Consider the following 135154-nt stretch of genomic DNA (forward strand, 5'->3'; position numbering starts at 1 on the left):
AACTAAGCCATCTTCTACTGAAAATAAACAGCTGATGTCAAACATTCTCCCAGGGACCACAAAGACTCTAAGGCAGGTTCTTGAATGCAACTCTGTGGCTTAAAAGCCCCGATTACTCTTGGAAAGAAACCAGCGCCGGGAGAGCACGTTCAGGGTGGCTCACAGAGAAGGGAGTGCTAGGAAGTGTCTCAAAGGAAGGAGCAGACACTTACCTGGTACAAAGCTACCCGTCGTGAGGCGCACATGCATTCCAGGTCTAATTGTTTCACACTGTCGCAGCCACAGCATCATCACGGTCCTTCTTCCTAGAAGCTGGATGCAGAGACACATAGAACTGGACAGGGGTAGTCGAGGTCACCCAGTCCCCTGTGATCATGGTCCGATAAGGAAGCTGAAGATCAGAGATGTGACTTGCTCACGGTGACCAGGTCACGGGCTCCTTTTTAGTCCCCTTGCTCCGTCACAGGTTATTTGATTCACGGGCGCTGGGCTTACATTTATGAACAAAGAATGAGAAGGGACAATGAGAATGTCCCTTCTAGGTGCGCTTGAGGAAGAAGGTTTGCTGAAGGACTCCTAACAGAGGGTGAAACAACAATATGACCTAGAATCACCGAGACCAATCTTTTAAAAACTTTTATTGTGGACATTTTTTAAACGCATGCAAAGAGAGGATATAATGAACTCCTACATACCCATCAGCCATCTTAAACAATTACCAACATTCTGCTATTCTCATTACAAATGTATTTCCCCATTTTCTTTTTCTTCGCTCTTTGTTTTGTCTGGCCGGAATATTTTTAAAGCAAAACCAAGACATGGCATCATTTTACCCATAAACATTTTTATTTGTATCTGTAAGAGATAAGGGCTTTTAAACGGCATTAAAAGAATCACATTATCACACCCTATAAAACTGACAGTGAATTCTTAAATAGGCTAACTGCTAGTCTGGGAGAAACAACTCTTTGAGAGTGGTCGTTAATGGGACAAGTTCTCAAATGACAGTCCTTCCGTAAGGCTGAGAACTGAAAAAAGAAAAGAGGAGAACTTTACAACTAAAATAGCAATTTCCTTTTTTCTCAAAAAGGACACTCATTGCTCTGCAAATCTGGACACTCATATTCCAGAACAGGATAAAAACAGGCTATGAATCAAATGTTAATCATATCCTGCTATTTTCGGTTATTTCTTCTAGATATATTAATTTAGCAGCAGCTTGATATGTTTAATCATACTTTTTCAGGGAAAAATATTTTAGACCAATCATGGAAATTTTCAAACAAAATTTAACTTAAAGCTAAAGTAGGGTGATGGTCAGAACCTACGTCCATGACCTTGGATGAAATGCTGACTTAGTCCCTTGGAAAGTCCTGTGTTAACAGTCTGTCCTGTGATCCAACTACCTGCCATTTAGAAGAGCACAAAACACCCTCAAAAGACTCATACCTACGCACATAAAAAATAAAATCACAATCAAATCAATAAATGGCCATTGGGTGACACGTCTCGTTACCCTCCTACTAAAAGCAGATCCTATTAACAGGAAGGTTGAGATAGCTTTTAAACATTTCGCTCTGAATAAACTCATAATTAACTAAGTGGCTTTTTCACTGGAATATTTAGAAAGGCCCTTCCATACACGATAGGTGCGCAATAACATTTGCTGATTGGGTGTAACGTTGGGACCAAACTCTTCCACCCCAGTAACGATCAAATTCGTGATTGTGTGAAATGCAGTAGCTTGGCATTATTTCACATCCAGGACCGGAGGAGGAGAAAAGCTTTGACTTCTAGAGGCTTTGGCTCAGCACTGAGCACATTTTCGGCTGTCCCAAATCGACACATTCGTATTCAGGATTTGGGCTTACTTTGTGTTTGTGTGCGTAGTGACGTCCAGCATCCCTACATTATCCCTGCCTCATCCCCATTCCCAATTTCCAGGGAAGCCGGAGGACTGTCCACAGGGTGGGTGATACTGCAGACACTTGCTGAATATTGATAGGAAGGCACTCATCAATATTTAGACTCGCCAGTATATTGATTCTTCTGGATTAACAACCTGTTCGCAAAGTCAGACTTCTGCAGACGATTTGATCTCATCTTTTCCTGGCCTGCAATTACTACACCTAAGTCGAGCTTATGTTACCACGCATGCTTCTAATTATGGACTAGCTTGTATGCATAAACACATTCCATCAGCCCACATATTCTCCTACCAGCCCGCCTTCAGCCCCAACAGCAGCAGCATGGATACAACGATATTGCTTGACCCTTTCTACGAAGCCTTAGGCTCTACTTTGCAGGATGGACGATACGGGCCAATAGATTCCTACTACAAACAAAACCAAGCCGACGGTACTTGACTAAGTTTTTCCCATTACCTGCGCTCCAACCATCTTTGTGAATAGGGACAGAGCCGTTAGTGTGCTCACTTTCCCGGAGTAGTGCATCAGCATCGGGTGAGATGTTTTTTCTAAAACACAGCCCCAGGGCCACCCTGCACTTTATCAGAGTGCGACACCCGAGAACCTGTAACTTTAATTCCGTGGGTGACACTTCTGTGGCCGGCACTAGAGGTGTGAGCCTCACTGCCCAGCATACCTAGAGCAGCACTCTGTGTACAGAGCGCTTTGTATGAATGTGTTATATAAATGTTTGATGAATGAATGAATGAATCGAAACCGGACCTCAGCAACTCCATGGGCTCTGGCTGCACCCATGGTCTCCAGGTCTGTGGATCTTCTAAGAGTCGTGCATCTTGCACTGTCTGGCCTGGAGAGATGCTGACTCAACTCTCACCGTGCTGCCTCACCCCACTCCACCCGGAGCAACCAGCAAGGATCCCGCTCAGCTGAGAAAGAACAATTTTTTAAAAACCACTCTGTGTGATTCACCCTGTGACCTGTACATTAAAAGAGGCTAGAATCCTAAACCCTAGCCCCGCAAAAACATTACGTACCATATAACTACTTATTATCTGCAAGAGACTATCTATGCCAGGCACAGGACAGCATACAAAATGATGCTAAGGTCTGATACTTGCCCTTCAATAGTTCACATTCAAGATTAGAAAGACAAAAGGATACATCACATTCTGTGCTGAGAACTTTTTGATATCATTGTATTTGTTCCCAAGAGCAATTCTGTAAGGGGGACAAGTATCATCATCTCCATTTTATAGAGGAAGAAATGGAGGCTCAGAGAGGTTAAACAGAAGCTCAAGGTTATATGTATATTGTCAGACTTTGGACTTGAACTCCTTTCTGACTCCAGACTCCAAGCTACTGCCCCAGAGAGATGTGGTGCAGTGGAGATTCCCACGCGTTCAACGTCCGCTCAAGAAGTCTTGCGAGCATGAGCAGTGAGCGTTCACTGTGTGCCCTTGGCCCTGGCACGGGAGCGAATCACACACGGTCTCTGTTCTCATACAGCTTCGGTTTCACTGGGAAGGCAGACATTTAATAGTGAGTGTGGTGCCTGTGTTATAGGGGACAACTGGAGGCTGGGACCCAGGAGCCTATAACCAGGAACTTTTCTCGGTCTGAGGATTCAGCAAGCGAAAAGTTCAACCCAGCAACTTCACTTCCTAGCTGCATGACGTGGGGGAAGGTACAGGTCCTGGTGTGCTAAATAAGGACAACAATACCACCTGCAGGTTCTGTGAGGATTAAGAGATACAATGTGGGTAAAGCACAAGCCTGACAAAAAGCAAGCACTCAAAACCCATTAATTAGCAGTTAGCTACAATATTCGTCCATATTTGAGAATACGCTGAAGCAGGGGCAAAAGCCGAGAGGAAACAGCAGCAGAGGGAGACCAGGAGGCATGGACAAAGGCCCTGAGGCAGGAGGGGCACGGCAGCACATAGCTTAGCCTAAGATCCAGTCCTGCCTGGCTACAAAACAGGCGTGCCAGAGAACCCTGGAAGGGTGGGTGGGGAACCAGACTGAACCTTCAGGTAAAGATTTTTACCTTTATCCAAAGGCAACTGAAGCAATGAAAGGAATTTAAGGCCAGGCCAGGTGGCTCAGTGGGTTGGAGCATGGCCCTGTGCGCCGCAAGTTCACAGGTCTGATCCCTGGTCAGGACCCATTACCTAGGTTGCAAGTTTGGGCCATACAGGCGGCAACCAGTGATGTCTGTCTGTCTCTCTCTCTCTCTCTCTCTCTATCCTGCTTCCTCTTTTCTAAAAGCAATAAACATATCCATAGGCAAGGATTTGGGGGGGGGGAAGGAATTTGAGACAAGGGAGAAACAAACGTGTGGAGATGTGCATTTGAAAAGATTACCCCGAGGGACCCTATTGCAGGGGTCCACACATCTGCCCAACCAGCTTGCGCGTCGTTCGTAATGTAAAAATTAGACAGTGAGTGACAGATTTTGAATCTGGTCCTAGTTTCACAATTATATACATATGTCAAAATGTATCAAATGCCCACTTTAAATACATGCGGTATATTGTATGTCAAATACACCTCAGTAAATACATGTGGTATATTGTATGTCAAATATAGCTCAGTAAATACACTAAGCATAATAGTTATTTTTTTTAATAAGGCATGTTGATCAAGGCAAAGGTAAAGACGGGGAGACAATTAACAGCAATCCAAACGGCGCAGTTAGACGACAGGTGCCCATGCCTGGGTCCTGATGGTGGCCCTTGGGAGGGAGGAAGCAAGGGTTTGGTGACTGAGGGGACAGGGAGGGTGCCCAAGGTTACAGGAGAGAAAGCAGCCTGGAGTGTCCAGACTTCTGGCTTGAGCTGGGCTGGGTGATGGCACTGCGGGTGGGGGGAAAGACAACACAGCTTCAACGCTTCGACGGGACTGCTCTGGGGATCAACACCAGTGGTAGCAGGGAGGGGAAAAGCAGAAGTAGGCAGACTGAGAAGTTGATTGCAACCGGTCCCAGGGAGATGTGCCCTCAAATAGTCCTCCTAAGAGGTGGCAGGGCCAGACCTTCACACGCAACCTTCAGTCATTCCAGGGCGGTGCCGCCCGGGAGGAGGAGTGACCTTGGGCAAGGCAGTGCTCATAGACTAGGCAGGCTCCTTCCTGAAGCACTCCTGGGAAAGATCTGGGTAGCACCTCTCAGGGTCCTCCACCGTGGGTGGCCCTCTCCCCGAGACCCAGGACATCTTCTGGGACATCTTCAGGACATCATTGTCATCTTCTCAGCCTGATGACAATGTTTTTAATCGCACCATGGCAGAAATGCCTCCCCAGTGTCTTCCGATGATAGGCAGGAAGTTTCTGTCAAATAAAAGCCATCTGAGGAAACGGGCTCTGACTTTTCCCTCCAGCCACACTGCAGGATCCCAGCCCCGCTGACTCATCCTTGGATTCCTTGGATTGTCCTTCAGCAGCTGCTCCTGTGCCCAGGCCCCCCTTCGCTACATTTCCGCTGAATAAGTGTTTCGAACACTAACCACTCATATCCCCAGCTGCTAACATGGTGCCTCGCACGCACAGTACATGCTCAATTAATAGCTGTTGAAAGAAAAAATGCTAAGGAATCATATACAGAGAGCTCTGTGTCATGCGATGTCCGTAAGTTTCGCCAGCTTTACCCAGTTTACACCCATTCAAAGGCTCCTCTTGTTCCCGGGGGTAAAATCCAAACTCGGTCAATAGGGCTCTTTGCAGTCTGGTCTCTGATCACCTGGACAGGTGCGCCTTCTTCCTCCTAGTTCTTCCCTCTCCCCTTCCACACAACAGAACTACTGAGAAGCCTTAACATCCTCAGATGGGCCGTGTTCCTCTTGGTTTGGGGGCTCTTTCCACACCGGAGGTCTCTCTGCTCAAACACCCTCCACCCGGGCGCTCTACGCAAGCCTCACTGTCCCCTGCCATTGTCTCATCACATTGCTATACTTCCCCCAACGCAGACACACACACAGCTGATTCCTATAAAACATGAGCGTTCACCTTGCCTGGCGGGCCCCAGCCCTGCAAACCTGGGATGGGTACCTACCCTTCCGGCTCGCATGGTACCTTCTCATTCCTTCTTCAGGGCGTTTACCCCCTTTAGCTGTGATCGCTTATAATGTGTTTTACCTCACCCCTCTCCCATTTCACGTGACCAGAAACACCCAGAAGCAGGAGTCTAGCACACAGTAGTCACATCACATCCTCTGTGGCTGGCCCAAGCCTGGCACAGCATAGGTTCTTACATGTGTGTTGAAGAAAAGAGTAAGTCAAGTACAGCACATATTGAGTTCACTGTCCCATATTAAAAATAAAAGCAAGTGATGCAGATTTACGATGTGTGCCGTGACACTAACAAACCGCAAATACAGAGTCGGAGCAGGGCACGGAGTCCCATTCCATTCGCAGGGGTGGGCGAAAGCAGCTTTAGAAGTGGGAGTCTGTGAAACACGGTTTATTCTTGGGTTATTACTTATTTGTTATTATCTTATTTATTATTAATCTATGTTGTCCACCCCTGTACTTCCGGTGATCCACACAGAGAGAGGTGAACTCTTCCCCTGTCATCAGGCCACTTCTGTGACCCAATAAAGTTGCATGCAATTCCCGAGTGCAAGCGAGAGGCCAGTTCTCGAACAACCGCATACATCGGGTTGCATCCATGAGCTGCCGTAGACTGAATTCTTTATCCCTGGCCACTGGTCCTGCCTTGCTCCTCAGCAACTGGGTGCGGTGGGAGCCACTGTGTGTGTCCTCTTGGTGACGCGCTCCAGAGTAACACCAAGAACTTCCAACTCTGCAAATGACACCAATAAAACTCATGTATGGGAAAGGTGGGGTGGGGGGGTGGGAATGTCAGTTCTTCCAAGCAACATTCCCCTCGAAAGGCGACTTAAGGGAATTTCTCTGATTACAAGATGACACGCTGGTGAGTCCCTAAACCCTCAGCAGGGCCTGGGCCTGGCTGGTTGGCCCGGCAGCCACACAGCTATAGAATAGGCGATACGCTGTTGTTACTCATTGAAGAAATTTTCTTCTCCACTGCCCCTGGAAGAAAAAGGTTGACTTTTGCAACTTCGGGGACTGAACATATACCAAAATCCTGAGGCCAAAATTCTCTCTTATCTTTTGACCTCAGAGGTCAAACCGTGAAGCGAATAACACACCTGCTCAGTCCTGTCTTCGCTGACCATGCTTTTTCCAATGCTTTTGCATTATCTCCTCACTTCATGATGCTGACAAAGAAGGTCGCACAGATACGGAGTGCAGCGCTGAACTGACAATTCGATTTGAATTCCAAGGAGGGCGACTGAGACAGACGTTCACTCCCTCAATCAATCAGCAACCCAGTTACTTTATTAGTGCTTTTCCCTGTATTAGCTAGACCAAACTCCTGATGATTTGTTACCTAATGATTTTGTTTTCCTGCTTTAGGTGGTGATTTTTTTTACAGTGGATAGTATTCATTCATGCTTGTGTGTGTGTGCATATGCGTGTGTGTGCTTTGTACAGAATCCCTTTACATTGCCTCTGTAGAGACAGATGGTACCAGCACGGGTCACGAGGCCTAATGCTCTCAGGAGCCTGGTCTAGTCAATGGGCATCAGTCAGCATGCCTCCAGGTCACTGAGCAAGTAAAGAGATGAGGTCCTTGAGTGAAGGGTCAAAGAAAAACCACCACCGCCTGGGAGGCTGCAGGGTGGACGAGGGCATCAGCTGGGTTTGAAGTTAGACCTCGGCTCACATACCAGCTCAATCACCGATGAGCACCATGAGCTCAAAGCAAGTCACTTGTCCCCTTTGAGCCTCAGTCTTAGAATCCACAGTGCAGTTAACCAAGTACAATGACATGTGCGGAGCACCTGGCACAGTGCTGGCCCCGATAGGCCTTTGCTAACTCCCAGCTCTAACGAGGTGAATGGAGCAACAGCAGCAATGCCAGCCAGGTGGGAACCACGCCGAGGTGTCCAGTCACTGCTGGGGCTCTGCAGGCCCACCTTCCCGCTTGCCTAGCCCCTTGAGATTCAAAGGACCCTCTCGGGGATCAGACACAGCACCCTTCCTCCTAGTGGCCTCACCAAGGGCATCTTCTCAGGCAGATAGTAGGGGCCAAAAGGAAATTTTAATGTGGAAGAAGTTTGAAACAAAGACCCATGTCTCCGCCTCACTGTGGCCAGCGTGGGGTGACCAACTATCCCATTCTGCCCTGGACAGACAACTTTCCTGAGTCACAGGAAGCCACAGAGCTCTGACAGGCTCGTGCAAATTGGGATGATTCGCCGCCCCACCAGCCTCTTCTCAAGGTCGAGCAGGTGGCCTGGTCACAGGAAGCCTGACAGGTGGCACTGTGTTGTTAATCATTACCATGATTACGACCTGGCAATTATAAGTTTCCTGTAAGTAATACTGAATATTAAAATGAAGAGTTTCATTTCACTGCTGTTTTACCCAGGCTGTTCAATGCTTTGAGAAGCTTTTTCTCAGTTCTCTTCGTCACGGCTCCTCTTCCTTTTTCTTCTGACCAAGACTGTGTGCCCCACGAAGTTACCAGCGGCCTCACTCTTAGAGCACTGTGCGACTAATTCCCATTTGCAGCAATTAGCTCACAGAGACTCAAAGAGATATTACTGAAGTAACGTTTAATTAACCCCAGCAGAAATAAGAATGGAGACTACAAAGAAACAAAATCTGAACCAGGCATGAGCTGCTGATTCTCCGTAACACATGAAATTCTCTTTGCCATCAGCAGCCTAAAAGTCATTCAAAATCCTGAGCCATTGCCACCAAAGAAAAGGACTGCCCCTCATATTTCTCTTAATCGCTCTGGAGCAATAAAAGGTTTGAAACTGGGTGGTTTCATTCACGCAAGGCATATACAATTGGTTGGGTGGCAAAAAAAATTTAAAGTAAAAAGTGCCTTAAACTTTAAGACAGGTAACGGGCAGCAGCCAGAGTTACAATTTTAGAGGTAATTCTATCCATTAGCAATATCTTCCGCTTCTATTTCCTGGCCTAACACATTAAGAAATCTCCTGTTTTGTATCTTCAGTTACTGCCTGGCTCATTTCCTTTGTCCCCTTTTCTGGGCCACATTCCCCAGACCCACCCCATCTCCTTTTGGTCTCTTGACCTTTTATCATTACTCACTTCCTGTCTCAGGTAAACTTCCAGCCTCAGGGGCAGCTGTGAGCCTGCAAGGCTCCTTGCTCTTCCCCCTCCCTTCTTCCCAGATACTTCTCATTAACAACCCCACAGCCTCTTGACTTGGGGCCACTGCTCCAAGGACTTGGTTTCCTCCTCTCAGCTAAGAAAATTTGGGGGAGATTTCAGGTGGACGGTAAACCTCATTGACATAGAACCTGTGGTTAACAAATAACATTTTGGCCAACAAGTAGCTATGTACTTTTTATTCCATTATAAAAAGGGGTTATTGAGATAATTAATAATAGACTGATAAATAACAGGTAGTTATTCTACTTTAGAGATGATGTAATAATAAGATAAATAATAGGTAGTTATTCTACTTTTGAGATGATGTAATAATAAGATAAATAACAGGTAGTTATTCTACTTTAGAGATGATGTAGTATTTTGCATCTAACACATATAATAAATATATAATTTATTATATAACTTTCTGCAAATTGGCCAAGGTGATTTTTCAAAGCACTGGATTTTTCAAAGCACTATATTTTTTATCTTAATCAGCAAAGTTACAATCTGTTGACATTCACAACAGAGAATACATTTTCATACAGTATTTGGGTATTATGGTATTTATTACATCAGGCATATAATGTTTCACAGTTTTACTAAATATGATTTGCTGCAGCATTGACAAAAAGAAACCAAAATTGTCGCATGCACATAAACCTTTAATGAAGCGTTACTACTAATAAAACATGATGCCTTCATCGATTCTTTTTTTTTTTCACTTAATACAGGCCTTTCCTGCTTTCCTGAAAATTCACATCACACCGCTTTGCTTTCAGGAAAGACCTACCTTAGCACCTCTTTTCTAACCGAAAGAAATCTGAAGAGGATCTTCACTTTGAGGACAAAAGGGCGAAAGGTGAAAACGGTGTTCTGTCGCGACACGTTTGGCAGCGAGGACGATAAAGTCAGCGTGCACCAGCAGCGAGGGCGGCCATGCGGAGCTCCTTTCCCAGGAACCACCGCACTCAGTGTCTCAGGTCCAGGCTTCCACCACACTGACCTGAGTCTGTGAGCATCCCTGCTTCATGCCCATGGATCCCATGCATCCGTTAGCAATGTGTCCCAAGGTCTTAGGAAAGCCCAAGAGCGCTGGTTAGGGTATTTGCTTAGCAGAAAACTGGTTAATCAAATAATTAAGCATATTTGATTTAGCAGGTTATCTGGGGGGTCTGGGAACACTTAAGATTTTGTCCATGTAAATGAATGGTGATTGCTTCTTCGCTTTATGCCATGCTTACAGAAAGTTTCATAAGAACACTCTAATTTTGGATATTGGGGAAACCTATATCCCATAAATAGGTTTATGGGATAGGTTTGGTGCCTACAGGTTTATAGAATAGGTTAATAAAATACAGGTCTATAAAATAGGTTTGGTGCCTACAGGTTTATAGAATCAATCCCAATGAGAGGGGTAGAAATTCAATAAAACCATTAATTAACTTAACAAGGCTGGGCAATCACAAAGCAAATAGGTCATACTGTTTGGGTAATCCCTTTGTTTTCAGTAAGAAACTCGTCTGCCTGAATTTATATCCTCAAGTGATGTTGATGATATTACACTAAAATTATTGTTTAAAAAGCAGAACTGGAAATTAACCTGCCATGGAAATGTTTTGTTATGCAAATTTACTTACCCTGAAGGAGTTACTAGGAGAGGTGCAAACAAGCCATAGCAAAGTAAATTTTAAAAGAATATTATTTGACTTTGGACACTGTACCAATAACTAGCAATTTCCCCCAAGATACTGGAAATAAGGGAAATAACACTGCTCTGAGGAGTGGCAGGAAATCCTTGGATTTAACATACACCATAGATAATTCATAAAGTAGACAGTTACTATTCACCACACACACCCCATGTTCCAACCCGGTATTACAGCTGCTCACCTACAGAGGCCCTCACCTCCCCACATTGCACTTGCCTGGAAAAACCCAGCGGGGGGAGTGGGGGAGGGAATCATCCCAACTCTCTTCTCTGCAGCTGCACCAAAGAGCTGCCCACTGCAGGAGAAATCATGTAAATCACCGGGACAGCACAGTTTACACCCATAATCACAAATGTGCAAAGTACTCTCTGCAGAGCACGCTGTCCAGGCAGGGCTCTTCACACTAGCTTTACCTGCTCACTCACGGAGTAACTTTGGGATCCTCCTCTCCTCAGAACCCCTACACAAAGAGCCCGAAAAGCAGACTGCCTTGTCCCCCACTTCACTGAAATAACAGAAGCCATCAGCAGGACTTTCCTTAGGTCCCCACCATCAAATCATCAATGGTCCCTAGAGCTGTACCTACTTCTCCTTCAAAGACGGATGCTGGCTCTGCGCTCTGGCCGCACCCACAACCTTCCCGCGGACTTGCCTCCCTCAGCTTCCATCCCCCTGCTACATAATTGCTGCCCACCTCCTTCTTCTGAGTTATTCCCATCATCATCCAAACATGACCATCTGTTCCCAATGCTTTAAACCGCCTCTCTTGACCCTACATTCCTTTGGGCCACAACCTTGTTCCTCAGGCCCAGCTGAATTCAAACCCTGGAAAGACCTGTTTATCTACTCCCCACTTTCTCAATATCCATTTTGTTCACAACCATTTGGCTTTTTGACCTCATGGCTCCAACCAGAACTTTTTGAAACAGGATATCAGCCACCTACCTACCTCCCCATTGCCAAGTACAATAGACACCCCTGGCTCCTTTTTGGCTTGACCTCTCAGCAGCATTTCACTCAGCTGACTGCTCACAGCTACTTGTAAAACTCTCCTCTCCTGCCTTTTGTGACATCATCCTCTTTGGGTTGTCCAGTTTTAGGCTTCATTTCAGTGCCCATTGCTAAGCGCTCGGCCTCCTCCTGACCTGTAAATACTTATGTCTAGGCCCCTTTACCTTTCTTCCCCCCACTCTGTCTCTGAGTCACACAATTTTTATCACCTCCCACAATTTTTAAATACGTGTCTGTGAAGCCAAAATCTCCAATACCGACCTCCCCTCTGAGCTAGAGACATGGCAACGGCCTACCGTTGGACAATGCACAAACATCTCAAATTTTAACACATCGAAAACTTATTTTCCCCCATTTTTGAGTATTTAATTTGTATTGCTCTACCAACCGAATGTTTTGTTTTCCTTTCCCATCCCCATAGTCTCCGTAAACGTCAGTCATCCACCGCGGCTATTCGAGCCATAAATCTACACGTTGTCTTTGACACTTTAATTCACACTCCCCGCCACCCATCGAGAAACGATCTCACACACGAAAGTATATTCTCGCTCCAAATATATACCACACCTGGTCTACTTCTCTCCATCTCCCCTGTAGGAGTATTTTCCTGCTCGTTAATATTATTCTGAATTTAATGGCTTCAAAGTATTACGTAATATAGATGTTTCATAACGCATTTACGTCTTTATCAACGGGCAGGTTTGGGTATTAGGAATGTTGCCCGTGTACCTTTCTGAAAAACATCAAGGTACTGTCAAATATGAAGATGAAAGGTTATTCAGTTTCATTTTGGTTCATACTGCCGTACTGTGGCGAAGCAATTCACACACCGATCCGCCACACACTGGAGTGCTCGCTCTCCTTCGGTGAGGCATAAGGACCTGTAATCGCGGTCTACCCCAGCGTTCCTGGACTCCCTGACTCAATCTTCACGGAGCCTCGGGAACTCCGACTGCGGGAACTCCCTCCGCCCATCAGGTGGCGACATCGCCTTCCGCCGGGGTAGGGTCGCCACGGAGGCGTCACGTGATCCAGCCGTCCCTGCGCCGGAGGGCGGTCTTTGCGGAGATTGCCTTACGTACGCCGCGGCATAACGTCATACGTAGGGGCTGGCTAGCCGCCATCTTGCTTCTTTTTCTCGCTTGCTCCCAGCGTTTCGGGCGGCAAGCGAAAGTGCTTTGGCGGTTTGTCCATCCGCAGCTGCGGCTCTGCCAGTCCTGTGGTCTTTCAGCCACTCCCTGCGCTTAGCCCTCCCCTTCCCCTTCCCCGGGTCAGGGGTCGCGGAGACCCTCGAAGTACGCACATACTTGCCTTGACACCCTGGCCGGTAAGAAAAGCAGCGCGGCGGAGGGGCCGCGATCACCGCGGGCCCCATCGGGGCGGGCGGGCGGGCGTGGGAGAACCCCGACACTCGGGAGCCGCGTGGGGAGGGCCTGGGGCCCGGGCATCCCGTCTTTTTTCTGCGGCAAGCTCCCTCCCCTTGCCTGGGGAAGCCTCGGCCTCCTGTTCGGTGAGCGGGAAACCGGAGTCAGACCCGCCCCATGTGGTCTGCCGCGGGAGTTCCGGACCCGCCGGCCTCTCCCACCCACCCGGGCCGGCTTGGGAACGGCGCGCGTGGCCGGGGAGGCGAAGGGGGTTTCCGTCCCGTGGGGTGGGCGAGTGCGCGGCCTCTCTCCAGTGCCCCCCGCCCCGACCACTCCAGGGCTTCTCCAGGGCCTTTCCTGCACACTCCTTTCGCGTGTGAGTGTGTGTGTAGCGTGGGGGGAATTGCAGCGAGCGGGGTCCGGGAGATGGGGTTACAGACCTGACTCGGTAAGAGGCGCACGGAGGAATCGGGACCAGCCCTGCTTCCGCTAGGGACGCGTGCCCCAACTCCCGTGGAGGGTTCGCGTAGGCTTTCGCACCCTTGGCCTCTCCATCCCCTAACCTGCGTGGTCAGTCCCACTCTGCGGCTCCCCCACTTTGAGTTACCAGCAGTGTTGTCTATGTTACCGGCAAGGCCCACTGTAGGGCTTGAAGAAAGGGGCAGGGGGGCCAGTGATCACGGATAAATTCTTCGTTGGCCCTAGAGGAATGCGTCAAATTCCTGTAAAGGGATGTATATTTGTTTTGACTTGATTTGAGATTTCTTTGGGAGATTTCTGACATGCCCGATGTTTGCTGGCTTCTGAAGCCACCCGGATTTCCGCATTGGCTGTTTTTCAGCCTAGGCTCATAGATTCTTACCTCGCTAGGTCATTTGAAATTGTACTGTAAGCGGCTGTGCTGTGGGATTTCATTTGGAATGCACTAGAAGCATCAAGATCCTTGATTGAGTGCTCGATAGCTTATTCCTGCAAATAAAAGAGATACTTAAGCGCCCACCAAGCCTACCTCTCAAAAGTGGACTTACCCTCCTCTCTTGGTAATTAAGATGCTGCTCCGACTGGAGCCATTTTTAGGTGTGTGTCTCAGATGCACTGCAGCATCTTTTCTGACCCCCCTCAAATGCATTGATCTCCTAAAACCGTAAGGAATAGGTTGAATTTGAATTTTGTCTTTAGCAAATCGTCAGATTGTCTCTCCTTTTTCTATAAAGGACTTTTCAGAACACAGGCTTTTTACTTTTAATAATTTTGGTCTTGTGAGCTTATAGATGTGGCTGTTCTCCCTCCACTGTCAGGTTGGCCTTTTTCTGTGTACTGAACACAGCAATCAGCCCTTCACACGCATTACCCTTTCGAATCTACAGCAAGCCTTTGAGGGAGGTGCTGTTTATTATCATTCCCATTTTACAGATGAGGAAGTGAAATCTGAGAGGTGGAAGCAGTTTGCAGTAATTGGTGGTGCTGTACAGAATCCAGGCTGTCTGAACCCAAGAGGCTGCTCTGAGTCTAAACCATCAAACTGCTTCCCTGTTCCATGTAATTTCATGAACTATGGAAACGTTAAAATACAGCATTATTAACCTCCTGTTTGACTTAAGTATAGAAACACTGTTACATGTAAAGAATGGATTATAGCCATTTTCGGAATGGAGTAGGAGCTCATTTCTGTACCCTTTTCTATTTAAAGGCCAGTCGAGTGAAACTAACTCTACAGTATGACAGATAAAATTTTTAAGTTTTGTGATTTGGTCTATATTATTGATACAGTATTTCCTCATCTATAAAGTGGAGATGATAATAATGGCGTCTCCCCGGAAGGCTTGCTGTAGGATTAACAGATAATGTAGGTAGAGGATTTATTACTGTGCTGAGTAGGTAGTAAAAGGCAAGTAAGTAATGGAGGGAGAATGGCAGCATATTGGCAAAATACTCTCTCCCAAGCAGTAAGGGGAGTCTGCCCAGAAAGTATCCATCTGTATAATATGAAAAATAAGAGACATTTTTTGAAGAAGGTACAAGATACAAGAAACATTGTACATAGGACAATGACCCCTCAGTCCCCTTCAAAGTAGGCACCTTGGGACCTCACACAGTTCTCCCAATAGCCATCAGCTGCCCCATCGTATTTTCCCAAATCTCACTGACAGTCTGAAATCTCTTTCAAAGGTGATTTTAGTTTCGGGAAAAGCCAGAAGTTGCAGAGTGCCAAATTTGGACTATAGGGGGCTAAGACACCTGGGTGATTTGATGTTTTGCAAAAAAAACCCCCACAAAAACAAATTCGGCCCTGGCTGGTATACACGGGCATGCAAACCAAAGGGTTGCTGGTTCAGTTCCCAGTCAGGGCACATGCCTGGGTTGTGGGCCTGGTCCCCAGTAGGGGACATGAGAAAGGCAACCACACGTTGATATTTCTCTGCCTCTCTCTCTCTCTCTCTCTCTCTCTGTCCCCCCTCCCTCTCCCTCTCTCCTTCCCTTCCTCTCTCTCTCCCTCTCTCCTTCCCTTCCCCTCTCTCTAAAAAATAAATAAATAACAAACTTGGCAGCAGATATGATACATGAGCCCGTGTGTTGCCTTGATGGAGCTGCCAGTCACCAGTTGCTCATAGCTGAGGCCTCTGAATCATCCAAACAGTTTCCACAAAGGAATGTTCAACCTTAATGCAAAATTTGATGCAGGTTCATTGTTCTTCTCACTCAGTCATTTTGAATTCAGTGGCCACACAGTACACTTGCTCACTCAATGGTGTCTACTGCTCCCACTGACTAGTACAGTGAAGTCTTCATTGTTCACGCACACGCATTCCGGTCCACTCTGCTTGGCTGCCAGGTTATGTTGATGTTGTGCAAACTCTTGTTATATTTTGGCTGGACTTTTTCTGGACAGGCCTTGTATTATCAGGAGTATATACTCTGGAAATTTAAGACCTAGATTTTATGTTCTCTTTTTTATTAAAGACATTTTTTCACACTTCTGTGCTGGATTTTGTATCTTAAAGATTTCTTCATGCTGTACAGTCTGACTCTGTAATCACTATATTACACATAGCTGAAATACAATAGTCCTGGCTCATTCCAGTCCATCCCCACCCACCCCTACTCCATCTCACCATCCTTACTGGTAAAATGTCTTTGGAGAGTGTTATGTCCCTCTTTCCCTCTCCAGTGGTTTCCTCCAACCACCTAAACAGTGCTTCAGTTTGTAAGTCAGTTTAATGATTTGCATAAATATCTGTGCCATATTTGATGTGTAAGATAAGGGCTGATCATTGATACAAATGTTACACAGATTGGTGCAGAGTCCTGTTGTTCTAGTGAATGACATCTCAAAATTGTCTGAGTTATGACTAAGGAACTTCCAGTAAATTGAGATTTGTCACCTTATAAATAGGGTAACACAGTGAAAGCTTATCTCAGTCTGTTAACTGTAGCTTAGAAGTCCTGAGAATTAGTTTACTGAGTCACAGCATTTTAAATTTCTCAGTGGTGCCATTGATAATGTCAGTCAAGATGTCTGTGAGTAAAAGTGTTCGCCAGAGAGGGTAACTTCACATTTTCTCTATGTTTCTAAATGTTCTATAGTATGTTTCTGCTAACCTCCAGAAAGGCTAAATAGATACCGACCTTCTGCTAGTTGTATTTCTAGTTATTTTGCTCTAGATTAACAGAATGCCAGTCATGTTTTGGGACTTGTGTGTGCATGTATTTGCTCCCAAGTCAGATCAGACAAGCACTGTTACAGAGTTTCAACACTTGTCTGGTTGGGAGACGAAAACTTGGATATGGTTAGAGATACTTAGAGTCTGAACACGGAGTAGCGATGAAGTTGCTGGTCCCTGTGGTGCTGCTGGTGCCCTGCGTCTCGGGGGAGAGGGGGACGCGGGGGGCGTGGCACGGCTGGCATTTGTGGAGCCTAGCTGGGATTGAAGCACTGTTGGGTGTTCTTTACAGAGCACATCATCTGGTAATTTTCTCTCTAGTGGTTTGTATTCCAGATCTGGTCTCTTCCTTTTCTAGACTGTGTCTGTGTCCCCATCCCTTTGCTTGGTGGGTGGCGCATACCTAGAGGTTACTGAGTGAACAAGACTAGGAGAGAGAATAGACTCACAGCCGAGGCTCGGCTGCTGACTGTCTCCGTGGAGCAGAGGAGCCCCCGTGGCTTTTCCTCCTTTGCTGCCCATCCGAATAGCATCAGAGCTTTCAGATAGTGGGTGTACTGTGCGTCGTGAGGTTCTTTAGAATCAAAGATTCTTTTAATTTTGAAAGGCCCAGTAATCTGAGGAAATGGCTTTTGGTTCCCTCTGCCAAGATGTTCAGTCTTAGGAATGAATGATAAAAGTTATTGTGTGATTTTTTTTATTTGTACCAGAAGATAAAACTGAAGATGATACAAACAGGCAAGGGAAATTTGGGGCAGAAACCCCTTCTGTGGAAAATTGCCCGTGATACAGATCGGGGGCCCAGTTGGCTGCACAGGTCGAGAGTGACTGCCAACACTAATGTTTGCTGAGCGCTCACCATGCCAGGCAGGCACTGAGCTACGAACATTTGTAGATGATCTCTTTCCGTCTGTACGGTAGGTTTAGGAGGGGGTTGCTTTATCCCCACTATACCAGTAGAAAACTGAGATTTAGAGAGATTTAAGTAATTTGTTCAAAATTACTTAGCTCCTGTGTGGGATTCAGATCACTGATCCAGAGCCCGAGTGCCTAACTGCTGTATTCCATAGGTGTCCCGGCGGCCAGTATTTCTCAGACGGTTTTTGCTTTGTCTTCAAGTCATCTGTTAATGTCTTTCTTTAATTCAACTGAATGTCTTTTAGTTAAAAGAAAATTTTACATGATTATTTGGTTTTACAGTTTTCCCCCAACATGTGTTAAAATAAATGTAATTTTAAACATTACTCTGTGGACCACTTACAATCATTATAATATACCATCAGCAGTATTGTATCCCACTCTTTGGGACATAACTGCTAAGACGTGAGTGCTGGACAGGCCCGGAAAACAGTTGGAACTGATGAAGGCCAGAAGTGATTAAGCCTAGAATGGACTAAATTCATAAAACAGGAAATAGCAGCATTACAGGAAGAGAGAGAGATCGGAGGCATAACTACATAACTGGGACAAGCATTTCCACGATGAACTGCGAAGTGGAGTGGGTTTATTTAGACAGAATTATAACAGGATGCTGCAGACAATCTATGGCAAGAAAAAGAGAACAAGAATGAGTGAGGGGGGAAGTCCCTAGTGAGATAAAGGTTGAAGAGAATAATCTGAAAAGTGGGGTATTAGAGCCGGTTGCAGCAGAGTTCAGAATAATACTGTATATGAGAGATGGCCTTTGGATTTGGCTGAGAGGTCCTTGGTGACCTGAAAGAAGTCAGGTCAAGCCCTGGCTGGTATGTAGGTCAGTGGATTGAGCACGGGCCTGTGAAGCAAAGGGTCACCGGATCGATTCCCAGTCAGGGCACATGCCTGGGTTGCAGGCCAGGTTCCCAGTAGGGGACCCATGAGAGACAACCACATATTGATGTTTCTCTCCCACTTTCTCCTTCCCGTCCCCTCTCCCTAAAAATAAATTTAAAAAAATATTTTTTTAAAAAATAAGTTAGGTCAAGTCATGAGGATGAAAGGTTAAGCAGGGAGGATTGAGTAGTGAGACCTTTTAATTTTTAGGTGTGTTGAAACTCAAAATGAGCTCTGGATTTGGAGCTTAAAAACTGAAGTTTGGTCAACTGTTAACTGGGCCAGTGACTTGGCCTCTTCAGGTTTTAAATATATTCATCTGTGAAATAAGGAGACTACCTTTTCCCCAATCAGAACATTGTTTCAAAGATCCCATTGAGTGTGTTTCCATATATCTTTTGAATTTAATATTCTTTGATATTGTGCAGATCTTGACCACATTTAAAAAAAGAGAGAGACCATGAAAAATAGGAGGTTTAAGGTAAAGGGGGCAAAGGTTCTCTATGGAGTTGGAAGATCCCCTCCAAACAAATCTTGAGTCTGCACGGTAAGAGACGGATGCATATGTTGGTGGAGAATGGGTGTCTGGAGGAGTTAATGATTGAGCTTCCTCTCTCCCTCTTTCCTGGGGAAGGATCTGAAAGTGCAGGGCTGTGGTGTGCAGCTGTGCCGTCTGGTCTGTGCGCTGCACGGAGGTGCGGGGCTGGAGGGGGCAGCAGACTGAAATCCCCTCTGCAGATTGCCTGTGTCCTAGCTGGGGCTGGGGGGGCGGGGCTTGTGCCTCCACTTCTCTCGGAGGTATCAACCCCCCTCCAGAGGAACGCCTGTGACTCCCCCCTGACTCCCCCGGGAGGACAGGGTGCTCTGTGTGCACGCGGGCCCTGCGGGCCCTGTGGAGGCCGGCGCTGCTCCGCAAGGCTCCTTAAGGAGGCACACCAAGGAGGTGCTCAGAAACACATCAGAAGCAATTTGGAGACTGGAGAAGTGATCGCTAAGGAATGAAAAGCTTAGAACTTTTTCCTGAGAGTGGGTAAATAATAGTTGGGCAATACGGAATTCCAGTTTACCCAGGGCTGTTTTGAAGATGGGTATTATAGCTTATTAAATATTTCTAGTAAATGGGAAACAATATATTAAATGTTGTACATTATCAAATTTTAAAGAGAGAAGGAAAGTATTATCTTCAGAAATCACTTTATAAGTTTTCAGTTCCTATTAACATTCAGATTATTGGCAGTATGGCCAGTGTAGGTTGGCCTGGGTTTTAAATAACTGGTTTTAATGTTAGATTGAAACATTGTAGATCTTAATTGATGAAGCACATTGTGGGAGGTATAGGACTGCTTCTGAAAGTGAGGAAAGTGAAACAGAGGAATTTTACTTTAAAAGCAGAATAAAAGGTGACTGAGATGAGGCTTTGACAGCGAGGTGGAGGTTGGTTATGTTGCTGTGTGAGTGCTTCGACCAGGGGACGCTGGATGTGCTGGTGTGCAGGTCTGTGAGTTTCAGTTTGTATAGGCCTGCAGCCCACACCACAGCTAGGGCAGAGTGTAGAAAGATGAAATATCACCCAGTTGTAGAACCAGTCTTCTGACATTTTGGAGGCAGAGAAAATCTGTCTTCTGCTGAAGAAAGAACTGTGGGGTAAGGATTTAACAGGCAAGAATAGCCTACATGTATTGATTGCATGTTTTCCTGACCAGGAAATAAAAATTGTTCAGTTATATTATTCTATCATGACACAAGAAAGAAAGTGGGAGAAAGAAAGAGATGGGTAGTGGGTAGGTGTCCCTGGATAGCTCCCCCCCCCCCCCCCCCCCCCCCGGCCCGGCGCNCCCCCCCCCCCCCCCCGCCCCCCCGGACAGGCAAATGTCAGTGGTTGAGGGATGAGCCAGCCCTTGGTGGGGAGGGGTGCTAATCGATTCTCTACACTTAGAAATCCCAGCTGAAAATTCCAGCCTTTACAGGCGGCCCTTGAATTACCCATTCCAGTTTCTACGGACCTGAGCCCTTCTCCCCTTCTAATTGGAACTCCAACAGATTTCTTTTACACTGTTTTTTTTTTTTTTCAAATGACAGTGTTTAATGCTTTTGCTGCAGTGCTATTTCTTGTAAAGGCATCCAACATGTGGTGTTCTGAGTTTTATCATTACAGCTTCAAGTGTGATCTTAACTTTAGAGTCACTAATGATTGGTGATAGCAATTAGAAATGGAAGTGACCTCAGAAGTTGACCAGTTCAACCTCTTACCCAAAGTAAGAATTATCTTTTAAGATATTTCTGACACAGGGTTAGCTTGCTTTTTTTAAAAAATGCATCTGGTGATCAGGAGGATACTATAGCCAACCTTTAATATTTGTGTCTTATTTAAGATCTTCCAAATATTTGATGTCATACTGGCATTCCAACCTTCTCACTTTCCCTTTACCTATATCATCTGCACTAGGATTTGGCTTTCTTTTCAGAGGTTTGTTTTGGGGTATGGTGTTTGTTTGTTTGTTTGTTTGTTTTTAGGAAGTTATGTATCTGCAAGCATTACTGTGTCTCTAAAAGAAGACAACAAGCCTTGGGGAGGGGGTACAGCCAGAGGGGGGGGTGTCCAAGTATCTCCTAGAAGCGCCCTTCTCACAGTTCCTCGGGGCGTGGGACGCAAACTCTGTGCCTCAGCAAAATCACAGATCGCTTCACTTCACAGCTCTTTGGGTTGCTTGGCAATTGTGAAGGGAGAGAATGCTAGGAATTAGTTTTAAGATAACTTGTTTATACCTATGGATAAACCGAACAGTAAGAAAATTTTTTCTTTGTATCCAGCTTAGTTTGTTTTTAATATTTGTCTTAATGAAGCCCAGGTTTGAGCACAATATTGTAAGCATTGTGAGGGGAAAAAATACACCACAATATTCAGTGGAATTTGTACAATTCCAGATCTGGGCATTAATGTTCTCAAGTCACAAGTCTTACAAAGTACAGCTGTGACAATACTGCCTGTCCCTGGCTCTCCTATTTCATGTTAGCAGGCTGGGTCCATGTTTGTGCTGTAGTTTCCGAACTCTGGCTGCACGACTGTTCTTCCACCCAGTTTAACTCTCCCTAGCATTCCAAGACCTTTGCAAATCTTGGAGTCATTGACTGCATGTTACTCTCAAGTGTAAAATGATTTTCAACTTCACATATTCTGTAGTTCTCATTCGCATTGTATTTAAGGAGGTGTGTGTGGAAACTAGTACTTTGGTTAATGAATGTCTTTAATTAATCTAGTGATATCTAGGGGGGGAGTTCTTTTTGTGAACTTTTTAGGGAGTTTGTATTTTGTGAGCACTGCCTGATTGGCCTGCAATTCAAAGGAGTGTGGCATATTTATCGACTATTTGTTTTAAATGGAAAATGTAGTTCAAATTTGAGTGATAAACAAAATGCTCTTTTTCTGAGGTTAATACATCTGTCCCCCCTGTTTGTCATGTCTGGCTGCTGTGAGAAAATACCACAGCCTAGGTGACTTAGACAATAGTTTATCACAGATCTGGAAGTGTAATAAATCAATTTATTTACCACAGAGGCTGGAAGTTCAAGATCAGGGCGCCAGAAGTTAGGTTCCACCTTGCACGTGGCCTTCTCTCACCCAGCAGGGTGGCATCTCCTCCTCTTACTTAATAAGAGCACTGACCCCCCGCGAGACCCCCACCCCGTCACATCATCTGAACCGAGTCTTCTCCCAGCAGTCCTGTCCAAATACATCCATCACACTGGGAGTTAGGGCTTCAACATATGGATGAGGGGAGCACAATCTAGTACATAGCGCCCCCCCTTTTCAGTCTGTAGTGCATTGATTCTTACAATTTTTTTAGTTTTCATTTATTTATTTTAGAGGGGGGAGGGAGAAAGGGAGAGAAACATCACTGTATGGTTGCCTCTCATGTACCTCTTGTTGGGGACCTGGCCTGCAACCCAGGCATGTGCCCTGACTGGGAACGGAACTGGCGGCCCTTTGGTCTGCACACTGAGCCACATCAGCCAGGGCTGATTCTTGTACTTTTTAATTATACTTCAAAATGACATTTCTACAACAGATGAAGTACTTTCGTTAATAGAGATTAGAGATGATACTGTATTTTGTTGATATGATTTTTTATCCTTGATATTTTACTCTATTGCAGCACAAGTTTTGATGATAAAAACTTGAATCTCCTAGAGTCTCTTAACCCCTTGATGTGTTATTTATTATGTACTTTAAAGGCTTGGTGTTATCTCTTCTATAGTGGAAATTGAATTCTGACTTTCATAAGGTTTTTATCTCGGGCGCTGGCTTTGGTGTCAAGCTCGGATTTAATCGTGGCCCCTCATTGTTGGCTGAGTGAGTTGGAGGCGGGTGGTTTTACTTCTCCAAGGTGGTTTCTTTGTTGGCAAGTTTTGGTGAGTTGGGTTATGAGCTCTTATTCCCAGTCCGACACTCTTTACATTATACTCCATCTCTAGAGCTTTATTTTTTTAAATTGGCTTCAAGAGTAATTGGCATTACTAAATTAGAATGTATAAAACTTCAATTCCTCCTTATGTTAAAATTGGGGAAAATGAATATCAAAGATTACTCAAGGTCAGGGAAGATGGCTCTTTGAAATTGAGGAAAGGAAGGTGTTTGGGTGAACAGATAAGCTTTTTCCAAAAAAAAAGTTTTTTTAAGAGAGGTTTATTGTTGCCCTTATTTATGCATTCATTGGTTTATTCTTTTACATGCCCTGACCCGGGATCGAAACCACAGCCTGGGCTTATCTGGACAACTCTTTAACCAAACTACCCAGCCAGTGCCAAAAAAGGGAAAAAAAACAAGCCTTTCTCTTTTGGAATAATTTTAATCTTACAGGAAAGTCATGAAGCTAGTACAGAAAGTCTCACATTCCTTCATCATGTCCTGTGTTAATAGTTCAGCACATTTATTCCATCATTCTCTGGGTGTTCCTCTACATGTACACATGTAGTCGGTCACACAGTGTGTGTGATTAAATTGAAACCACGGGCTCCTGTGCCTCTAACTTTTCTCTTTCAGAAAAAGTGTAAGTGCGCCTTCTCCTATTGCAGCTGCGTGAATAGAGCAACCCATGGCGACTTGACTCAGCAGGCATCAGTGATCACTCTTGTTAGACCCTCCGTTTGTCCTTGTTGAAGCTGCCTGTCCCTTCCGTTCTCTGCGTTCTCTCCCACCCTCCACTTCCAGGACAGGCTCCTCAGACCCATCCCCTGGCAGCAGCCTCTTCTCCCTGGCTTGTCTCACGCCTCTGCTGCACCAGCACAGCTCTCCTGCCTTTCTCACCTCGCTCAGTGCAGCCGCCTGGTGCTTCCCGCGCTCCCCTGCCTGGACCAGGAGCTGGCCGTCCAGGGAGAGTGTTCCAGCCGGCCAGACCCAGAGTGCTGAGCGCCCTGCCCTCCAGCTTCCGCGGAGTCTCTGTGCTGCTGGCCAGTACCGTGTAGGCCATCTTTTCTCCTGGCTCTTTGCAGACCTTTTCTGGACTTCTCAAGTTTCCGGATGTGTTGCCTGCACTCTGCCGATGCGGACAGTGTGTCTCTTTTTCATGTTTCTAGTAGCACCTGATAATATAGTAGGCACCGAGTGATGTTTGAGTGAGCAAATGGGGGAATTCAGCATTCTGAGTTTGTAGTTCTGTTGGAAGTGTTAAGTTGTTTTCTATTTCACAATTAAAAAGGTATGTCTAAGACTTCCGCCAAGATGGAGGCATAGGTGGAAACACTGTGCCTTCTCCCACAACCGAGTTTGATACAACAAAGGTTTGGAGAACAAAGACACAGCCAAAGAACAGAAAATTGAATTATACGGAAGTCCCACAACAACGAACCGTTCAACCAGGACGGTAAGAGGGGCGGAGCCAGCAGTGAGCAGGGTCGGGCAGGACAGATCCCCCAACCTAGGCCCGCAGGCAGCCTGGACACAGTCAGGGTGCGGGGCAGACTGACCGCGGTTGCACATTCACGCACAGTGAGACAGACCACGCAGGCCCCAGGGAGCGAGGGCTGACGGTGGTGGCACACTCGCATGCAGTGGGACGAAACGCTCGGGCCCCGGTGACGGTGGCAGCTGTGGCACCTGTGGTGGTGGCAGCAGGAGGCCGCAGGCGGGACGCCATTGCTCCTCATTGACCCCGCCCCCACATACAGCGTCACAACCCAGCGACTGAGTTGCCCTGCTCTAGTGAACACCTAGGGCTCCGATCCTGCCACGGAACAGGCACGAACAGCCCAAAAGATGGCACAAGAAGAACTCAAAGTCCCAGAGCCAATAACTCTAAGTGACCAAGAGATTGCCAGCCTCTCAGATGCACAGTTCAAGACACTGTTTCTCAGGATGCTCACAGAACTGGTTGATTATAGTCACAAATTAGAGGAACATAGTCACAAATTAGAGGAACATATGAAGGCTAAACTAATTGAAATGAAGGGAGATGCACAGGAAACCAATAGTGATGGAAAGGAAACTGGGACTCAAATCAATGGAATGGACCAGAAGGAAGAACAAAACATCCCACCAGAAAGGAATGAAGAAATGAGAATTCAAAAAAATGAGGAGAGGCTTAGGAACCTCCAGGACATCTTTAAACGTTCCAACATCCGGATTATAGGGGTACCAGAAGGGGGAAAGAAACAGCCACGAGTGGAAAACATATTTGAACAAATAATAAAGGAGAACTTCCCCAGTCTGGCAAAGGAAATAGACTTCCAGGAAGTCCAGGAAGCTCAGAGAGTCCCAAAGAAGTTGGACCCAAGGAGGAACACACCAAGGCACATCATAATTACATTAGCCAAGATTAAAATGAAGGAGAGAATCCTAGAAGCAGCAAGAGATAAGGGGACAGTCACCTACAAAGGAGTACCCATCAGACTGTCAGCGGATTTCTCAAAAGAGACCTTACAGACAAGAAGGGGCTGGAAAGAAGTATTCCAAGTCATGAAATCCAAAGCCAAGATTGCTTTATCCAGCAAAGCTTTCATTTAGAATGGAAGGGCAGATAAAGTGCTTCTCAGATAAGGTCCAGTTCAAGGAGTTCATCATCACCAAGCCCTTATTATATGAAATGCTAAAGGGACTTATCTAAGAAAAAGAAGATGAAAAATACGAACAGTGAAAGGACAGCAAACTCACAGTTATTGACAACCACACCTAAAACAAAAGCAAACCAAGAGGACAGCTAGATCAGGAGTGGAACCATAGAAATGAAGATCACATGGAGGGTTAGCAAGAGGGGAATGGGAGGAGGAGAAGGGGGGAGAAGGCACAGAAAATAGCATAGATGGTAGGTAGAAAATAGATAGGGGGGAGGGCAAGAATAGTGGGGGAAATATAGAATCCAAAGAACTTGAGACACGTGGTTATAAACTAAGGGGGGAGAATGGTGGGGGAGGGAGTGTGCGGGTGGAGGGGAGTGAAGGGGGGGAATAGAACAACTGTAATGGTATCAATAAAATATATATTAAAATAAAATAAAAAATAAATTTTAAAAAGGTACGTTCAAAGATTGTAGTTTGAAGGAAGGTTTGAGAACTACCTCACCGAAGCAGTGAGCCAGAGATGAGACGGCCCAAGCGAAGAGCACACAAAAAGGGGGGGAGGGCAGCAACCTGTTCGAGTTTGTATAGACGAGGGGCAGGAAGAAAAGGAGACTGGAGGCATCGGCGTCACAGAGGCCAAAGAAAACGGCTCACGAAGAAGCTCTTTACTGGGTTTGTACAGGACGGCTGACTCACTACTTGGTAGACATGCCTCCTTTACTCGTTCAATGAGATGTTTGTGCGGTATGTACTGTATTCTGTCTGGGAGTGGCTCCAGTTTCTTTGTAAAGTTAGCTGTTCAAGTCAGTGGGGCACTGTACTGTATTTAGCAGAGGAACTAAACTCTCACCCCAGGAAAAATGAGGAAAAGGAGGAAAACACAACCTCGGTGGGTGCTTAGAAGTCCATTGTGGTTAGAACCATAACTGTCTTTTAACTGAATTTACCAAGTTGACAATTTGCAATTTTTTTTTTTGCCAAATATACTAAATTTTAAGTATGGCTTGAAATATATTCTGCGTCGGATACTTTTGAATCCTTTTGTGATTGATAAATGAGTAACCTTAGACTCATAATTTTTAGCACTGAAGGAATTTTGGGGGTCACAGCTTAATCAACAATCTGCTTTAGAAACACTGACTTTTTCCTTTATTCTATTTTTATCTTAACGTTATTTGCCCCCAAAATATCTGTTTACAAAGTAATTAATTGTTCAAAATCTGGAAAATGCAGATGAACATGTTTTGGTACACCTAATTTCAATGAAAGATGCTGGTTTTTGTTTGTTTTTTACCAGAATTGCTCAGTTGGCCACAGAACCTTGAATTTAGGAGTTTGATTGCTTTCTCTTCCCTTAAACAAAAAAGGGGGTATGTTATTCAGATGGCTTTGATTTTGCAGTTACCCTTGGTTCTTAATGATTTTAATTTTTGGACATACAGCAAGCAGAACAGTAACATTAAAAGTATTCTTAACTGACATACAAATAACAAGGAACGTTTCAAAGTTAAAAGTGATACAAGAAGAGGATGGAGTTCTTTGGTCTCCTTCCTGTAACATCCTTGTTTTGAACCCAGAAGGTAGCAAGTTGAAAAGAAACGTTCCTATTGACCTTACTATTTCAAAGGTTTTGAATTACTATTTTATGTAAATTATACAATTCTCTTACTTAAGTTTGGGTCTGCTGAATTTAGCCAAGCATTAACTCAGCTGTTGAGATTTTTTAAAATTAGTTTTTGCCTACCATGTAGAATAAATTCAGGCCATGCTGCGTTTCCCAGACTGACTACTAGGTTCTGCTAAATCTGCCTTCTGCCTACTCTGGCTTTCTCTGACTTCCCCTCTGCCCCTCAGGCCTGACCTCGTCTACAGTGGCACTTCCTTCTCCCAGAACATGGCTGGTTTGCTTTCTCGGTGCTTCTCTTGGTGTGTCTGTGCTGGAGACACTCGGAGGGGGCTTGTCTGAGAACACCGCTGCCAGCCCAGCCCAGCCCAGCCCAGCAGTTCCGGTTTCATTGGTCTGGCCTGAGGCCTGGCCTGGAGCGTCTCCTACAGTTTTCCTGGATGAGTCTGTGCAGCCTGGGTTTTTCCATCCCATCCAACTTCTCCTTCCCCTGTTTGCTCTCCCTTTACCCAGTTAGGTTTTCCATTCCCATGTTTTTGTTTACTTATTTATTGTTTGTTAAGAGTTCCATGAAGACAGGGTGACCGTCTGTCTCCTCACAAGCTGACACCTGAAGGAGCATTTGACTGTTAGTTCTCAACCCAGTTTGTTTGTAGCTGTTGTTGAACGACTGTGTTACTGAAGCAGGGGAGGTCCTGTGCCGGCCCTAGAGGACGGCTGTGCTCCGTGGTGTTGCAGAGAATGCACTAATTACTCAGCAGGCCTGGGGACGACCTTGTTTTCAGTGAGGCTTTAGTGTCCAGGCACAAGAGCACACAATCTGTTGTCCCTTGGAAACAGTGTTGCATATGTGTGGGTACAGTTCCCAAGCCAGCACTCAAAAGGAAGAGGCATTGCCAAACTTGCAAGCACGCAGCTCTGAAGGTGTGGGGAGGGTTCACGACGATCCTGTATCTGGTCTCCGATCCTGTCTCTGGTCTCCGTTTTTCAGCCACAGCGACATCATCTGTGCCTAGGCTGTTGCAGTCTGTGATGTCTCTGCATTCCACTCTTGGCCCCTGTCACCCATTCTCCACCTAGTAGCCAGAATGGTACTTCTAGCCTGACAGGCACAGCTCTCTGCTCAGGACCTGATGGTTCCCCATTGCTTTCATGGGGAAGGGAGGGAGAAAGAGAGGGAGAGAAACTTGTGCCAGACAAACACTGATCGATAGCCTCTCATACACCCCCAACTGGAGACCTGGCCCACAACCCAGGCATGTGCCCTGACTGGGAATCGAACCTGCAACCTTCTGGTTCCAGATGGGCCCTCCACCCGCTGAGCCACACTGGCCTTTTCCTCAGAGAGGCCCCACCCTCCTCCAGAGAGAGGAGAGGAACTGGGGGTTAAATTCATAGCCCATGGCCAGTGATTTAATCAGCAGCACTATTAAAATCCCTGAACTCCACTGGTTGGGGGACCTCCTGGCGGTGGAGAGCCCCATGGACTCCTGTGCTCAGGACCCTTCTGGGTCTCCTCCTGCACATCTCTTCGTCTGGCTGTGTCCTTGATCACCTTTGTGATAAACCAGTAATCTGGTAAATATCTTGTTCCCCTGAGTTCTGTGCGACGCTCTACTAAATTAACCAAACCTCTGGTTTATAGCCAGCCAGCCAGTCAGAGGCCCAGGCAACACCTTGGGCTTTCAAGTGGCATCTGAAGTGGTGGTGGCAGCGATGATCCCTTTTTAACCTGTGGGACTTGATGCCATCTCCAGGTAGATAGGTGTTGGAATTTAGTTCAATTGTAGGACGCCCAGCAGTTGGCCAGAGAATCTAAGAATTGCTGGGTGTGGGGAACCGCCCCACCCCCCACACCCCCAATGACCAGAAATATCAGAAGGGAACTAGCATATTAAGAGTATAGGAGACATGTGGGAGTAGTGGTTTTTTGTTTTTGTTTTCTTTACCCAAGGGAAGAGGGATGCGAGGGAGGTACACAGCTTGGTAAGACTTGAAATTGCAGAAAGCAGCAGCCCTGATAGGGAATAATGAGAAACAGTGTAGTAATAGAGGCAGTATTGAAGCAGGAAATGTCAGAATCAGTAAGGAATCGACAGGTAGTGTTTTTGTTCCTGGGGTTGTTGATAGGAGAGCAGTTTCAGGTTCTTGTAGCTACAGAGTTAACCAGCAGATACAGCTAGACGTGCACAAGTGAGTCCATTGGAAATGAAAAGCAAACCTATCTTGGAAGAAGGGGGCACTCAGAATCGACCTGGGGAGTCTTCCGGCCCCCACCTGCGTTCCTGCTCAGTCCGGGAACCAGGGGCTCCCTTCCTCGTTTTGTGCCTGTACGTTACTGCTGTCCTTCCTGGTGTGGGTCCCTGATTCTTTGACTCATCTTAGGCATTCAAACAGGAATTACATTTAAAAAATGTTTTTATGTAAATTATACAGAGTGAAGCTAAGTCTTGATGATGGTCCTTACTGTGAATGGGCTGTATTCTTTTGACATTGCCCTAAAAGGAATCTTTCTTAAAACTACATAATTTTATTTAATGTAGTTTTACATTCCTAAAAATAATTTTCATTTTTGAACTGGTCCTTGGCTTTTCTCTCAAGTATATGTTGAGTGAAGTTTAAACCTGATCGAGTGTTTCAGGGTGTCTCCCAAGATTTTTCAGAAGTGAAACACCAAAAAAAGGTAGTAGGCTAAATTAAACTTTGGCTTTACGCTAAAAGTATCTGCTCTCTTTTTTTCCCCCAGATTTTACTTATTTTTAGAGGGGGGGAGGGAGGAAGAAAGAAAGGGAGAGAAACATCAGTGTGTGGTTGTCTCTTGCACAGCCTGCAACCGGGGACCCTGCCTGCAACCCAGGCACACACCCTGACTGGGAATCGAACGGGCGACCTTTTGGTTCTGTTTTCCTCAATACATTGACTAGTGAACATACACTGTGGTTGAATAATCTTTCCGTGTCTTTGTCCATGTTGTTGGTGAACACTGTCAACAAGGACAGGTTCTGGGAGTACAGCTCTCTTCACTGTCTCGTCATTATCAGCACCCTTGGGGTATAATTAATTACATTCTTCTGCGTATGATAGCAGGCCGTCTGTTTACGAGGGCGGTTTTAGCTGTAGTGAGGTGTTTCACGGTGTGTCTCAAGGACAAGTGGCTTACTGTGAATGTAGGCTTGGAGCGCTGAGTGTTAACTGGCTGTGTGAGGAGGATGTGGTCTGGTGTCATGGACTGACCCAAAAGCCTTGATTTTTGGATCCAGTCTGTTACCTCTCAATGTTTACTTCCTTGTCTGTCAAATCAGAGTGCTGACTATATCATCTGGTTTTTAGACTGAAATGAGATGATGTGAAAATTGTTGATAAATTAAGTGGAATCACACAAATGTTGAGTATGGCAGTTGGTGTGCGTATAAAACCACATCCTGCCTGTGATGCTGGTCCTGCAGTGGACAGATGTACAGTAATTGTCATGTCCTCGGGGCCTGCTCCTCGACTCCGAATGCCTTTTGCAGGATGTACCTGTCTTGCACCAGCTTTAACTCCTGTGCGTCTGCGTCCATGGTGACCTCTTGGTAGAATTCACCACCTTCTGCCCTGCTCCTCCCTGACAAACAAACAGCCGTAAGGTCAATGTGTGCGTGCACCTTACTAAATTGAAGGGAAATAGGATGAGAGCTAGTTTGTGGATTATTACTGATGTAAGTTAGTGAAGATTGATTTAATTTTTCACTTTTTACTTCTCAGAATTTCTGCAAACATCTACATATTAGGAATATTGAGTAAACTAATTCTAAAACTTTTCTTATTTTTCTTTTTTATGTGCATCTTAAAGGCTGGTTTTAAGGGGTGTGGCAGGAGGTTTCGGACTCGATGAGTTTCCACCGAAATGTCGGAGAAGTCAGGCCAGAGCACAAAAGCAAAGGATGGGAAGAAGTATGCGACACTCAGTTTATTTAATACGTACAAGGGTAAATCCCTCGAAACTCAGAAAACCACAGGTGAGTAAAATCAGTGGCATCTACACTTTGGGGGTTCGATGCTATCGTTACTGGAGGTGGTTCACTGGGGCTCTTGTTGTGCACACTGGGACAAAGTGTGCTTACATTGGACTTACATAGGCAGCACTTCTCAGGGGGCATAGAGTAAAGGTCTTACCATTAAAAATCCATAAATACATTTATTTTTCCTTGTTCGTTGTCAGTACAGTTGTGGGGCTGCAAAGGGCAAACTCCGTCAGTGAGAGGGGTAGGCAGTGAGCTACGTATCGGTGGGTGTTCATTTCCACTCCAAGTTACGGACTGAGAGTCCTGTGGTGTTTTGTGTTGTGTTTTAATACCTTGGACCCAGTGTTGACTGTGAAAACTGGACCACGTGTTACACTGGCAGTTTCATTATGCATATAAAGGCAGCGTATTTATTCTTTAATGTGCTGAGTTTTGAGTTTGAAATAGAGTCCCTGGAAACTACAAAACAGCACTGTCAGTGTTTTTTCATAGGGTACAGAGTTTATTGTTAAAATTTTTATGGCATTTGTTCAGTGGCTTGATAGTGTCCTTTAAATATAATTTCTGCATTGGATGTTGTTGCAGGTGTCTGACTTACAGATTCTTACCTTAAATATTAGGAAAAAATAGTGTCCTATTTTATTAATTCCTATTCTGTATTGTTTTAAGAATAAAATGGGTGATAAAATAGATGTTCTAAGAAAGTTGATGTTATTGATCTTTAGTTGCAGCTCGACATGGATTACAGAGTCTTGGAAAAGTCGGTATTTCGCGGCGCATGCCTCCGCCCGCCAACCTCCCCAGTCTCAAAGCGGAGAACAAAGGCAACGACCCCAATGTGAACATTGTACCTAAAGATGGCACAGGGTGGGCATCGAAGCAAGAGCAGCATGAAGAAGAAAAGTAAGTCAGCGTCTGCTAAAAAGAATGGGACCAGCCCCCTCCTCTTGCAGGGAATTTCGAGTTCCTCGTGTGTGCTAGGTGTCGTACTGTGCACATGTCGTGTCTCATGCCCTTTAGAGTCTTCCACGTACAACTTTTGATTCCTTTTCCCCCTGTGTGGAGATAGTGGCAGTATTCCCATGTGTCGGGGCATAGCAATGACCATTGCTCATCGCAACTTTTCATATCTGCTTTATTGGGTCCTCCCTCTCACTCCCAGCAAATCAGGCATTCTCTTTCTGCTGTGATTAGCAGTGGATTCTTACAGGGTGTGCAACCCGCCGGCCGCATGTGGCCTAACACAAAATCGCAAATTTACTTAAAACATGATGGGATTCTTTTGTGATTTCGAGTTGCAGTGTATTTAATGTGTGGCCCAAGACAACAACTTCTTCCACTGTGGCCCAGAGATGCCAAAAGGTTATACACCCCTGTACACTGGGGGTTTTGGTTTTAGATTTTGTTTGTTTATTTTTAGACAGAGGGGAAAGGAGGGAGAAAGAAACATCAACATGTGGTTGCCTCTCGTACACCACCCACTGGGAACCTGGCCCACAGCCCCAGCATGTGCTCTGGCTGGAAGTTAAACCAGTGACCCCTCAGTTCCCAGGCCAGCGCTCAGTCCACTGAGCCATACCAGCCAGGGCTGTACAATAGGGATGTTTAGCTGCCTGGTTCCCTGGGACTATGCGTGGTACACATTATATGTGCACTATAGGTATTCAAGCAGTATTTTAATGGATAATGATAGCAAGAAAGCCAGCATAGAATTAATAATGTCCTTACTGATCATCATTCATTCAACAAATATTTAACATTCTCTATATCAAGATTTATGCAGGGCTCTTAGTTTATTGAATGACCAAGTTAGATAGTGATGATTTAAAAAAATAAGGCGTGCATTTCGGTGCTTGGTGCCTTTTGCCTGTATCTGTTATCAGAGTTTCTGTGCTCTTGTTTAGGGAGCTAGCTCTCTGTAGAAAATGTGGTAAAATAAAGCCTGTCAAAGTCTGACTGGCCTCTTCTTCCTCATTGTAGAATTGTGTTGTACCAGTAGGTCAGAGTCTGAGAGTACTAGGAATAGGTGGTATTTATTTCTTAAGTCTTATAACCACCTTTTTTATTTTTAAGCCTCAACTCATTACAAGGATTGAATAAACCTGTAGACCCCTTTTAAAACATCTTTTATTTGGGGTGCATCGGGCAGGTTGCTCTTAGCTCCGAATACAATAATAATTATAGGGGTGACCCTGTTGACTGCCAGATGGGGAACTCGCTTCCCCTCACCCCGAGGCCAGTTCTGTCGGTGCAGACCGTGTGTATGCCTGCGCTGGTACTTCTCATTGCAAACGCTCACTTCTTCAAAACAGGTTTTTGGGAGCTGGGTTCAATAATGACTGTTTCTTTCTTTGCAAAGCAAAACACAAACAGAGCTGTCTCCTCCCCGGGTTGTTTACTGAAAGGTAGACGTGGGAGGGGGCACAAACAGCTGCACTTCACTGAAAGGCACGTTGCAGAGGGAATGCTTCTGTGGAGGCTGCATGTGCGAGTAAATACTGTAGAGCCAGACTCACTGCTACAGGAGCTCACCTCAAGTCTAGTGTTCCATTTGTTTTATTGAAACATGCAATATCTGAAATAATGGATTCGTATTTTTTTTAAGAACGCCAGAAGTTCCACCAGCACAGCCAAAACCTGGGGTTGCAGCTCCCCCAGAAGTAGCACCTGCTCCAAAATCATGGGCCAGTAACAAGCAAGGTGGGCAAGGAGATGGTAAGTGGACATTAGCTGGGAAACCTGGTCAGGCTCGGTAGTTACTGAACAGCCATGCAGGAGATACATATGGATGCTTCATCAGTGTGCCGGCTGGCGAGCATCCTCACAGGGCATGCTCGGGCATGGGGGGGGGAGGCTAGAAATGTCTCAGGCTAGTGAAGTTTCTGTCAGGAGCCGTGTATGCCCTACTAATAACGATCAGGATTTCAAAGGGAGTCTTTAAGATACGCTCTGCCCCACACTGTTTTATCTTCACCCTACAGGACCAGGTGAGACCTTGCACTTCCCACTCTGAGCCATAAGCACCGGGCAGTACATAGGTTGCCAGACACCGTTTCATCTCCGTCTGTGCCCCGAACCTCTCTGTTTCAGACATGCTGCTCAGGACTTCCCGAGCAGGGGGGGAAGAGCTAGGGAGAAGACACACAGCACAGTAGCTGCAATACCTCCCTCTCCCCAAAGAAGGATGGACATCCCAGCGAAAAATTTTCCACTAGCAAAACAGGAAATGTCTATAAAACGCTGTGTGGAAAAACCCATCTAGGCCCTAAGGCTAATAAAATCAGCTCTTTTAATTTATGGAAGTATAAAATAAATAGGTAGGTGGGTTGAATAGTGAGGTGTAACCAGTATCTCAGCAGTAAATTAAATGAAGTTAATCAATTAAATGAGGCATTTTAGCCTCATTGTGGTACTAGCAGTGTTTACTCATAAGCTATCTCAGTGATATAATTTGAACTGATTCTTAGAGGTGTTGGTAAAGGAATTTGTCTTTTACAGAAATAAATGAGAGAGAGAGAAGTGAAGCGCTCCACTTGCTTCGCCATCTTAATGAGTCCTCTGGGACCGAGTCCGGCAGGTTCCCTTCTCAGATTCTTATCTCCTCGTGGCTGTTCATTAACTTTCCAAGGGATTCTAAATCTAAATAATGAAAAAGTTGTATGGATATGACTAGTCATCATTGAAATGTGAAATAATTTATTATAAAAAGGCAGAGAGCTATGTCCAGGGAGGGTTTTTTAATTATCTTGGGTACGAAAGTTAAATTTAATGCTTTCTTAAAAAATCTCTAGGAATCCAGGTGAATAGTCATTTTCAGCAAGAATTTCCCAGCCTGCAGGCAGCTGGGGATCAGGAAAAAAAAGAAAAAGAAGCCAATGATGACAACTATGGACCTGGGCCCAGTTTACGCCCACCAAGTAAGAGTACTTTCTGTTCAGTAAAAAACACAGGAGGAGATTGTGTGTATATCATGTCTTGTGATACCTGCCTGCTAGTGTTGTGTGTGTGACTTGCCTCCTTTGAAATGAAGGCAGATAGTAGCTAGGTGCTTGCCACTCAGGTGCGGTTTCTGTGTGAACGGCGTCAGTCCAACTCGAGAACTTGCTGGGAGTGTGCCTCTTAACGAGGTGCCATGGTGACTTAACTGAACAGTAGTATTTGGTCAGTTTTGCAATAGTAAAATATTTAGGGCAGACCTCTCCTACATGCAAATACTTATTTATAAATTATATCCACTTATTTGCTACACCGTTAATATTCAGGAATCTCTTGCTTTCTGAACTTAAAGCCAGGAACCAAATCAGTTTGGGATAGTGAGAGAAACTTGTATTATGTACATTACAAAGCAAAAAGTAAAATTAGAAATAGGAAGTCTTTTAGAGGTTTCTCTAATGCTTATTAATTTTAGTAGCTTCATACTGTCATTACCGAATTCTCAAAGGACCTATGTACAGGGGGAAGTTCCTCTTTACGGTAATGGTTACAAATCCATATTTCTGATAACCTGATTTTTCACATTTCTTTTGGCTCATTTCTTGTCAGATGTGAGTAGAGCATCTTTTGTTTTTTTAATTGTCATAATGTTCGTGAGTTTTTATTAGGAATAGATGTGTAATCTTTACTGTTTTGTTTTCATTTGATTTTCATCAGTTGCTGCAAAACAAATTTGTCAGCTTCACACAAGAAGCCAGAATGAACTTGGGTTTGACACTCTCCCTCAGTGTCAGGGGTGCAGGAGCAGCTTGGCTGGGGTTGGGACTGGCTGAAGGACTCCTAGCAGGGACACAGGGGAGCCGTTGTCTACAGCTGGCCGGACTGCAGCTCCTGTCCCAGGCTTGATCGTGGTGTCTCTGCTTGTCTGTGGCTGCTTACAACCTGGCTTCCCCAGAAAAAGTCCGGACAGACCGACAGGCGTCACCCACCTCAGATGGCAGCCCAGTCTTTTGTAACCTAGTCTCAGAAGAGACGTGCCATCACTTCCGTTGTGTTCTGTGTGTTTCACAGACCAGTCCTGGGGCACTGAGAGGGTGGTACCCAGGGTGTGAATACCAGGTGCCAGAGACCCTTTGGACCATCTGGGAGGCTACCCGCCAAACCAGGTTTCCTTGTAAAACCATCTCCCGGCTCATTTGGCTGAGTGCAGTTGAACCAGATGATATCATCAGTAAGTGTGCTCACTTGGGCCCATGTAACTGGCAACCAAACACTGAAAAGAAAGGAAGAGAGCTTCACTGCCCACCCTTCAGGGTGGTAGAGCCCCACCCCTTAGGGCACGCAGGCGTGACTGTGATGGTAACTCCCTAGGAAATGTTGCTAAGGTTCCACAGAGAGGTACAGTGTTTCCTTCCTGCCCCAGTATTTGGTTTGACCTCTCTGAGGTACGGAGGCGTCTCTGCTTTCACTTAAAAGCATTAGGAGGGCCTGAATTAGGCTTTCCCTGCTCCCTCGCTGTGCTTACTTGTTACTTGCTGACATTTTCTTGGACTGCCTAAGGTGGCACTCTGATACATTTTCATGGTTTTTTTTCTGATTTGTTCCTTATCTCTGTACTAGATGTTGCTTGTTGGAGGGACGGTGGTAAGTCTGCTGGCTCATCCTCAGTATCTGACCAAGATGAAAAGCTCCCTGGCCAGGACGAAAGCACAGCTGGGTCATCGGAGCAAAATGACATTCTCAAAGTGGTGGAAAAGAGGATAGCTTGTGGTCCTCCCCAGGCTAAGCTGAATGGACAGCAGCCTGCCCTCGCGTCCCAGTACCGCGCCATGATGCCTCCTTACGTGAGTGCTGCTGGATAGGCAGATGCTTGCATGAGAGCTTTCCGGTCCGGGTTCGAGGAAGAGAGCTGAAGCGGGGAGGAGTTTGGGTCTTTAGTAACACCTAATAAAAATCAGCATTTTCTATGATCGTGAATGTAAGAAACATCCCAGGACCTGTGCTTTTGCCTTAGTGGGGATAATAGATATTGTCCAGTGGCCAAAGGGGTTGTTTATGGCACAGAGAAGGTTAATAACTGTTTTAGTTGTCAACTTTTTATTGATTTACACCTTTTAGCTTTTCATTATGGAATATTTCTAACTTGTAGAACGAAAAGTAATAGAGAGTACAGTGAACCTCTCTCTCTCCCCTTATCTGTCATCCACCTCTAACAGTTAATTTGTAGTCAGTCTTGTCTCTTTCCCTCCATCTTGGATTACTAAGGCAACTCCTAAATACCTTATTTTCATACATATATATATACAGCCACATGCAGATATATGTATATGTGTGCGTATAATCTTTTTTAAAAATTTGTTTATTGATTTTGAGAGAGAGGAACACTGAATTGTTGTTCCACTAATTCGTGCATTCATTGGTTGGTTCTTGTACACACCCTAACCAGGGATTAAGTCTGCACAGTGGGCGCATTGGGACAATGCTAACCAACTGAGCCACCTGGCTAGTGCCTTATGTTGTTATCTTTTTTTTTTTTTTAAAGATAAAAACTAATGGGAGAATTCACAGTACCATTATCATACCTGAAAATAATTTTTTTAAAAGCACCAAGTCAGAATTTTAATTTCCCTGATTGTCATAAATAGGACCCAGATACTGTCTATACCTCGAGATCGGTTCCTATTTCCCGTAGGAATGTTGTTATCAGTGGGCGCCTCTTTCCCTCCATCTCTTACATATATATTTTTTGGACCTTGTCTGTTACAATTTACTTTTATCCTGTTGGGTTTCTCAGTCAGAATTTTGCTGATTTTAATCTTCGCAGTCTCATTTAATACATACTTCTGACCCTTATATTTTCTATAAATTAATAGTTAGATTTGGTGCCCTCATTCATTTGTTGGCTCTCAGCCTACTGTGAAATTAATATGGCAAGTTACATGTACCCAAGTAAATAAATGTACATTTTTTAAGAGGCCACTAATCTCAGGGAGGAAGTAACATAGTTCCTATGCTTATTTTTTTTATGATTTAACTTCTAAATATTTGAGCTTTAAATATCATTTTCTTTTTACATATTTTCTGTACTTTGAATTACTGTTTTTATTTAGCCATTCTCTGATAGAGAAGGGAAATACATGATTAAAAACAATTACTTGTTAAATATTTTCTTTAAGAAAATGGGAGTGTGATCAAAATCAGTCACATGCTAACCTGTCCTTGAAAAATACTTTACACCCAAGTCCTTGTAGGCTAGTTCTCAACTTGTGCTTCTAGAGACCCTTGATTGTTCAGGTGTGGGCGTGGGACGGGACGAGGAGGGAGGTGGAAGGGGAGTCACGGGCCTTTGTCACCAGTGTCATCAATGATTTTACTTGAATAAAGTGTTCCCCCGCCCTGGCTGGTGTAGCTCAGTGGATTGAGCGTGGACCTGCAAACCAGACGATCGCAGTTCGATTCCCAGTCAGGGCACATGCCTGGGTTGCAGGCCAGTTCCCGGCAGGGGATGCACGAGAAGCAACCATACATTGATGTTTCTCTTCCTCTCTCCTTCCCTTCCCCTCTAAAGATAAATAAATAATTTTTTTTTTTTAAAGCGTTCCACCAATGAACAACAATAAGAATGTTTTGAAACCCCCTACCATATACTGAGAGTTTAAAGGTTGTTTCTACAGTTAATTTTGTGGCAAATGTCTAAATTTTAAACATTTACTACCACACAGAATTAATCTGGGCAGTCTGCAGAGGGATACAGTGCATTTTACCTGGGAACGTTTGCCCCCAATAGTGTATTTGCTGACAACTTACGTACAAAAGTGTGACACAGCTCCCAGGGCTCCGACCGGTCCCAGGCAAAAGGCTTTTCCAGTGGGGTTTCGGCTGCTGCTGAACTTAAGTCACTTTGCTCTGCCCCTGAGTTTCTTCAGATAGCTTAATCATATAAGTATAGCGTTTTTAAGTAGGAAGTAATTTTCTCATCAAACAGCTACTTTTTTTTTTTTTAAGAAAAAGTAATCTATTTTAGGAGTACAATTTCATATATTTATTGGATTGGCCAAAAATTTGGTTTGTTTTTTTTCCGTACGATGGTTCTGGTTGCACACACTTGTCTTTAACGTCATACGAAACAGTTTTGTTAGGTTTTATTGTGACAGCTGTCATATCAGCGTGCATTTAAAAAATAACTAATAATTCATCAAAAAATTGATGAATTTTCGTGCAGCCATTTTAATGTTGAAAATGGAAGAAAATATGCAACATTTTCGGTGTATTATGCTTTATCATTTCAAGAAAGGTAAAAACACAACTGAAACACGCAAAAAAGTGTTGTGCAGTGTATGGAGAAGGCGCTATGACTGATCCAGTGTGTTTTTCACAAAGTGGTCTGCAAAGTTTCTTGGTAATTTTGACCTTTTGGCCAATTTATTCTTTGTGGCGGGGCTGTCTTAAGCACTGGATGGTGCTTAGCAGCACCCCTGGCCTCTACCCACTAGAAGCCAATAGCAGGAGTTAGCCACCATACTCAAAATATCCAAATCAGTGAAGTTATTCATGAAAATGAAAAATGGTCCTTTATTTTACAGAAAAAAATGTAACAGATTTTTGTATAAGCAGATAGTAAGTAACCAAGGACTCCTTGACATTTCTTCTCTTCTAAAGCATGGGATGAATGAATCCTTTGGTGTGTTATTTCTCTTTAAAATCTGTCTTATAACTTCTACACTTAGCTTGTCCAAGCCAAGTTCTCAGAGAGAGCATCGTTTTTGTGCCTCAGTTTCTAATTATGGTGGCCTAGTGACTTGACTCAGAGCTCACCTGTGCTCTGCACATAGAGAATCTCCGAGTCACTCCCCACCAACCTCCTTCCTCATTCATTCCTTGGGTTATGGACTCCCGAATTTTTTATCTGAACTGAGTTTCTCTTTATCAGCCAGTCTGCCTCCAATTAATCTACTCCTGCATTAGGGTAAAGTCTCACATTATTTTCTTTCAAATATTCAAACTTGGTTAAGGCTTTGCTGTTTTCAGGGTGTGTACACGTTACCTTCTTTACTTTTTCACGTCAGTGCACAATCACATTTATGTGCTTTTGTTAATGGGATTAGAAGTTCTTCCTATGTTGTGTGCTAGTTATTAGTCTTCATAAAGACTTAGTAGAGGTAGTAACCTTACAAATGGCTTGTTGTTAAGAGTGAATGGTGACCTGTACCAGCAGATAAAATTAATTTTTCATAGAAGTTATAATTTCAGGCTTAGGGTGATCATTTCTACAAATTACTGGGTTGCTAAATTTATCAGTGTTTGTTTCCCACACTCAGATGTTTCAGCAGTATCCGAGGATGGCGTATCCCGCTCTTCATGGTCCCATGCGGTTCCCACCTTCTTTATCTGAAACAAACAAGTAAGACTATTAAATGATTAGAGTCTGCAAAGCATGTGTGTGCTCATTTAGACTTTCGGGGGTTGAATGGCTTGTGACGATGGAAGAGGGAAGAGTGAGTCAGAGTGCGGCGGGGCCTTGGCTGGCTGTCACACAAGAGAGATGCTTGGTTCTCCCTGAACTGTAAACCGCCTTCCACAAAGTTCTGAGAACTGGGGAGTGTGGCCCCCAAAATTGACAGGCGTGTCTCTTTTCCGTTTGTTAAGGACCCCCATTCTCTTTTTTGCTTAATGCTTGAGCATCTTCCTAAGTGATGGTTTTTCTTAAAATTCTGTAGTTTGAGATCTATATTAGTCTTAGCCACATTTTTTAATATACATTTGTTTTATTTTAAATCTTTGACAATTAAAAAACCTTGTCTGCTATTAAATACTTGCATAAGAATTATTACCTATTGCCCTGTGTATGTAATTTCATACGCGTGTCAGGTGCAAAATATCTTTATGTCGTGTAGCTAGCATTGTTGAATTGACACGAGCTAAATTTCAGTCTTTTTATTTTTAAGGTGCAGTATTAAAACTCTGTGTCCTTCTCCCTTATTAACCTCTTGTGCATTAGAGGCCTTCGAGGAAGAGGCCCCCCTCCTTCCTGGGCACCTGAGCCCGAACGCCCCTCCATTCTCAGTGCATCAGAACTGAAGGAGTTGGATAAATTCGATAACCTCGATGCTGAGGCTGATGAAGGTTGGGCAGGTATGAGGCAAAAGGAGTTGTCTTCATTCTGTGCATGCTTTGAAACAGCCATTCTGAGTGTCTCTCATTCGACAGGTGCCCAGATGGAGGTAGACTACACAGAGCAGCTGAACTTCAGTGACGACGACGAACAGGGAAGCAGTGGTCCTAGAGAGAACAGCAGGTACGTCGAGGTGTCGTTTACGGTTCTTGCTGAGTTTGTGGGTAGGGTCTTGCTGTTTAGTCAGAGGGGCTTAATTAGTAGGCGTTTGTTCCTCATTTATAGAATTTCTACATTCTGCTCCGGTGGGGTTATTGAGTAGGAAAGTGATTAATGAGCTAAATTTTAAAAGTACAGCTAATCAAGGAATTAAAGTTTCTGAAGAAAGTACAACTCATTCTGCCACGTATAATGTGTGCTTTTTTTTTTGCCCTAATTTTTGAGAGAAAAATACGGATATTCATTGTTTATGGGATAATGGTTATATATACACCAAGAATTTAATGATGGTATGATAATCCTGTGTCTAATGCCCACAGAAATGTGGGTGCGCATTGCATTCCGCAAAATACAGCATTTTAACAACAGTGTTCAGGTGCTTGCCACCTAATTGGAGTTATTTTGGGAAACAATATTAAGGATCATTAAAAACTTGGTACTTGCTTGACCTGATTCATATTTATAAAACTAGATAAAAATTACTTGAGTTGCTACAGCTATTTCAAGTATTTTATTTTTTTCAGCTTAGCAAGCAGTGTCTTAGAAAACGGGAACTTTTTCTTTTCTTTCTTCCGAAATAGTGGGGCATCCGAGTCAGGAATGTGTGGGTTACATGGCACACCAGCTGGGCTCCTACTGTGCACAGGAGCTGGCGTGCAGGCGTGGGTGTAGTTTTTCAGCTGCAGAGTTGTAGTGCACTGCTGTTGCCTGACCTGTTGATTGTGAGATGCTTGTGATTTGTTGTGGGTTTTTAAAATATTGTAATTAGATTTATGTTTTTCATTAAATCAGGATAAATTAGAATGTAGGTGTGAGTACCTGTAACATCACTTAGTTGCATTCAGGTGAGATTTTGATTGAGGGTGGTGAGAAAAACAGTAGGCTCTGTTCCTTTGTCGGGGTCTGTGCTGGGTATGAGCATCTGTGCCTGAAAGTGGCTGCGCTGTGCTTTGTCTCCTGGTGATACCCTGGCCCAGCCCAGTCCCCTCCACATTGTAGAGGTATGGTGCATACTTACTGAGTAAACAAATCAGCACCATTGCGTCCCCAAATCATCTTACTCCTTAGTAGATTTTCCCTCGAAACCATGTGGTGGTAATGTCTTTTTCACACACACAAAAATGCATGTACTTATGGTAAAATCTGTCCACTTTTTTATCTCCTCTGGTTTTTGACTCTCCAGTGAGGATCAGGGTTCAAAAGCCTCTGAAATCACTGAGACCCGAAAAGAAGCAGATGAAGTGTGCGACACCAAGCCGTCGTCTCAGCCCCCTGCCCAGCCGACAGCTGCAAAGGGCCCTTACAGCAAAGGACCGCCGTTCAGTCAGGTTTGTTCGTCCCGAGTCTCGTCCCTGTGGGTGCTGTGGGTTAACTAACCTTATAATCCTAGACTTGGATGAAGACTTAAGAAAAGGAAATGTATTTTTTCTTGATTAGCTCTGGATTTAAACCACAGTTTTACTGTGTGTAACAGAAACTGTTAAGATAGTAGCTAAAATTATCAAGTAGAAACTAAAGTTTTACTGTTTTTTCATATCACAGCTCAGTCGTATCAGGGCAGAGGGATAAAATGCTTTGCCAAACTGCAGTGCCATCGGGCAGTGCTTCGCGGCGCACTGGATACTTTGTGCGTCCTCGCAGCGTTCATGTGTGAGGTCGTGCCCTGAGTAGGGAGACCACACACAGGGACCAGAGAAACCTCGGGACTCTGGGCCGTGTGAAGAGCATTGTTAAGGAGGGGACGTCAGCATGTGGGCTGATCCTACTTCTAACGTGGCAGGAGCTGCACCGAGAAGGGGGAGTGAAGAAGGGCTTCCTTCCAGAGAGTCCACTGAACTCCTGGTGCACTCAGCGTGGACTCACTGAGTTCATACAAACAGATGGAGGAACCTGGCCCTTCCGGGAGGCAAAAGTGGGGAGCTCACATTCTCTGTGAAAGGAGAAGAAAGCACCAAGCATCCGTTACAACACGCCGTGATGGTGCTTTGGAAAGGCTTTGCAGAAGACTGGGTACTCAGAGCAGGAATTAGCCAGTGAACACAGAGGATCGAGTGCTGCCCAGCAGTTTTGTGTGCTGCACAGGGGCTTTGAACTTCGTTCTTCAGGCATGGGTTGGGCATTGGGGAATACATTTGAGAACTCTGGAAAAGGATTTTTCAAGTATTTTTTAACAAAATCCATGTTTTGTGTGATTTTTAACCTGCTAGCAAAATGGGGAATGATAATTCATTTTTTATGTGAAAGAATAGAGGAATATTGTACACCATATTTTGATGTCTAAATTTTTTGTTTTCTGACACTAATGTATATACTAGCAAGTGAATATTTCACATATTCTATCTGGTTCCAACATTGTTTCAGATTTTTTTTTCTTTAGGTAAATCTCAGTTTTCATTGGCTGTTAGAAAATCCAGGAGAAGTATTGGGCTTACATAAACAGAAATTTAAAATTAGAGGTGTATTTCCAGACTTCATACACTAAAATTCTACTTTTTTCAAGGTTTTTGAGATTCTAACCTCATTGAAATTGCAGAGTACTTCTGTGGCATGTAAAGTTACCTTGCAAGTGACTGGCATACTTTTACTAAACATGAGAAAAGGATAATGATGGTTTGCTTTTTGTGATTTTGTAATATCCCTGAAATAATCACATTCAGAAATATTTCCAGTAGATACTTTTCCTCTGATTATTTTATAACACTTTATAGGAACGTGGACCGTCTTCTCACCTGCCACCACCTCCAAAGTTGCTTGCGCAGCAGGTAAATTTTAACTGGTTTATGGTCTCTCTGTATTGGACTGTTCTCCTGGAAAGATTCTGTGTGTGCGTTGTATTTGTAACATGTGAAACAGCTGTGGACATTACCTTGTGGCTCCTGCGTGTCTCCCTCATCACCCTTCCCCTCTGCTCTGAGCTGTTGTACACAGCGCCCGTCTCACTGAGAAAAGGAGACGTGCACCTAGTTTTTCCATTGAGCGTCTTTCCTGATCAACTTCCTCCCTGGTGTCCTTACTGCTAAGGACACTTCTTCTCCCTCTTCCCTGTGTCCCATCTTCTATCAGTTGCTGATCATACTACCTTGCAAATTAAAAAAGTTTTTTAAGCCAACCCTCCCTTAACTCCCACCACCCTTCAGTCTCTGCCCTGTTTCTCTGCTCTCCTCCTGGCAGAGTCATGTCAGTGGGCTGTTCCCACTTTCTGACATCACTGGCCCTCGTTGACATCTCCCACTAGACCTTTGGAACTGTCATCATCAGTGTCTGTGATGACTGCCATCTTGCCAAGTCCAGTTTTCTCGTCTTCATTTTACGTGGTCTCAATAGCAGTTGACATAGTTAATCTCTCCATCCTTCTTGAAAACTTTCTGTACCTAACTTTTTTTTTTTTTAAAGAGATTTAATTTTATTTATTTATCTTTTTAGAGGTGAAGGGAAGGAGAGAGGAAAGAAACATCAATGTATGGTTGCTTCTCCTGCATCCCCTGCAGGGAACTAGCTCCTGCCGGAAAGTGGCCTGCAACCCAGGCATGTGCCCTGACTGGGAATCGAACCGCGATCGTCTGGTTCGCAGGCCCGTGCTCAATCCACTGAGCTACACCAGCCAGGGCCTGTACCTAACTTTTGAGACATCGTATTATTTTCTTCCCTTTCTATGATTGGTATTCCTTATGGACTTTCAGTACTGAGCTTCGGTGTTGGCAGGCTCACAGCTGTGTTCTTGTTCCTTTTTCTCACTGCAGTTGACCCTTGAATAATGAGGGGATTGGGGGTACCAGCCCCTTTCCCTGGCAGTTGAAAAATATAGGTTTAATTTTTGATTCCCCCAAGATTTACCTACAGTCGTCCTTCTATATCCATGGGGTTGGTTCCTGACCGCCGTGCCCCTCCCCCCATATGCTTGTGTCCCTTACATAAAATAGCCTAGGACCATCCAGCTGACTCTGTATCCATGGGTCCCCAACCATGGATGAAAAATACTGTTTCAGTTCATACCTCCACTTGGGTCTCTGAAAGACATTTCACACTTTGTCCAAACCATGACAAGCCCTGGCTTCCATGCACAGTCCCGCAGGCCTGCTTCTGCCTGCCCTGTCTTCCCCATCTCAGGTGATGGCATTACTCGCCTGTTGGCTCAGCTTAAAACCTGTAAGTCACTCTTAACTCTTCTTTTTTACCTCCCACCCAGCACACGAGGTCACCGCTGCCCTCCGAGTACATCTGCACACTGGACACTTCCTGTGTCGGGTGCCGCATCCAGCAAGTTAGCAGGTCATCTTGTTCTCTCTGTGCCCGCACACCCGGCACCTTCATCCCAGATTCTTGGTAGTAGATACAGACGGTCTTTTTAAAGTATGTGTTAGGCCCTGGTTGGCATGGCGCAGTAGACTGAGCGCCAGACTGTGAAGCAGAGGGCTGCCGGTTCAGTTCCCAACCTGGGTTGCAGGCCAGGTTCCCCAGTGTGGGGAGCACAAGAGGCAACCACGCGTTGATGTTTCTCTCCCAGTCTTTCTCCCTCCCTGCCCTTCTGTCTAAAAATAAATTAAAAAAATACTTTTTGAAAAATGAAGGATGTATTAGGCCAGTCAGTCCTTGCTCAAGTTCCTTTCCATCGTCTTAAAGGTCTCTGTCTACTCTTCTTTTCGTCTACTTTTCTGTTCTCGCCACACAGAGCATATTGCTCTTGTTTTTTATATCACCCTCAAGATATTTTATTTGCTGTTTCCTGGTTAAAAGGCTCTTTTCCTGAGATCTTTCCTGTCACCAAGATCTGTGGTCAGATACCACAAAGGCCTTCCAGGATGACCCCCAAAACATCTCAAGGCAGTGAAAAGATTTGTCACAGAAAAAAATACTATTAATACATGCAACAAAGAACTTATATTGGGATATATTTATTTTTTTAAAAAAAGAACCTTACAACTCAGTAACAAGACAAATCGCCTGTCAAATTACCCAGTTAAATGCTCAGTGTCTTTAGTCACCAGGAAAATGCATGTTAAAGCCACAACACATCCCAAATGAAAACAGCTGGTGGCACCAGATGTTGGTGAGGACAAAGGGCAGCTGGCGCCCTCCTCCGCCCCTGGTGGGGCCGATTGGCCTTATAGTCACTTGGGAATGGCAGCTCCTTCTGGAGTGAAACGCACACGTACCTGCAGCTCAGCAGCGCCAGTCCTAGATGCCTGTCCAGGAGGAGTGAAAACACACACTTACCCAGAGACTTAGGCTCGAATGCCCATAGCTGTTTCATTCATAGTGTGAAAACTAGAAACAGTCCACGTGCCCACTCCCTGATGGAGCTGCCCGTGAAGCACGCCGCCCTGCAGGGGAAGGGAGCTAAGCTTCGAGGTGCACCGTGACCTCAGGCTGTGCCCCTGAGCACTGGGGGCCTGGCATAGGAGAGCTTCACTTGAAATGCTAGGAAAGGCGAGACTGCTTTCTTCTGCCGGAGCAGGTCAACAGTCAGTGGGGGCCCGGTGCGGGCAGAGGGGGCCATCAGAGCGCTCCGTGCCGTGGTTGAGGCGGTGGTGTTTTCGAGTGTGTTGTTTGTCTACCTTCATCAAACTGCACAAATCCAGTGTGTGTCGTGCTTTATGTAAATCATACTTCCACGAAGTGGCTTTTTAAAAATGCTTATTCTGAGTTTACTGCAAAAATTGGGTACTTGTATGTAATCACTTTGTTTTTTCGGCTCGTCTTCGAGCTGTAGGTGGGGTTAGCAGAGCACCAGAGAGATTAAGTGGTTTGCCTACAACACCGATGCTGGTTTGGATTATAGTCCAGATTTCTGTTGGTTTGGGTTTTTTGTATTCAGTCCAGTGTTTTTACTCCACCATTATTTTTTAGTACTCTGACTGGGTATATGACTTTTAACGTTTCATGCTAGTAGCTGTTAATATTTTTAAAACTTTTCTTTTGTTAATGTTGCTGCCCTTTTCATTCTGCTTGTCTTTACATAGTTGCTGGCAATGATTTCAGATCTAGAAACACATTAAATGAAAGTTAAGTCATTAGAACGCGGGCTCTCAAGTGATCCTCCCTCACTCCAATTTGGGCCTCAGTGGTCCTGCCTTGAATGTCTCGGTTTAGAACTAGACTCTTCCATGCAGGCTGATGCTAGGGGTTCCTCCTCCTCGGAGTGTCAGCAGCAGCGTCTTTTCCCCGCTGACTTCTTTGGCGGGCTGCCCGCTCCCGGGAAGCCCTCCTCCGTCCTCAGGGCTCGTGCGGTGCCGCTGAGCGTCGTTCCGGACTTGCCCTCCTTCGATCGCCCGGCTCTGGCAGCTGCCGGCAGCGCCCTCTCGTGCACCCTCTTTCCCTCGTCTCTGCGTTTCGAGTTTGAAGTCAGGTTGTGACAGCTTCCTGTTTACTCAGCAGATACTGAGTGAGCATCCTGTCCAGCACAATACGTAGGTGCATACTCAGTAAATATTAGATGGCGGATTAATCATTCCAGTTTTAGTCTGGGGAATTCATCTAGATTTTGACATTTTCCCCATCTTCTTACCTATATACACTTTAATGTGTGTGTTTATCAGGAAAATTTCCGACATTTTGTGGAGGGTTTTTTTTCCCTTCCACCCCATGCCTGTGATATCCACTGTTAGTCAGACATAGATTTGTCATCTCACCTGGTAATTTCTCTGAATGTTTCAGCATCCTCCTCCAGACCGACAGGCAGTGCCAGGAAGGCCAGGCCCTTTCCCTCCCAAGCAGCAAGTGCCAGATGAAGATGAGATATGGAAGCAAAGAAGAAGGCAGCAGTCGGAACTTTCTGCGGCGGTGGAGCGTGCGCGTAAACGGCGCGAAGAGGAAGAGCGGAGGATGGAGGAGCAGAGGAAGGCCGCTTGTGCCGAGAAACTGAAACGACTAGATGAGAAACTGGGCATTGTAGACAAACAGCCAACTCCAGAGGAAATTAGAGAAAGGGAGCGAGAGAAAGAAAGGGAGCGGGAGAAAGAGCTTGAAAAAGAACAAGAACGGGAGCGAGAGAAGGAGAGGGAAAAGCAGCAAGAGAAGGAGAGAGAACTAGAGAGAGAGCAGGAAAAACAGAGAGAAATGGAGAAGGAAAGAAAGCAAGAAAAAGAGAAGGAATTAGAAGGGCAGCAGGAACCGGAAAAAGAACCAGAACTGCCGACAACAGAACAGGAGAAGGAGCGGGGGGTCGAGAAGCAAGAGAGGGGAAAGGTGGAGCAGAAAGCCGAACACAAAGAACCTGCTTCAGAGCCTGTGATAGAAAAACCGGAAAGTGAGAGCAACTGCAATAAAGGTATGATGGTAGTTCGTTCTTACATACGGTTTTCAAAACATTTCGTTACTCACAGTGTGGATATTTGTGTATTTTAATACGCGTAACCTGAATTTTTGGATAGAAATGAACTTTTATTAGATACCTTAATATGTTCTCTTCCCTACATGGGACATGAAAGTTAGCATCTTAACCACTTTCAGGTGCACAGTTTAATGGCATTAATGTGTTCACACTGTTGTGCAGTCATTACCACCCTCTGTCCCAGAACTCTTGTCGTCTTGCAGAACTGAAACTCGTGCCCAGTGAATGGTAGCTCCCTGCTCGCTCCCTCCCCAGCCCCTTGCCAGGGGGTAGAATAAGCCATTCTGCTTTCTGTCTCCTTGGTGCTGGGTCATACAGTATTTGCCTTTTGTGAGTAGCTTATTTTACTTAGCATAATGTCCTCAAGCCTATTCGGTGTTGTAGTGCACTATAAGAATTCCTGTTTTAAAATCAGCAATCCATTGTATGTATATACCACACTTTGTTTATCCATGTCTTGGATTGTGTTCTGTGTTTGCCTGAGTAATGTTGCTGTTAATGTGAGTGCACGGAAAGCCTTTGAGACACTGCTTTCTTTTCTTGAGTTTAAACCCAGAAATGGAATTGACTGGATCATAGAGTGAATAAATTCTGTTTTTAATTTTTGGAGGAACCAACATATTTTTTTTGCAGTAACTATACCATTTTACATTCTCACCAACAGTGTACAAGGGTTCTTCTAGTTTCTCTAGGTCCTTGACAACATTTATTATATTCTGGGTTGTTTGTTTGGTTGGTTGGTTGGGGTTTTTTGTTTGTTTTGCGGGGGGTGCCATCCTAAAGAATGTGAGCTGGTAATTGTAGTTTTGATTCGTGAGGTTGAATATCTTTTCTGTGTTTATTGGTCATTTGTATATTTTTGGAGAAATGTGTATTTAAGTCCTTTGCCCATTTTTTAAATCTAATTGGTTTTTCAGTTTAACAGTTGGCCATATGTATTTGGATGTTGATCCCTTATCAGATATATGATTTGCCAGTATTTTCCCCCATTCCATGGGTTATCTTTTCACTCTGGATATTTTTTTGATGCACAAAACTAGTTTTCATGAAGTCCAATTTGTACAATTTTTGTTTGTTTGTTTGGTTGGTTGGCTGGTTTTTTGTCTTTGTCTGCCTCCCTCTGCTTTTAGTGTCGTGTCCAAGAAATCATTGCCAAGTTCAGCATCATCAAGCTTTGCCCTCTGTTTTCTTATAAGTTTCATGGTTTTGTGTCTGACATGTAGGTCTGTGGCCTATTTTGATTTAAGTTTTTTGTATGGTGTTAGGTAATGGTCCACCCTTATTCTTTTGCTGTGGTTATCCAGTTTTCCCAACACTGTTTGTTGGAAAGACTGTCCTTTTCACCATTGAGGGGTCTTGGCACCCTTGTCTTAAATCCTTTGACATTATGGCCTGTGGTTCATTTTGGAACTCTCACTCTGTCAGCCTGTGTCTGCATCACACTGTCCTCATTACTGTAGCTCTGTAGTAAGCGTTTCACGTCAGGATGTGAGCGTCTTCCGTCTTTGTTGTGCTTTGAGATTGTTTTAGCTATTCTAGGTTCATTGAAACTGTGAATTTTAGGGTGGGTGTTTCTGTTTCTGTAAAGAATGATCGTTTGAGGCAATACTGACATGTTAACAATATTAAGTCTTACAACCCATGAGCATGGGATGTGTTTCCATTTATATTTGTCTTCTGTAATTTATTTCAGCATTATTTTGTAGTTTGCACTGTAAAAATCTTGAACCTTTTTGGTTAATTCGTAAGCATTTTATTCTTTTTTGATACTGTAGTGAATGGAATTGTGTTAATTTCCTTTCATGTTGTTTGTGTATAGAAGTGCAAGGAATTTTTGCTTGTTAATTTTGCATCTGCTAATTTGTTGAATTCATTTATTAGTTCTAATAGTTTTTGTGGAATCTTTAGGGTTTTCTATTAATAACATCATGTCGTCTGTGAAAAGATGTCCTTTTCCTTTCATTGTGGATATCTTACTTGCTTTTTCTTGCCTAATTACTCTGGCTGGAACTTCAGTACCTAGTTGAATGAACGTGGTGGAAGTGGGCATCCTCGTCTTGTTCCTGACCTTAGGGACAGCTTCCAGTCTGTCACCACTGAGTGTGCTGCTCCTCGTATATGGCTTTCATTGTGTTGAGGTAGTTTCCTTCTGTTACTAGTCTGTTGAATGTTTTTATCATGAGAGTGTGTTTAATTTTGATGATCATATGTCTTGTTTTGTTTTTTATTTTGTCCGTGTGATTTAGTACATTAATCAGTTTTTGTATGTTGAACCATTCTCACATTCCAGAAATGTGTCCCACTTGGTCATGCTGTATGACCCTCTCAGCACTCTGCTGAGCCCTTTTTACTGTCTCTGTGTTGGGAGTTTTGGGGGCCAGTGTTCGGGGGGGACACGTGTCTGTAGTTTCCTGGTAGTGTCTTCGTCTGGCTTCATCTGGCCATGGCATGGCCTCAGTTGTCCCTCCTCTGTAACTATTTAGAGATGTTTGAGAGGAATGGATGTTAATTCTTTTTTAAATGTTTAGTAGAATTCACTAGCGAAGTCATCAGGTCCAGGGCTTTTCTTTTTCATGAGATTTTTGATTACTAAGTCAGTCTCTTGACTAGTTAAAAATCTGGTCACATTTTCTAGTTCTTTGTGAGTTATGGTAGGTTTGTGCTCCTGGGAATGTGATAGTGTCATCCAGCTCATCAGTTTGTTGCTGTGCCAGTTGTCCACAAAGCTCCCCAAATCCTTTATTTCTGTGGAACTGTCTGTGATGTCCCAATTTTTATTTCCGGTTTCAGTATAGTGAGTCTTCTCTTTTTTTAATCTTTGTTTTATTGATCTCTACTGTGATTGTTATACCCACTGTTCTAGTAACCCTTAACCTTCCCTCTGGTTGGTTCTTTTATTCCTTATGTTATACCACTCGGTTATTTATTTGAGATACGACTTGATTAAGAGTGTGTTGTTTACTTGCCACAGATTTGTGAATTGTCCAGTTGTACTTCTGTTACTGGTTTCTAACTTCATCCCTTTCTGGGCAGAGAAAAGACTTTATATCATGTATCTGTCTTTTTAAATCTTTTGAGACTTACTTGGTGTACTAACCTATGGTCTGTCTAGGAACATGTCCCGTGTGCAGTTGAGGAGAATGCGTGTGTTGTCATCGGGTGGGGTCTTCGGTATGTGTTAGATGCGGCCCCTCTGTTGTGTTGAGTTCTCCGTCTCCTTACTGTCTCTCATTGGGAGCTGGGTATTTAAGTCTCCAGAGGGTAGTGTGGAAGTGTCAGTATTTGCTTCACATGTTTTGATGGTCTATTACTGGGTGTGTACATACTCATACTGGTTGGATTTCGATTTCAAGTTGACTTTGTCTGGTACTAGTGTAGCCGCCCTGTCTCTTTCGGTTAGTATCTCCCCGGAATCTCTTGGTAACCTGTGTGTGTCTTGGATCCAAAGTGAAGTTTTTGTAGAGAATATTGTAGTTGGATCGTGTGTTTTTATTCATCCTGCCAGTCTGTCTTTTCACTGCAGTCCGGTTTGATGCATTTATGTTTAAAGCAAGTGTCGATTAGTTAGAGACTTGTTGCTGTCATTTTGCTGGTGGTGATCTATGTGCCTTACGACTATTTGGTCCCTTGTTTTTGCATTAGTGCCTTTTTTATTTACTTGATTTTTGTGAGGTAAAATGTTCAATTTATTTCTCATATCCTTTTGTTTGTATTTTATAGCCTTTCTTTGTTTTTGTTTTTACCATGAAGGTTCCATTTAACATTCAAGTTATAACACTCTAATTGAATTTATACCAATTTAATTTCAGTAACATAATTTAGTCCTAGTTCTGCCAATGAGTACGTGTATTATTAATTCTGATTAATTCACTTTGTGGTCAGTGGTGACAGTATCCACATAAATTAATTGTTTTTTAATAGTTCTTTAGTGGCACTTTACTTTTCATTGATAGTGTACGTTCTTTGGTTGACATTTTATGTTCTCAGAGGGCAGTTTAATTTTAACGAGGTTTATCAGTGAGATGTATCCATTTGATTTTTAAGTGTTGTGCCTACTTGGCTCTCATTATTTCTCCAGTGTTTTGTTTTCCCTTTTACAACTTTCTGAATGTTGAATGTAATGCTGACAAAAAAGTATGTTTTGTGGTTCTTTACAGCATAGTTTTACATTGGCAAAATTAACTATCTGTTAAGATTCAACCCCAGTTCTCTGAGAAAAGAACTTGCAACAGGTTTGGCTTTATAATTGTGACAAAACACTTTGTAGAACAAACGTGAATCTGGTTTTCTCTGGGGTGAAGACTTGGCGTGCGGGGGGCTCTCCTTGTGTAATCGTACCTGACACCCTTCCTCAGGGTAATGATTCAGACAGGTTTGAAGACAGCCAGTGATCACTCTGACATCAGATTTAGATTCATTCATTTTCTTTATAGATAACGGTCCTTTGATTAAAAAAATCGAATAAACCAGTATGTTCTGTTTTAAGTATTTATAGGCCATTTGTGTTCACATACATTCTTGTGAGCCACAGGTAAATATTGACAGCAGCACTGATGTTTATTAAACCATGGAAGATAGCATTTGAATTGTTTCACTGTTGCAAAAAATCAAATACAGGTTTTTGTTTGGTGAAGCATTTGGACCTGTAATCCCAGTATTAATAAGAATCCACCTGTGAGGAAATCAGAGGTTCTGTTAATGTAAGGTTATTTCATCGATGGCCATTATTAGAATGTGAAACTGTTCTGGGGTGTGGACGATGATTTTATCCCCCTTACCTTTTTTTATATATCTGATAGTTTCACTTGAGCACAAACATCATGTATTTGATAAGGGTTACAGAAAAATGTCATTATCTCTTATCTCTTTGGGCAGAGGGGGACCTGGTTTTCACTAGACAAGACAGCAGTCGCAGTGAGAAAGAGACCACACAAGTGGCGCACGAAGCGGAACCTGACCCGAGTTCTCAGCCCCGGCCTGCTGTTTTGTCTGGTTACTTCAAACAGTTCCAGAAGTCCTTACCGCCACGATTCCAGCGGCAGCAGGTAACGGCACGAACTTTTGGTCAGGTACGGGTGGAAAGGTTGATTGCTCAACAGTCTGAGAAATACTTTGGCATGAAACCTAGAACACACAGAGCGCACCGATTTTGTCTAAAATTCTTTTCTGTGTGAATTCTGTGTCCTTTTCCTCTGTCTCCTTCACAGATACCACATCCCCTTCTGGGGAATGGTTTCTACAGCGTAATTACCGAGTGATTAGTTGCTTAAGTCAAGATGCCATAACTACCCTTTGTTCTTTTGTCTTGCCACCTGTCACTGTTAAATGTCTTTCAGTTCTTTTCCCTGAAGGATTCAGAAGAGTCTGTTATTTCTGATGCTTTTGGTCGTATTGATGTGTCATGTGGAACTAGAATCTCGAGCTGTGGGACCTGCTTTTTCAGGAGCAGATGAAGCAGCAGCAGTGGCAGCAGCAGCAGCAGCAGCAGCAGCAGCAAGGTGTCCTTCCCCAGGCAGTGCCGTCCCAGCCGTCAGGGGCTGCTGTCCCGCCTCCGCCACACCGCCCTCTGTACCAACCCATGCAGCCCCACCCCCAGCACTTGGCTTCCATGGGCTTTGACCCGAGGTGGCTCATGATCATGGACCCCCGAATGATGTCAGGGAGACCTGCCATGGACATCCCTCCCATCCACCCAGGTGAGTTCGGATCTGCTTTCTTGCAGTGATGAAGATCAAAGTTTTTTAGTGTCCCCCCCCATTTTTAGTCTTACTTCCTCGGAGAGTTATAAGGACACCTAGATTTTTTTTTTTTAAGATTTTATTCATTTATCTTTAGAGAGGAAAGGAAGGAGAGAAGGAGAGAAACATCAATGTATGGTTGCTTCTCATGCGCCCCCCTGCTGGGAACTGGCCTGCAACCCAGGCATGTGCCCTGACTGGGAATCGAACCGCGATTGTGTGGTTCGCAGGCCCACGCTCAGTCCACTGAGCTACACAGCCAGGGCAGGACACCTAGATTTTTAATCGTAAAATTATGCAACTTTCATTTAGCACAGAGGAATTAAACACCAGACACTGGTAAGATCAAATTATTAGTTATTTTCAGTTTTATATATATCACTCACAAATTTTAAGATGGAAAATTACTGTCTTATTAACAGTATCAATTATTTGCTACATTGCTTTCATTCTTTTGTTGTAGCATTTGAAATTTTCCATATGTGTTCAAGCTTATCAGTTTTCTCCCAACATTTACCAGGCTAGCACCTGCTTCCTCATAATTTAGCTAAAAACAAATAAAAAGCAGTCTTTTATGGAATCTATCAATAAATCCAGACAATCCATTATCAAAATGATATCAAGGAAAATTAACAGGTGATAAAAACGTGATCATTGTGATTTAAAATTTTTAAAATTTAAAAGGCATAATTCATATTGTACTAATCAACTAATTAAACTAGAGGTATAGAATTTTCTATGGGAAATCGTTTACTCTGAATGTATCACTGTTGGTGATTCTCATTATGTTTGTATTAGAGTGCAAAGAATTATATTGCTTGTTGTCTGATTACATTTTGTTCCTGTAAAGTAGGCTGCTGTTGCGGTTCTGCTTGCTTTGCTTCCTTAGTTCCTAAATGTGTTAATTTAACAGCAGCAATAAGAATCTTATTCATTATCATTGTCGGTGATCGTTTGTTGGGTTCATCAGTTTTAGTTGGCAACAACTATTTAACTTCAGTGTAAAGAATACCAGATAGCAATTAATAACCCAGATCTGTGTCTCTGCGATTTTCTCTCCTTCACCCCCCTGCCCCCACCTCCCATCTCTTTCTCACCTGTGCAGGAATGATTCCTCCTAAGCCCTTGATGAGAAGAGACCAAATGGAAGGGTCACCCAGCAGTTCTGAGTCATTTGAGCACATAGCTCGGTCTACGAGGGATCATGCAGTGTCCCTCTCTGAGCCTCGCGTGATGTGGGGGTCAGACCCCTACCCTCATCCAGAGCCTCAGCAGGCCACCACTCCCGAGGCAGCAGGAGAACCCGAGGCTGTGAGGTAATGGAAGGCCTACTGGGCGACCCAGCAGAATGGTGGGTGAGAGAGTGCTGGTCGGCGCCCCTAATGGCAGGTCCAATTTAGGGCTGAGCCACAAAGCCGACGTCCCCCTGCTTCGCGTGTATGTGTCGTTTCATTTTGGGCATTTATTTTTCTGGCATTTCTGTATTCAGGCTTTTTGTAAACTAGTTCTATAGACTGAATTAAGTACTGAAATTTAGTGTTACATGTTAAAATTGGCAGGTTTCTAATCATTGATTAGGTATTTGACATCATGGCTAAAGAGTTGATGTAATTCTTCCACTAATGAGAAATGGCAGACATTTAGTTGTCAGTATCTAGTAGACATTTTCTAAAGCCAACATAAGACATAATCTAATTTACAGAGAAATTTTAAAGTGGCAGACAGTTGGTCTTAATTTAGAATATCTGCCCTTTGTACATTATGATATTTTAATAATCCTGATTCTTTGGGAAAGATGGACATACTTACGGTACTTTGAAGGTGGAAGCTATTAGTCTTGATGGATCAAAAAGTCACATCAGCACAGACTGAAGGAATGTCTTAGAGCCTTAAACTGGGGGGCAAACACAGTCTCTTAACAAAACTTCAGGTGTCCAGCACACTGTTCTTTCTCGGCTTGGTGCTGTGTAGCAGAACCGTGCTCTAGACCTTGCTGGCCCCGCCCAGCTGAAACGCCCCCACTCAGGAGCAGCTCCCCAGCCCCCTCCCGCAGGCGCTGGCCATTGGCATTCTGTTTTCCGTGGGTGTACCTCATACAAGTAGGGTGGTGTAGCGCTTGTCCCTTTGTGACTGACTTCTTTCACTGAGCGTCATGTTCTTGTTCCCGTGGTAGCATATAAGATTTTCTTCTTCTTCTGTTTTTTAGTGGCTCAAAATAACAATCCATTATATGTGTATATACTACATTTTCTTACGTTACTCACCTGTCAGGGACATTTCAGTTGTTTCTACCTCTTGGCTGTTTTGAATAATGCTGCACGAAACTATTTTATAGAGACCTAAAGATGCTCGTTATGTTGGAGTCCATTGTTTGTTTGAAAATTAGAGTGTTACTTTGCTGTGCACTGCATGTGAGAAAGATACTGCCTTGATGATTATGCCTTTGAATTCTCACCATCCTAGGCCTGAAGCTCCGCTGGATCAGGAACCGGTAGCTGCTGCGTATCCTGTGGAGCGTAGTCAGTTAGAGGTGCGTCCAAAGCCAGACTTTGTCCGAGAACCCAATGAGGCTGAAGTGCAGAAGTTTCTGAGCAGGTCTGTGGAAGACATCAGGCCTCACCACAGTGATGCAAATAGTCAGCCAGCTTGTTTTGATGGCCCCGATCAAAAGAGCATCTCCACTCCTCAGGAAGAGCGAGCTTCCGCCGGAGAGAGTCAGCCCGCCCGGAAAAGAAGTGTTTCCCATGGATCCAACCATGCTCAGAAATCAGAGGAGCCAAGAAACGAGCCCTCTGCAAGCATTCCTAAAGTGACCGGCCGGTGCATTGATTCAAAAGAGCAAGCAGAAAGGTCAGAGGACAAGCCAAAAAAGGATGGCTTTATACGATCTTCTGAAGGACCAAAACCAGAAAAACTCTATAAACCGAAATCGGAAACTCGCTGGGGTCCAAGGCCAGGCTCCAGCAGGAGAGAAGAAGGTAACGATAGGCCGGTGAGGAGATCGGGTCCCATTAAAAAGCCCATCCTTAGAGATATGAGAGAGGAGCGGGAGCAGAGGAGGGAGAAGGAAGGAGAGAGGGTTACAGAGAAGGTTGTGAAGCCGGACAAAGTAGAAAAGAAAGATCCTCTGCCTCCGCCGCCAGCACCTGCAGCGCCCACGCGGCCACAGTCTGCTCCTCCGCCGCCTCCCCCAGAACCAGAGACCCCTGCTGCAGTGCAGAAGCCCCCGCAAGAGACGGAGAAGCCCTTGGAGCGTGGAAGTAGTGCTGAGGCGGAGCCTGCGGCCAAAACAGTGAGTCAGGCCGTCACTGCACCAACCGTCAAAGAAGAGAAACAGCCTGAAAAAGTCGTCAGCAAAGACCTTGTAACAGAGAGGCCTCGACCAGACTCAAGACCAGCAGTTAAAAAGGAATCAACTTTACCTCCCAGGACCTATTGGAAAGAAGCCCGAGACAGAGACTGGTTTCCAGAGCAAGGATACAGAGGTCGCGGCCGAGGGGAGTATTACTCCCGAGGCCGGAGCTACAGAGGCTCGTACGGAGGGCGGGGCCGCGGGGGGCGAGGGCACGCCCGAGAGTACCCCCAGTACAGGGACAGCAAGCCGCGCGCGGAGCACGTGCCCGCGGGGCCTCCCCGACAGCGTGAGGAGAGCGAAACTCGCAGCGAGAGCTCAGACTTCGAGGTTGTTCCCAAAAGAAGGCGGCAGCGAGGTTCCGAGACAGACACAGACAGTGAAATTCACGAGAGTGCAAGTGACAAGGACAGTCTAAGCAAAGGTAAACTTCCCAAAAGAGAGGAGCGATTTGAAAACAAAAAACCTGTGAAGCCTCAGGCTTCTTTCAAGCCTGAAAACCATGTCCGAGTAGATAACAGGCCTCTGGACAGACCGTACTTAAGAGACGACGATAAGTCCAAGCCAGGTTTCCTTCCCAAAGGAGAGCCCACCAGGCGAGGCAGAGGGGGCACGTTCAGACGCGGCGGGAGGGACCCTGGGGGCCGCCCCTCTCGCCCTTCCACCTTACGCAGACCTGCCTATCGGGACAATCAGTGGAACCCAAGGCCAGTCGAAGCTCCTAAACCCGATGATGGAGAGCCACCAAGAAGACAGGAGCAGTTCATTCCTGTACCAGCTGACAAACGGCCTCCCAAGTTTGAGCGGAAATTTGACCCAGCGAGAGAGAGGCCCCGAAGGCAGCGTCCTACCCGACCACCCAGGCAAGATAAGCCGCCTCGATTTAGGCGGCTCAGAGAGCGGGAGGCGGCCTCAAAAACCAACGAGGCGGCGGTGCCCGCGAACGGCCCTGCGAGTGCTGTGGTGCAAGAGCCAGTTACTGCCCTTGGGGATGTTTCTGGGAGTAAGACGCCGGATTTATCCAATCAGAACTCTTCGGATCAGGCAAACGAAGAATGGGAAACCGCTTCGGAAAGCAGCGATTTCAATGAGCGGCGGGAGAGGGATGAAAAAAAAAATGCGGATTTGAACGCACAAGCTGCTGTGAAGGCTGGAGAGAATGTTTCGGCCCCAAAAAGAGAGACGGCTAAGAGAAGTTTCTCTAGTCAGAGGCCTGGTGTGGACCGCCAGAATCGGCGTGGCAACGGCGGCCCGCCCAAGTCTGGAAGGAATTTCTCAGGGCCTAGGAATGAAAGGAGAAGTGGCCCGCCACCCAAAAGCGGGAAGCGAGGGTGAGTACTTCGTGTCACGTGCGATTGCTTTCACAGATTCACGGAGGCCCACCGGAGACCTCCTGGCTGAGCTGTGCAAGGGAGCCAGTCCAGGTGGCAGGGGACTCACTGTCTTCCCCAGGTTCTCCTCTCTGTTCTCGAAGTGCAAGGGAGCCTGGAATGGGGGGGGGGGGGGTCAGTGTGTCTCAGGACTCGGCCTGCGGCGGTTTCCAGGACAGGCTTCTTAGGAATCCGTGCCTTTGGGAGAAGCTGCACACCTGGGGCTGGGCGTGCCCGGTGCCCTCCTGTTAGTCCGTGCGCTGGTGCTGCTGAGTACACCGGCTTGCTTTCTGTTGCACTCTGGGGTTCACAGGTGTCCTCTGGAAACAGGGTGTTGCAGCATAGACGGTATCGTCACTCCGTGTCGTGGGGAGTGAATGTGGAGCCTTAAGGAGAAGTTAACGTTCCCCCTCTGGCTGCAAATCCCCAGTAAACAGTTTAGCCACAGGGGGACCCAGACAGCACAGTTTCACCATATCAACAGCACAGTGCCACCGGGTCACCAAGGCCACCAGTGACAAGTACCAGGCCGCTGGGTCTTGTTACAAAGAATTTTCTAAACTGTGTCAGGCCTAATCTGTCCTTTCAAATGCTAAAGTGTTGGTTATAGTAAATTACTGATTTCTTCAGTATTATAAACAATTATAGCAGTATGCCTTCTTTCAAATCTAGGCTCTGGTACTTACAAGTTATATAAATTCTTCGCTCCTCATTACTAAAATGGGGAGAAAGCAGTAATACTTATAAAAATATGTAAAGATGCTGATATGGTATTTGTAAAGCATTCAACATAATACCTGGTTTATATATAGTAAGCAGCTCTTATGGTCTGCCTTTTTTTTTTTTTTTTTTTAAGATTTTATTTATTTATTTATTTTTAGAGGGGAAGGAGAGAGGGAGAGAAACATCAATGTATGGTTGCTTCTCGTGCATCCCCTGCCGGGAACTGGCCTGCAACCCAGGCATGTGCCCTGGCTGGGAATCGAACCTCGATCCTCTGGTTCGCAGGCCCGCGCTCAATCCACTGAGATGGTCTGCCTTTTTTAAATTTATTGACCAAAATCCCCGGGTTTGCAGCCTGAGGTGGTAAGAAGTTTATTTATTTAGACAGTGTTATATTCTGCTTTGGCTAGTTGCATATACTTAGCATTTCAGGTTATTACATCTATCAGTGAGAAAACATTTTTGCTTTCTGATAATTTAGGAAAAGTTCTAGACTGATAATTAAAGTTCAAAAGAAGGACAATGTATAGTTAAAATACAATAATAGTTATTGGCTATACCTGAACTATCAGAATTTTGAATAATACTTAAGGCAAACACTGAGCAGATTTTGTGCAGTGTAGATTTCAACCACTTAGCAAGACTTGGGTGCCGTGTAAATGCTGACAACCTTGAACCTCCAGAAACAACAGCTTGTAGTTAAAGTGAATGGCTTGTAAGTCCTGCTTAGAAGAACTGAATTCGTCCTTCAGATAGTTGAGGTCATGCTTGTATCAGGCAGTTGGTAAACTTTTATCTTGAGTGACTTCATGGGCTAAGATGAAACAAAATGGTAAAACCATTTTCCATGGTCAGTTTTTATAAAATTTTTATGAAATGAACCCAAGAATAAAATTTGTCTGTTATGAAACAAAAACTGTAGACATACATATGGTTTGTGAAGTGAATTGTTTGCATATAAAAGTTTTTGATATATTTACATTAATGTACAGTCTTATTAGACTTTAAAGAAACATACATAGAAAGCGTTTCAACTATTTTTCATACTTTGCCCTCTTGTGGAGAAGATCCAGTAGTAAATACTTTGGACCAGCTTGCATTGTGCCTTTTCTGCTGTAGACAGTGTTGCTTCAGCATTTATAACGTGATAGGCAAATAGACAAAAATGATTAGAATTCTAGAATTTAATTGCCAGAAAGAACCATCCTGTGGAGCTAGTCCATCTCCGTCCTTGGATAGCTCAGCTTCAGTGACATGCTACTCAACACGAGTCACTAAAGCGGGTTGGTTTGGGGTCAGTCTTCTGTCCCAGCACTGTTTCTTCTTCGACTAAACTTTGGAAACTTGCAGTGAAGGCCCCCTCCCCCCCGCGCCCCGAGTGTGGAGTGGTACTCTCTCACATTGTGCTCCGTAGGCCGTTTGACGAGCAGTCTGCGGGCAGCCCAGGTGCGGACCCTGTCGGCGGCGGCTCTGCACACCACCAGGAAGCAGTGCCCAGCGGCACTGCACAGAAGAACTCCAAAGATGCCACCGGGAAGAAGAGAGAAGACCCCAAGGCAGGCCCAAAGAAACCCAAAGAGAAAGTCGATGCGCTGTCACAGTTTGATCTCAACAATTACGCAAGTACGTCTTAGGTTTCATTCCTTCATTTATTCATTTACCTGTTCATTTCATTGAGTTGGGTGCTATAAACAGAGATAGTCAAAAAAGAGAGTTGAACCTACAAAGTATATCTACTTCCATATCTAGAAGCTGAATATGAATCACTAACTGTCATAACTGAAACTAAAAGAACACCTGTGTATTATGCTGTGTCTTAAATGAAAGAAATTTTAAGCCTCGTTGAGTTATGACCTTTATAAGATTGGTGTGTAAGATATGGGAAGTAGAGAATAAATGATAGGAAGGGAGGCAGTGTTGCTATGGCTACTTTCAGAAAACCGTGGACTGAGAGGATATCGAATGCAAAGGATGACACGCAAGAAGGAAATGTGTGATGAGGAAGTGAAGGAATGTCTGTGAGTAGACACTTAGGTCAAAATGAGCTATTTGTCACTGGCTCAGATGAGACTCAAACTGGAAACACGGAGTAAAATGTAGAGATTTACTGAGCTAAAACCAGGCAGGAGTAATGGGAAACGTTGGTTAGGCACTGTGTACCTGAATTGTTTTACTTTTTTTAATACTCTTTGATGTACCTAGATTACTTACACTTCCTGGGATATATGGTAATTTTAACAGGATAGCCAGAATAATTGTTAGCTGGACAACAAGGAGAGTTACTCATGTGCTAGGTGATCATGTGTGCACATCCCCGCCATTGTTTTTAACAACTACATGCTGTTGATACTGGTCTATGTAAAATGGAGGCCGTACGCATCATACGGTCAGCCTGGCTAGTCACAACCCCACCGAGCAAATCCAAGCTTATTGTGGCCTTGGAGAAAGAGGCACAGTAGTGCCTGCCTCGCGGGGTGGTTGGGTGCAGGTAGCATGCTGTGCAGTCCTTACAGCACAGAGGGGGTCTCACTCAGGCTGGGGGAGGTGGGGTCTCAGGGATTTGACTGGACAATAACGGTGATTTTGTTTTGTAGAAATACATTACCGCTGTATTGCTTAATGGAAAAAGACGTATCACTCAAAGCAGATAATTGGGCTTTTATTTCTAACTTTATTTATGAAGGCTTTTCAAGTCTTACTAATAAACAGACACCACACGGTGTGAGGAATGGACATGCTGTGAGTCATAAGGACCAGATCTTTGCTTTGTCCTTCGAACTAAACGTGTCTCAGTTATCTTTATTAAAAAGAGCATTTTAAACCTTTCCCATCCCCACAGGTGTTGTTATCATTGATGACCACCCTGAAGTGACGGTGGTTGAAGACCCACAGTCAAATTTGAATGATGATGGGTTTACCGAAGTGGTGTCCAAAAAACAGCAGAAACGGTTACAGGATGAGGAACGCCGCAAGAAGGAAGAACAAGTTGTACAGGTTTGGTGTTTCAGCCTGTTGCCGGAGATTTCAGTTGTGCCCAAAATACGAGCCAATGAGCAAGGTTTCTAGCTACCTGGGAAGTCAGGGATGTATTTATTATTCAAGTGTTGAGAATGTTGATTCTCGAGTGTTGATTTTCACCACTTTAAACGTGTAAACCAGTATTGGGATGAATTTTAAATAGAATGTAATCACTGTTTGGCTTAGCATGGACCATCTTTACTCCAACAGGATGTTTTACGTTCCAGTACCAGTCACCTCACCCCACGTCTGAGTTCGAGTAAAAAGATGGGGGTCTTGGAAATCTAACAGACACAACTGTCATGATTTAATAAGTTGCAGATTCTTGACTTAGAAAGTCTGTATCGTAATCTAAATTAGTTCACTCGATCAAACACATCCTGAATAACTTACTCCACTGAAATCAAGCCAGACACCCTTTTTGCTAAGTGCTGGCACATGATAAAAACAAGTAGAGCACGTGAATCATAGTGCCAGAGCGCTAATAGATGAGAAGGCCTCAAAACAGGAAACCAAACGTCTTGTGTGGACGGTAGTACTGAGAGAAGTTTGTACGTAACGAGGTACTTTGAGAAGTCACTTCTCATCACCACCTTGGGGACAGTAGAACTGGTGGTGCGTGTATTCCGTGTGGCGCGGACCCCGCCAGCACTCCACAGTTCGTACTTCTCTGGCAGAAACGAGTTAAGTCAGCAGCAGCTTTTTCTCAGATCAGATTTTGCTGCTAGATGAATTTACTGCAAACTTTAATTTTTTGAATTTGAGAATTATGGAAAAGAGATTGTGAGTGGCCCTTTATATCAAGAATGTGTAACATCTATCTGTCTCTTTTCCCCAATTGTATCCTGGCTTCTTATCATTTAAAATCTCATTAGCAGCCTTGACACATTTGCTCTGTGAAGTACGTGTTTTGAAAAACAAAGGCGCTAAATTAGCAGTAGGGGGCTTTGTAGAAAGCATATTTATGAACTGTTACTGGTACCTGCATTATTGACAAAAATGTTTTCTGCCGATCTTTAAAGGTCTGGAACAAAAAAAATGCCAATGAAAAAGGAAGAAGTCAGACCTCTAAGCTTCCTCCAAGGTTTGCCAAAAAACAGGCTACAGGGACCCAGCAAGCACAGTCTCCAGCTCCAGCCCCAGGTCCAGCTCCAGCTCCGTCCTCGGCTTCAGGTCCAGTGCCGACCTCGGCCTCACCCTCACCCTCTGCTCCAGTTCCGGCCTTGGCCTCGGCCTCAGTCACAGCTGCAGCCGCAGCCGCAGCCGCAGCCACAGCTCCAGTCCTACCCTCCGCCTCCACTCCACTCTCAGCTTCAACCTCGGCTCCTGCTCCCTCCTCCTCCCCTTCAGTTCCAGCTCCAACCCCGATCCTTGCCTCAGCTTCGGCCCCAACCTCTGTCCCCATCCTTGCCTCAGCCTCCATTCCCATTCTTGCTTCAGCCCTGCCACCAACTTCAGCTCCTCCTCTAGCCAGCTCAGCCCCAACTGCCCCAGCCAGCTCAGCCCCAACTGCCCCAGCCAGCTCAGCCCCGATCCCAGCCCCAGCCCCAGCCCCTTTGCCAGCCCCAGCCCTCGTCACGGTCACGATCCCGGGCCCTTGCCCTGGCCCCACCGCCCCACCCCAGACGCAGGGACAGACTCACAAACCAGTCCCGAGTCCCCTGCAGAGCACAGCACAGTCTTCACAACAGCCACCCCCTTCCATCAGACTGCCTTCAGCTCAAACACCCAACGGCACGGGTTATGCAGCCACGGGAAAGGCCATCCCGACCTCGCAGCCGCATGGCACTCTCCCCACTGAACTGTGGGACAATAAGGTGGCTGCCCCAGCGGTGCTGAGTGACATCTCGAAGAAATGTAAGTGTGCAGCAGAGGAGTGAGTGCTGGGGAGGGTGGCATGGGCGTCAGCGTTTGTGTTCTGTTTTATTTATATATTTGGTGTGGGGTTTTGTAGCCATCTCCTTTTCTTCTTTTTCTAAAACCTTTTTGTTCTAATAACAAGTGGGTTACACTTTCAATAGCGGTATTGTATATGTTGATAAAAACAGTACACGATGTTGGGGGCTTATATTGTTTTGGTGTGAGTGTGGTGTGAAAAGCAGTTGTTTCATTGTGTAGTTGCTGTTACAGAAAGGGGGAAACAGATTGGATTATTTGCCTCTTCCTTTTAACGGCCCGTTTCCTGTGGCTCCTTCTCTTCAGTAGGGCCCATTAGTCCACCACAGCCCCCTTCAGTCAGTGCCTGGAATAAGCCTCTGACGTCGTTCGGATCGCCTGCTTCAACAGAGGTAGGAACAGAGCCCTGGTGGTCTCGGGGGGCTACGAGGGCAGAGTTTTGTTAAAGCGGTTTCCCGACATCAGCGGGCAGCACAGTCCCTGTGCCTGGGGTTTCTGGTTCACTAGTCTTGGTTGGGGCCTGAGGACATTCTAGCAGTTCCTGGTGCTGTCGATGCTGCTGGATAGTTGCGTCTGTGATGTGCTGCTTGTGTTTAGACACTTACGGTTAACATTTTTTGGAGCGTGCTTACCATTTTCTGGACTTTCCTACCACATTTTAGCATGAAAAATTAGGCAGTGTGATTACTTAGACTCAGTTCACAGGAGAGTGTTCCGACATAGTTGCTCAATGTGCCGTACTGGTAAATGACTGCGGGGGTGAGCAGTGCTTCATTCACTCGGTGGGTGAACATTGAGCACCGGCAACGTAGCCTGCGCTGCTCCTGAGCTGTGGGGTTATTGCAGGAGCGGGTAAAAGTGAACCAAAAGCTCTGTGCTCCCATCGTGCATTTAATGGTGGTCAGTGCTGAAGTAAAAGCAATGCAGGGAGGGTGCGTGAGGGGTTTCTCGAGGAGGGTTAAGACGGTATAAAATAGAGTGGCCAGGAACAGCTACTTAAGGGACACTCGAGTTAAAGACTTGAAGGGGGTGAGAGAGCGTGCTATACACATGTCTGAGGGCGAGTGAATTCCTGGTTCAGGACACAGCAGATAGAAGAGCCTGACGAGGAACACGCCTTCTGTGTTGGGGGAAGACCAGGGAGGTCCACATGGCCCAAGGAAAGTAAGGGATGGAGAGGGTAGGTGGAGTCGAGAAGGTAATAGGGGGTGGATCCTCTAAGGCCTTTTCGGAGATGTGGGAAGACAATAGACAGTTTTGAGCAAGAGTTCCAGAACCTGACTTTTAAAAGATCTTCTGGATAGTCTGTTAAGAATAGTCAGTGCGAGGGCAGAAGAATGGGAGATGGGAAGTGTCGTGATGACCGAATGCTGATAGCTGAGTCCAGGGACATGGACTAGAGGTGGATGAGAAGAGGCTGGTTTCTGAGTGGTGCCGACGGAGGTGCTGATGGACCAAATGTATGTGGGAGCAAAAGGGGTTGGAGTTGTGACTTCCAGCCAAGGCAGAGGCATAGGTAGATACACTGTGCCTCCTCGCACAACCAAAATAAGGACAACAAACATTTAGAAACAAACTAACAACCAGGACTGACAGAAAATTGAACTGTGTGGAAGTCCAACAACCAAGGAGTTAAAGAAGAAAGAAACATTCATCCAGACTGGTAGGAGGGACAGAGTTGGGCAGCCAGGTGGCGAGGACTTGTGGCAAAGCGGTGTCTGGCAGACCTGGGTACGCAAGGCAGCAGCGGGCAGACCCAGCAAGGTGGCAGATTGTGGAGGGGCGTGGGGCACAAGCCAGCTGGCGGACCAGGCGGTCCCACATTTGAATGCAGATAGACCAGGCAACCCAGGCCCCCAGTGCGGGGAAATAAAGCCTGAAAACACCTGTGGGGGTTGAGGTTCCAGGAGAGACTCCCAGCCTCACAGGAGAGTTTGCCGGATAGACCCACAGGGTCCTAGAATGTACACAAACCCACCCACCCGGGGAACCAGCACCAGAAGGGCCCAGTTTGCTTGGGGGAAGGGGTGGAAGTGACTGAAATCGGGCAGAGAGCGGAGCAAGCTCTATTGTTCCCTCTGAACCCCTCCCTCACATATAACGGCACAACCTAGTGACTGGGTGCCCCACCCTGGTGAACACCTAAGGCGACACCGCTCACTACCTAACTGGCACGTCAAGACAAAAACAGTGGCCCAAACAAAAGAACAGATCAGAGCACTAGAAAAAATACAGCTAAGCGAAGAAGAGAGAGCCAATCTATCAGATGCACAGTTCAAAACACTGGTGATCAGGATGTTCACAGAAATGATTATGTATGGTCTCACAATAGAGGGAAAAGTGAAGGCTATGAAAAGTGAAATAAAGGAAAATGCACAGGGAACCAATAATGATGGGAAGGAAACTGGGACCCAAATCAATGGTGTGAACCAGAAGGAAGAAAGAAACGACCAAATAGAAAAAAATGAAGAAACAAGAATTCAAAAAATTGAGGAGAGGCTTAGGAATTAGGAACTTCCAGGATATCGTTAAACATTTCAACATCTGAATTATTGGGGTGCCAGAGGGAGAAGAGGAAGAGCAACAAGTGGAAAAGTTATTCTAACAAATAGTAAAGGAGAACTTCTCCAATCTGGCAAAGGAAATAGACTTCCAGGAAGTCCAGGAAGCTCAGAGAGTCCCAAAGAAGTTGGACCCAAAGAGGAACACACCAAGGCACATCATAATTACTCAGATTACATAATTACAAGATTTAAATGAAGGCGAGAATCCTAGAAGCAGCAAGAGATAAGGGGACAGTCACCTACAAAGGAGTTCCCATCAGACTGTCAGCTGATTTCTCAAAAGAGACCTTACAGGCAAAAAGATGCTGGAAAGAAGTATTCTAAGTCATGAAAGGCAAGGACCTACATCCAAGATTGCTCTATCCAGCAAAGCTTTCATTTAAAATGGAAGGACAGATAAAGTGCTTCCCAGATAAGGTCAAGTTAAAGGAGTTCATCACCCAGCCCTAATTATATGAAATGTTAAAGGAATTTATCTAAGAAAAGATAAAAATATATATAGTAAAATGACAGCAAACTCACAATTATTAACAACCACACCTAAAACAACAACAACAACAAAAAAAACAAGCTAAGCAAACAACTAGAACAGGAACAGAACCACAGAAATGGAGATCACATGGAGGGTTATCAACAGGGGAGTGGTGGGGGGCAGGTACAGAGAATAAGTAGCATAGATGTAGGTAGAAAATAGACGGGGGGAGGGCAAGAGTAGTGTAGGGAATGTAGAAGCTAAAGAACTTGTGAGTATTACACATGGGCATGAATTAAAGTGGGGGAATGTGGGCGAGAGGAGGTGTGCAGGTTGGAGGGGAGTGAAGGGGGGAAATGGGACAACTGTAATGGCATAATCAATCAACTATATTAAAAATTTTTTTTAATTTAAAAAAAAGTCCGAGTGCTCGCCAGAGCTTTTGCCTTGTGCAGAAAGAATGGTGTTTCTGTCACCTGAGATTGGGAAGCTGTGGAATGGATCGGCATTGGGAGAGAAGGTGAGAAAGGCAGTCATTTGGGGCAAGTCAGGTTTCAGGTGTTGATTACACATCTGAGTGGACTGGTCACGCAGATACTTGGACGTGAACTCAAGGATGTGATCGAGTTCAGAGACATGAATTTGAAAGTCACTGGAGGTTGCTTGACATGATACGGTTGGATGAGATCGCCAAGGGATTCTGAGTTACGTAGTTAAAAAAGAAAAGAGATTAAAAACTTAAGTGCTAGGGAGATGTAAGAGATTTAAAAGCTCATCAATTGGAAAAGTGGCTTGGAAACCAAGCAAAGATGAGTTTGCAGAAAGAGATAAACCAGGTGTTTAGGTGCTGCTGGAAGGTTAGGTCAGACAGGCCTTTCGAATCCACAGTTGGAGTTAACGCCGTGGAGGCCGCCAGCAGCTTAGACGTGAGCGAGGTGCAGAAGGTAGAGCTGCAGGCGTGAAAGCCTGGCCTTGGTGAATGTAACGTAAGGAAATTGGGAAGAGAGATGAGTATGGAGAACTTGGTTTTGCTATAAAGGGGCAGCAGAGAGTAGAGAAGTCTGTCTGCTGCCCCTCCGACGTGGGTCTGGAGTAGGTGGGCAGGCCTCGTCATCTGTTTTCAGTGTTCCACAGAGAAACTCCTTGTACAAGTAGAATTAGCAGTCACTGGATTCCATGTTTCAAGATGTCAGTGGGATTCTTCTTCTTCTGTCTGCTGGTATTGACATGATTAATCATAGAGCATTTGTTACACAGAAGGGTCACGATTTTTATGCTGATACGAAGGATGAAGTGGAAAGTTTCTTTGCTTTAGATGGGTGTACTGGATTTAATAATTTTAAAATGTTTGGTCCAGGTTTTTAGATTACATTAAAGTATAGGAATAATAATTTCTCAGCTGCAAGGTTTTTCTTGCAATCCACTGTAAGTTTGCAGTGCTAAAAGGTTGCTTACAGTTGCCTTCAGCCAGTTGGAGGAGCAAGATAGTTTGGTGTCTCATTTTTCATCATATCTCATTTTTCGTCATTCTATTTTATTAATGTTATGTTTTCTAGTTAGACTGTGATTTGTTCATGATGCTGTTTATTGTCCATGACTCTGGAGTATTTCCTCGTGGGGAAGTTTTTAATTAACAAAGTTGGTAGTTTACTTTTAATTTATTTCACCGGATGAAAAAGAATGGTCATTGGGACTTCTGGAATGACTAGTGAAATAGACTTTTTCATGATTAATATTTTGTTTAATACTATGAATGTTAGTTACACTAAGTAGATTCACAAAGATCAGTGTTATAATCTAAGCTTTATTTTCCTTCCTTGTATTACGTATATTTTCTAAACATTTTTATTTCAAAGGGTATAATGGTTTTCCTAAAACTAATAGTCCTGTTAACTGTCAGTCTAGTCTTTGTAAGGTTTGGAGGGGGGGTACATAAAATTAATAGCTTTTAGTCATTAATTGCTCCCATTTGCTCTACTGATACTAATATTTATGCTGAACCTACTATAGAATTTCAATATCAACTAAAGCAGATAGAAATTTTTATTCTAAGTGACATTGATATTTGTATTTGAAAGTAGATATTCAGATATTAAAAGTAACCAGAATGACATGCCTTATTAATACTATTGACATTGTCACGCTGATGACAATGAACCTTACACAGTGATGTCACACTGAGCACAGGGGGCCAAAAACGGTGCGAAGCAGTGATTGGATTGTGTGATCAAGGCCTGAAGTGGAACTTTGTCCTTGGTCTTTTTGTTTGTTCTTCCATGAAAAGATTAAGTGATTGTTAAGTATTGCTGTCTTCTTTCTGACATTCATTTACTCATTCATTCATCTGTTTCTTGTTGGTGGTATGTTTCTGTGTTTGTTGCTTTCGCGTTTCAGTGATGGAATAACTTAAGGCTGCAATTGGCTCTTGACCACACTCATGACACGTTTGACACGTAAAGCAGTACTTTAAAAACTTGTGTCTCTATTCCAATTTTCATTTTATCACTGGTTTCCTAAAACATACACATTGTTGTTAAGGGCAAGATCTCCTAAAACTTAATGTCAGTTCATCTCAGTTACTAGGTAGGTTGCCTCAAACCTCCTCCTCTTAAACTTTAAAATGGGTGCTGCCGCGTAAATCATTCTGTCATGTCTGAACTTTGTTTTGATAGCAAGTTTTTAAATTTCTCTTACTAGAGAACAAAGAATGGTCAAGAAGGGGTTGAAATTGGAATTGACACAATTCAGTTTGGTGCTCCGGCTTCAAATGGGAGCGAAAATGAAGTCGTCCCTGTGCTTGCGGAGAAAACTGCGGACAAAGTACCAGAACCTAAAGAACAGCGGCAGAAGCAGCCCCGGGCGGGTCCCATCAAAGCCCAGAAGGTAAACGCAATTCCTACCGCAGGTGTCCTTGTGTAAAAACGACTGACACTTATGAGAACAGGTAACCATTTTGAGTCGAGTTGTTTTCAATGAATGTCTTTTTGCTAATAAACATTGACTTCAGCTTCCAGACTTGAGTCCAGTAGAAAACAAAGAACATAAACCTGGTCCTATTGGAAAGGAACGGTCACTGAAAAATAGGAAAGTAAAAGACGTCCAACAGGTGGAGCCAGAAGGACAAGAGAAACTGGGCCCTGCTGCAGTGAGAAGTGCGGACCCTGCAGCAGCAAAGGAAACCAAAGCAGCATCAGAGATGTCTGCCGAGATCGGCACGATGATCTCGGTGTCCTCTGCGGAGTACGCCGCAAACGTGAAGGTGAGCGGCGCGGGGCCTCCCGAGTGTAGCTCCTGTAGAGTGTGTCTGAAACTGCACCTGTGTTTTTTTCTTGAGCCATATAATTAATTCTGCATACTCTGTGGGTCATCGCAGTATTTCTAGAGAGAAGCCTCTGTGTCATGATGTGCATGTGTGATCCAGAGAAGTTCCTCACAGCGATTTCTTCCTGTAGAAATTTACTTTCAGTCCTTTCAGTAGTCAAAAGTGAAAAATGTTTGCACAAGATTACAGTGGTTTTAATTGGGTTTGTAGCCTTTGAAAGGGTCCGTCTGCATTAGTTTTTCTTTTGTTAATGGAGTTGCAGCAGAGCCTTATTTTGCCCACTAGTGAGATTTTGGAGTTGGGAACTAAACACACCAGCCAGTTTTCTTCCAGGGTTGGACCAGGTCACTGTGGCACTGGGTGAGCGCTAAAGGAAGTAGTTGCCTTGTGCTTAGGGACCACATTGAATGAGAGGTGCATCGGGTTAAAATTCGTTAGTAAGTGAGTTCACTGCACTGGGTAACCAGAGGGACTCATTTGTGGGAGGAGCAGCTCTCTCAGGCCTTCTGGGACATGGACTCACTGAGAAGAAAGTCGGTGGACTCTGTGCTTTTCTCTAGTAGAAATTCATGTGATTCAGTTCTACCACATTTAAAAGAGTTTCATGGTGACGAACAAGATGGTTATCCTAAAACCTAATGCATTGCAATAGCTAAGATGTTGACATTCATTTACTTACATTGTTTTATTTTGGAGAGAATGAAAGATGCATAGTTGAAAGTAAGCTGTAGGCTGTGACAGAGGAGGAGATGCACACGCAGCTCTTTGAGTGATCCACAGAAAGTAAGCATTCGGTGCTGCTGGCAACTCCTGATACCACACAGTGCTGCTGCTTCTATTTTTTTATTTCCTTTTATTTATTTAATACCTTTTTAAAATCGTACAGACCCCAGCAGGAGCAGAAGTGGCTCCATGTCAGTGGCGGTCCCATGCTTGTCTTGTCCCACTGTTGGTATTCGTCAGGTTGGAGGTGACTGGTTCTTCAGGTCTGCTCCCCCCCCACACACACACACTTCCTCCCAAAACGGAGTAACTGTTAGGCTGTCATTAGGAGGAGACTAGTTAACTCAGTTTGAAACATGTTTTTTTCTATTACTACTCCACAGGAGTCTGTAACAGACTATACTACACCTTCCTCTTCTCTGCCTAACACTGTGGCTACTAATAATGCAAAGATGGAGGATGCTTTGGTTAATAATGTAAGTAATGGACCTGGTGTGCCAAGTTGGGATAGGAGCCTGACTCTTGTCTAATAGATACTGTGTGGCCAACGCCTAACTCTTCTTGGGGAAAGAGGTGGTCGCAAGTTTGTATTTAGGAGCCTGTAATACAATTACGAGTAGCAAAAACATGTTAAACTGGGGTTTTGTTTCTTCCCCTGAAAGCCATCTTTCCATTTAAGACCCAGGCATGTGGTGCTTGGCTTTGGGTTTTCACTAATCCTATTAACCTGACTTGGGTAAGAATTTTTGTTCTTAGCTGTTGTTCTATAGATTCAGCATCCTTTTTTAAAAAATTTTTGTTCTTAAATGAAACCTTTTTATAATGTTATGAGAGCTTACGCAAGTAAAACAGTGTTGCCAAAGATTCAGCTGTTTCCTTGCCTACGGGACCTTCACCACAACATACCTGTTGTGAAGGCTGAGCTGTAATGCGTGTGTAAGTACTCCAGCATTTCTTAAATGCATTATTAAAAGGCGATGACAAGTCATGTAAATTTGGCTCTAGTTCCCCAGAGCAACCAGGTTATAATTCAGAATTAGGTTAGAAATCGTCACAGCCCGTCACTTGGCCTAGTCCGCTGACAGACTGAACACCCAGGAAGTCAGGTGACCTGCTGCGGTACAGCAGCTTTTCGGAGTGGTGTGTGCGGCCCTCGTTTGGAAGGGCAGGGTGGTGGAAGTGTGGTCAGCTGCTCTCTTTTTAAAATGTTTCCTCTACAGTAAGCAAAGGCATTTTCAGAAATACCTTTAGGGATGTATTTAGAAGTATCGCACACCAGGCTTTAACTATGTTTTGAGAATAAAAACCTTGATTATGTCTTTGTACAGAGTTTTTCCTGTGCTTTCTGTTGTTCCTTAGCATCAAGTGTATAGAATTTCAGAGAGGTGACCTGTGTGAGGGGCCATTTAATCCAACTTTGTCACCCAGCCGAAGGACCCCTACTGTGTAGCTGAGGAAGAGGGAGAGTGTGTCGTACCTTTCTCCTCCGTCTAGGAGCTAATTAATGTAATTTGTCTAACTTTTACCTGTTATAAAATTCTGTCTCATGTGCCAAAACCATTGATTGCTCTGAACTTCTGGACAAAGGTTAGAATTTATGCAACTTCCTATAGAAAGTAGTGGGAAACTTGGGAAGGACAGAAAGACTCAAGGACAGAGTGAGTGCTGGCTGATGTCACCGTGTTGGTGATCAGATACTGAGTCAGTAATATCTTGGTGAAGTTACTCGTACTTGAATTGTGGGGCCTTCACTCTTTTTTAAAAATACAGAGTATTTCTTAGGTGTTACCTTTTTCTCTTCTTTTTTTAAAGATTTTATTTCTTTATTTTTAGAGAGAGGAGGGAGAGGAGCCTCAATGTGTGGTTGCTTCCCACGCACCCCCCGGGGACCCGGCCTACAACCAGGCACATGACTGACTGGGGGTCAGACCGTGACCCTTTGGTTCGTGGGCCGGCAGCCATTCTGCTGGGCCGCAACAGCCAGGGCTTAGATGTCACTCTTCCAAGAAAGTTCTTGATGCTTTTCTGGCAAACTACGTTCTAAAAGTTAATTTATGAAATAGGGAAAATGAAGGAAAGATTATTCTCAGTCCCTTTTTAAAAGTCATTGGAAATGCTCATGAGCATTTCAGTAGTGTCTGTGCTTTACAAGGCTAATGAGCATGGTGACTTGGGCACCAAGACCACGGAGGGGTGGAGACCAGTCTGGCGTGTGGTGGCCGGTCTGCCCTGGATTCGGAGCAGTGTATCCAGAGTGTGTGTGAACACAGACAGCTCGGGCGGGTCAAGGAGCATTACAGTGGTCCTCCGTTCGGAGTGATTTCACAGCACTGCTTGCTTGTGCCAGGTGTGGTGGTGGTTTTGAACTTAGTTAATAATACAGTGTAAAAAACAATATCCAAAATTTTAGGGCCTTTTGAAATGTTTCTGTTTCCTTCATTAATCTGTTTGGGAGATCTGTTTTATGCCAGAACTTCTGTCTTTTTAAAAAGAGGCTTATTTCTCTTACTGAAACTTAATATACTTTTTTCGGATCTTAGTTGATATTTCTCGGTTAGTGTTACCTGATATTACCGGTGTTTTGAATGTCTTAGAGATTGTTATAGCCAATCTCTGTCAAGTAGTCCATGGTATCAGGATCTCGGACAGATAGTCCACAGTGTCCCGGAGTGACCACCTGCCACCCCCGCCTTCTCAGTCCCTGTTCCTGAGCATCTGAGTGAGCCATCCGAAGCAGTCAGATGGCAAGTAGTGTGCCACAGAAATCTCAAGGTCCTGAGACTTAGAGGAAAGAACGAGCGGTGAGCATCTGATGCCTCCTAGCACTGAGCAGCGTGTGCTTGCTGCTTTAGGAAGTCGGTGGCACTGAGAAGCATGGGCTTCGGGTGGAAGGCCTTCTATTTGGGACAGGCTCTTTCAGTTCATCCACAGAAAGGCAGGTAGTATTTCTCTTCAGGAATTTTATCTAAAGTGTCCAGAATTACCACAAATACAGTGTAACTCTAAGTAATTAAAAATTCCGCTTGGCTCTGATGAAAAGGAAACTTCCTTAGGGTGCGGTAGCACCACCTTGGGCAGGGCTTTGTAGCAGACCCAGCTGGCTAGATTGTGATCTGTGTTGCCTGCCTTTCAGGTGCCCCTGCCCAACACCCTTCCCCTCCCTAAGAGGGAGGTTGTGCAGCAGAGCTCCAGCCTGACGCCGGTTCCTCCCACTACTTTCAGCCTCACCTTCAAGGTACGTACCACCTCCATCTTAAAGGGCCTTCATGGTTGCACGCAAGGACACGTAAGCTAATGATATTCTTTTGTATGTGTCTGGGGTTTTTTTACTGGTTTTGTATGGTAAACAACAATACTGAGCTGAGGAAGTAGAGCGATGTTAAAGTTACACCTTAAACTTTTAATGGCTTCTTTTTTTTTTTTTAATATTTTATTTATTTATCTTTTTAGAGGGGAAGGGAAGGAGAGAGGAAAGAAACATCAATGTATGGTTGCTTCTCATGCATCCCCTGCAGGGAACTGGCCCCTGCCGGAAACTGGCCTGCAACCTAAGCATGTGCTTAGGAATCGAACCGCGATCGTCTGGTTCGCAGGCCCGCGCTCAATCCACTGAGCTACACCAGCCAGGGCTTAAACTTTTAATAGCTTCTAATACCACTTAGCAGTGGCTTGATATCCTCCTAACTTAAAGTGAGGCCTATTATGCTTGTGAATTTGGTCTTAAAATGACAGGAGGGCATTTATATTCTATGTTTGTACTAAGTTTCTCTTGGCGATTGTAATAATTTTTGGATATATTAGTTGTGCACAAAAAACCAACTAGCTTGGTACTGCATGTTTTCATCCTGAGTATGAATGAGGATAAAAGTGTTCATTTTCCGTCCGTCCTGTCGGTCATGTGAGAATTGAGGGAAAGCAGTGTAGTAGTTAGAATATTTTATGAAGGGGTAGTTGATTAATACAAGTGACTTTGAATTGATTGTTAGTGGATAATTTTTTAATAAGGAGGCTAAAGAGATTTTAGACGTGCTTTTGCTGTCAAGTTTAGGCATGTTTTTTTATCTCCTATTGTCCTCATAATTTTGAGCTATGTTACTAATGCTTAGCTACTGTTGAGTTGTTTGAGAGTATTTTATGAGTTCATTCCAAGATTAGTCAGTTGTTTAAAAAGACATGGAATTAAATGAGGGTGTCCTTTAAGGCAAGTGTTTAACCTCTGTTAACAGCAGCACCTCCTACTGTGGTGCTGGAGGCAGGGGATCTTTGTGATGGTCTTCAGGGGTGGGCCCACTAGGTGGTTCTGGGATGTGGCCTGTGTTCACTCCGCCTGAGTCTCCAGCCTCCTGCCCCCTTGCCCCCCAGCTTCTTTGTGAGAGACATAATACATGCACGTTGAGACCACAAAATTTTGAAAGACAGCCAGCTCAGCTTCGTGTCCTCGCTGTCTTTGCCCAGTCTTGTATCCTGCCAGGCCCTGCTCAGCGTCGCCGTTGCCTTCCCACCAGAACAACGGCCCCAGCCTGTGTGTCCCGTTGTGTCTCGTTCTGTTCAGGGCAACGGTCTAATGTCACGTCGACAGGTGTAATGCAGTTATCCTTTTGGCCGGTTGTTAATTCTCCAGGAAAACCCTTTAACACTGCCTTTCAGTCAGTATTTTTAATACTTCAAGAAAAAATAATATAGTTAGAATTAAAATGAATTTTAATTAAATTTCATTCACTTAAAACTTTCCCTAGTGTCCTTATTTTTACTCTGACAGCTCTCTTTGGGTAACATAAAAGGTATAGAAAAGTTCTGTTACATGGATATTACTGATAGTATATTTATAATACCAGGGGGAAAATATAGTTAATTAATTATACTTTTTAGTTTCCTTCAATTTCCAAATTTAGAATCTAAATTATCCTGCTATTTAAGTAATGAAGTAAAGCTAAATGTATGTGGCCTGTGCATTATGCAAGTCTGATTAGCTCTAATTTATGTTTTCAACACCATAAAACTGGTATAAAAAGCATTGAACTGTATCAAATTGCTCCAAATCACAAAATCTCCAGTTGTATAAGGCAATTGCATGAAGTTGTTTTTTCACACACACATTCAAAATTTCAAAGCAACTTTTGTTTTAAAATAAAACAGATGTGAATCCAGCAGGCAGAGTGCTGGTGAGGAAAAGGTGTACGCAGACATAAGCATGTAGTGTACTTTGAGTTTATGAAGATAACAGTCATTTTTTTAAAGATTAATTTATATATTATGTCTGTTTTAAAAGGAAAGCAAGGAGGTGTGTAATATTTCTCAAATTCTTACAATGGAAATAAGGTTAAAACTTTAAAAGTTAGTGCAGAGAACCTATAAACTTCCTAATAACCATGCTATTTAAAAATCTTGTTAAAAAGTAGTACACTCATGTAAGACATGGCAACAGAATTTTGCTTTGCTCAGTGGGGCTAAAAATCTCAGACTCCATGTGTATATGCGTGTGTGTCTTTGCTCCATGTTCAAGTAGCCATGGGGCTCTTACGGGTCGGCGCCTGTGCTCACAGCCTCGCACCGTGGGCCCAGGCAGTCACTGGGCGCCGCGTGGGGCCAGTCCAAGTGAGGGGAGACGTGCGCCTCAGTGTATAATGAAATGGATGCTGGGTCTGAAACGGCACTATTTTTTTTTAATTAAAACATCTCAACTTTTATGTTGTTAGCAGGTTTTTATATTGAGTTGAATAAAATGTGATCAAAATTAGTATTACCTCTTTATTTTTTAAAATACAACTACAAAATTTTAAATTATATATATGACTTGCATTTTTATGTCTGTTGAATAGCACTGCTCTAGAGAGACTGAAAATAGATTGAAGTAAGACCTGTTGGTCACCTTTTCAGAAGCTAGGAGACTGCAGCTGGAACCAGTAGCCCCAAACACAAATGGTGCGGCCAGTACCTGAAATGTCCGAGGAGGCCGCAGTGGGGAGCAAGTGTCTCTGCTACACCCAAGCCTAAAACCTAGCTGCTTACATTGCCATTTATCTATCTGTCTGTCTGTGTGTCTATTTATTTATCTATCTATTTACTTATTTTTGGTTGATTGATTCCAGAGAGGGAGGGAAACTACGATTCGTTGCCTTTTGGCGCGTGCCCTGAGGACCAAACCCACAACCCAGGCATGTGCCCTGCCTGGGAATCGAACTCACGACCTTTTGGTTTGTACAGTGACACCCAACCCACTGAGCCACACCAGCCAGGGTCTGCATTGCCTTTTAAAACACTGTGAACAAGTTATTAACAACCACACCTAAAACAAAAGCAAACCAAGAGGACAGCTAGATCAGGAGTGGAACCATAGAAATGAAGAACACATGGAGGGTTAGAAACGGGGGTGGGAGGAGGAGAAGGGGGGAGAAGGTACAGAAAATAGCATAGATGGTAGGTAGAAAATAGATAGGGGGGAGGGCGAGAATAGCGGGGGAAATATAGAATCTAAAGAAGTTGAGACACGTGGATATAAACTAAGGGGGGAGAAGGGTGGGGGAGGGAGTGTGCGGGTGGAGGGGAATGAAGGGGGGAATAGAACAACTGTAATGGTATAATCAATAAAATATATTTAAAAAAATAAAAAATAAAAAAAATATAACACTGTGAACATAAAACAGCCAAACAAAAGGTGCCTGGCATCTGCCATTTGAAAACTGTTGGCCTAAAAAGAAAAAACAGAGGGCACGGGTGTTGGTGGAGAGCCTCGCGTCAGTCCTGGAGTGGCCTGGTGGCTCCGTTTTCTTAGTCACTGGTCAGGGCAGGGACTCAGGTCTAGATGGTACTGGAGCTGTGCCATTGTATGTCACTGACGTGTCTGCCAAAGCTGTCAGCAAGCTCTCTACAGAGACATCATCAAAGCCCACTGCCTCCCAGTTTAAGTAAAAAAGCAGAGATACAGCAGAGGAATGAAAGGTTTGAAACCCCTTGGATCTTCAGCTTTTATTTTTGTCGTTTCTGAAAGATTATATTTGGAATTTAAATATAGGTATATGTACATGTGTGCAACATATTTTTATACACACACACACACCCTTACTCTATGTTAGCATGGTGACTTGTTTGCTGTTTCATTGCAGATGGAGTCTGCCCGGAAGGCATGGGAGAATTCTCCAAGTGTGAGGGAAAAGGGCTCTCCGGCAGCTTCCACAGCCCCTCCGGTCGCCCCTGGGGTCAGCAGCAGTGCCAGTGGGCCCAGCGGTGCAAACTACAGCTCCTTCTCCAGTGCGTCCGTGCCACAGATCCCCGTCGCCTCTGTCACCCCTACAACGTCACTGTCAGGTGGAAGTCTCTGTGCCTTTTAAGAACCTTCCATTCATGCTTGCTTCTCAGGATGGCTTTTTGTTTACTGTCCCCCCCAAAAGTGTTGTTTGCAAAGGATGTCAGATTGTGATAAGTGACTTCCTGCCATTCTTACCCACGCCCCTCTCTTTGCCCTTCCCCAGTTTTCGTTTAGCAAATGCTTCTTGGTGGCTTCCTGAAAACACTTTGCTGGTCCTTCCTTTCTCCCCCGTCCCCACCCTGTCCCCCAGTGTGGATGCTAATGAGTAATTGATGAGGAAAATTTTACCAAGTTTCTCTAAATTTTTCTGTAAAATTTACCTCTTGATTTGTACTTTTGAATTCACACACAGCTAACTTAACCAACAACGATAAAACAATCATACAGCTTTAAAGTTTTTGCGGTCTGTATCTGATTTGAAGGAGGTGTTGGCCTGAATTGGTCAGGTTAACATTTTCTAGTGAAGAGTTGTGAGTAGAGCATTTCCAGTCTCTTTTTTGAGCAGGTGCTGTCCACTGGTTTGGGGGTTCTTGTTTTGTTTGTTTTTAAAGGAGAGCCAGTCAGCGTCCCCTTGTTAGAAAGGTGATCTGTCACCAGTGCGCAGTCCTGTCATTTGGGAGGCTTTGCCGTTCTCAGAATTGCAGGGGCAGTTTCTAAAATGCTCGACTCTGCGGGAAACACCCCCTTTCTCCATATGTATAATCGTAGTTCTTTTACTGAACACAGAAATTTCATTTCACGCTTCCCAATATTCTCTCACGTTTCCAAAGCAGTAACTAAACTCCTTTCCAATAGTTATAAAATGCATGCAGCAAAGAATTTACTTTTTCCAACTGGTCTTTACTGATGGCAATACTGCTTTTCCTTTTTCTGGCATTCTCTGCTAGTTTTAAGTACCAAGACAACCAATCTTTGGGTTACACTACAGTTATTTTCATATTATTTAGAATCAGAAGTTGTGTTTGTTATTTATTAAGACAAGCCCAGAGATTCGAATCAGAGAGCCTTCCAGCTCTGTGTCTGCTGCTATGCAGGCCTCCCCTGCCCCAGCGCTGCCCCCGCTGTGCGGGGCCTCAGCCCTCTGCAGGGGGTCCGTCGGAAGGTGAGGAGATAAAGGGGCTGCAGAGCTTCCTAGTTCTTCCTTTGGAACCGAGCTGCTTCGTTTTTTCCCAGGCCTGTGTGGTTTCTCCTCGGCCTTCCAACCAGGATGAATTTTTCCTGAGGGCCTTCCTGTCGTCCTGCTGAGGGAGACTCGAGTGGAAGAGCAGAGGTCCCTTATCTTGGTCCTCTCTCAGACGCAGCATCCCTAGTTGTCCCATGACAGTAAATGATTGCCCCATCTCCCTTTGTCGTCCAATACTGGTGGTGTCATTTGCTCCAGTGTTACCGTCATTAGAGCTCATTGGTCACCAGACATCTTTGATCTTTCAAGTTGTAGAATGCCGCTTACTTGTCTGCCTGACTCTGTCTCTCTCGCTCTTTCTTACGGTACGCGCAGGGGGGTGCCAGAGAGAGGGGCGGGCTACAGATGGATAGTGATCATTAGGATAATGACGTGTCTCCTTTTAGGCTGCGGAACACACAGCTTCTAAGTACATGGTAGGGCCACAGACATTAATTTTCTGGTTTCTGGTTGGCACTTGAGTTATTTTACCCTGGACAGCTGTGGCACTTTAAAATATACTACATTGTTCCCTTACTTGATCCCTCCCCAATACAGGAGCTGGCACATACACTACCTCTTCTCTGAGCACAAAATCTACAACCACGTCAGACCCTCCTAATATTTGTAAAGTGAAACCCCAGCAGCTACAGACGAGCAGCCTGCCCTCCGCCAGCCATTTCTCACAGCTGAGCTGCATGCCTTCCCTCATCGCCCAGCAGCAGCAGAGCCCGCAGGTCTACGTGTCTCAGTCCGCAGCAGGTGGGGCCGGGCTTGAGTGGGAGGAGTTTCGGAAATCAGGCTTCTGCGTGCGCGTTTCTTTTCTTAGTTACCCTTTCCAGCTGAAGTATTTTTTACCTGCTTTGCAAATTTATTTCCACAAAATATTGACTGCTGTCTTCTTTTTTTTTTTAAGATTTTATTTATTTATTTATCTTTAGAGGGGAAAGGAAGGAGAGAAGGAGAGAAATATCAATAAGTGGTTGCCTCTGGTGCGACCCCTGCTGGGAACTGGTCTGCAAATCAGGTGTATGCCCTGACTGGGCATCGAACTGAGGTGGTTTGGTTCGCAGGCCCCTGCTCAGTCCACTGAGCTGCACCAGCCAGGGTGACTGCTGTCTTCTTGATAAGCATTCTGGCACTCTTGGCAGTGGTTTCTTTCACACGTATTTCACACGTATTAGTGTCTAATAACATGGAAAATACCTTACACATTTGATAGTATTCCAGTCATTATACAAGTTTATTTTCTGAAACTTACCAGATTCTAAACTTCATGGGGAAGAATAAACCTAAGAAAAAATTATGTATTGAGGGTGGGGTAACTTGTACTACTAAATGCCACAATATTAATCTGAACTAAATAGTAAATGAACATTTGAATAATACTCAAACTCAATAATAATCAAACTCAGTAATGATTTAAATTCAAAATAACAGTGAAGCTATTTCTTGCCTTTCCATGTGGGCAATAGTAGAACGATTGATAACCAGCATCTTTAATACCCAGTATCTGTAGGGTCATGGATGTTATATTGGGCTCTTAGTTAAGAACCTTGCTGGTGAGCATATAAATTTGTCATAATTCTTTTCGAAAAGTTTCTCAGTATTTTATGTGTACATACTGTAGTAACAATGTCATTGTTAATAAGTTTATTTGTATCAGGTAAATAAGTTTACTTTTTACAGATAAACTTATTAATCAAAGACGTGTATGCGGGTGTTCGTTCATTGCAGCACCATTTATAATGGTGCCAAATTTAAAACAATACAGGAAGTTCTTCAAAACATAGCACGTTGCAAAATAGTGTGTATAATACGTAGATATCTTAAAAATCTGTACCAAATTCTCTCAATTATTAAATGTCTGACCTTTTCAACATTTCACTCAACTGTAGTTGATAGAGGTAAAGTTGGAGTGGGTTTGCTGTTCAGTGGGTTCTTTTTTAATTTTGGTGGAGTATGTAAAACGTTCCTAGTTTACACCCGATTGGCAGGGCATGAGAGGCGTCACTTCAATGTCGTAGACCGATGTGTTGAATTCTGAGATGAGACACTCACAACGGCTTGTTTCCTCCCGACGGTGTGTAGCTCAGATCCCAGCCTTCTACATGGACACCAGCCACCTGTTCAACACCCAGCACGCACGGCTGGCTCCCCCGTCGCTGGCTCAGCAGCAGGGCTTCCAGCCAGGCCTTTCTCAGGTGGGCACCACAGGCTCCCCCCGTGCTGCGGTTGCTCCTCGGCAGTTCTATGATGTGACAGTTATCTTGGGCTGCAAATAATAGACTCTTTGAAGTTATAAACTTATTTTAATGACATGGGACAGCCCATAATTACCAGTGTTAAAACCTTGCCAAATTTTGCCAAAGCTTAATGGTTAACAATGTAGAATCAAGTAGTGATTTGAAAGGAAAAGGTAAATGTTTACATTCGGTTTTGCTCTCAAAGGAAACTGGTACGTGGCGTGAATCTCTCATTCTCTCTGTAGCTGGTTTTATTTCCCCCGTCGTGAGTGGTTTCCACGGCGCTCATGCGCTGCTCTCTCCTTGCTTGGCAGCCCGCCTCGGTGCAGCAGATCCCGATCCCCATCTACGCGCCCCTGCAAGGGCAGCACCAGGCCCAGCTGAGTCTGGGGGCTGCGCCCGCCGTCTCCCAGGCGCAGGAGTTGTTCGGCTCTTCCCTGCAACCATACAGGTAACCCTCCAAAGTGCATTTGTGGTTTGGAGACAGTATAACTGCTGACCTTTTTTGCCGTATTCCTCCTCTTCCTCCTGTACCCTGTAAGCTAGGGTGACCCCGTTACAAACAGCATTATGTTATTGGTCAGGTTGATTGTGTCGTGAACCTCAGTCTCTGGTCATTTCAGTCCGACTTCACTGAACAAAGCCAAGCCTCAGAGCTTCTTGAGGAAGAGGGTAACGGCAGTCCCAGGGTAGTTAAAATCGTGGGAGGTAGCTGCTGCGGTGTCAGAAGTGCAGGTGCCATCTTGCTCCTAACAGCGAGAACCCGAGTCCGCTGTGTCTGAGTGCAGGCCAGGGCAGACTGTGATGCAGAGGAGCAGTGGGCCAGGCAGGGAAGGGAGTCGCGTTGATGCCTGTGGTTGCCACACAGCGGCTCGTGAAGTTAGTCTCTGCACAGGCGTCCTCTTTTGACAGGGAGGTTGGGGCTTGAAGGGCTTGCGTTTTTGTTTGTTTATTTGTACCTAAGGTTACACTGCAAGTAAGTGACAGCCCCTGTTCAACCACAGGTGCGTCTCCTCTCCAGCTTAATGAGAGTGGGAGCCTGGGGACAAGAATTAGTGGCGGCAGCACTCACAGCAAGGCTGCCGTCGTTCCTGCTCATTGTGGTGGCAGTAAAATCCTCGAAACAAAAACTAAATTACTTTTTAGGGCAGCTTAGGAAGGTTGGAGAGTTATGCATTTGCTTTTAGAAATGGGTTGGGTTTTGATGTGGTTCAGATAGAATCTCCACACTTTGTAGATTAGACTTGGCATTGATCGATAGAGCACAGCAGTTTTCAGCTGGTGTGTTGCAAGCATTTTTAAAGACGAAGTCGCTGATTGGTCATTTGGGCACTGACCTCTTTCTCTTTAGATGGTCACATTTTAAAAAATCACAGCAGCCATTTAGCTGGACATGTAACAGTATAATAGCTGTCTAGTGTGAATGATTAACAATACTTTTTTTGTCAGATCAACAAAAAAATACATTTTCAGTGTGCCACAGAGTTTCAGTGACTAGTCTGTGTGTGTCCTGAGATGACAAAGGTTGGAAGTCCCTGGCGTAGCACGTTTCTTTGAGATTTTACGGAAGCCACACTCCTGCACCGGCCTAGGGTTAGCTGCCTGCCCTTCCTTAACAGAGCAAGATTGTCAGTAAACTCTAGAAATGTGGCTCTCGCTTCTGTTCTTCGGTGAGCGATTCTTCAGTAGAATTTAGTGCATCTGTGTAAGTTAGTTACATAGTATGTTTCATTTTCTGTTATCACCCCATCGTTTAGTTTGCTCATTCCAAGAGATTGCCTGTAAAAGTGAAACTATTTACCCCAACTAGAAGTTAGAGGCTGTCTCTTTTGTATTGGGTATCTTGGAATTTGTGCTAAAAATAAAAATCTAAAATTTCTAATTCAGAAATAGCAAACAGATTCAGTCTCACAAACCAGTCTCCTTTGCGTTGGCATCAGCTGCTTGACATGTTGAAAAGCTGCAGCTACCTTCCAGCTCTGGCGGAGAGGCCAGTGGCTGTGGGGGCAGGGGGGCAGCACGGCAGAGCTGCCCGCTCGGTAGAGCTGCCCGCTCAGTAGGAACGCCGTGTGAGCTGCGCGTGTGATCGCGGCTGCTGCTCAGAAGGCCCGGGCGTAGGCTCTGAGCGCCGCCTGCGTCGGCACCACGCCCGTCTGCTGCTCCTTGCTCTCGGCCTGCTCAGTTTGTGTTCATTAGGGAATCCCTGAGTTAATTTCTCCCAGCACAGTTTTACAGTGTGTTTGTTTTCCCATTTTATACTTGAAGCATAAATTACAAGGAGACATTGTTAAGATGACTTGTGACACGAGATCAGGGGTGTCAAACTCATTTTCACCAGGGGCCACATCCACTTCGCGGTTGCATTCAAAGGACCGATGTAATTTAGGACTGAATACACGTGACTGCTCATTAACAGTTAAGTGAGAGCTCGGCACTGCCACCGGGTAGAAGCCAGGTGGAGGGCTGGGTTCAGCCCGCGGGCCTTGCATTTAACACACCTGTGTAGTGGCTTTTGTCCTCCCACGTGTCATTTTAACAAAGTAAGGTGTTACTGGTGACACTATCTTTGCCACTACTTCAGTTTTATGAAGTGCACATTGGAAGCCTCTCCTGAGGGTTAGTTCAGCATTGGATTTTCTTAATGTTTTCAAATTGTCGTAGTGTGCACTTCACCCTTGTGACTTACTTATTGTATAAATGGAAGTTTTGACCTTTTGATCATAATGTTGTGTCCGGTACTTTAAAGTTGCTAAGAAAGTAGATCTTAGAAGTTCGCATTTGAAAAATGTGTGACTCTACGCTGACAGGTGTTGACTTACTGTGCTGGTCACTTTGTATTACACAAATACTAGATCATTATGTTTAATATATTATACCTCAACTTGGGGGAAAAACAACCCTGGCTGGTGTGGCTCAGTGGGTTGAGCGCCGGCCTGCGAATTAAAAGGTCGCCAGTTCAATTCCCAGTCAGGGTACATTCCTCGTTGTGGGGCATGGGGCGGGGGGCGGGCATTGTGGAAGACAGCCACACACTGAGGCTATATATTTTATCTCTTTATCCCTCCCTTCCCCTCTTTAAAAAATAAATAAATTATACATATATATATATGTATGTATGTATGTATATATATTTAAAGATACTTCATGAATAACCCTGATACGAACTAGTACTCTGCTTCGTTCCATAGAGGTCTTGAGGCCTCCTGTAGGAAACATGAGGGGAGTCATGAAATACAGGTGATGAAAGTCAGAGCCGTCGGTGCTGTGAGTTAGAGGCAGTGTCAGCGCCAGAGAGGAAACGAGAAGGCTGGCTCTGAGCCCGCTGATGAGTACACGGGGCAGGGAGCGTCCTCATTATTCGAGAGGCGGGGAGACCTCAGTTTCTAGGAAGAGGACACCTTTCCCCAGAACTTCGGCACGTGGGACCTCTGTGTAGCAGGCCCCACGGCTGAAAACAAGCACCTCGTGCGCGGTCTGTGGTCTCCGCCTCTTTTCTCAGGCTCATTGGGGCTCTGGGCACTTAGGCCACTCCCCCTGAGGGTTCCAGATTCTAGGCAGAACCGAATTCTGACACAGCCTTTCGCTTCATCGCCGTGCAGGTCTCAGCCGGCCTTCATGCAGAGCGGCCTGTCCCAGCCGTCGGTGGTCCTGTCCGGCACCGCCATCCCCAGCTTCCCCGCGGTCCAGCACCAGGAACTCGCCAAGGCGCAGTCGGGCCTTGCCTTCCAGCAGACCTCCAGCGCTCAGCCTATCCCCATCCTGTACGAGCACCAGCTGGGCCAGGCCTCGGGGCTGGGGGCCTCGCAGCTGATGGACACGCATCTTCTGCAGGTGAGTGCCGCAGCAGGCGACTTAAGGACAGTTTTTAAAGAAAATGTGAGAAGACACCACAGAAAACAAAGGTCTTCCTGTTTATCTAATAGCGAATTCTTACAGGTTCGCTTTGGAGCCATAACCTTACCGATCTTACTGCTGTGTTCCTGTTGCTGTTTTCTAGGCTAGAGCAAATCTTACCCAGGCTTCGAATCTTTACTCTGGACAAGTACAACAGCCTGGTCAGACAAACCTTTACAACACCGCCCAGCCCCCGAGTGCTCTCCAGCAGGTAAACTGTGGCACGGTACATTTCCTCCGCTTCCGGTGCTGCTGCCGTCACCTCTTCTCCCGTGTGGGGGTTTCAGAGCCAAGGTGGGAACGTGCGTGGGAGTTTCCTCCAAGTCAGCCCAGGGCTCCCACGGGGCCCCTGTGGGCCCACGACACCCATCTCCCCCCCCCCCCCACTTGCCTCAGACGCACTTTTTCTTTTGGTCTTATAACAGGTTTCCGTGTGGTCGTTGATTTTAACAAAGGGCCCCGCGAGTATAAATGTTTGAAACTGTCCTTAGGGATGTGCAGTTACTAGTCAGTGCGAGGTGGGCTCTAGTCCGTTCCTGCCAGAGGCGAAGGGAAGCTAAAGACCACTCTGCCCCGGTGACCATAGTACGTAGGCGGCACGGCAGAGGGCGAGTGGCGAGCGCATTTCTTAAGTGTGTGATTGCAGTGATAGTTTTCAGTGGGGAAAATGTGTGTTTTTTGAAACTGTCTCTTAGCAATATCATTAACGGGTTCACTCTTTAAAAGTGGGTGGGGGGCAAGAGGAAGGAGGCAAGCCCTCGGTCGTTTTCTTGTAGCTAGTTTTGGTAGCTGTTTCAGGAGTGAGGACTCAAGTGTATGGCCTTACTGACACTCAAAATAAGTGGGTGCTTGGAAAGTTGTCCCTACTTCCTTACAGTGTATCCCCATGATTTTACTGTATCCTGTGGTGGTTTGGCATGTACTATAGATGAATTCAAAGACAGTTATAATTATTTCAGTTGAGTAGTTTCTCCACTGCCAGTTTATACTGTTGCCCCCCTAGTAAAAGGAGAAGAGCTGTGCTGTGGGCAAGGGGGCCGCTCGCTCCAGTTTCGGTTTGCTTGTGTCCCAGGTCACTGTGCCTCTGCCGGCGCCCCAGCTCTCCCTGCCGAACTTCGGGTCCGCGGGGCAGCCTCTGATTGCTCTGCCTCAGGCTCTGCAGCCCCCCTTGCAGCACACCGCCCCCCAGGCCCAGGCCCAGGGCCTGGGGCGCCCTGCACAAGCCAGCCAGCCCTTCCGGGGGCTGGTGCCCGCGGGGGCCCAGCACAGCATGATGGCAGCCGCCGGGAAGGTAAGGGACGCGGGTGCCCGTGTGCGCTGCGCGGGCCGGGACACTGACGTGCGGTGGTGCTGCCGCCCCGGGACGTCCCAGACCCCAGCGTACTTCAGATGGGTTGGCCTCCCCTGTGTTTTACCTCGGCACAAAGGATTCACCAGTTTTGGGGGAGAGTTGTGTTTATACTGCCCCTTAGACTTCGCAGCCACAAATTTAGCCTTGTTAATTTCATGGTATCTGAAAGCCAGTTGTAGGATTTTGGTACTGAGGTTCTTTGCCCTTTGCTGGATTAAGGTTTCATATATTGAATACTAAACACAGCACGTTAGCTTACGGGATTGCAGAAATGTTAGGTTTATTTTGTTCTCTTTCTCAGATGTCAGAAATGGAACTGAAGGCCTTTGGAAGTGGCATTGATATAAAACCAGGCACCCCTCCAATCAGCGGAAGAAGCACCACACCCACCTCTAGTCCCTTCCGGTAAAACGGGCATTTGTGTTTGCTATAGAATTCCCAAATGACTGAGCACCGTTTGTTTGTTAGATGTGTGCTGTGCAGCCAGTCCCGTGGTAAGCACAAGACGTTCTGATAGTTCTAGCCGAAATGTTAAGCTGTTGAATTATTAAGAATGTGTTTGGTGTACTGTATTGCAAGAAAAACTTTTAAATACAGGGCAAATGTAGCCAGTATCCTTGCTCACCTCTGCCTCTCCCTGTCTCCCCACTGCCGTGACGTTTGGTAACTTATCTTGGTAAATTCCTACCAACAACCAAATCTGTGAGTCTGCCGAGCGCACTGTCTAGGAATCTAACAGCCTCATTACCTGGCACTGCCATACTGACCAGTGACGACTTCTTTCCAAGGGCCACTTCCACCAGTCCGAACAGCCAGTCCAGCAAAATGAGCAGCACTGTCTATCAGAAGCAGTTCCAGTCAGCCCCCGCCACTGTGAGAATGACCCAGCCATTTCCTGCACAGTTCGCACCCCAGGTGGGCCGCGGCGAGTGAGAGACAAGGGTGGTCTACGTGCAAGTGCTTGCTGCCCTGGCGACTCTGCTGAGCGGGAGTCCTGCCCGTCAGACCCAGTTCAGGCACCGTTTTGATGAGAGTTTCTTACTAGCAGTAAACGGATGACGTTTAAGTGCAGTCTCTGTCATTTCCAGCTAGACACAGGCAACTGTAGTTCTAAAGCAGACAGTAGGAACAGAAGATTCCCCACACAGCCCTAATCATTTGAGTTCTGTTCCTTTTATCTTTTTGAAGAAATTGATTTTTCAGAGAAGGGTCCCAGTGCTTAGTGTTTTCCAGGTTTTTTGTTTCTTTGCTTTCACTGTGTTTTTTTTGTTTTTGTTTTTTTAAGATAACTATATAGGTGAAGTACATTTTCCAAGAGGTATTTTAATATACGTATAAAAATGTTGGCCTCACTTCTCTTTGCTGATCAGAAAGAAGGACTAAAATAAATAAGAACGCTCACAAACTAGAACTGGTACCTAAGAAAACAAGTACTTGTCCAATCAGCGTTTTTTGCATTTATTTTCTGGTTATGTTTGGTATAGGCGTGTACCTTTTCTGCAGTGACCTCTTTTTAAAGGACGCCCTAAGTAATAGCGTCCCTACCCTCGTCTCCCGTTAGAGGGCCCGGGGGGCCCGCCATCCCGGTCCAGGTCCTTCCCTGGCGGAGTCGGTACAGATTTACTCTGGGGTGAGCCAACCGGTCTAGTTGGCACAAAGAAATTTTTAACAGTTTAATGTTGTATGTTTTGTTTTTTTCACTCAGATCCTCTCTCAGCCTAACCTGGTCCCTCCATTGGTAAGAGCCCCACATACTAACACCTTCCCAGCGCCCGTTCAGAGGCCGCCAATGGCACTGGCCAGTCAGATGCCTCCTCCGCTGACCACAGGCCTCATGAGCCATGCTCGTGTGCCCCATATGGCCAGGGGTCCTTGTGGATCGCTGGCGGGAGCCAGAGGCCCTCAGGCCCAGGCCGCGCTGAAGGCTGAACAAGACATGAAGGTTAGTACCGTGCTGGCGACGCCAGGGCGGCCCTCTGTCTGAGCCGTGTCTCCGCTGCTCTGGGCCCGCCACCACACCCCGGCACTCCTGTCCCGGCAGGCTGGCCCAAGCCGGTCACTCTCAGGCATTCTCCATTTTTTTAAAAATTATTATTATTTACTTTTTTTTCTCCCTGTTCCCCACACACACACCTTCCCCCCCCCCCCGCCTTTTTTTTTCTTTTGCAACTATTGTCAACAAGCAGGTTAACATTTTAAACTCATGGCCAAATGAATTGCTTATAAAATGAATATTTGAGGGAGATCTGAGTTTAGCTGCTACATTTTTTGAAAGAGCAAAAAAAGGTAACATGGACTATTACAGGCTTTCCCATTTTCTTTCTTTGTTTTTCTCCCCCCACCCCTTCTCCAAGCTTACAATATGAATTATGGTTCTGTGAAAACTTGGGTAAGACATGTTACCCAGTTTGAGTCATCCAAGTCCCATGTTCTTCTCAAACTGTGCTCACGCTCCTTTCTGCCTGCCACCTGGAGTGGCCGTGTTCCACAGCAGTTAGTGTGGTGGCTGTAGAGAAAGAATTCAGACACGCACTCTGGGACCCTTCACCACGAGAGGCGCGAACCCAGGAGGTGTGCCGGTGCAGGGGTGCCTGTGGGCGCCTGTGCGGGGCAGTTTCTATAGCGGGAGCCTCACCGGCTGCCTGTGCCGCCAGCCGGCCCGTTTGCCTTGTGTTCACTTAGACGGGACTCGAGAGGCCTCCGTCGTCATGCCTGTGTCGTCATTGCTCTGTATCAGGTCGAACCAGCACAGGGACAAGCTTGCTGCTTCCAGACAGGGACAGGCCGCCATCGGCTGGCCTCTGGGCAGAAGCACATTCGACATACCCCTGTAGAGTGCAAGGTGGACAGCTGCAGTTTCCTTCCAGGCAGATAGCCCCACATCTGACCCTGAGTGGTCAGATTGAAGACTGCCCCTCGGTGGGACTCCTGGCACCTGTGGCCTGCCTGTGGGGGGCCGAGGGCCTGCATGACGGGTGCAGGTGCCACATCTGTGTAGACATCTCTGGGTACCATTTGGTTTTGGTTTCCAGTTCCCTTTCTGGCTCCTTGGCACTTTTCATAAATTCCCATGTTGGAAATGGCATTGTAGTTAATAAAGGGGTGGAGAAGGGCACAAATTTCTTGAAAATTGCCTCAGTGTTTTGGACAGTGCTGAGGACTCGCAGAACGTGTGGGGCTTTTTTATGTGCAGGAGGTGTAGAAACGTTTGTTACATTGGTGTAACTTGCAGAAGGACGTAAGTATGTATGTACCTGGGGCACGCAGTCATTAAAACGAGGCGGTTATGTCGGCAGCTCAGAGTGTGGTAGGAGCACGCAGAACCCCGTGGTCCAGTGAGGGTGCGGTCACTAATCTCTGCTGCTCTTCCCCGCAGAGCAGAGCTGTGGGAAGAGGACTCAGCCACAAGACCTTTGGTCCTAGGTGTTGGTAATGCCTCAATATAAGTGCTTCCTTTCCGTTCTCCTGTAGACCACATGTCGATAACTAGCAGTTTTAAGTGTTTCGTATGTGTTTCAAGTTTGCGAGCAGGCTCCCTAAGTAGAATTTGATATCATTAAGGTTTGTTCCAGACAAGATACAAACCAGTAGCCACTCCCATTTTATTATTTTAAGAGGGTAAACTTGGAACAAGTGGTGGGAGGTAGTCCTGTTCTTTTCATATATTTCGTAAAAATCCCATGGAATGTTTTCAGTGACAGAAATTCTTCCATTGAAAGATCAGTGAGGTACTTCTGGTTTGGGTCAAACCAGTGGGGAAAGCCGATCGGTGATGGGCGAGAGAGTCCAGACTGAGAGCGGTTGACAGGCTTTGGTGAAGCTGCGGCGGCTTCAGTTGTTGTTTCTCACTCTTTAAGGCAAAGCAGAGAGCAGAGGTTCTTCAGTCCACGCAGCGCTTCTTCTCCGAGCAGCAGCAGAGCAAACAGATAGGCGGCAAGACCCCGAAGGTGGACGGCGACGCAAGCAAGCCTCCTGAAGTGCTGGCCGACGCTCCTGGTGTCTGTCAGGAGAAAGGAGAGGAAAGGCCCCCCCCTGCACCCACTGTGGCCACCAAACCTGTTCGGACTGGACCCATCAAGCCTCAGGCCATCAAAACCGAGGAAACGAAATCTTAAAAGGCTGTGGTTTATTGCAGGGCCTGGGGGAGGGGCGAGGGGGAGGAGGAAGGGTGCAGTCGGGCAGTGCCAGCAGCCAGAGGGCTAAGGGGTCTGTGACAGCATCCTATCCGGAGCTCGGAGGCACACAGGAGGACACAGGAGCCATTCGCCCTGATACAAGCCGCACCCGCTACACAACACGCGCCCCGTTGGTTGCCGTGCATCTTGGCCTGAATTTACGTACAGACACACGCACACAGTCCTGGAGTGCGTATCATTTAGAACTAAACCATTACAGTTAGGTGGGACACCAGAAGTAAGAGGGAACGAACACTGCCGAGGAGGAGCCCGGCCCCGGCAGTGAGGTGATCCCAGGTGGTGGAGCAGCTGGGCATGGGTGGCCCTGGGGGGTGAAGGGCGGTTAGGGACTGGGGCTGCGCAGAGGAGCCCATGTCTGACCCTGGCGGCTTGCTATTTTTGTAACGGGATTGAGTTGAACACAAAGAACCGTAACGGGTCTTCCCTTCTTCCTGGATGAGTGAACGATGGTGAAACGGTGCCGTCAGCTCCTGAACATCCCCGAGGGCAGGGTTGGCTGCTGCTTCTGTTGGAACGGTGCTGCGTTCGGTCGAAGCCCAAGGCTTTGAAGTGTGGCTGGGCTTCTGGCTTCCACGGAGCTCTGCCCACTCAGACACGGCAGCCTTGGTGAATACTAGTTAGGGCGAGTCTTGCTCACCTGTACTTGGTCATCTTTGTGTGAATCTGTGGGGTGTGGCGGGGTGTTTTTGTTTTGGTTTGTTTTGATCTTTTTAAAACGGTTTCTAGCTGATACTCATGAAGACCTGTGAGCACCCAGAACGATGTCCCTGGTGAAAGGAGGTCCTGGCGGGAAGGTGCGTGCCTCACCAGAGCCGCCGCGTCCCGCCTTCTGGCCGGGCCCTCTGCTGGGGAAACAAAGTCAAGTCTCAGATAATGCCTTTGTCATTGTACCCTCTAGGATTCTAGCTGTAGGACCGTCCTGTGTCATACCTCCGTGAGTGTAAACCATGTTGTCCCTGCTTACGGTGCGTGGTCGTGACCGTGCTCGATCGGAGCTGTTTCTGATGACGTTATTCCAGAGTGTTTTCTTTCCAGATGATGGTGGAGAAGCTAATAAAAAAATGGTGCCAGGTGCCACGACAGTAACAGAACTTCGCTGTTTTCTGGGGCTTTGTTTTTTACCTTTTTTTTATGGAGCGTGCCGATGTCTCCGGTTGGGTTCAGATGACTGCGGAACCTGCTGCTATGGATGCGTAGCATACTGCTATTGGTCTTTTTGTATAAATAAATATATATACATATATATATATAATTTGGATTTTTGGAGACTTTAGCTGTGCTGTCAACTTTGGAAAAACTATCTCGGTTGTACCGTGTTGGGTTGGCATTGTACAGAAATTAACAGCCATATTGGTCTAGAATCGTTCGACATAATTTTTTCCATTTGTACAGGGGTAACGCACTGTATTAAATATGTAAGGTCTTAATCTACATGGGTTTGACTACAGACGCTAATAAAGTATTCTCTAAATAATGAATCCTGGAGCTTCTAATCCATTCCTGGGATCTGAGGCAGGGTCTTCCCTGCGCCACAAGCGGTGGACAGTGTTCTTCTGCAAAGACCCGATTTCTGACTTCTGGCAGCTGTGTAAGCTCCGACTAAAAGCAGTCATGGCGGGCGAGGGGCACGGCCTGCCCCTGGAGCGGCTGCCTCCGTGTCGGGGCCCTTGAGGAGGCAGGGGTCTGAAAGGTGCGCAGTGAGTGCCGAGGGGCGAGTCGTCACATCGTTTTTCTGTGCAGGAATTGGACCCAAACTTCATCGCAGTCCTCCGGATTGTGTTTCTGCCACATTCATTCACACGCACACAGCCAGCCACCTTCACCTACAAAAGCAGAGGAGGATTTGTCGTTGGCTCAGCCCATAGAAGGGATTTGCTGGGGGTGTCTGGAATACAGGGCTTCAGACCGTTACTCCTGAGGGCGGATGTGCCTTATTCACTGCCGGCCTCTGATTCCTCCATGCGTACGAGACCCCCCTCCTAGTGAGCGCTGCCATGGTAGCGGGCCTCTTGGTGTGAGGGCCTTCCCCACACGTATGCCAGGTTGGTGTGGGGGTGAGACCAGGGCACGAGTCTGTACCAAGGAAGCTTCAGCCCCCCCCCCCCCCCCATGTATCTGCCTTCTCCGTCGGCACTGTTTTTCACGGTCGGTCCCGTAGATTCAGCCCTAAATGTTTGCACCTACAGAGGAACCAAGTACATAGCTTAGTGTTGTGTGCCTTCATTTGCAAGCCACTGGGCGTCTGCTCAGCTGGTCAAAGTAACCCCTCTGGTGCCTCAGGCCCTTTCCTGGCCAGTGTCTGCAACGGGAAACAATGACAAACGCCTGCCCAGTGGACAGAACACACTTAGGTCTGAGCTGCTTCTCCGTCTGCTCACACTAGTCTCGTGGCTTCCCCGACGGGACAGGATCACCCCGGAGTGCTGCACTGAGGAGCTGACCGTAGGTTTGGCCAAAGAGACTACACTCTGCCCCTCACACTGTTCTGGTGAGGAGGAGGAGGGTGCGTTTTTGTCCTTAGCTGATAACAAATGGCACTTGATGGTGGGAGGAAAGATAGGGGCTGTAGAGTTGGAGAATGGGGGGCAGGCTAGTTTGAAAAGGCATCTTTTTAACTGGTTTTCACAATACGGATTACAGAAAGTAAAGCTCAACCTACATTGTTGGCCAGAGGCAGGATGCAGGAGATAGAGTCGGACTGTACCATAGGTGGAAAAGAGGTTGAGGGGACAGTGAGAACCCGGGTGTCAGGTATGTCCTACCTAACAGGTCACCAGGCCTCCTTACAGCTTGGATACCCCATGTTTCATAGCTTCTGTGAACCTTCCTCATCTTCACGACCCTTTTCAGTTTCTTCTACCCACAGTCCGCAGTGAACCGCAGCTGACCTGTTTGTGAAAACTGCCTTCGTTTCATTTCATTTTAGGAATACACTTACCTCTCATCCAGTCCTCTAATGAAGCTGTTTACGAAATGAAATGGAAAAGAACAGGATGATGATGTGAGAACATGCTCACTGCCGCTGCGTTCACACGTTGCTGCTTTTTGTGTCGTGGCGGAGAAACGGGTCCTTGGTCCCCCGGCTGGGCTGGTCCCCATTACACCCCTCAGGTATAGGGCCAAGTCCGCTGTTGGAGAGCCAAGCAGCATCTCTAGAGTTTTCCTGAAATACCCAGAAGTCGGTGGCATCCGATCTCGAGCGGAGTGCTGTTGGTTTCCAGCCTGCCTTGGGGTCCAGTAGGTAGAAGTTCATTGCTGTGGTAGGGCCAACTTGGGTTCTTGAGTAAAAGCCCCCAACTTTTTCTGGACCGGTGGCCCGTCAAAGTGCCGAATCAGGTAGCATGGGCACCTCAGTGGCCTGATTTTAGATCCATGTTTCGGGTGAAGCCCACGCCCTCTGAGACTCCTTCCGAGTGGCAATGGTTTTCACCTTGAATTGCTGATTAAGGGCCCCAGTCTTTCATTGTCTTTTCCAAACTCCTCAATAGGCCTCAGTGAGAGGCATTGTCCTGAAAGTAGGACTTCCCTTTACCCTCTCAAAAGCTTGACATGCTCAATTTGCCCGTTTATTCCTTTTCAACAGAATCCATCCCAACTCCCCACCAGTGAAAATTGTACCAAGTAGCCATAACAGCTTGCCTGGGGCAGGGGGCGGGCAGTTGCTAGTCACGCTCCACTCACCGCCAGCAGCAGGCTTCTCTGCCCATTAACCCACCGCCAAAATCTCTCCCGTGATGCAGCTACAGCGAAGACCTCCGTCAGGTCCACGAGCAGCTAGAGCAGGGATGGCCCTTCAGAGCCACCCCCAAGTCAAGGCAAGGGGGCTGGGCATTCCTTCTTTTAGGGTGGTCAGTCCTGGGTGGGGCCTGTGAACCTGGCTACGGCAGTTGTCCAGCTGAAAGAGGCGTCTGGGGCGGGACCAGCCATCCACACCCCTGGACAAACCAGGGCCTCAGCCTGGAGGGCTTGGAGCCGGACAGGAAGCTCTTCGGATATTTGGCGCAAAAGTATTACAAGCAGGGGGAATCCCTGGAAGCAAGGAGGCCAGGTGGTTGGAGCAGAACAAAGAAGAGGGAGAGGGTCTGAGGTCCGAGATGGTCAGGGACACCAGTTGGGAAGGACGGGAGCAGAGTGGGCTTTGAAGGCCATTCTGAGGGTTCGGGCTTTTGCCTGGAAATGTGAAGCTGTTGGCAAGTTTGGAGTGGAGGAGTTACGGGTCGTGACTCCCAAATAATTAGAGGGTTGCTCTGGCGGTGTGTAAAGAACAGACTGGAGAAGGGACAAGGTTGAAAACACACCAGTTGGGAAGCTTTGCAGTGATTCCTGCCAGAGATGCAGGGGACCTGTGGCCCCGGGGCGCTGACAGTGGGGGAGGCAAGGAGTGGCCAGCTTCTGGGTGCAACCTCAAGAGCCGAGCTGAGTGAGGTCCTGCATCTAAAGGGTGACCGGTCATCGAGTCTCGTGGTTTTCTCTGGCCACACACAGCCCAGTGAGGACGGGCGTCAGCAGGTGGAGAGGGGGTGGGACTCGGGCTTGGCAAGCAGCCAAGCAAGTGGGTCAGGGAGCTGAGAATGCCCTTGAGGGCCTCCTCGCCCCGGGGCCAGCACTAAGTACACTGTCATCTCAGCAGGTGTGTGGGGTCTGTGAGAAGACCCAGCTTAGCGGCCTGCAGAGACCCAGGCTGACTCCCGTCCACAGCAGAGCGTGAGAACCCCAAACTTGGGCTGGCGTGGGTGTGGCGAGGCACACAGTCCCTACTGGTGCCTTTGGCTATCTGGTTCCAATCCTCTAATGAGGCCCAGTAGGGTCACCTACCCTGTTCTCCCAAGAGGCTCCGTCCCTTTTTGCCACACCTGTCCTCACAGGAGCTCTGTCACTTCAGATATCCTCAGTCTACTTCCCACGCAACCGAGAGCCTCTCAGACAAGTCTCCAAGGCCCTGTTTTCAATGTAACAATGATATCGAGTGGTTGTATACTTCTCTGTCATCTGGAAAGAACACAATCTTCGTTTCATTTTCACCTACCTGTCTTTGATGAGTGGGAAAATGTGTCGTCAAACTGACGGACACGCTTTGAATCCCAGCCCTATCACTCAGGTGTGACCTCAGAGTAGCTGCTTTCTCTGGTAGGGCTTCACGGTCACGTGGAGACTTAGCCCCACCCTACCCCGCCCCCACCCCTGCTGTCTCGCCTCTTACAGGTCTGACATAGAGGCTTCTCGCTGGTCCACCAGGGTCGGGGAACATGCGTAGAGATGTGTGGAGCGTCCATCATTGAGGGCAGCTGGCAGGGGAGCCGCGGTGTTTCCAGGACTGCGTGGTGGCCGTCCCTTCAGAGGGGTCTGGACTGCAGCCGACTTCCTCGGTGTTCCCGCCCAACGCCCAGACTTTGTGCTCTGAAGCCAGCAGAACAACACGGCAGCAAGCCGAAAGCAGACCACTGCAGGACCCCAAGGCGGTCACCGCCTCCCTGTGACACCGACAGTCACATGCAACACGGAAGTCTGTTTGTACTTTGCAAACCCTTCACAATGGGAAACCCCATAATGCTCTGGCTCAAGGAAACGGGTGGGGGGAATAATGCCCCGCAGGTTCTGATGCCCCCTCCATCATTGCTGGGCTCCCACCCGGAGCTCGACTCATCCCAGCCCTGGGGGACCAAGGGGTGGGCAGGGAGGACAACACTGGGCACCTGCTTTCAGAAAGTGCAGGTCTGGGTTTGTGAGGGAAAGGCTTCTGTTACATTCATGTGCTACGTGAGCAGCAGCACCTGGATACCCACCTGCACGCATCTATATGCTCATATTCCTCCCTGGGCTGTAAAGCACATATGGAAACATTTAGCTCTGGCTGGTGTGGCTCGGTGGGTTGAGTGATGGCCTACAGACTGAAGGGTCAGCGGTTTGATTCCCAGTCAGGACACTTGCCTGGGTTGTGGGCCAGGTGCCCCCACCCTGCCCCCGGTGGGGGCCACGTGAGGGGCAACCACACCCGGATGCTCCTCTCCCTCACTTTCTCCCTCCTTGCCCCCTCCAAAAGTAAGTAAATAAAATCTTTTTTAAAAAAAGAAAACATTTACAAACACAGCAACAACAAAAAAATAAAATGGGGGGTTTTAGGAAGTATTTTCTCAATCGTCACAACGGCCCTGGGGGAAGAAAGTACTACTCCTCTCTCTACACATAAGAAAAAACCAAGCCCCGTGGATGTGAAATGACTTGCCCAAGATCACTCGGCTCAAACCGGGGAGGCCTGCCACCAACCCACTCCTTTCAAAGCCCAAACACCTGTGCGCTCAGAAGGCGCGCTGTCCGTCACCAGGAAGGGGTGGGACCGAAGAGCCAGGTGGTGCTGGGAGAGGGGAGCCCTGCGACCGCTCTGAAACGCAGTGGGCCGATAGAGGTCAAGGCCTAGTGTTCACCGGGATCTGAAGTGGGGCTCCCTCCTTGCCCCGGCGGCACGTGGCCCCTCACGGGCGCTGCGCTCCGGACCCACCTTCTCCTGCCACGTCTCCGGGGATTTCCCATCAAGGGCCAGGCTGCAGGGCTGATTTGGATCAGCTGCTCCCTTCTGAGGACGCCAGTGAAGGCCATTAACTCAAGCTCCTGAGAGAGACGGCCTTCAGGAGGATAAAAGCCTGAGAGGCAGGCAGTGGGTGGTGGGGGGTTGGCCTTTCCTTCCCTGAGGAGGGACCGCCTCTGAAATGCGGGGACAGGGTCTGTCGTAAGGGCATTTCTTTGCGAGATTGTGCGTGGAGGGGCCGAAGGGGCTCTAGACGAGCACATCGGACATCCAAAGGTAAGTCATCGGTCGGGCTTCCTCTGAGCGGCAAACTTTTCCAGCTGAGGCCGCTGCCATCCCTGCTCCAAGAACAGCTCTGCTGGTGGCCAGGAGTGGGGACCCAGCTCCAGGTCTTGGGCCATGGCCTGGCCCTGAGACAGACTGGGAGGGCGGGTCGGTCTGGCCGGCGGAGGGGGCACGGTCTGCAGACAGAATCTAGCTCCGTGGCCCTGGGGGAGCTCCTGAGTTTCCCTGCTGTTCAGTCTCCTGCTTCGTCCGTGGGGACCTTGCAGACTTACTGTGGTCATCAAATAAGGACACCCCTCGGTGGCTGGCACTAAATGGGGGACTGATGGGGTTTCTGGTATCAACGTTGAGCCTCCCTCGGTGCACCTCTGAGCAAACAGCCTGGCCCTGAGCCCCAGTATCCCTGAACCCCCTTCTCCTGTTCTTTGGAAGGCAAATGCTCTGGGCACAAAGCTTGGCAGGGTCCAGGGGTGCCCACCGGGCCTGTGAAGGACGGGCCCCTGGCAGTGGCCCGGGTTCCAGGGGAGTCAGTTCACCCCTCCCGGCCTCCATTGCCCCTCCTGTGACCTGGGGGAGTAGGAGCCACCCTGAGCTTCCACGCTGCATGACTGGGGAAGAGTGCCCACCCTACCCCAAGGGCAGGAAGGCCTCCCTCCTGCCCAAGGCAGGTGTCGGAGGAAGCCTGGCCCTGCACAGGCCTGGGGCTAGGTGCGAGCTACAGGAAGGACCCAGGCACAGTCACCATCACCACTGTCCCCTGCCACTGACACCTGTGTTACTGACCCTTGTGTTTTAGACCCACAGGTGGACTGAATCTCAATTCCTCTGAGCCCAAGGCCATGGCCGAGAGGAGCCTTGCGCACAACGGCCTGAAGCTCCCCTACAGTGACCTGGCCTCCGAGGTGACCAGAAGGAGGTTCAACATGGCCTCCAGGTACTCCAAGCTAGGTGGGTGGATGGTGCCTGAAGCTGCAGGGGACCCTGGTTTATGTAAATGTATTCAAATATATTCAAATGTGTCTCCTCCTGCAAGGAGGAGGCTGACTTTGTGAACCAGACACTGGTTTATGTCAGCCACTATGGGAAACAGCCCTTTGCCACGTGGTCCTACAAGAAGGGACAGTAGGGGTGCTGGGATGAATTTCAGATCTGTGGCTCTTTAATTGGGGGGGGCATCACTTTGATAATCAGGTGGAGGTGGTGAAGTTCTCTTAGTAGAAAAAGGCATGACTTTGCAAAGTTTGGGGACAGCATGGATTCCCTGAAACTTGCCCTCCTTCCCAAGAGGCTGGGAGCTCCCTGCAGGCAGGGGCTCAGTCTCCTTCACCGTGACGTGCCTGGTGCCCAGGGCTGTGCCCCTGAGGTCCTTAGAAAGAAGACACCTTACTGTCCCGAAAGAGAGGGTATGCCTGCGTCGAAGGTGTGGTGGGCAGATAAAACGCTGGATGCCTAATTTAATTTAAATCTTAGATAAACGACAAAACATGTATTTGGCCAAAATACACCTGTGCAATATTGGTGATATGCATAGTGTAAAAATCAGTCATTTATCTGAAATGCCCTTCAGCTGGCCCTCTGTGTTGTCATTTGCTAAACCTGGCAAGCCCACAGGCTCACTGAGGCAGGGCCCCCTCCCTGTGGTTTGAGGACGGCATCCATGTGCACAGGTGTGTGGAGCACACAGTAGGACTCCCACTTATGCTAAAACTGACCTCTGTGGAAACAGATGTGTGGCCAGGTGTCACTGCCGTGCTGTGTGTCAAGAGGTCCCTTGTAGAAGCGGAGACCTTTCTGGTGGAGGGACAGGAGCCCGGAGTTCAGTGGGGCTTCTTCATTCACAGAGAATACCCACGAGTTACTGGACTTGCTTACGTGGATTTAGTGGGTTTACGAGCTGTTTTCTCGTCTTCTTCTAAATGATGTTTTTTTGTTCACACTGTTACGTTGTCCTGATGTTTCCTCCTTCACCTCCCTCCGCCCAGCCTGCTCTCACTTCCATTGTCAATCCCACACCACTGTCCACATCCATGGGTCCTTCATGTATGTTCTTTAACTAGTCCCATCATTCTCTTTCAAACAGCCCCCACCCTCTGCCTCCCCCCTCTCAGTCTGTTTCATGTTTCCATGCCTCTGGTTCTCTTTTGCTCATTAGTTTATCTTGTTCGTTAGATTCCTGTTATAAATGAGATCATATGGTATTTGTCTGTCATTGACTGGCTTATTTCACTTCACATAATGCTCTCCAGGTCTATCCATGCTATTGCAAAAGGTAGGAGCTCCTTTTTTTTGGCAGCAAATGTATTCCATTGTACACATGTACCAGTTTTTTATCCAGTCATCTACTGATGGGCACTTAGGCTGTTTCCAACTCTTGGCTCTTTATTATCTAATCTTAATGGATGTAACCCTTGAATGAGGCAAGTGGCCCTGACCAGTGTGCATTGGGCACTGCTCATTTGGTTGGGTGTCATCCTGTAAAGCAAACAGTCGCTGGTTTGATTCCCAGTCAGGACACATGCCTGGGTTGCAGGTTCAGTCCCAGATGGGGTGCATGCGAGAGGCAACTGATCAATGTCTCTCAATCACATTGATGTTTCTCAGCCTCCCTTCCCCCTTCCCTTCCCCTCTCTCTAAAAATAAATAAATGAATACAGTCTTAAAAAGAAAGAGACAAGTAGCTTAACAAACCTCTGCCAGGAAACCTAGGTCGAAATAATTCTAATGAGGTAAACATGAGCAGAGAACAAAAAGTGGCAGAGCTGACCCTTCTGAATTGTCAGGTTCAATATAAGCTTTAAAATAATGACTTTATGAAACTCCATAAGTTAGCCAAAAATTTTTAAAATACCAATTTAAAATAGGGACCTCTACTCAACATTGTTCACAATACTGCTTGACCTCAGAGCTTACTGGAATATAAGATGTTAGTGAACTGATAAATTATGTGCAGTTTCTTAGTTAGCATGGATGCGGAGTGTCAGAAACCTTTACTGATTGGGTTATGTGGCGAATTACATTGTCCCCAGGGGCTGTGGTCACTGCTCTAACACCCACACAAGAAGGAAGAGACCCCTCCAATTCTGAGACTGCTCCTCGAACACATATCACCCCTCCCCATCACCCCATGACTGTGGAGCAATACTGGGGGTCAGCTCTGCCTGAGGGGTGTGGCAGTGAACTTGTGGTCCAGAAGTCTGGACCTCCCTGCCAAGGCACAACCGGACTCTGCATTCTGGTTGTGCCTTGCACCAGCCACTGGACCGGGGTACATCACCGTCCGTCCATCTCAGCTTCCTTGGCTGAAAACCTTCTTGGGAGATAATGCCTGGGAACCTGCATGTCGTTCGTTTCCAGTCCCTGGAACATAGCAGGTGGTCTGGGGACAGTTAAATCGGAGACTTTCGGTACTGGATGGGTGAGTCACATCTCCTGGAAGGCAGGGTTCGCCTGGCCCAGGGGACAGGGGTCAGTTCAGCAGAGAGGAGAAGTGCTGTGTGGCCAGGGCTGAACTGGCGGAGAAAAGCTGGGAGGCCAGTGGAACTCCAAGGGCGAGCCTGCCCTGGCCTGACCTAGGAGAGCTGGGGGGTAGGGGTGGACGCCAGGCTGTGGGGTCCAGGGGCCAGTGTGAGAAGAGCTGACTCACAGAGCACAGCACGTGGCTCATTCCCGCGCAGTGACGCCCATGTCCGTGTCTGTGGGCAGGTGGGGAAGGCAGCGGTTCTCTTTCACGGATGGGGTCTGGGGGGTCTTTTTCTCTTTAAAAATCCTGCCCTCCTCGTGCCTTTCCTCCCAGGGAAGAAGTGTTTACCAAGCCCAAGGAAGCCGAAGCAATGCTCTTCAACTTGGACTTGGATCAAGTCCCTCCCCCAGGCATGGCTGACTCCCCAGGCATGGCTGACTCCCCAGTCCCCCCAGCCCCACCTCCCTCTCCAGCTGAGGACCCCCAGGTCTCCTAGGCACACACAGCGGCAGTCATTCGGAGATGGACTTTGACATAGAACTCCAGGACACAGTTTCTGGGAAGTCCTCGCCTTGCCTTTGAAGACTGTCTTGGAAGAGCTCTCCTTCCTGTTTCCCCCTCCTCACCCACTGTTGTCTATGGTTATCCCCACAAATGCACTTGTTTGGTTTCTTCCAGCCAAGTCTCTGCTGTGTGGATGTATTTATCTTTCATTGCCATCCTGTGTCAGGAGAGGACACATGGGGAAAGAAGTTCCAAAATAACAAGACAGGGCAAGGCAGATCAGACGTGGCAGTTTCAACAGGGAGGGTGGCCTGGGTACAGCTCCTTGGGAGGGTGACGTCAGAGCAAGGGGTTGAAAACATTGATGGTGTTAGGCAAGCAGCCATCAGGGACCGGGGAGGCCGCTCAGAGCCCTGGAGGCTAACATGGGCCTGGTTGTTCAGAGGAGAGCCAGGAGGCCATGGGCCTTGGCTGGGGTGGAAGGAATCCGGGGACATTAGGAGAGACCGAGCTACCGAGGTGGGACTCTGCCACTGACTTTGCATGGGATGCAGAGCGCCAGAGGGCTTTCAGAAAGGGACTGGCCTGGCCCTTCTCTCAACCAGAGGAAAACCCCGAGTCGACCAAAAAGGCTCATGGAACAGGGTCCAAACTGAACTGGCCACGAGCAAGTGTTCTGACCCCTAGGCATGATGGCACCTCAAGATAGACATTCAGTGTAATCATTTTAAAAATAATGCCCTGAGTTGAGGAAGGATGAAAAGACAGTTCAGGAAGCACTGAGAGCATCAGGAGACGTGGCTGGGAAGGTGTGTGCTCCACTATTGGCCAGGTGCCACCCTGGGCACTCCCCTTCTCACTCACGTGCACACGCGTCCCACACCTTGACCATCCTGCCATCGAGTTCCCAGCCCACAGAAATGTTCTGATGGCTGGAATCTCTACTTTTCCCTGATGCAAAATATCCCACAATATCCAAGGAGAATGGTGTGCACAATCACTTTATTGCACAGGCAAAGGTTGTGGAATAAACACCTGGGCTCTCCCTGAAGCGCGGGAAGCCAGTTCTTGTCAGAGCTTCCTCCGGAAGCTCAGCGCTGGCCCCGAGTTCGCCCCTCCCCGCACAAGGGCTGCTTTCCAGCAGTGCTGGTGCTGACTGTGTAGCATGCAAGCGCAGCCGGTGGCCCAGCTTCCCCTGGAGTCCAGCCCCTTTCCCTAAAACCTCCTCCAAACGCCCTCCTTAGCCAGCGAAGGCCATTCATAAAAAGCCTCGCGGTTTCCATGAAGAAACAGCTACGTGTTACAGCTTGTGTCCCAGATCACCAGGAAATGTAAACTATTTTAGCTATACAGCCCTTTAGAAGCTGTCAGAAGGAAAAGCCTAGGTGTTGAGAAACTCTGTGTGCCCAGGGCGCTGTGTCCCCGCGGCATCAGACACCTGCTCCTGGATTAACGAGAGCGCGCGGCAAGCAGAGCGAAGCTGCGTGGGCGTCCGGCTGGCTGGCCTCTCGGAAGCCCCAAGGCCTCCCCGTCCTCCTGCCGCCTTTGGTGATGCAGCCAGGCGGCCTTTCACATCCTGGAGAGCCTGGTGTCGTAGGTGACCATGTTGAAGTTGTCCCAGGCGAAGAGCTTCTTCTCCAGGGGGTTGTAGTCGATCATGCTGTTGTACTTGTAGCGGTTTTTGAAGGGCACGGCCAGGGCCTTGCTGCGCCCCGTGCCCGTGTCGAACGCGAAGTTGACCGTGGCCTCAGGCGAGGAGTAGCTGCTGACGGTGTACAAGGTGCCGCAGATGACGAAGGCGTTGGCCACCGACTGCTTCCGGATGTTCGTCTCCCAGGTCTGTTCGCGCTCCAGGCTCTCGGGGTTCAGCTTGGAGAGGACGATGGCCCCTTTGGCCCCCTCGGTGCTGTAGATGACCCAGAGGCCCGACTCGTCCACCGCCAGGTCAATGTCGGTGTAGCCGCCCCAGGCGTAGGGGAACTGCCCGTGGTAGCCGGCTCCGGGGATGTCCTTCTCCGCCTGGACTGTCTCCGTGCTCAGCTCGTACCGGATCACCGCCCTGGACGCTGCCCCCTGGAAGTAGAGGCTCCCTGCGTAGACCACGGCACCCGTGCTTTCCAGCGGCCTGGGCAGCACGTGGACCTTGGAAGGGTAGCCCTGCTCGAACTGGCCGGCGAGGCTGTACTCGAACACCTGGCGGACGCCCGTGCCCACCGTGTCAATGCGCCACGTGGACTCCCGCGTGTAGGGGTACACGGGCTTGGGGTCTCTCATCCACACACCATACTTGCCCGTGATGGTTTCAGCTGTTCTCAGAGTGACCGGCTCGCCCACCCAGATGAGCTCTCCGCATCCTGGGGAATCGGAAACAAAGCAGAACAAACACAAAACACCGATTGGCGCTCTCTTCGCCATGTGGGGCCGCAGAAGCCGGGAGCCCAGAGACATCGTCTGGGTTTAAATCCTGGTTCTGCCACCTGCTGGCGTGGTGTGACCTTCCAGGCCTTACTTTGCTCTCTAAGCCTTGGTTTTCTCATTTGGAGAGGGGATAATAACAGTGTTTTTGGGATTGGGACTGTTGTTAGTTCCAGTGTAGGTAAACATGTCAGGTGCTCAGTTAGACTAAATGGCCAGTAAACATTTGTGATCACGCATGACGAGGACTGAAGCTTGACAGAGACTGCCAGGAGGGCTTCACACGCAACTGGTCTCATTGGACTTACCCTGGCCAGGGTCTCATGCGTAGTCATTTCATTATTCTTTCATGTTTAACTTACCGCATTATTTTTTTAAAAATGAGACCAGAAATCGAGTCATGATAGTCATCTCTATACAACAGAGTTTTTTCGGGATGGACCATGTATTTCAGGCATCATTTTAACACAATCAAATCTGAATGTGATTTTAAAAATGTAACGAAGAGGCAGTTAAAAACTTCGATTGAGCAGAATCCCGACAGACTTCTGCACTTTAAGGGGAACCCTCCGTTTCCTTGTAGGAGGTGGAAACGTCCTCAAGGAGGCGCTCATGTCTCGGGGAAGCACATTTTGCAAGTTTCCAAGTGCCCTGGCCCCACGGGTGCCCTTCAGGGTTAGCAATAATTGTCAACGACACGGAGTCACAGTTTCTGAAAACCACACTCTGTGTCCTGACATCGGGCTCCAAGGGGACACCTTGGAGTGGGGCGATGATGTTTTTCCTGAGCACCCAGGGTTCAGAAAAGAAGCCTTTAGTAGTGACCTGTGTGCTCAGATGGTGATGGTGTCCAGCTGGCCCCCCGATACATATAGGAAGGCCCCACCAACAGATGTCATTGTTCAGGTATAATGAACTCAATGTGACAGCTGCGTGGGCAAAACAGACACATCTCATCCCCCATGCAGCCTGGCCCAGCCCGCTATCCCAAGGGTGGGTGACAAGACACAGGCCTTTGCTGGGGAAAGGCTGGCTTCCGGCTGGCTTGCCCTGGCAAGGGAGCAGACAGAGGACTAGACACAGGTAGCTACCACATGGGGACAAAAGAGAACACGTTTAACTTCATACCCGTGTCCCCTTCTTCCCTCCCGGGATGGCCTGGTGGGCTCTCCTCCAAGATTTGGGAAGCAGGAACCTCAGTGAGCTCCGACTTCAGTTCCTGGAAGCCCAGGTTCTCCGAATTCCACCTGGAAACTACATTAAAAGAAAGAGATGGTGTTGTACCATGAGTAAGAATGGCCCGTTGACTGGGTTGAGGATAACACTGAAATAGGTTTCCAAAGATGTGATGATGTTTGAGCCCTGGCTGGTGTGGCTCAGTGGATTCGATGTTATCCTGCAAACCAAAGGGTCGCTGGTTCGATTCCCAGTCAGGGCACATGCCTGGGTTGCAGGCCAGGTCCCCCATAGGGGGTGTGCAAAGGGCAACCACACATGGATGTTTCTCTCCTTCTCTTTCGTCCTCCCTTCCCCTCTCTCTAAAAATAAATAAATCTTTAATAAAAAGATATGATGATGTTCAAGATTTACTTGAAGGTAGTAAATGGCGGTGGGGTGCAGTGAGAGAAAAAACAAGATCAGACTTTGTGGACAGCTGTCAGGGCTGGGAGATGGGTTTGCTGGGGTTCCTACCGGTCTCTCCACCTTCGTGAGCATCATAAAAATTCCAGAACAAAAAGCTCAAAAACAATAAGTTGCATAGGGATGTGCAGAGCAGAAAGGAGGGTATTCAAGATAAAGGAAGGCAGCTTGTGCACCATCCCACTAACTCCCACTAGGAGCTCTGATTTCTGCCTGTGTGATTGATTAGGGGTTATTGGGAAGGTTCTGGTTTCTGCTGGGGTGCCTGGAATTCCACGCTGAGGAGTTCCCTGCATGACTTTGGGCTTCCCACCCCCCCCCTTTGCCACAAAGTAAACATTCCTCTAAGGGATGGTGTATTAAGCTTTCCGTGCTCAGCTGAAATATTCTGTGGGATCTGTTTCTGAGAGCAGCTTTGAACAAGGAGCAGAGGGCAGGGTTCCTAAGGGAGAGAGTTAGAGCCACAGAGAAGGGAAGAGGTTTGAGGACACTGGCTGGACGTGTCACCACAGTTGTTTGGTGTATTCCTGTGGTCATCAGGGACCCTTGAATACAAGGAAAAAGAGGGAGCCAGAAGGAGCAGCCCTCCTCGATGCTTTCAAATGTAGGTCTGTGATTCAAGTACGTGAGGACAGCAGGTCAGGAGCCTGTCCTGAGAGGAGGGGTCTCACACTACAGGGGGCCCTCAGGTTGGGGAGGAGACAGGGGCCCCTGGGCAAGAGCCCTTGTTGTGGTTTCCATGGGGACCAGTGAGGCACGGTCCCAGGTTTTCGACTGGCCAGGGTGGATCATTTCGGCAGGCTCTGGGGTTCTGGAGTGAGGGGGCAGGGAATCGCCAGCCTGAGAGTGAGGACCTGAGAGAGGAGGGTGGGGTGAGCTCTGAACAGGTCGGTTTGCATCTGAAAGGTGTGCTCCCAGGTGAGGGCGGCTGCCTCCGGGACCTGGTTGACCCTGGAGGGGCAGTCCCTTCGGTATCAGCGAGGCCCCGACATCAGAGTGTCAGAATCCAAAGACATGATTAAAGCGGCGCCTTTCCTCTTGTTGACTACTTCCGCCCCTTGAGTGACCTGACTGCCGCGGGGAGGGATCCACGTGTAGCGCCGGCCGGGCCCCCTTGCAGTGAGCTCCGGCTGAGATTTCTCAGTAGAGGGCGCTGCAGGGACGTTGTGGGAAGCAGAGGTTTGCAGTCTCCCCAGTGGGGGCCCTGGCCTGGGTGGGCAGCCTGGGTGTGAGGTCATCCCGTAGAGCCTGAGAAGCCTGACCTGGCTGTGACCTTTCCACAGCCCTCTCCACACGGGGCCCAGAGTCCCTGCCGGGGGACCCCTTGGGGCTCTGCAGGGTTCCTGCAGCCTGTCTCTGACACCACTGGGCCCCCAGCCACCGGTTGCCAGTGCCTCCACTGGCACTCGGGAGGTGGCCTTTGCAGCTGTGGACCAGCTCCTGCCACCTTTCCTACTACCTGATGGGCTGAACCCCGCCTTCCTAGTGAGGCCGCAGCCCCTGCAAGTCTGCCATTCCTCAGTCCGAGGGTGCATGTAGCGTTTACTTACGCCCTTGGTTACTCTTTTATCATTGTGCAGGATTCTTTCTATTGAGTGTCCCCGACTTAACCTGCTCTGTGGACCCAGATTGTTACCAGAGGCTGTATGAGAGCCTCGAGGACACTGCTCTCTGTCTCTGTCTCTCCCTCTCTCTCTCCCTCTCTGTTTCCCTTCCTCCCCTTTTCCACGGCACTTTGCAGGAGCCCCACCTCCCTGCTGTGGAGTAAACAAGAAGCACAATGAAGTGTAATGTCAGGGGATGGCTCCCAGGATGGCTGCAAGGCCAGGTCTCCGTTGGCAGGTGGGAGGCTGGATAGTAAGCTCGCTGGCTTCTTCTGGGACCCACAGCACCGGGCTGTGCCCAGGCTCCCGGGGGAGAACTGTCCCAGTGAGGTCTGAGTCCTTTGGGGAGGAGGACTGAAGGTCCAAAGGTCCAAAGGCAGGGAGCGACTAATAGAGCATGAAGGGGCCTGGACTGGGCCAGAAGTCGTAGCTTCCTAGTTCAGTCCTGCCCTGTGCCCGCGGTGTGACTTTGGGCAAGTTACTCGACCTCTCTGAGCCTCAGTATTTTTTTAGCTCAAAGTATGAATAAAACAGCCCTCAATAAAGCTGAGTCAAAACAAAAATTTCCCAGGAATGTTTCAAAACCACATCTCATTCTGAATGTGGGGGGAAAAAACAAAAGGAGCTTATGAAAATATTAAGAACAATCTTTTATCGGATAGTAAAACATTTTTAGGGCTTCACTTCTATAAAATCCAGTCCTTCTAGGGGGAGGTTCAGGTCTATTACAAAATTCTGAAAATCTGCATATTCTTCCAACCTCCCTTACCTCTGCTTGAGAAACAGACATCTTCCAGAGAGCTTGACCCAGAAATGGAGTTTATTAACTGGCTTGTATAAAAATACCGTGTAGGGGCAAGTGATATTGAAATGATTTTTATAGTTCTTTTCTCTCGCTGCCCGAAGAGTTTGGCCAGGCTGGCAGGCGTGGAAAGGATGGTGGGCAGGGGAGGGAGGGGTCCACGTGTGCGGGCTGTCACAGTCCTCCAGGGCCGTGCAGCCGGGCTCGCTGGCGGCTGGCCTGAGGGCTGTCCCACACCCACGCTCCCTAGAATAAGGGCGTGCCGCAGAATTTTCATGTCTCCATTGACGTTTTGATCACTTTTACATGACATGTTAAAACGATTGTGGAGCTCAAGCAAAAGAAGGCTCTCGCAGCTGCAGTCCATTTCCTGGGAGGTGCTGGAGGTGCCCCCCTGCCACCCACCCTTGACTGCTAACCTGCATGATGACCCCACGAGGGACTGTCAGCCCCATCCCGGAGGCAAGGAAGTGAAATCTACAGTGCTTGTGAATACCTGTGGTGTCCCCGCTGCATATCCTGCCACCTCTTCCCAGCTGTTCCTGTGGCAACCTGCCTGGAGCAGGTGTCACCTGCTGGGACCTGGCCTCAGCTTTTCTGATGGCCTCCAAGCACCAGCCTGGTGCCCTTATCTGTGTATCATGAAGGTGAGTGCCATGTAGCCAATGGGATGACCCTCAGCCAATAGGAATAGCCAGTGGGATGACCCTCAGCCAATAGGAATAGCCAGTGGGATGACCCTCAGCCAATAGGTATCAACTCTAGTGAATGTCCCCTGGCTACAGCCACCTCTGCCTAAAGCACACCCACACTTCAGCCACCCAGAACACACTTGCCCCCATGTCCAAGGTCTTGAAGCAGATCTTCTGACCAAAGCAGACCTTTCCCTGATGTTCCCGTGTAACGTTTCTGTCTTTTACCTTTAAGGTTCTTCTATAACCCAGAGGTCACTTCAGGTCCTGAAGGACCACTGACCCTCACTTGGGTGGAGGGATCGAATTCTAGTCCTGACTCTGCCGCCAGCTAGCTAGGTGACCAGGGACCCTCTGAGTACCTGCTCTGGGACTCAGTCGCCTTCCAGCTCACTCGCTTGGGCTAATGGCACTTGCTGCTCAGGAAAAGCCCCCGGCTAGAAACGAACTCCCAAGGTTGGAGTTCATTATCGTGGGCTGTTGTTGTTATTTCGACAGCAGAGCAGCTGGAGAGACAAAAAACTATAAAATCAGAGATTGCATCCCGTAGGTTCCCAAACACTTGTTAAAGGACCACACACAATAAAACAGACAAAATGTCACTTCTGTTCACACGCACACAGGGGTGCTGAGAATGCCGCTTCCTTGGGTTACCAGTCTGAAATAAGCGCTGCCTCGTGGCACTTCTATTAATAACGGTTCCTCCGTTGTCCTCAAAACTGCAGTTCACCAAATCCCAGCTCTGCCCTGGGGACCTCTGCACCCTGGGGCCCCTGGTGCATTCATCCCTCACTCACCTTGAGTTGGAAAGTCTAAAACGGATCTCTTCCAACTCGAAGGATAAAGGGTTAAAGAAATGCTTTACAACTCAGGGTTACTCTATTTGAGCCCCATACAAATTATTATTCACAGTAGGAATTTCCAGGGCTGTGCTGTGGGGAAGAAACCAAGGGGCAGTGGTTAAATGGCTTATCCAAGGTCACCCCCAGGCACTGACGCTTGGCTTCTAGGCCAAGCTTGTCTCTCGTGTCTAGAAAGACTTTTTAGGAGATATTTTTCCACTGTTTTATTTTGAAGATATTTGAACCTATCAAAACGTTGAAAGAATATTACAATTACTGTTCCCTCGAGGTGACTGTTACTGTTTTGCCATAAATGCTTTACTGCTCTTTCTCCCACTCTTTGAAGTCTTTGCTTCAGTAAGGACAGTAAGTTGCAGATCTCCTGACACGCCCTAACCACGATACCATGTCTCACCCAGAAAACCTGATGCCAACCCAGTAACACACTCTACCAAGCAGTCCATGTGCCAGTTCCCTCAGCACCCCCACACCTGCCCCTTGCAGCTCTTTTCCCTGGCATGCAGGAGCCCAGCCGGGGTCACCCATGCATTTGCCCTCCACATCTCTCCAGCCCCCTTCCGTCTGAGCAAGCCCCCATCCCTCCCCTTTTCTGTCATGCCTGACACGAGCATCTTTGAAGAACCTACACCGATCATCCCACAACCGGATTGCTTTGTTTGTTTCCTCCTGATCGGACAATGTACTCAACACTGAGCATTTGGGGGCACACTTTCACAAGCAGTGACACAAATGCCGTCTTCTCCACTACTGGGGAGGGTGTGCCCCCGCCCCGACCCAGCGCACACTCACAGACACCCCACCTACAGGGGTCAGGCAGCAAAAGCCACCTCGAGGGGTGGCCTGGCAACTTCCACGAAGAGGTCCTCAGATTGGACAAAGTGGAGGGAAGCCTCCAAATGACAGATCGAGGGGAGTGACAATGTGTGACTGCCTCTTTATTTTGCCGAGGAAGCGCATTTACAAGTTTTAAAAAACCACTACCTGTCATCATTTCATAAACCTCTTGCCGCTTGGTGAATAGACTTCACATTCACCCCAAAAGGTAGGAATCAGCCTCCCTGAGCAAAGATTCACAAAAGGACAGCTTTCTAAAAAGGACAGTTGGCACTTTCTACTGATCACGTAGGGACAGGTGTGCCTCGCCTGGCCCATCCAGGTCTCACGCTGCCAGGGCCGTGCAAACTCTGTCATGGGTACGCACAAAACTTGGAAGCACTCATGTACACGGAACCATCGGGGGTTAACTTACTAGCAATAGGAAAGACAGGACAGGGAAGGGCAGGCCTGGGCCACCTGTAACAGGTCACCCTGAATGATGTCGCCTTCTTACCTTCCCTGGAGCCTGGTGGCACTTCCTGAGGGGTGCCATGGGCTTGGGGACACTGGCCCCTGCTCAGCCTTTCTATCTCCTGGCTGCTGCTTTCCAACCTCCGGGCCAGGTCCTCATTCTCCGACCCCAGCCGCCTCTTCTCTTCCTCCAGTAGCTCCCTGTCTCGGAGGAGGTTGCTGTAGGCTGCCTCCAGCTCCCTGGTTCGGGTTTCCTGCTGCTCGAGCTCCCTCCTCAGGGTGGCCAGCTCCTTCTGCGGCCCCTCCAGGGTCTCCGAGGGCCCGGCTGCCCGGGCCGAGGTCAGCTGGTGCAGGAGGCCCTCCAGGGAGCTAAGCCTGGCCTTGGTGCTCTCCAGCTCGGCGTGCTGGGTGCTGCTGTCCCTCTGTAGGTCCTGGATGGCTGACATGGCCTGGCCCTGCTCGGGGCAGCTGGACTCATCGGGGCTGACCACACTGAAGGTATAATGGCACCGGCCACTCCGGTCTTTGGCCTTCCGGAGCTCGGCTGTCCTGGCCCCCACGCCCCACAGCAGGCAGGCCAGAAGCAGCGGCTGGACAGCTGGCATCCTGGGCCCGTGGCTGCCGTGCAGGGCACGGAGTCCTTGGTGCAGAGGCTGGGCAAGGCTCCCTCCAGAAAGCCCTCCTGCTCCTGCCTGGCTGGGTGGCCCTGCCCCTTCTATATACTGGGGAGCCAGCCCTGCACAGGGGAGAGACGGCCACGTGAGGCCGGGTGTGGCCACATGCGGGATGGTTGTTTTCACACTGCTGGCTAGAAAATGACCTTCCAGAAGTCTGTTTTGAATTTCTTTTAAAAGACCGTCCCACAACCCCCTGAAATCCCTCTCCCTGCACCCTGTCGTTCACACCCCTTCCACCCCCCGCCTAATGCCCAGCTCACCCGTCGTGGCTGCTTGTGGGCTGATTTCAGTGAGGGTTTACCTCCAGATTATCTTTCCATTTCTCTGGGTCAGGCACTGCGCAAGGAGCCGGGGACACAGACCCAGTCACTGTCCCTGTGGCAGTGACGGAGACAGCAGCCAAGCCAGATGACCAGGGTGGTGGGCCACCGGGCTTCACGGGTCAGCAGAGCAGAACCATCCCCTCACCCCCGGCTTCACAAGCGCGGGAGGTCTCTGGGGGAGCTTTCTGATACCAGCCTTCCGTCGCAGGCACCGGGGTCAACACCGGTCTCTGCTGTGTGTGCACCTGTGTGTGCGCATGTCTTTACATGTGTTCACGTGTGTGCACAGGGACCAGGAACCACCCGGAAGAAATCTGTGGAACCATCCTCCGGAAGATGTTTTAAAGGGTACAAATGACACAGGGTGGCAAAGAAAAGACACGGTATTGAGCTACTATTATCAAAATTTTAAAAAATTTCAACTTTGCCTGTCCTTGACCGGCACATTAAGAACCAGGTCTGGCAGGGTGGGGGGGGGGGCGCCTCTTTTCAAGGCCATTTTCCGTGTAAATGCTATCCCTGCTATAACAGGGACGGACTGCAACGTGGCTGTAATTTCATTGGTGGTGACCAAGTCGCCGGCGCCACTAACACAGTGTTAGATTTATGGCTCTGTCCACAGTCCAGTGAAATGTGAAACCTCAGTCTTAGTTAGAAGTTGGTGACGATCAAGATGTATTTTTTTCCCATCCATATTTATGAGCTTTCTGAGCCCTGGGTTAATAATTCTGCTTTACATTAATCAACCAAAAGGGGAAAATAACAATAACATAAATAAAAAGAGTCACAACCTGAGCCAAGAGGAGGTCTGTGCAGATCAGCACGCATGATGTAGGCCTGTCGGTACCTGTTGCAAGAATGTTTGCTTCGGAGCAATTTCGATCGCCTCATACCAGCGACACCTGCACTGTTTGTGAAATAAATATTTCAGATGTGTCCCGGCAGACTCACCTCGCAACTGGGGAAGCACATTTTGCTCTAAAGATTCTGTTCTTATTTGATTGGTTCTAACGTTGAACTTGAACTTGAGACATTTCCAAATGGGTATGTGCTCACTGCTGACTCAGGGTCCTCTTCTCAGTGCCTGAATCAGACGATACACATTCCTGAAATGATTTTTTTTTTTTTACAAAGATATCTTATGGTCAGAAAGAAGTAGTTCGTGTCTGTTTGGCTTTACTCTCAGAAATGTTTTCTTCCTGCTAAAACTTCGTGGAGGAAAGGGGATCCAGATAGAGTAGTGATTTGACGACTTCGGTTTGCTCAGGATGACTCGGCCCATGAAGGAGAGAACGTAGGACTAGAGGCAGGTCTCCTGACGTCCCCAGGACGGATCGCTTTTCTTGGTGACCCGTGTACAACAGGAGCACAGAGCCGTGACTGCGTGGCTTTCCCAGTGTGTTCCCGGGCCCTTCGATGAATGTTGTCTCTTCCTCTGAAGCCCTCCCCTTCTCTGTTTCTGTCCCACCCCCATGCTGCAGGCCAGCTGGTGGCCCGTGAGCAGTCACTGTTGGGCCGTGTGGGTGCTGGTCTGGCGTGAGGACTTGAATACTCCTTGGCGTTTTCATGTGGTCCAACCCAGTTTTTGAGTGCCAGGGGGAAGCCACCACCAGCCTTTCTCCCCGCTCTCCATGGTGCCCCGCAAAGGCCACCATGCGTGTCTATGGGAAGGAAGTGTGGCTGTGGGCAACCTTGAACTTTCCTCACCCAGGCTGGTTTGCTGCCCTTTCTTCCTCCCTGGGGGCCTGATGTGGGCTAAACCCTGCTCAGGCCCTGGGCTGCCCAGCTTGCCACCAACCCTAGCTCCTCTCAAGGCCTTTGAGGAGCCCCAGGGCCCTCAGGGTTGAGAAAACAAAGGCCCAGGGAAGGAGAGGGACTTGTTCAAGGCCACATAGCCAGTGAGTGGCGGAAACAGAGGACTGGCCGAGTTTTCCATCTTCCTCATCAGCCCAGTCCACCCGGGCGCCGGGTGGCCACTCAGAGGAAAGAGGCCAGTCCCTTCCTCCCGGGGGCCCACGTGCTGGGAAGTGAGCTAGCTTCCTACCTCCCCATTAAGTAAAGGCCTCCAGTGGCAGAAAACTCGTGCCCGCCCTGGGGTTTGCAGTGATTTTGCGCAATTGCGTCCTTTCACGAAAGAGAGTGACATGTTCTCCCAAAAGCACAGGAAAGCGTTCACTGGACGGAAGACACAGGAAACTCCCTGGGCCCTGAAGAGCAGTAACATCTGGTCAGCTTCAGCCTGCCCTCTTCACCTTCCGGACTCCACCAACCTCTGGGGGCCAAGCCCCCACACCCGCAGCTCCGACCCCTGGAACTCGGGACACGGAGACCTCTGTCGCCTCCAGGTTGGCTGTCAGGCTGTGTTCCATCTCCATTTCCTCTCTGGAGCCTGCAGCCAGGGCGTGTCCTGCTCAGATGCTCCAGGCAGCCAGGAAGGTAGATGCTCCAGGGAGTGTGTCCCGCCAACTGCAGGGTTGAGCTTTGCTGTTGGAGCAGGGGCAGAAGACGCCGCCATGCACAACGGAGGCAGCAGGGGGCGCTGGGGAGCGGCATCAGAACGGCGTCTTCCGTGTGCTCCAGGCTCTGTTTGTTGCTCTCAAGGGTTTAAGCTGGTTGGCTACAATTTTCTCCTGCAGTTCATTTTTCCGTGACAAACGGTCACCCCCAGGCAGGTAGGGTTGTGATTACTTTGCTCCCCGTTTTGTCTGACAGTGTCTGGCAGATATAAATGCTCAATAGATTCTCAGTGGGTGCATGGATGGACACATAATTCAAGAAGAAGTAGAACCCAAAGGTCCCTGAGAAGGGAGGACCAAGCCTCCGGTGGCACCTTCCTCTGGGCAGCTCAGGACGCTTCTGGACCCCTTGGGGCTTCCCCTCTCACCCGTGCACGGGGAAGGAAGGGGAATCGCGTGCACAGTAGCCACAGCATATGCAAAATGGATGTGCATGGATTTTTCTGGCACTCTGCTTATTTACATTTTTCTATGGGAAAATGCTTCTCCTAGCTTGTATTAAAGAGGGAAAACCTACTTCTTAAACTCTCAAGGGCCGCATTCGGGGACAACGGGAGCAGTAAAGACGAACATTCCTTCTTGTTGTGTAGGAATTAGAGCCTCGAACCTTTGTGGGCCAGGAATCCGTGTGTCCATGTACATATGGATTTTCTCCATCAACGTATTACAAGCCCAACAGCTATTCACGGGGAGACCCGTGGGATGTTTGGATGTTTACAATAGCTTCTCACTCGCTCAAGTTTATAAATTATGGTGGGGCACAATCCACTTGTGATCTTTGGTGTGGAGTCAAGGCTATTCTTGACTTATTGTTAACTCAATACAAGCATCTCAGAGTGCCCCCCACCACCCGAGCAACACGTCGGAGAATACGTCCCAAACCACAGCCAAGCGTGGGCTGAGCTTGGTGAGCAAAACCTCTCGGGCCAAGACTCTGGGTTTGTGAGAAAGTTCACAAATAGGTAAACTGTTGCTTTCTTTTTTCTATAGTCCCTTGTACCCAGAGGTATATTTTACATTGAACAACTCATTTTCATTTTGAATCTTGTGACCATCTTAAGAGGTATCATTCACCCCATTTTACAAAGGTGGAAACTGGAAATTCAGTGACTGGTCAATGCATAGATAGGTTAAAACAGTCTAGCGCCTCCTGGTGGCATCTTTCACACCCTCCCAAGGCCCCTCCTTTTTCCACTCATTAAAATTGATGTGACATTTTAAAAATTTAAGCCCTGATCTATATTAAGTTCATCATGATTTTTCCTGGCAGGTAATTGGTATAAACTTTACTTTCCAAATGACAGTCTATGAAGAATTCACAGAAAAGCAGAATATTTTCCATGGAGAGTGATAAAAGCATATTAAACTCTTCCCGTTTTATTGCTTTTAGCCCGACAGTGGAAGATTCATCACCAGCTTGAACTTGTTTTAAGTCATGATTGAAAAACCTCCTAAAATTTTTTTCAGCCTCTGCTGATCTTCCTTTTTGTTGATTCCTGATCTTTCTGTCCCCTCAGGAGTCGGGAGATTACAGCAGAGGGTTGCTGGGGTCCAGATATGTCCACCTGGTCTGCTCACCCCGGTTCACCAGAGGTCAACTGGCCACGCCTCCATTTCTCCATATTTAAAATGCCTCCGAGCGACCGTCCTTGTGACGGCCAGGGGACCAAATGAACGCAAAAGCCCTCGGGCCACGACACCAGCATCTTTAGCGCCTACTACTACTCACTCTCCCTCTGGTGGGGCAGTGCAGCCCCATGAGGACGAACGTCCCTCCCAAATCCACTTTACAGGGCGGATTTTGATGGATCCCCATAGAAGAGCACCATGCATCATGCCCTGATTATATACTGGGAGTGTTATAGAGTCTCTCATCCTTTCAACCAGCCTACTAGACGGTTAATATTCTCCCTACCCCACTTGGAAATTTAGCTTCTGAATCTCGAAGTGAGGCACGTCGGTAGTGATGGCTGGGGTGTGAACCCAGCTTTGGTGCCCCCAGGGCCTGGGCTCCCTACGCAGCAGGTCGGTTCTTTCTCATTTGACTCAAGTTAAGTAAACTCACCAATAGATCGTGCCTCGGGGTGACACGTGTGATTAAGGGAGGGAAGTCATTGCTGGAACATTTTCATCTGCTCATTTCCTTTCTGAATTCTTTTATTCCACGGAGAGCAGAAAGTGTCTTCCCTGCTGATCAGTGAAATCCATGTAACAGATTTCGGGACACATAACTCAAAGGGTTTTTCATTAATAATGCATTGCAGGATAGTTTATTTTCAAAGATGGAACTGTGACCTCTCACCCACAAAACTCAGTCATGAGAGAATGCCAAAGAGGGAGGCATGCACATAAGTGAGAACAGTTTGTTCCTCAAAAACCTAGTTATGGCAGGTTGTATCCGATGCTCGAGGTTGGGGAATTGTCTCAAAAGAAAGAGCTATTTTCTTGGTCCTGTTATACAACAAAAGTAGAATAACATCGGATGTGGAAAGCCAGGAGATGACTACGTAAGTGACCGAGCGTCTGATGGGAACTACACACATTGCACACTGTCTCTGGATGTATTTTAGGTCCAGAGGGCTCCCTCACCAGCTCCGAGGACCCCAGTCTACTTTTCCACAAAATCTAGCCAGCGTTAAGGTTGGGGGAGTCTGAGTGACTTTTACTACTGGCACCAGGAAGGACTGAATCAAAAAGGTAAATCTGCTGAAAGCAAAAACAGACAAACGAACAAAACCCAAAAACCTAGTGCAGCCCACGTTAAACAGAACCATGACCTTTTTAGGACGGTTACATCCCTTCCCATCATTGCAGCATCTGGTGTCAGTTCCGTACTCCTTCTGGGATCTTGCTTCATTCTTGGGTCAGCGACATCGACACCCCTGGTCTCCTGGGCCCCTCTGGTTGTCCTCCTGTCGAGCTGGGTTCTCTTCTTCCTTCTGCCCAGATCTGTGGGTTCCCCAAGTGCTCCTTTTGCTGATCCCTGCGGCAATATTGTGATTGATATGAGATAGATGCATATGTTTGCTTATTCAAATGACCAAAATATATTTCTCATTCACATTTGGTCCTGGTTCTGAAATCCTTGGAATTTGCTAAATGAGGAGAGCATACAGTTATCTTTTTAAGTTTGTGAGGTGACTTTTGGACCCCGCCTAAGGCTGGAGGCTGGTTGCCATGGCAGCCAGCCATGTGATTAGACAGTTGGACAGTTCAGTGGCCCCCGAACCCACTACCTCCAGGAAGTGGACAAGACCTGGAGGGTGAATCAATCGCCAACAGCCAGTGATTTCATCAATCACAACTATGTAATGAAACCTTCACAAAGGCCCAAGAGGATGAGGTTCAGAGAGCTGGTGAACATGTGCAGATTTGGGGACAGTGACACCCCTGGAGAGGCAGGAAGCTCCCAGCCCCTACCCCACCTGTTGCCCTGGGCATCTCTTCCATCTGGCCATTCCTGAGTCAGAACTTCTTATCATAAATCAGCAAAACGGTCAGTGAAATGTCTCCCTGATTTCTGCAAGCTGCTCTAGGAAATTAACCGAGCCTGAAAACCGGAGGGTGGGGTGCAAATCTCTGATCTGTAGCTGGCCTGACAGAGCCCAGGTGAGAGTTTGTGCTGTGACTGGCATCCGAATCGGAGGACAGTCTTGTGAGACCGAGTCCTCAGCCCGTGGCATGGGATGCTGTCTCCGGGTAGACAGTGTCAGGACTGAGCTGAATGATGGGACACCCTGCTGGTGTCGGAGAGTTGTTCATTGCTGTGGAGAGCCCTGCCCCAACACTGGAGGCGGGGGCTCAGAATACCCTAAAGACCCGCCTTCCTCACGATCTACACGGTGGCTGGGTGAGCTCACGTGTGGTCGCCAACCCCTGTGTCAGCCTCGAAGATCCTGCTCCCTGGCCTTCGGAGGGATTGCCAGTTAAAATGCACTTTGCATCTTAGTTTATATTGATTTCTCTCCATGCACCGAGTGTCTTCTGGGTTCCACGTGTCGTGCTGTGCATTCTACCTCCCTCGTCTTTTTCCACGTCACTGCATCCCCAGCTCATTGGTGAGAAAACCGAGGTTCTGATGACAAGAAATTTGCCCAAGGTCACACAATGAGGAGGTCATGGAGCCAGGATTCAGAGGGACAACCCTCTGGCTCCTAACCTCACACTCTCCTTCTGTGCCCAGTGCCTGTCTTGCCCTGATACTTGACCCTGGGCTGTGGTCTGTTATTGTTTTTAGGATGAAAACACCGGAATGTGTTTATGCACTGAAGGGGAAGAGGCAGCAGGGCAGGAGAAGCGCGGGCCTCCGCGATAAAAACAGCTGGCATTTATTAAATGCAGCCGTGTGCCAGGAGCTCTGCTAAACTCCGTACCAGGACGACACCCTGAGTCTTTCATAACATACTTATAAAGTAGGCACTGATGGCTTACAGATGAGAAAAGTGCCGCGGCGTCCACCGTCTCCCAAGGTGGGGATTTGAACACCGCGGGGCTGAACGGCTGTTCTGGGAAATGCAGAGGCCGCCGCCTTCCCTGCACGGGTGCCCAGCTTCTGTTCCGGGGGCACCTGCTCTACGCCAAGCGCCTTATTTACGTGAATGCTACTGCTTAGCGTCTCCCTCAGGGGGACCCTATGACGCCCCCATTTTAAAAGTCGGAAGGGCGAGCCTGCATGGCTGGTGAGCTGCTCCAAGACTTCCTCTGTTCTCTTAACATGCTGGACCATGAATAAGGATGCTGGGGGGGCCCTGCATCCTCAGATCATCCCCAGCATTGCGCCCACCACTTTCTGCCCCATAAACCGGCATGGGAATCCCAGTTCAGCACAGGGATGCCCCGGAGAGCAGGCACTTAGCACTCACAGCCCTGACTCCACTGCAGGGATGGGGGGGCCGTTCAGGCAGCTACACCTCTGCTTCGTCTTTCTGTGTTTTTGAAAATACTTTATTCTGTTTCCAGACAGGATGCTAAAATTTACATGTTATTTCAAAAACACAGCTAACTCAGGATTGAGCACAGGCCTGCGAACCAGAGGATCACGGTTCGGTTCCCAGGGCACAGGCCTGGGCTGCAGGCCGGTTTCCTGCAGGCCAACTACCAGCAGGGGACGCACCAAAGGCAACCATACATTGATGTTTCTTTCCCTCTCTCCTTTCCCCATCTAAAGATAAATAAATAAATAAAATCTAAAAAAAACACACAGCTAACTGAAGTAAAATATACACAAAGTTTATGGTAGACGGTACACACGAGCAAACCTGAAGGGTTAGTTTCATTCTCCCTTCTAGGCCCATGAGGACTTGTGGAAATCCCACTGGCCTTGTGTATCCATAATTTGGTTTTTCTAAAAGTACTCTTCATCTTCTCAAAGAGCAGATTGTACTGTGGTGTCTAAGAAACCAGGGAATAGCTAAGTTTTTCATTTGATCAAAGTACAAAGCAATAATTTCAACCCTTGGCCTTTTGACAGAATCCAGGACCTGTTTCCATAAAAGAATACTTTTATTAAGTGTGCAAGAAGACCTGGAATGTGTGAAAACAGAAAGTATTAAAAGAGTAAAAAGAATCCAGAAACAAGCTGAAAAAAGGTGTTTTTTTTGTAAGAGACCATGTAGGAATTTTATTGTTTCAAATTATAGACTTTTGGATTTATAGAAAGTACCAGATGTTTATCTTCTTGAGGCTTCATCAGTTTCTTTTATGATATAGAGATGCCTGTATTTGCCTCCTGATTCAGTAATTTCTTAATATGATTTCATCAACAAACTTAGTAGCAGGAAAATAAAGTATTCCTCTTCGTGTTTGCTTTTGACCAGGGAACCCTTGGCCCATGGCGCTGTGACTAGCACGCACTTTGCTAAGTAAAACATTTCTTTTTTAGAAAAATATGTTTATTGATTTTTTTCTTTTTCAGAGAGAAAGGAAGGGAGGGAGAAAGAGAGAGAGAGAAATTTCGATGCAAGAGAGAAACATGGATTGCTTGCCTCCCACACAGGCCCTGACTGGGGATCGAACCTGAACCTTTTTGAACGTACAGCGTGCTACTCCAACCAACTGAGCCATCAGGCCAGGGCAAGGGTTGTTTTTGCTGTTGTTGTTTTTAAAGTGTGATGCGCAGTATATTTTGGTCTAATCATAAAAATTTCTTGAAAATAATCAGTGAGGAAAAAGTAATTGAAAAAAACGTTGAGAAAGAATAGGAAATGCAACACCCATTTTTGACCAATGGGAAGCCTGGGAAGGAACGGAGGTCCGCAGGAGAGACAGTGAGCACGTTAGGACTTCAATGTTTCACGGACAGGCAGAGCGTGTCTGAAATGTTCATGTTGGTTTCCCATTTTCCGAACCTGAGTCTCATCCCACTGGTATGTCAGTTAGGGATGCTTCCATCCGCAAGAAACAGGAAGCCTGGCTTCAGCGGATGGAGGGTGTTTTTCTCATCCACCCAGAGCCTGGGAGGTGGCGTTCTGGGGTGTGAAGGCCAAGTGCCATCAAAACCCAGGCTCCTCCCACCTTGCACTTTACCCTCCCAATAGGAACGTTGGCTTCTCCCCCTCAGCATCGGTTTATGGGTGCAAGTGAGGTGCTCCTCCTGGCCTCCTATCTGTGCCGATGCCAGGAAGGGAAGAAGAACCAGGGGCGTCTTTGCTTTTATGAGGAAAGCAAGAACTTTCCTAACGGACCTTCCATGGGCCAGAACGCCGTGTCTCGGCCCGCCTCGCTGCAAAGGAGGGTGGGGAGCCTGCACGCAGCTCTTCCAGGCTGGCTGTGTTGGGCGGAGGTCAGGCGCAGCAGCCAGCGGTGGTGCGCACCACGTGGCGTTAGTTTTCAGCTCCAGCTTGCAGAGGAGAGAAAGCTCGCGCCTACCTTGACCCCTGGGGTACGGAGAGGCGGAGCTGGGCACCAGTGTAGGTCCCCGTAATCCAGCACCCATGTTTTTCCCACCCGGGCTCTCCGCGTGTCTGAACGCGGCGGCAGTAAATCGTGGCATCTCTCAGACGTGTTCACAGCGAGGATACATCTGATCCATTCCTTCTTAAACTAGTAGTTTGGTATCAATATAGTATCTTTTTTAAAAGGTTTTATTAATTTATCTTTAAAGGGGAAGGGGAGAGGGAGAGAAATATCAATGTATGGTTGCTTCTCATATGTCCCCTGCTAGGAACTGGCCTGCAACCCAGGCATGTGCCCTGACTGGGAATCAAACCACCGGCCTCTGGTTCACAGGCCTGCGCTCAATCCACTGAGCTACACCAGCCAGAGCTCAATATATTATCTTTATCATTGTTGTGTAATACACATCATTATTATTCCAGTTTTTATAAATGTGTTTAACACAACTAAGCTTTAAAAATATTGATGGAAGCATCGTTCATAATGGAGAAACACTGCAGGGAATTTTTAACAGTAGGGGAGAGATTGAAAAAGGCATGTACCACAAACAATAATAGAGAGAGTTTCAGAAGAGTATTGATATTTACAATATTCTATTACATAGAGAAATTACAAAATTCTATGTACAATGTGACCCTAAGTTTGCAAATGTACAACCTGTACATAAAAGTTATATATAAATAGAGCAAAATATTCTCGGTGGTTATATTTAGGTGATGAGAATATGTGATGTTTTGGTTTTCATTTTTGTATTTCTTGCAATATACAGTAATTTAATTTTTTAAAGTCAGGTTTATCAGGGTTTGACTTACAGACAGTAAAATTCACCCTTTTTATGAATGTGACTTTTTACAAAAATGTACAGTTATATGTCCACCGTTACAATAAAAATACAGACTATTTCTCTTGTCCCCTGCAAAATGTCCCTTTTGCCCTTTTGTGGTTAGTCCCTTCCTCCTCCTCACTGGCTCATGGCACCCACTGATCTGACTTCTGTGTCTATAGTTCTACCGTCTCAAGAATGTCCTATAAGTGAAAATAGGTAATAGGTGGGCTTCTATCAATTAGCGCTAATGATTTTGACATCACCTGTGTTGTCACGTGGACCAGTCATTCATGCCTTCTTCCTACTGAATGGTATTCCACGGTGGACACTCCGTGACATGTGTATCCTTTTAGCGGCTGGTAGACACTTCCGGTTTTCAATTTTGGGCCCACGGTACATATTCGTTTCCTGTAGCCACCACATCAAAGTCCCTCAAACTGCGTGGCTCCCATAACAAAAATGTATTGTCTAACATCGAAAAAACGAGAAGAGGAGAAACAATGACCAACGAGAGGACATGACAGGGGAGGCTGAATCTGTCTGCTGAAGGAAAAGTCTCCTGGGAAACTGAGGCTGCCATGCACTTGACACGGATCCGTGGGTCCAGTTGGTACTCAGTGGCCCAGAAACCCCCAGGGTGAGAAATAATTTAAAAACGGACCCCGGCAATGCTCTTGCAAGGCTGGGCAGAAATGATGAAAAACTGCAAAGCAACGTCTAGGGGTTCTCACAGGATAAAAGACCCCCTCCTAACCTGAGAAGCCATCTGCCCTCGGCGGTGGCCAGCAGGCTCTCTGACTGGGACCTCATGTTATTGTCTTAACAATGACATGGATGAGAACATAAAACAGGCACTGCAAAAATAATCGAAGACTTGAAATCCTCAGAAAATAGCAAGATACTCTAAAAAACAAAGAACAGGCATATTTGAAGAGTAAACATAACTTGTAAAAATGATAAATATAGTCAACCTTAAAACTCATATCTAGATTGATCAGATGAAGAAGAGGCAGCTGATGAGCTGGAGGAGAAATGGAAAGATATTCCAAGATATTTATTCACAGAGAATAAAGAGACAGAAAATATGACAGAAATGAAAGGAGTTGGGGGGCTTCCCACATTTTAAGACATGGCTCCTTTGCAATCTTCTCTTATAGAAAAGGGACCATTACAAGGCAATAGGTTCTTTAATTTTCTCCGTTTTAGGAACTAAAAAAAAGATATAGAGAACAGTCTTAAGAAAGGATCTGGTCTTTAGGGATATTAGCCCCGTGAAAGGGTTTCTTATTAGGAAATTAGAATTAATAACAAGGTGATTCACCCCAGCTGGTGTGGCTCAGTGGATTGGGCACCAGTCTGCAAACCAAAGGGTCAGCAGTTCAATTCAGAGTCAGAGCACATGCCTGGGTTGCAGGCCAGGTCCCCAGTAGGGGGCGCCTGAGAGGCAACCACACACAGATTTCTCTCCCTCTCTTTTCTTCTACTTTTCCCTCTCTCTAAAAATGTGGTGGCCTTTGCAGCTCTTTTTAAAATTTTATTTACCTCAAAGTAAATAAAATTTAAAAAAGAAGGTAATTCAACGAAGGCTATAGTTGCTATGAACACAGAGGTGACAAGGACAGACAGTAGCTCTGTTCAGGCATTTGATACCCAAACTCCCCATGAAAGAAGTTTTAAAAAAACCTTTATGGGCGACTGGGAGAAATAATCACTGAATGGTGATACTTAATGCTTGAATTTAACATGCAAAGACGGTGAACTTTGACCCTGATGAATATGCCTCTTTTAAGTCTTATTCAAAATATTTATTTCTATGAAGCCCAAGAGTTATGGGAAAAGTGAGAAAGTTATGTTCATAGTTCGAGTTTTTCTGGCTCAAGTCATCCTGCTTATTTCGGTCACATCTGGATGAAGTTTATGATTGGGGGCCCCTGGCCAAATGCAAGGATCCAATATTTACTGGGAAATAGCAACTACAGGCACGAACAGCAGGCCGCGGAGGAGACGATTGGTCTCTTTGGAGCTGACTGGTATTTCCAGCTGATACAGTACAACACGCATCTGATGACAATTGCCTTTCAGAAACAGCGCAGACCGAGGTGTGGGCCAGTGGACGGAGGATGAGCTGGAGGCTCGGAGAGCCTGCCTCCAGGCTGTGGACTGGTCCGCTTTTGGAAGTCCTCAGACGACGATGGCTTTCAACCAGACTTTCTTAAAATAGAGTAAGGGAGGAATCATTCCAAATGTGTAAAGTAGATTGGTAAAAAATGTTTTGCTGCCCGATTCTGGGAAAGCTATTTTGTTTTCCCCCTGAATCCCCTCTCCCTCCTCAAGGAGGGCAAAACTGTTCAGAATTCAAGACCCGCCAGCCAGGTTTCTAGGATAAACAAAACTTTGTGGCTCTAGGGTGGTCCTTGTCTTGAAAGCTGATGTAGCTTGGAAATAGGGGAGAAGGGAGAGGAAGGGCTGTTCTTAATGAGAAGGAATAGGGACTTCCAAAATAACTAAGGAGTTCGAAATGCCTGGCTTTCGTTCCTGGCACAGTTTCTCCAGGCAGTTTTAGGCACAGAGAATAAACTCGAAGCCAACTTGGCTAAGCCCGGGGCTGGCTGTAGACACGGAGGAAACACAAGGGTGAGAGCAATCGGGAAGCGAGAACTGGGCTTAGTGTATGGAGACCGGTTTTAACAGACAATTAACTTTGGGAGAAAGCAGGATAATATAAACTTTGGGGGGAAACATAAGCTCTATAGGAAAGCCAGGGAAAAAATCGCCACTCTTTGAGATACAGGATTAAAAAACACAAGCCGTAGAATAAAACTCGGCGACTATGAAGTACCAGAAATGAAAGAAAACGAAGAGAGTGTTTGGCTTTGCTGCTGTTGCTCGATATTTGTTTGAAATTGAGGGTTTTAAAGCATTTCAGTTCTCCTTCACGATCCTGAAGAAGACCCTTGATTCAAGAAAAGTAGGTGGAAAATAAGAGCGTCCGCTGAAAGCACAGTAAACAGGTTGAGTTAGTTCAGCGCTCGCCAGCAACACAGAAGGAGAAAGGGGAAACGGGGCAAAACAATGGTGTTTTTCCAGCTTTCTCACAAAAGAAGCCGTTGTTCACTGAGCTGCTAACACTTCTTTTTTTTTTCAGTAAGAAAATTATGGTTGTTTCACAATGCTAAAAAAAATCTACTTTTTCGCTCTTCCGTTAGGGAAGCTCTACAGCCCTTGGACTTGCCGTGAGACAGTTCCGATGATGGCGGCAAGGTGGGGAAACGAATGAAGTGTTTAAAATTGTACAATCGTCTGCAGAAGAGTCAAAGGTAACCTCTGCTTTTCTTAATGGGGCATTGTTCCCCAACCCTATCAAACGTTACCTTATCTCCAGATTCGTCAGCCTCAGCCTTCTGGACATTCTGAGCTGGATACTTTTCTAATGGGCGGGGGGCTCTTTTCTGTGTGTTTTAGAACACGCAGTAGCATCCCCAACCTCCCCCAACCACATACCCGAGACAGCCCCTCCTCCCCCCAAGCTTCGACAGTGAAAAATGCCTCCAGATACAGACAGATGTCCTGGGAGGCCCCCGGTTGTGAACCCCTGGTTTCTTTTGATAGCGTTAGGATTGACCACTTGAGATTCCCTCTCTAATTACCGTAGAACTGGAGTAGCTTATTTGTTTCATCAATACCCTCACCAGTGGAGTGTTCGAGACCAGGCAACTCATGTGGAGGAGGCGCCTGTATAGCAGCAACTCTAGACTCTGCCTGGCAAGTACCAGTGATGATAACGATGCCCTGAAGATGGTAGAGGGGAGGGAGAGGGAAGGGTGGGGAAGGGGGGAAGGTGAGAAAGGGGGCATGAAGAGAGAATAAAGACAGAGTGTTTGCCTCACTCTCCATGCAGGAGAGAGGGGACAGCGGACCAGTCAGGCGGGGGTAAGAGGACTTGAGTTTTTTCATCAAGACCGGTTCTCCTCGTTGCAATGACCTCTGTGGCTTAATTCCTTCACACACCCGGTGTTTCCTGGTCACAATGAACACTGACTCAGCCCTGTGGAAACACACCCCGCCATCTGACCAGGAGGATTTATTTCCAGGACAGATGTAAAGAAAGTCAATGTTCTGGTAGGCACTGATCAAGAAAAGCTTTAGACCTGCTCAGAGTGTGTTGAGAGATTCATTGACATCCACGCCCATTTTGCTACAGATTCAAAAAACGTGTGCTGGATGCAAGGCACTCAAGGAAGGCTAACTGCATGCACTTGGATGCACTCGGATGCTCGTGACGGCTATGACCACCAGCAAGGATCTTCTGTGGCAAACGTCCCCCGTGTTTACAGAGAGGACACTGCATCCAGTACACAGGCATGGAAGCAAGTGCATGGAGTTGAACTGTCAGGTGGGCACAGGAATTCCTCCTGAGAGCAGGGGCTGGTCCATCCCCGCACAGCTGCGCCCCGTGAACTTGAGAGCTGAACCCTCCATGCAGGCGAGCACGCCCAACCTGAGCAGCGGCAGTGTTCTTGCACCTCTCTGTCTTTCTGCTCTTTGTACCGCTGTCCCTCCGCATCAGGGCCCTCCACCTGCCAATGACCTCCTCCTGCTCACCTGTCCTGCTAAAGGGAACCGGAGTTCAAGGGCTGGGGGTGGAGCTCCGGCTGGGACCGAGCTGCTGAGCTGAGGTACAACTGTTCCTAAAGATCCAATAGGGGTGATGGCTCTTTGGTTTTGCACCGGTCACAGCGAGCAAGGCGTGGCACCAGGCCTATGGTTAGTAGTGGGTAGTTGTGAGGACGGACTGTATATACTGTTTTGAAATGATCAACACAGCTTCTTCTCTTTGATATACTGCTAAGGGGCCCTGCCCTGCCCCTGGGCCCCGTCCTCCCAAATATTTAAAGATATGTTGAATATCACCTTGCTCAGGTTAGCGCTTTGGATGTTTCTAGCTAATGACTGGGTTGTAGAGAAAAAAACGTCCTTGAGTTTGCAGGTCACACCTGCAAGGAATATTAAGAGGACAAATTTGCCGACTTGGGGGGCGGATGGCTAGTAGAAAAGGGGGAGAGATTTCGGAGGAAACACAGTAGTCATTTCTTGCACCTAGGTATTGGTGATGGTCACCCTTGGTCACGGATTGCTGAGCGGACAAGTGAGAGAGAGGAGAGCAGTGTCTACCCTGGAGCCCGTGTGACAGAATGTGTAATTCAATGCATGACTGAATGTCGAGTGGAAGTATCGCCTGGGGATATTTTTTCATGAGGGTTAATAAGATAATTGATTATTCGGCGCAACAAATGCGAAGCACTTGTTCTGTGACAGGTTTGGTCTTAGAGAGAGAGTAGAATCTAGCCATAGACTAGCCGTCAATTTAGAGAGAAACCTAAGGTTGAGAAACGAAACTAGGCAGTCAGGAATTGATGGGCCAGAGAAAGGTCTGGCATTTGGAAAAGGGTGTGAAATATAATGAGCAGAGAATAAAATCGGCCACGGGCACACACTCTGCGAACAGTTCACATGATACCGGTATCCACAGATGCAGGACAATGTGCTCTATGAGACAATTCTCCCATTACACTTGGCCTTTCTAAACCTGAGCCGCTGAGCTCAGCCTGCGCCTCGCCTTGCAGGAAGGATGCTGAGGATATGTGAATAGAGTAGCCAAGGAACCGGGTGAGCGTCACAGACATGTGACAAATGCAGTCTGCAGTCACACAGGGCGCTCTGGGAACACTGCGCCTGGTTACAAGCCCTGTTGCTGTCTGTAAATTCTTAATGATTTTACCATTGAACTCGTGTCTTGTAAGTGAAGTGAACGGGACAGTGGGGCACACGGGTGAGCAGACGTGCATGCTCATGTCCTTGTGCCACGGAGTCCCACACAGCAGCCCGATCGCCCCCTGGCTCCCGGGACACACGTAACCTGTACCTGTGCTTTGTCTCGCCCAACTCCCGGGGACCCCGGGCCCACTAGAATCCTGTGCTCGTGGTCTTCTCCCCACGTCTACAGCGGCAGGGGTGCTGACTGCCCCAAGGAAGCAGACCCTGCTTCCCACGCAGAAGGAAGCTAATGGCATTCAGAGACACAAGACCGACCTAGGAGCCCCATCATTTCCTTCCTTTCTCGGGAACTTCCTGGGAGAGCCGAGCATTGGTGCTGAAAATGACGACGCAGAAGGGATGCAGCCCACGCCCCTTTGGGTCCTTCCTTCGCCGGGTCAGGGAGAGTGTGCGGGTTCGCTGGGCGCATCTCAAAGAGTGAAGAGAGTTTTGTGTGTCATTTTCACTGTTCTGATAGGAATGACACATACGCATTTACGAGTTATGAAATGCAGATTGTGTAATTTGGGTATTTCTGCTGTCTTATAATTTGCATTTAACACTGGCATTGTATAATATAAGATGGATGGCAGATTCATTCAGATAATTAAACATCTAAATTTTTCTTTGCTTAAATGGTTATTAGTCCTACTATACACCCAAGAATTATTATTAAATTTTTTTATTGATTGATTTTTAGATAGAAAAGGGGGGGAGAGTTTGTCCCACCCATTTATGCATTCCTTGGTTTTTTTTTTTTTTGTATGTGCTCTGGCTAGGGATTGAACCCACAACCTTGGCATCCTGGGATGATGCTCTAACCGACTGGGCTACCCAGCAAATTGTTAGTATTTTTAATTATGCTAAAATAGACACAAAATCCACCATCTTAATCTTTTTTAAGTGTACCATTCAGTGGTATTAAGTATAGTCACATTATTACATAACCATCACCACCACCTGTTCTAGAACTTTTTGTCTTCCACAACTGAAGCTCCGTCCCCACTAAAAAATAACTCCCCATTCATCCCTCCTCCCAGCCCCCAGCAACCGCCATCCTGCTTTCTGTCTCTATGGAGTTCACATAAACAGAATTGCAGGTAACTGTTCTCTGTGACTGGCTTATTTCACTTACTGTCCCCAAGCTTCCGTCCCGTTGTAGCATGTGTCACAAAGTCCTTCCTTTTTTAAGGCCAAATAAGATGTCCTTGTGTGCATATACCACAAAATGTATATACCATATTTTGCTTGCCCATTTACCTGCCGATGGACACTTGGGTTGCCTCCACCTCTTGGCCACCGTACGTAGGCGTGCAAACGCTGGGTCGAGTTCTTGCTTTGGGACTCATGCCCAGAAGTGGGGTTGCCAGGTCACGTGGTAGTTCTAATGATGTTTTTGAGGAACCCCCACGCTGGTTGCATAGGGGCTGGGCTACCCACAGTGCACTGCGGGCGCAGCTAGCTGCACACCCTCGTTAACGTCTGTGTTCTCTTCTCTTGAGCCTCCCTCATGGGTGTGAGGAGTTTGAACTTGTATCTCCCCATGGTAATTGGTGTTGCCTCTGCTTTATAACACATACCAATATTTTTCAAGGAGAAAGCATTCTAAGTTAGCACTTTAACATCACGTTCCCCTGCTTTTTCATTTTGCATGGAGTTCCGGAACCTCTGTCGCCAGTTCTGCTGATGCGAGAGAAGATCTGATGGGGAAAACAGGCTGGGTAACGGCTTCATCTGAGCTGGTGACACTTGGCAAGCAGATTTGATTGCCTGGTGCCCCTGTGTCTGGACCGTGCCAATGGACAAAGCAGACTTAGTGGGAGTTGTCAGAATTTATTTGGAAAGGAAACTTTATGTGCAAGGTGGTGCTGCTTGAAGGATCTGGTGAATGGTTTCCTTTCGGGGCCGGCTTCTAGTCTGCCACCTGTCACCTGTGCAAACGCTGGGCATGCCTGTTAAATCTCTCCTGAGCCTTGACTAACCAGGCAGGAAGGCGGGGGTGGGTCCAAGATGGGCCAGCTTTGTCTTGTCAAGCTTTTGCCTCAAGCAAGCAGGAGCTGAGGTGGGAGGGAGCTTTATTTTTCAGTGAGGGGGGGTTGGGCCATTTCTGCAGGGACGGAAAGTTCTGGGGAATGGAAAAATTCAGGATTCTCCCGTGTATCTGCGCAGGCAGCTCCATCCCAAGTCTCAAGGTCCCACTCCTTCCCCACCAGGACCCTGACTTTGGCGTCCGAGACTTGCCCCCGCTCAGGAGTCATTCCTTGAAGTCCTAGGCTGGGTCTTCAACTTTGGGAAATGAGGGTCTCCTTAGAGACTTCCAAGGAGATTCTCTCATTGTCACATTTTGCTTTAAATTCATGACTGGGTGCCTGTCCCTGTCACTTTCCTTTTTGAAAGCCAGGGATGGTCTCTAGCAGTAGGCACCCCATTCCGAAGTCCTTATATTGGGTTGGCCAAAAAATTCGTCTGGTTTTTCCTATAAGATGGCTGTAGTAGCACTTAGATGCCTTTAACATCATTTGAGACAATTTTTGTTAGGTTGTATTGCGACAGCTGTCCTATCGTCGTGCATTGAGAAACACAGCAGAATCGGTGAATTTTTGTGCAGCCATTTGAATATTGGAGTTGGAAGAAAATATGCAACATTTTCAGTGTATTGTGCTTCATTATTCCAAGAAAGGTAAAAACGCAACTGAAACGCAAACACCTTTTGTACAGTGTATGGAGAAGGTGCTGTGACTGACGGAATGTGTCAAAAGTGGTTGTGGAAGTTTTGTGCCCGAGATTTCTCGTGCGAAGGTGCCCCACAGGTCAGGTGGACCTGGTGAAGTTGACAGCTGTCAGGTCGAGACATTCATGGAGAACAATCAACATTATACCACACAGGAGACGGTCATCATACTCAAATATCCAAACCAATAAAGTTACTGTTGAAAATGAAAAATGCCTATTTTATGGAAAAAACACGCAACAGATTTTTTGGCCCACCCAATAACCGCTCTTTTCCCCAGTCCCCTCCAAGGCCAGAGCAGGCCTGGGTGTGCTCGCTGAGCAGGGAGGAGGCCGCCAGGCTGCAGCAGAGCGAGGAAGGGACAGGAGGCAGGCGAGGAGGTCACAAGCACCAGGGGGGGATACGTCATGAGAGACCCTGTAGGCCACTGACAGCGCATGGCCTTTATTCTAAGGACGGAAAGTCGCTGGTGAGTTTTGAGCAAAGGCGTGGACCCCAGGAGAAGAATCATTCCCACCCTCTGCATTTAGCCGGGTCACCGGTGACCGTGGCAAGAGTGAGGTCAGCAGAGTGTTTGCGAGAATGAGCAAAAAACGAAAGACAGCAAGGACCCACATATGTTTCAAGGACGACTGCTGTCCAGAGCAGCCAAGAGAAGGGGGAGGGGCTAACAGGGGAAGTTTCTGGGTGACGAGAGATGGCTGGGGCGTTTCCAGGAGGAAGACACAACAGCTTATTCGCACGTTGCTGGGATGCCCAGGACGTCCCCTCCCCGTGCTGTGACAGTGTGCTCTTGTGCCCCACGGGCCCCTTTAGAATGCTCAGTGAGGTCTAGCCCTCTCAGCCAGCGTGTAGGGTCAGTACCCTGCCCTGGGCCCTGCTCCTCGGCACCTGTGGCCTGTGTACTGACTGGGAACTGAACCGGTGACCTTTCGGTGGCCCACTGAGCCACACCAGCCAGGGGCCACGTGTTATTTTAAATAAGCTATGCTTTGAAGTGAAGGCAACAGGTCACACACAGTGCGTAAGTCAAAGTGTTCAATTTCGTTTCCTATGAAGTAGTCTGTTTCACTATTTCCTGTGCAAGGGCTACAGATACGCACCTGATATGAACACAAGGACGCAACTTTGTAGCGGCAGCGAAAATGGTCCAGAAGCTGGAGAGCAGGGCCCACAACACCCACATTGCTCATCTCCCGCCACACGTCTTAAAGCACCCAAGACACTCATCGGGACGGTCAGAGAAAACCCGTGTAGGGTATAAAACAATGACGTTTACCCAAGGCATCATCACATCAAGTGCTTGGCTTTTCTTAAGAGTTTGATTTCTGACTTTTTACCGGCCACGACCTCTGATCGATGCCATGGACTTCGCAGCCTGAGAATAGCTAATGTATTTTTGTTACGAGCCTCGCCCCATGGAAAGAACCTGGTGGAACACTGTCAAATCAGAATTCCTCGTACCCTGCTGTTGTAAAAGGCCAAGCGCCGCTATCACATCGGGCGTGCCGTCTCTGCAGCGGGGACATGGGCGGATGCATCCGGGCGCCCTGGTGTCTGTCATTTCCTCACACACTCACCCAGCAACCGCCGGGGCTGTGGCACCACGCGGGGTGGTGGGGATGCAGACGGGCGTGTGACTCGCCCGGTCACAGGCTCACTCTGACTGTGGCTGCGTCGGTCATGCTTTCAATGCCCACGGACTGGTTCCAAGCAGCTTTTTAGAGAAAGGAGCCAGGATGAAAGGGTTTGTGTCCCCTGTCCCTATTCTACTTGGTTTCCAGAAAAAGTCAGAGGAGGACCAGCCTTGAGAACCCTACGTCAGTCTGCGGGATGGTTCCATTTGTCTACACACGGAAAGCCCACTACACGGGTTGAGGAGGAGGGCACCTGCCAGTCCTGGGACCCGGTGTCTTCACACGGCTCTGGGGCACCTTCCTGTGTAAACACAGGCCCTGCACTGCGCTCCAGAATAAACATCTAACTGCTCTGCTCGGTCCATGCCCTTACTCCTCACTCACTGAAAAAAAAATGACACAGCCCCCAGTCACATTTCCATGGGAAGACGAAACTAGACCAACAGAAGAGTCAGTTAGCCTTGACTTAGTAATGCCGACGCTACTTATAAGGGACACGTAAGGGCATTCATTCTGACTTCATACTTTCCTAACCACAGCGAACGCACACAGGGCTGCAGACGAGAGTGAGCCGGCCAATGATGCCGGCAGGGCGTCAGGCACGGGAAAGAGTTTATGGGCAATGAGAACATTCGGTTTCTTTTTATTCTTGCCTCCTCAGCCTGCTGCCGGGCAATCATTTTCAGGAGACCTGCATGCCGCACAGACTTCCGAGATGCCAGTTTTTGCTATAAAACACAGAGGCTGTAATTTTCGAATGCAGAGGGACTGCACAGGAAGACCGGTAATAATGAGCCATCCACAGGGGAGCTAACACTAGGCGTGTCTACATGTGACGTGGATGGATTACTCCCCCCTCACCTACATGGCGCCCCGCTTCAAGGTGGAACTTGCCTTTAATCAGGACATCCCCGGGCTGAGCCCTGGCCAGGGAGCGCGGCTGGTTAGAGCATCATCCCAGCATGCCAAGGTTGTGGGTTTGATCCCTGGTCAGAGCACACAGAAGCAGCAACCAATGACTGTGTGGATAAGTAGGATGACAGAGCAAGGGTTCTCTCTCTCTCTCCAAAAAAAGAAAAATCAGTTAAAAACACTGCCGTGTTTATAAAATTGGAGGGCAATTTCCAGTGAGCTTTATCACGGGAGAGCAACCAGCAGACCACAGATAGTAAGGAAGAGCTAATTAGAAAGTGTTATCCTCACAGAGTTGCCGCGGAATTGGCTTCAGTAATTAGATAAACATGAACTGTGAGGAAGGAGGGTATGTTTCAGGCATCATAAAAATAGTGACCTGATTTCACGGGGCACCAACTAGCACTTACAAAGCTCCTTGGATTTTTCTGTTGATTTTTAT

The 135154-nt window shown here is 47.1% G+C and overlaps 3 protein-coding genes across 10 annotated transcripts; 2 read left to right on the plus strand and 1 right to left on the minus strand.

Moving 5' to 3' along the window:
* The first annotated feature begins 12965 nt into the window (after window positions 1-12965).
* PRRC2C (proline rich coiled-coil 2C) lies at window positions 12966-93784 on the plus strand. Of its 8 annotated transcripts, none has more exons than XM_037035098.1 (35): window positions 12966-13190; window positions 31208-31373; window positions 32105-32282; window positions 33985-34094; window positions 35171-35296; window positions 36933-37156; window positions 40631-40713; window positions 41311-41444; window positions 41520-41607; window positions 42827-42971; window positions 44352-44405; window positions 48298-48910; window positions 53849-54018; window positions 54417-54669; window positions 55817-56027; window positions 57175-59394; window positions 61571-61779; window positions 62996-63150; window positions 64197-65031; window positions 65377-65462; window positions 70804-70989; window positions 71114-71365; window positions 72535-72627; window positions 75285-75386; window positions 79255-79456; window positions 81178-81381; window positions 82711-82823; window positions 83180-83316; window positions 86465-86696; window positions 86863-86985; window positions 87832-88050; window positions 88412-88515; window positions 88899-89025; window positions 89816-90052; window positions 91968-93784. In XM_037035098.1, exons 2-35 carry the CDS (start codon window positions 31262-31264, stop codon window positions 92223-92225), a joined length of 8595 nt encoding a protein of 2864 aa, XP_036890993.1. In that variant the 5' UTR covers window positions 12966-13190; window positions 31208-31261; the 3' UTR covers window positions 92226-93784. The 8 variants fall into 8 exon arrangements, with proteins under 8 accessions (XP_036890993.1, XP_036890996.1, XP_036890997.1 ...); XM_037035101.1 differs by having other exon boundaries at window positions 86863-86970; XM_037035102.1 differs by having other exon boundaries at window positions 33985-34079.
* Window positions 93785-99925: 6141 nt separating this feature from the next.
* Window positions 99926-103070, plus strand: MYOCOS (myocilin opposite strand). Its single transcript, XM_037035292.1, has 2 exons — window positions 99926-100048; window positions 102908-103070. The coding sequence occupies exons 1-2, from the start codon at window positions 99954-99956 to the stop codon at window positions 103068-103070; spliced, it is 258 nt and encodes an 85-aa protein (XP_036891187.1). The 5' UTR covers window positions 99926-99953.
* A 993-nt stretch (window positions 103071-104063) lies between these two features.
* Window positions 104064-113066, minus strand: MYOC (myocilin). The gene is made up of 3 exons (XM_037035175.1): window positions 112426-113066; window positions 106622-106747; window positions 104064-105432 (listed from the first exon to the last, which is right to left on the minus strand). Exons 1-3 carry the CDS (start codon window positions 112985-112987, stop codon window positions 104648-104650), a joined length of 1473 nt encoding a protein of 490 aa, XP_036891070.1. The 5' UTR covers window positions 112988-113066; the 3' UTR covers window positions 104064-104647.
* Window positions 113067-135154: the final 22088 nt, after the last annotated feature.

Source organism: Sturnira hondurensis, unplaced genomic scaffold, assembly GCF_014824575.4.
Source record: "Sturnira hondurensis isolate 20B ecotype Veracruz unplaced genomic scaffold, ASM1482457v3 Scaffold0022215, whole genome shotgun sequence".
Lineage (NCBI taxonomy): Eukaryota > Metazoa > Chordata > Mammalia > Chiroptera > Phyllostomidae > Sturnira > Sturnira hondurensis.

What these genes read in the sequence shown, in the direction of transcription:
- PRRC2C (XM_037035098.1), top strand. Translation starts at nt 31,262, where the DNA reads ATGTCGGAGAAGTCAGGCCAGAGCACAAAAGCAAAGGATGGGAAGAAG. An exon ending in GGAGAACCCGAGGCTGTGAG is followed by an intron (nt 56,028 to 57,174) that starts GTAATGGAAGGC and finishes TCACCATCCTAG; the next exon opens with GCCTGAAGCTCCGCTGGATC. An exon ending in AGGAAGAACAAGTTGTACAG is followed by an intron (nt 63,151 to 64,196) that starts GTTTGGTGTTTC and finishes CGATCTTTAAAG; the next exon opens with GTCTGGAACAAAAAAAATGC.
- MYOC (XM_037035175.1), bottom strand. Translation starts at nt 112,987, where the DNA reads ATGCCAGCTGTCCAGCCGCTGCTTCTGGCCTGCCTGCTGTGGGGCGTG. An exon ending in GCCACCAGGCTCCAGGGAAG is followed by an intron (nt 106,748 to 112,425) that starts GTAAGAAGGCGA and finishes CTTTTAATGTAG; the next exon opens with TTTCCAGGTGGAATTCGGAG. An exon ending in GAGGGAAGAAGGGGACACGG is followed by an intron (nt 105,433 to 106,621) that starts GTATGAAGTTAA and finishes CCGATTCCCCAG; the next exon opens with GATGCGGAGAGCTCATCTGG.
- MYOCOS (XM_037035292.1), top strand. Translation starts at nt 99,954, where the DNA reads ATGGCCGAGAGGAGCCTTGCGCACAACGGCCTGAAGCTCCCCTACAGT. An exon ending in AGGTTCAACATGGCCTCCAG is followed by an intron (nt 100,049 to 102,907) that starts GTACTCCAAGCT and finishes CTTTCCTCCCAG; the next exon opens with GGAAGAAGTGTTTACCAAGC.